The sequence below is a fragment of the Chenopodium quinoa genome, unplaced genomic scaffold (genome assembly GCF_001683475.1).
Source record: "Chenopodium quinoa cultivar QQ74 unplaced genomic scaffold, ASM168347v1, whole genome shotgun sequence".
In the NCBI taxonomy this organism is placed as follows: Eukaryota; Viridiplantae; Streptophyta; class Magnoliopsida; order Caryophyllales; family Amaranthaceae; genus Chenopodium; species Chenopodium quinoa.
The window spans coordinates 3,273,474-3,375,271 of NW_018742484.1; the positions used below are offsets into that span (position 1 = coordinate 3,273,474).

Here is a 101,798-nt window from a genome sequence, read left to right on the forward strand (position 1 = left end):
GGTAAACTTGTATTATATATTTGTCATGGTAGCCATCAATGAGATTTAAACTATTATGTTCATTCAATTTAGCACGGTATCAAGAGCAGGTTAAATCATGGTATCAAGTTCAATTTTTTAATTTTTTTTTTACAAAATAAATAAATAAATAAATAAATAAATAAAAACACAAAACATTTTTTTTCGGTGAACCTGGTGGAGGGCAGCAATCCACCGCTACCAGATTATGAGTGCAATAGTAGTGCTACATTTGCCAACAATCAGATTATGAGTTCGAATGGCCAATTATTTCCAAGTGAACAATGGCATACAATTACAAGTTTGGTGGGTAATACCAAAATTTTCGAAAATTGTTCGAATAATGAGTTTGATGATACCTCTTGGATTATCGATATAGGAGCCACGCATCATGTTACAGGAGAAAAATCTTGGCTTTTTGATACAAAGAGCTTTGAATGTCCTATAGGGTTACTGAGCGGTGAAACAGTATTGACTTCTCTTATTGGTTCTATTCGTTTGTCGGACAAAATCACTCTAACTGGGGTGCTCTATGTCCCTAATTTGAGTTGTAATTTACTTTCTATTTCACAGCTTAATGATGAGCTTAATTGTATGTATTGTCCAATTTAACTCATATATGTGTGCTACATAGGATCAAACGAATGAGTTGATTGGAACGGGAGCTCGGAGGGACAGATTGTACTATTTTAGCAAATCGGATTCCGTGCATCATGTGGGTGCTATTGTCGCAAGGTCTAATTTGGAGTTATGGCATCGTCGTATGGGTCATCCTTCCGAGAAAGTAGTTAAGTTGCTTCCTACTGTTAATTGCAAAGATAGTCTTGATAAGGGGTGTGAAGTTTGTATGCGTGCAAAACATCCTAGAGATAGATTTCCTTTAAATGATAATAAAGCGTCTAGAATATCTTAGAAACTTCATTATGATTTATGGGGTCCATATCGTCATGTTTTGTCGTGCGGAACTCGTTATTTTTTTGAAAATTGTTGATGACTATTCTAGAGCAGTGTGGATATATTTGTTGATTGATAAAACTGAGGTGTTTCGTATGTTTTTATCGTTTGTTGCTATGGTAGACATACAATTTTCCCAGACAATTAAAGTTGTGCAAAGTGACAATGGTATTGAGTTTAATTGTTTAATTTACTTGATTTTTTTACTGTCATATTGTTCGTGATGCTATTACATAGGGCTTAATTGCTCATCCTATGTTTCCACTAAGGCGCAATTGGCGGATGTTTTTACTAAGGCACTTGGGAAGACTCGGTATGATTACCTTCTTTCCAAGTTGAGCATTTTTTATCCCCATACTCCAACTTGAGGGGGGTATTGAGGATATATTTTGGGAAATTATAGGATATATTTTGTGACCATATTTTATGGCTAGAATATCTTTTGGTTATCTTTTGTTAGTTTCCTAATTCTATCTCATTAGGGTAAACTTGTATTATATATTTGTCATGGCAGCCATCAATGAGATTTAAGCTATTATGTTCATTCAATTTAACACTTTGTGATTAGTTTGCTTAGTTAGTTGTATCTTACCTGCTATTAGTGCCTTAGGCTTGTAATGTATATAGCATGTAAATATCTTTTATTGAAATACCCAATCCATTTACTCTCACAGAATATGCTTGTGAGTTGTGACCCAAAAATTGAAAAGCACTATAATATCTATCAATTAATGTATGGATGTGACACCTTATTTAGTTCACCTTATTTTTGCTTATCTGGTCTGCTCTGACATGATCTGATCTGATCTAATCTGATTGTCATATTTGACCAAACTTTGACCTTAAGTGTACAATAATCTATAAAGGAAAAATACATTAAGTAGGATCTTGTTAGATTCGTAATAATGTGTATTTTATTAATATGTAATTTTCATAATTTTTTTCATTATGAAATTAAAGATATTTAGCTATAAAAAACTCCACATAAAACGATGATCTGATCTGATCTGAACTTATTTTTTCTTATTTGATCTGATCTGAACTTATTTTTTCTGATCTGATCTGAATTTTTTTTTTCTGAAATAAGTAAAAATAAGTTGAACTAAACAAGGCCTAAGCCATCAATCCATGCCAATATATATAATAGCCTTTGTAAAGTAGCTAAATGTACTTTGTATCTCCTTGTAAACTACCCTCAAGCAATATCTAATTTTCTACAACTCGTAGCTTTTTGGTCTATTTACTTATGAAAAATTTGTCAATTACTACCTTAAAAAGGGGCCTTTGTAAATTACTACCCCTAACAAAAAAGTTGTTAATTATTACTCCATCTAGTAACTACTACCTTTTCCCCTAATCAGCCTACTTAAACTTTTAATGACATCATTATCCGTTCAAATTATAATTAGTGGCGCTAGAACCGCCTCCGGCAGCCCCCCTCCCTACCACCTCCGGCAGCTCCCCCACCACGAAATCCACCCCCCTCTTGGTCATTCACCATGAAACCTACCCCCCTCCTATATTCCCCCATCGTGAAACCCACCTCCCTCCTGTCCCCCCACCTCGAGAACCACTCCCTCCCATTTCACTACAAGAAAATTACCTTTTCATGGCGATTATTCTAACCTTTAGTACCGGTTGTATTTACTACAAAAAGCTTTCCCAACGAATAGTTATTCGATACAATATCCGCCGTTACCATAGCCTTTAGTAGTGTTTTTCGATATAGTTGGGGTTGTCCTCAATAATCGATACGAAAAACTACATCCAATCGTGGTGATTATCGTAGCAATTATAATCGCTATAAATGTTGAAGTCATTTTCTTCAAAAAAAAAAAAAATAATACATATGATCTTTACAAGATTCGAACACAAAAAATCAAGCTCTAATATTAAATGTTTTACCAATAAGATATGACATATATTATGTATTCTTTGTCAAACAAATTTTGTATATCTAGCGTAGAAAGGGCTTTTTGTATCGATTTTTGGGTTTTAGTGGCGATTATAAACGATACGATTTTCCATAATTTTATAAATGTGCAAATAAATAAAGGGTGGATATGTGTTATTATGTTTTTCATATCGATTTTATATGGGATTACCATGGCGATTGTACAATGATACAATTTCCTCTACTATTCCACAAACATACATGCATATTGTAGCGAATGTACAATCATTACAAAATAATCGCTACGAAAAGACAGTTTTCTTGTAGTGTTTTCCCACCACGAAATCCACCCCCATCTTGCTCCCCCATTGCAATTACCGCCCCTCCCCTTGCCCCAACCCACAAAACCCATCCCATTCCCTTCCCCAGCTCTTGAAAACATGCTAGCCACGTGATGGGGGTGAGTTTCGCTGTGGCGGAACGGGGGGGGGGGAGGGGATGAGTTTCGTGGTGGGGGAGCGGATGGAGAACGGTGGGAATCGTGGTAGTGGTGGAACAAGAGGGGGTGGGTTTCGTGGTAGGGGAACAAGAGGGGGTGGGTTTCGTGGCGGGGGATTGAGAGGGGAGTGGGTTTCATGGTGGGGGAGCTGCCAGAGGTGGTAAGGGGGGTTGTTGGACGTTGTGCAATGATGGTGTGGAGGTGGTGCAAGGGTTTATTTAATTAATCAATGTTTAAAAGCCACTAATTACAATTTGGACGGATAATGATGTCATTAAGAGCTTAGGTAGGCTGCTTAGGATCATAGTAGTTGCTAAAATTAATCAATTTTAGGGTTGTTATTAACTACTTTTCTTTTAGGGTAGTAATTTACTAAGGTTCCTTTTTTGAGGTAGTAATTGACAAATTTTACTTTAGATAAAATGTTTTTTTTTTCCCCCTCTTTTTTTTGGGTGCCAGAAAGCCTTCAATATTTTCAACATTTATAAAGACAATGAGAATGCATGCGTACAATACTCTTTATTATCATGCATGCACGTAGACACGTAGTCCGTGTAAGGGTGGCTTTTAATAGAGGGGGACCATTAGCTTATTTTATGGTCATGTATGGTAAATTAAAGCTAAAGATATAGGATCATATTTGGTTATCATTCTCAATGTGATTGTATATATGCACATTAAAGGTACAAATATTTATAGGATCTTATTTGGCTAGCTACCATTCTCAACGTGATTGCATCTAGCTATAATATCTCTTTAATTTGATCTCCAATAGCTGAGATATTATTCTTACATGCACCTGATTGTACATAGAAGTAGGTACAGTTAAAGGTATGTGAGACAGAAAGAGTGTATAGTACTAGAAATTCAGAATTAATTGAACTAGCTATTGGAGTACAATAAATAAAAGGAAGATTTTCTAACATCACACCATAGATCTTATTATTTTTAATGCTGAAAGTCACGATTGGTTACATAAGATGACCCTGAAGGCCTTTAGTCATCAACCTGGCCTAATACATGCAAGATGTTCTTAATAAGCAAATCACAATGTTACTAATTACTTATTCACTAGCTAAAACAAGGCTAGCGAGGAGTAGTGTAAGGTGTAACGTAGTACATACACGTACATCACATGAAACTGTAAGAGTAAATTAAGCATTAAACTTGAGCATAAGTTAGTGCAAACCCAAAGTTGCCTTTTTTCTCAACAAAGAGGTTAGTAGGAGCCAAGGATGTATTAGCCATAATGGCGTAATATTGCCCTCCATCGTCTCGAAAATAGGTGTTAAGAAAAGCCACCATGATTCCACCTAGTGTTCTTCTCATGGTAGCTTTCGGACCGTAACTTTGTGCACACATAATTGACATAGAAACGGCTATAGGACTTAAGTTAAACTCATTTAACATTTCCATATGACCATACTTTGTAATCACAAAATGCGACGAATTTTCCTTACACTCGTCATAAAATTGTTGATGGTTCACGTAATTTGGAGCGCATGAGATGGTGTGGTTACCAAATCCGGAGCCAATTACCGTGACTGGAATCGATAAATTAAACGAGTTGGGTTTGTAGGTTAGAACATATGGCAATGTTCGATCATCTACACGTCTACCAGCAACAGGGTCTACACCAATTAGTGCTGAAAATGTAACATCTAGCTTGATATTGGAGAAACCAAGTGCAAGAGCAAATGCCGATTTTCCTCCTCTACTATGACCGGATATTGCGAGTTTTTCGAGATCACCTTCAACTCCGGCAACGTATTTTTGTAACACCACTTGTAGATATAGAGGCATCCAGTTTGCCACTGATGCTGCCATATCTATCTCATCTTGTTGACTAGGTAGTTTAGGCGGGAATATCCGGAACAACTGAGGAATGAATTTGAAATCATTAATTACTCACTTAAATATAATAATGATAAAGATTAAGGTTACAATTACAATTCTTACAAGCATGACATGATAACAAGTACTCACACACGTATGTAGTAGTGTAGGAGTGGCCTTAATGTTTAATTATACCGTAGTTAGATTTTGTGCATCACATATTGACATGTATGTACATTTATAAAAGTATTTCGGTCAAAGCAATGTGATCAATGATACAATTTTAATTAATCGGAGTTTTTAGTGATGATGATTTAATGAATTGAAGTTGTGAAGTACAAAAAGTGGATTAGGGTATACAAATGAAGCACATAAAATATGCATGCCCTTTTTTTCCAGCAATATTTAAATACTACCTTTGTTTCATATTTTTTGCAACTTTGGGGTATTATTTGTGAGATATAAAATACTACAAAGTTGTAAAAAGTATGAAACAAAGGTAGTAATTATAGAAAAGGGTACGTTGGTCATTATACTGTCTTAAAGCTCTTAAGCCACGCCCTGATCAGTGGTCACCGGAACTATGTTGTGACTTGTGAGTCTTGTGACCAATGGAGCATATTATAATGACCATCATGCCCCTCTTCAATGTGAGATTGGTATATACTACCTTCGTATATTATTAGTTGCAATTTTGGGGTATTATTTATGAGATATAAAATATTCCAAAGTTGCAACTAATAATATTCGGAGGTTGTATAACAGATTAAAGTAACAATAGTGCAACAATCACTTAAATCAATAATCATTAATACAAGTATAGTTTAGTATTATCTATTTAAAGTAATTATCAATAATAAAATATCTATATTTAAATAGAAATCAGGTGAAAAGAGCAAGACGCGTAAGAAAATCAAACGCACAGTTAATAAGTTTGTGATATACGTACCTTAGGAGCAACCACGATGAAGCCGTGAGAAGCAATATGTTTAAAGAATTCAGAGTAGTCTTCATTAGAAAGCATGGTGCCATGGATAAACAATAGAACAGGATAAACTCCTACTTCTTTAGGTGAAAAAATGATCAAAGGTTCTGGAGCAGAAAATTCATATTTTTCCACCTTAATTGGTTTATTTGTCACTTGAAAATTACCCTTTTGGAAAACAGTAATTTTTTCTGAATTAAGTTTTTCTAATATTGTTGGGAAAGTTTGAGCTTGTGAGTGAATAAAGATGAACACCCCAAAAATTAACAAAAATAACTTTGCCATTATATTATCTAGCTAGCTATATCTTATGAGTTTCTTTGCATATGGTTGAGGATTATACTTTGCATGAACCATCATATATATAGCACCTAAAAGTCTCCTATTTTTTTTATTTTAATTTGCTTTTTTTTTTCAAAGGGCTTTCTATATTTTAATAATTTTATATATTATTAATAATGATATAAAGATATGTAATTTCAAAAGTACTTTATGTAAAAATTAAAAAAAAAAAAAAGTTTGATAAATAGAACCTCTTTTCTTTTAGGGGCTAAGGTCACCATACTTTTGTTCCACAACAGTTGCTATGCATGTTATCGCAATCTTTATACAGCCCGAAAAAATTAATGCAGTCTAAAGAGAGAAAGAAAGAGACCCAATTTCTTAATTTATGTTATTTTTAAATAAGGTGAAATGATGAACAAATTAAATGAAAATGAAGGATATAGATGACGCTCGAATTCATTGTGAAATCCAAATTGTATGGAGAAAATTAAAAGAGGTGGCCTGGTATGAGAGTATGAGACTGATTAGTGATTGTAATGCAACATCATGTTTATCCATTATTAATGCATGATAATGATTTACTTAACGTTTTGTGGAGGTGTAAAACCTTCTGTTACGTAAAATACTAAAATGATCTGAATGTGTCCATGACAAGGCCCATAAAAGATCCATCTAAGAGCCAAAAAATAAAAGAAAATAAAAAAAAAATAAAATGAAAACACACTTTATAGAAGAAATTGTTTGGCTTTGCCATCATATAAATTTGTTTAAAGTTGAAGGCTATTATTTAGAATTTTCCAATTAAAATTGTTAAAATTAGATATTTGATGAAAAAAAAATTAATATTAAATGATAACACATTTCGTGCAGATATGATTATGCGTCTTTTTCGGTTTTAACTCATCAATCAAACAATGATAAATTTTTTCCCTTTGTTTTTGTCTCAGTGTATGTTTTCCTATGTAATTTTTTTATCATTAATCTAAACTTATATGAATTTATTATTAGAACTTATTTTAATTGTAAATTCAACTTTCATAACCGATAATCATGATATACTCGTAAATGATAATTGATGCATATATATAAGATATAATTGCATAACAAACGCACCACAAATCTTGATCAGTTGACATTAATCTCGAGTGATTATAGAGAGTAACACTTCTATTAGTATAATAGTATTACGAGTGATACGTTGTAGTAATTGACTAGATTTATGTTGGATCAAGCGAAGAAGTATAAAATCATCACGATTGTTTTTTATTTTTATATTTCGTAGAGTACGGAAGTTTGTACAATAATACAACAAAATGAAATCACAAAATTCAATTCATGAATTATTTGAGTTGGTAGGCTAGCTTGTAATCTATAGAAAGACAATTTTTAACGTTACTATGAGACATAATTGACAAAATAATTACATCAATACTGCTAATTATTTTGTTACAAGTAGGGCAAAAGACATCAACACACATCACATACCATATGATACGATCGACCACATCCATTAAACTGGATCATAATTTCCTGGTAACCTAAAGTTGCCCTTATTTTGGACGTAAAGATTAGTAGGAGCCAAAGAAGGATTAGCCAAAATGGCTAAATACTGTCCTTTTTCATCTCCAAAATACGCGTCAAGAAAAGCCACCATAATCCCACCTAGTGTTCTTCTCATCGTACTTTTAAGACCACTCCCGGATTTACACACAAGTGACACAGCACTCGCAACCGGATCATACACGAAATCATTCAACATTTTCATATGACCATAGTCCGTGATCACAAAATGTGAACCTTCCTTGCACTCGTCGAAAAATTGTTGATAGTTCACTAAATTTGGGGCGCAAGGTTGAAGGAAGAAGTTGGATTGGTTACCAAATCCAGTGCCAATTATCGTGACAGGTATCGATAAATTAAACGAGCTGGGCACGTATGTTAGAACGTATGGTTGTGTACGGTCATTTTTGCTAGACCCGGCAACCGGGTCTATGCCAATAAGTGATGAAATTTTGACTGATAATTTTGTTTTGGAGAATCCAAGTGCAAGAGTAAATGCTGATTTTCCTCCTCTACTATGACCGGATATTGCTAGTTTGTATATAGTGCCATCCGCTCCTTCGTTGACACGTGTTTGTAACACGTCTTGTAGATTTGTAGGTAGCCAGTTTGCTATTGAAGCTGCCATTTCTATCTCATCTTCTTGACTAGGGAAGTAGATTATTGAGAAGAGCTGTGTTAAGAAAAAAAAAAGAAAGATTATGTCCACGCAATAAGTATATGATCATATACGAATCGTATAAATATGACCTAAAAATAAATTTAAAAAAATACTTCTAGGAAACAATATTACTAAGAAAACTAAACACTCTGCTGAATATCCATTTTACTCATGATTATACCCAGAATTAGGTGGGTTTTTTTTTTATATTTTTATTGTTTAATAAATAAATAAGGTCTGAAATTGTAAAAGTAGATTCTAATATAATGAAATTTCATAATTTTTCATGAAATCCCAAAACATATACCAAGTACTACTAATAAGTACCAATAACGTATCTCCATTGAAATTTAGGTGAAACAACGAGCAAAGGCTCCGGAGCATAAAACTCGATCTTTTCCACCTTAATAGGTTTAGTCACCTCAAATTTTCCATACTCAAAAATAGTAAGATCTTCAGAAATGGAGTTATAATGAGAACTACTCCTCTCTAAGATTTTTGGCAAATTTTGTGCTTCTGAGTGGTAAATTATGGCCCACACCCCAAGAATCAAAACTGTTAAGGCTGCCATATGCATGTTTGAACTTTGAAAGAGTAAGAGTTGTACAACTTTGAATTGGGTTGTAACATTAGAGCACTTATAATGGTGGGCAAAAATAATGCTTAGGGCATTTTGGTGGGCAAGTATGTCATTAGTTGCCTTACAATGGTGGGCTAAAGATAACTTGCCCATGGGCATGTATTAATTTGCCCAAGATTTGGGCAAAAATTGGGATGAATAGTAAGCTGTTGGCCCCACTTATTTGCTGATGCAATTACAAAAATTTCGGTTATAATTTTTGTAATGCAAATTCTGAAAAAAATATTTATTAAAAAAAAAATTACCAATGGTCATAAAATTTAATTCTCTATAAATAAACATGCATTTTGGTATATTTTGCTATAATTTCAGAAATACCATAAATCCTCCATATTCTTTATTTTTATAAATAGACATGCATTTTGGTATATTTTTATTTTTTTAGAGTAATATTGTTAAAATATAAATCAAATTAATTAATAAAGAAGTGTTGTGTAGGAGAGAAAAAGTAATGGTGGGGTATTGAAAAAGTAAGAGAGAGAGTGGTGGGCAAGCATTATTTTTGCTCATCATTGGGAGAGAAATTGTGAAAAAAAATTGCCCATAGACAAAACTGATTTGTTGAGAGAGAAAGTGGGTAGAGAGATATTGAACAAGCATTTTTTTTGCCCACCATTAAAAGTGGTCTTACGTGCATGAACTAAATTTTTTATAAGTTTATAAAGTAGGGCTCTAGGACGGCTAAGAGTCTAGGACTCCTTCTATTTTTATTTTTTTTCTAATTAATTGCATGGTAGAAAAGGACTCATTTTTTTTATTACAAGAAAAAGCCCATTAAAGATGGAAAGTCCCGTTATATACCCGTTGTAAGAGACTATATATTTATGACGAGATTTTCCGTCGAATACTTTCCCGTTGTGAAAGCCAATTACGACAGCCAAAAACCCCATTGCGAAAGCTAACTATTGATAGAATGTTTGTTTGGGATTTTAGTTGATCGAGACATAGTTGGCTTAGGTCTTTTATGTGAAGTTAGGTATGGTTAGGAGTGTAAATGAGCTGATACGTTCTCGTTTGTTAAGCTAACAAACAAGCTTGAACAAAAATGTTAAGCTCGTCAAATATATGAACAAACCTCGAAAGTGTTATATTAGGGACATTATATGAGCCTATCAATAGTGAGATGTCATAAAGATTTTTATTTTGCTTATTAGTTAGAATATTTTTCCATTATATGAGCATATGAGCAAATGGAAGTATGTAATATAAGGGTCGGGTCAGTTCCTTATCATTCAGATTAATTATTGGTATAATAAAATTTTCTGACTCGCTTTTTTTGTCCTAGTTTAATCGCGTTATTTGTCATTCATTTGGATTTTACTTAATGTACTACCTCCGTTTCGAATTAGTTGTAACTTTGAGCTCGACACGGATTTTAAGACAAAATTTCATAATGGTTGATTAATGAATTAAAGATAGGAAATTAAGCAAGTTAGGAGAGAGAAAGTAAAGGTAATTAATAAATTAACCACCACCACCAACAACACCCACCGCACCACCATCGGCCAACTACAGCCACCTCAAAACCACCCACCTCACACCCTGAAACCACCGCATCTCAACCCGAACCAGCCCAAAACCACCCCCACACACACGAACAACCGTAAAACCACTCCCTCTCTACCTGAACAACCCCAAAATCACCCCCTATTAGCTCTAACCACATTAAAACCACCCTTTTAAACTCAAACAACCTCAAAACCGTACCTTCTCAGCGCAAACCATCCCATAACAACCACCCTTATTCACCCCCAAATCCACCCACATTCACCCTAAATCGCCCCTACTAGCCCTACTCACCCTAAACCACACGAAACCACTCTAATTCACCCATAAACCGCCTCGAGCCACCCCAAACTAGCCCATCCACCCCTCAAACCATTAGAGCTGAACGAATTTGTTTTCAAAATTAAAAAAGAAAAAAGAAGAGAGAGAGAAAAAGGAACACGGGAGGAGGAGGAGGCGACTTTGACGGTGGTGATGAGCATCGACGACGTTGAAGGTAGTGGTTAGATATAGTGACAGCAACGGTAAAGGTGGGTGATGTCGTGGTCTGATTTGTTGGTGGAAGATGAAGATGGGAGATAATGATCTTTGATGGTTGTTGATATTTTTGGATGACAATATTTTGTTAAATAAGTTAGATTAGGAATTTAATGAAATTTGATTTAGGTAACTAATTGTGTTTATGAACTCTTCAGTAAGGTTATTTTTATACTTTCATTGAAAAAAACTTACTAAAAAAGGGAAAAAATGGAAAGTTACAACTAATGTGTAACACCCCTAAATGATAAAAGTTGCAACTAATATGTAAAGGAGGCGGTAATAATATACTTAAATTAGGGGTGTTTAATATGAGTTGGGGTAGTTTAGGGCAGTAGGACTTTTAATCACATGTAAAAGGAACTCCCATGACCCAAGTTTGTTTCTGGGACTGGAAATTTGGGATACAGGCATACAGCAGGTTGGGGGGAATTGCCTTGAGAATATATCTATTACTCTAAATTAAAGTGAAATCTTTTTTGGAGGGAATTATCCTCCTAAACTCTTCTCTTTTCTCTCTTTTTTTTTAAATTTTTTTTTTGGGTGAACCATTAAATTTGTTTAGAATATTGATTACATTTATTTATTACTAGTTGTGGTCCCGCGCGCTTCGCGCGCGGCACCCCAATGGCGGCGGTTATTGTTAGTAAGGATTGTATCCGGCGGTTTTGTTACACGATAATTATGTTTACATAGTGTGTATGTTGTAAGAATTTAAAGTATTAAAAGGCAATGTAAGAGGGAAATTGTGCATTCTAAGTTATTATATGAGGAAGATGTGATTTAAATTACGTTATTAGAAAGAAGTTGGTAAATCTATTTTTTGTAGCAAGTGAATAAAGTTAACATTATAGCTTAACTTCAGATTGAAGGCAACGCCCAATTCATAGGAGCAGTTTAGTTCATAAGGTGGTCATTTATGTTTTGAAATAATTGCTATTATTTGCATAATTGTTCTTTTATGCTTTTTGTTCAATAGCTACATAAACACATACTACATTTTGTCCTTGTTGGTTGCGAATCGTATTTGTGGCTACTGCTGTTTTACAGGTCTGTCTGTCTCCGATAACTAATTCTTGCTTTCTACGTCCTACAGGGATCATTGACCACTAATGAAGCTGAAGTAAAAAAATAGCAGCCGGAGGCTGTAAAGTTGTATCCTGTCTATTGATTGAAAAGTATATACTAAAAAACACTCATTTTCTTATATTTTGCATTTTGGGATAAATATAATCATAAAAACTTTTAATTTAGCATAATATTTATATTTTATATATGTTGATTTATGAATGAACATTACATCAGTGTATTTTTCTAATAATCAACATACTACCCTTTGTAGTGTTTTCCAGGAACATTAACTATTGTACATGTTCTTAGAAAATTCTTCAAAAGATTTAACTCAACAGCACTGCTTACATTGGATATTCTACCTTCATCTAAACTTATTTTAATGCAATGCTGGAGCAATACAAAAGATACAGAGGATTTTTTCTCCTCATGTTTAATAGATGTCACTGATGTAATTATCATGCAAGCAATTTTTTTTTCATAAAAAGGGGGTGACGGTACCACACCTTTGAAGTTTTTCATAGTAGCTAGTTCATTTACCTATATACATTGCTGTTTTTTTTTATTTCCTGCCAATATCTTTCAAAGATCTGTGACATGATCATTCTTGGGTGTAGACGTTTTTGCATCACTGTCTGGTACAGCATTAGTTGGGTCCTTGGTGGCAGAGTCATGATCTTCATTTTCAACAGATTGTGGTGTTGTGAGACGGAGTTTTTTTCGAACAACACTTTGTTCACAAACCGAGTTAGGTTTCGTGTCTTCATTTTGTACTGGAGTCATTGGAGACAGTTTGTCTCCACTCTTGCGTGTGCGACAGAGTGTTGTCCACTCAGCAGGTGAAACCTTAGGAGAATTCACAGTAGCAGGTGTATCGGCAGTTGAATGTTTCAGGGGCTTGTTTTTCATGTTTCTGTCAGCAATTCGATGGCCTTCATCAGCTATAACAATACCTGGAAATAGGGGTATAGGTGTATTAATTTGCAAGAATTACCATGCATAATTTAGAGAGCTTATTTTATAATAAATATGTGTTAGAATTGATACCTTTTGATGGCAATGAGAATTTACAGAAAGTTGTTTCTGAAATTTTATCTTTCCCTTTGTCTCTTATTTTTGAATCTGTTGAATCTTCGTATGTAGCTGTAACATTATCTTCTTTATTAACTGAAGTACTCACATAGGGCTTGGTTGGTGTTAATTCCACATTCATATTTAAATCTGAATATTCAATTTCTTCACTTCTTGCAACAGTTGATTTTGTTAAATCCTTTTTGGATGCATCTTCAACGGTCTCAATTGTTTTGAGTGACCATTCTAAAACACTGCTTGAACCTAGGGAATTAGATGGACTGAGTTTGAAGAATGTTGTATTTTTCCTGAGTTTTTGTTCAATTGCTTGAAAGGCAACCACATCACCCTACAGTACATTTGTAATTAGTATATATATTATCAATGTATTTTATTAACAATATTCTTTATAAGTAAAATATTTGCAATTGCTTTTAAGTTATATGTAAATTTAATAGAAGTTTTATGTAAAAGAGCCATACAAGATCTTTCATTGTTTTGATTTATGCTGAACAATTTCATAACCTTAAAAAAAACCCAAAAGATTTAGCTGCCTAGTAATCACTCCAAGGTTATTTTTCCTAAAGTAGCTAGCCATTTCTTTACTACAGCATATTTTGCTATTTTAAAACCAATCTTTGTCTGTCACCCATTTTGGGGAATAATAAATGTTAGAGGAAAAAAAATGAATGAGGTTAATTGTACCCTGTACACTTTCATAACCTTAAGATGGATCTATACATTTTCAGATCTAGCAAAGAAGAAACATGTCCCTATGGCTGGACACGACAGTTGGACAAAAAACAAAAAGATTTAGCTGCCTAGTTAACACTCCAAAGTTTTTTTTTTTAAAGTAGATGGTCATTTTTTTACTACAACATCTTTTGCTATTTTAAAACCAATATTTGTCTGTCATCCATTTTGGGGAGTGCAGTAAAGGTAGAGCAAGGTCAGGGGAGGTGTAGTGACATCAAGGAAGAGTTGGCGAAGACGGAGCGAAGTTCAGGGAGGTGACAAAGATGCTGGACAATCAGAAAAGAGGAGTAGAAGAAAATGGAGAAAAAGAAAAGAAAAAACTATAAAAGGAAAAGAAAGTGGAAAACAAAAGAAGAGGAAGAAAAAGGAGTGAAGGAACACGGAGAAGAAGAAGTTAAAAAAAAACGAAGGAAGAGTTTGCCAGCCAACTCAGTATCATATATTTCTTGCACTTTTTCAAACACTTTTCTTCCAACACCTTTCCCTTCAACAGGACGACCATCCTCATACATGAGATTGACATTTTTAATAAATAAGTCGTCACATATCCTAGTGCATACAAAATTAGCATTTATCTCTTTTTAACTACTTCTAATGCTGTTAATCAGGCAGATGGGCTTATAATAATGCGAATGAACAAGTTTTTGCATAACAAAGACAACCTTAGAGTAAAGCTAAAAAAAAAACAGGCTACTGAAACTCCAGCCTAAGTAACCAGTATCCTATATCGTAAAAGGTATTTAAAAGAATACAAAACAAGGCAGTAACTTACAGACAACATAAAGATAGTTCAATGCCGAACAATCAAAGGGCGAAGTGAAGGTCAAGGATAGTTGGCGCTCATCGGGCAAGGTTTCTGAGATGTGAGTCTTGGGACACACCTTTGAAAAGACCAATTGGAACCAGAAGCTGTTAATGAAAGTGTTTAAAACTCAATAATGAAATGGCTTAACGGAGATGCAGCGACATCAAGGGAGAGTTGGCAAAGGTGGAGCGAAGTTCAGAAAGATGAGGAAGATGCTGAACAATCAAAAAAGTGGAGAAAAAGGAAATGCAGAAAAAGAAAAGGGAAAAATTTAAAAGGAAAAAGAAGAGGGAAACAGAAGAAGGAAAACAGAAAGGAGTGGAGGAACAAAGAGAAGAAGAAGTAAAGGAAAAAACTAAGGAACAGTTTGCCAACCAACTCAGTATCATATATTTCTTGCACTTTGTCAAACACTTTTCTTCCGACACCTTTTCCTACAACAGGACAACCATCCTAAGTAACCAATAATTGGATAGTTGGATAAAACCAATAATTGATAGCCCAATATTTTATGAGCTTTACTCCAAGGTTGTCTTTGTTACGATATAGGATAGTTGGATAAAACCAATAATTGTTTAAAACCAATCTTTGTTTGATTTTTCTTAGTTATGCTAATTCCATCTGGTATTATTCTTTCGTCACTTCATAATCCTCTACAAGTATATTACATTATTCTTCTTTTTTTTTCTGAATTCATAATTGATTAAAAAGAGATAGTTGGACAAAACCAATAATTGATAGCCCAATATTTTATGAGCTTTACTCCAAGGTTGTCTTTGTTACGATATAGGATAGTTGGATAAAACCAATCTTTGTTTGATTTTTCTTAGTTTAGGCTAATTCCATCTGGTATTATTCTTTCGTCACTTCATAATCCTCTACAAGTATGTTACATTATTCTTCTTTTTTTCTGAATTCATAATTGATTAACTCTATTCAAATTCAAATTCAAACCAAATCTATTCAAATGTGAGTCTTCTGACACACATTTGAAAAGTCCAACTCAGTATCATATATTTCTTGCACTCTGCCAAACACTTTTCTTTCAACACATTTCCCTACAACAGGACGACCATCCTCATATATAAGATTGACGTTTTAAATAAATAAGTCGTCCCATATCCTACCACATACAAAATTAGCATCTATCCCTTTTTAACTCCTTTTAATGAGATTAATCAGCCAACTCAGTATCATATATTTCTTGCACTTTGTCAAACACTTTTCTTCCGACACCTTTCCCTACAACATCACAACCATCCTCATACATGAAATTGACGTTTTAAATAAATAAGTCGTTCCATATCCTAATGCATACAAAATTAGCATCTATCCCTTTTATACTACTTCTAATGAGGTTAAATAGGCAGATGGGCTTATATAATGCAAATGAACTATAGCTTAACGGGAATTCCCAACAGATATTGTACTAATTAACACTTAATCAGATCTAGCAAAAAAGAAACATGTCCCCTATATGGCGCGCGCGAATCTAGCAAAGAAGAAACATGTCCCGATGGCTAGACACGAGAATTGGATTAAAAATAAAAAGATTCAGCTGCCTATTAATCACTTCAAAGTTAATTTTTCTAAAGTAAATGGTCATTGTTTTCACTACAGAATATTTTTCTATTCTTAAACCAATTTTTGTCTATCACCCATTTTGAGGAGTGCTGACGAAGGTGGAGCAAGGTCAGGGGAGGTGCAGCAAGGTCAAGGGAATGTTGGCGAAGGTGGAGCGAAGTTCAGAAAGGTGAGGAAGATACTGAGCAATCAGAAAGTGACAAAGAAGAAAATGCAGAAAAAAGATAAAACAGAAAAAGAAAAAGCAAGAAAAGAAAGATTAAGAGAGACACAGAAGGAGAGAAAGAGTAAGGAGTGGAGGAACAAGAAGAAGAAGTAAAAGAAAAAACCGAGGAAGAGTTTGCCAGCCAACTCAGTATCATATGTTTCTTACACTTTGTGAAGCACTTTTCTTCCAATGACATTGATGTATTAAATAAATAAGTCATTCCATATCCTTGTGCGTAAGGCCGGATGATTGTTAATCTTCATAATTACAAGAGGAAGAACAAAGAGAAGAAGAAGTAAAAGATAAAACTGAGGAAGAGATTACCAGCCAACTCAATATCATATGTTTCTTACACACTGTCGAGTACTTTTCTTTCGACACCTTTACCGAACTTCATATGCAAAAATAACTTTATTAGCATCAAACATCTATAACCGAATTATATTCATTTATGTCTTGTTGTGATTAATACTTTAAATTATACACCTAATAGAAATTCAATTCGGCCTATTAAACACTTATATCTTTTTTTTATTATATTATTATCTTTGTTTTATGTAATGTCAAGTACTCTAAATAGTATATTATAATAAGCTATTAATTAAATCAAAAAATATTATAAACAATATCAAGCAAACAATTAATTATCCATATTATAATAATAACAACTTAATTATCCATATTCTGTACACCTCCACCACCACTGTTTTTGTTTGAAACTCTTTGTTATGGATATAGCTAAGAATATTATGGGAAAAATCAAAATTAAAGATAATAGTGGCCTTATTAAATAAAAATGTGGCCAATTATTTAGGCATGGAGGGAGTAGTGTATTTTTCATTAATTGCTCAGTATCCTTCCCCAAAGAGTCAACATGAAAACCAAAAACTTCTTATATAGCTTTACGTCTATTAGGAGGACACTCAAAATTGAGAGGCAACGAGAATTCATAACCCTTCACCCAAAAAAAATCTCTCAAGGGTTATGAAGGATAGCTAAAAACATGATGCAGCAGATGATGTTTTCCTAAGAATCCTACAGCTCTGATTTGAGGTAATATATATAGACGTGGTGGGTGTTATGAAATCAAAGTGAGTGTAAGACCCAGAGACAAAAGATAAACCATGAACTTCTACAATATTCAAGCATCAACGTGAGGAAATACCTCTGATATAGCAGATGAAACAGCCAACCAGTAAACAGTATGTTCTGTATATTGAGACTGACCAAGCCAATCCATCGTACTGATCCTAACAACAGCTACAGTTCCTACAGGTTTTATGATATCTTACCATGCTTGTTCATCTGTCTGGAATCTTCCAAAAGAGAGCTACAGCACAGAAAAATCAATCACCTAGAGATGAGATTCATGAGAAGCATTCAAATACAGCAGAAGAAAGTACAATAAATGACAATGGAGAAAGATAACAAAGGTAAAGATAATGATAGAAATTGGCTTCGTTCTTTTCACCTTAAAATATCTTATTTGAAGTTGTCTAAAATTAAAATTTAGTTGTAAAATGAAAATGGTAACCCTTTCCCCTTATGTGAACTTAACCAATTGAACCTTCATTTCTGGATTATATAGCCCTTGTCTAAACTTATTTTTCTGTATTCTTGAGTTGGAATTCATTAACTAAGGAGAAAATAAGTAAAACTAAAGAGAAGGTGCACCAGGTAAGGTAGTTACCCTTATTTTTAGGGAAATATATACTCAAGGGCCAAGGGGGAGGCTGGGTGGGCTGGTGGGGAACTATTACCCTTATTTGGAGGGTAGCCATTCCCCCATCCCTTCCTCCTCCCTTAATTATATCACCTCCACAAAACGTTCTTTTAGTTTTCAATAATCTCCCTAATTATTTAACCACAACCCAAGCATGCCCCAAAACTTGTTTCTCAATGTGAAAAGCAAAGCCTAATTAACAAAACTAACAGACTAATTAGATCAAATCAATGCATCACCCCTTTACTTAGACTCTGACCATGCTGCAAGTATTTTGGAATCACTCTGGATTCTGTATATGGGTGCTCTAAAGAGCCAAAAAATATAACTACTGCCATTATTGAAACTCAAAATCTCAGATGTTATACACTCAACATCAACTACTGAACTACTTGCACTTATATTTGTCATATTAATCAAATCAACTACAACTCCTCACAAAATTAAAAGACTAATATACATAACCCAATTGCATGGTTTTTTTTTCCCCTTTCCTGCATTTCGTCTCAACTCTCAAGCATGCAACATTGCAAACAGCCGCCAAAAGATCTAATTATTGCCATTGTTAAACCTCATCCTCCATTGTTAGACCTCCAACATCAATTGCATGCTTTTATATTTGTCAATTAGAATATATAATCTCACACTTTAATCACTGTTTTTATATTACACTTTCTAATTTAAATTAGCTCAACCAAATCTAAAAAAAAAACAGCTCACTGACACCTTCACCAAAAGCAAAGCGTTCAACTGCATGCAACAAAGAACATAAAAAACCCAAATAAAAAAAAACAATCGAAACCAGTAAAATTCAAAACTCAAATAAAAAGCACAAAAAATCCAGAAACAATCGAAATCAGTAATAATCAAAAATCATAAACCCAAAAAATTAAACAAATCTACACTAAATCACCTCATATAATAAGCTTCAATGCCGAACAAACAACAAAGAAGAAAGAACAAAGAAACAGAAAAAAAAAATCCAAGTGAAAAACCCCCTAATTTGATTTGATAAAGTTTATCAATTGTGAATTTAGAATTAATACCTTTACAGTAGATACACCCAGCTCACTGACGCCTTCACCAAAAGCAAAGCGTTCAACTGCATGCAACAAAGAACATAAGAAACCCAAATAAAAAAAACCTATCGAAATCAGTAAAATTCAAAACTCAAATAAAAAAACACAAAAAATCCAGAAACAATCGAAATCAGTAAAGACCAAAAATCAATAAACCCAAAAAACTAAACAAATCTACACTAAATCACCTCATATAATAAGCTTCAATGCCAAACAAACGAACGAAGGAGAAAGAGCAAAGAAAAAGAAAAAAACCCAAATGAAAAAATAAGCAAATTGAGAGAGAAAAGAAGAAGGATAGAGAAAAGAAAAAGGATAGACTGAATACGAAGAGAGAGAAGAAGAATAGAAAGAGGAAAAAGAAGCTGGAAAACAGTGAAAATCAGAATACAATGGCAAGACCGTAAATAACACTCCAAGCCGAGGGTATGGACGGAAGGACACTGTCCTACTGTTCATAAGAACAGTGCCGGTGGTCTACTGACATTTAAAGAGTAAATGATTATTATATGGAGTATTATTTGAATCTATCTATCTACACTATGCTAAATGAGAGTTAATTTTTCCCTCTCAATCCCCCACACATCCTGACCAAAATTCACAAGTGACTTATAATTTTTTTTTCTTGAAAATATTTTCTCTCTCATGTTTATTGTGCATAATAACTCTCGCCCTTGAAAAGTGATACAAAAATAGTATGATGATAAAGATAATTCAAAAGTCTTATTAATTACTTCATGTGCGAAGTACTCGTATTATAAAGATATTCTAGGTGATGTATTTGTCCATAGAACAACTAATGGTCATGTGGGATATTTAATATTGGGCCGGAAATTGTAATATGAAGACTAAGGTAATTATGTTATTGTTTCTTACTATCTACCATTTATATTCCATTTGATCTTCCTTCTCTAATGTATAGAAATATTATGACATGACAACATTTCCAAGGCAAATACGCTAAAATTTATCAAATTAAAAATTTGCCTACAATTTGTTTCTATAATACAATCTTTTAAAAAAATATATGTATCAAGTTAAAAACCCCGGACATCGCACGGGCACTATCTTGTTCCCTCTATTCCCAACATAATATTACCAAGAGGAAAGTATTGGGGGATGAGAATTGGGAGAGGTGAGAAATGAGGAAATTGCCATTATTGAATGGGCAAACAGAAATTTTAATAAGGTTAATTTTGTAAAATAATATATTCCTTATATTACCATTTGCATCCAAATAAGGAATTGGTCTTTTTATTTTTTTGTAATAGATTTCCAACCATAAATTCCTATTTCTAATCTCAATCTCTATTCCCCATAATCAATCTCTACTTCCAATTTTCCACATACCAAACACGCTATAGTGAAATTCAAATGTAAAATTAACAAATGTAAAATAAAAGTCATAATATGACGATTAAATTGAGAAGATATGAAATTTGGGTATACAGTAATAGCCACTCGATCATGTGATTTTAATTGGTGGATGTTAAATACCAAAGTGCTCAAGCCTTGAAATTTCGCACTCAAGCCTTGCCCAATGCAGTTACTGTCTTCAGTACAAACTGTAGTATTGATCTGGCAAGCTACTTAAAATGATCATACCACTTTTTTCAACAGGTAACAATTTTAACAATTCCTTCGAACATGCCGTCTAACTTTTTTCAAATCGACAGATTCTTGCAGGGATGTCTTTTAGTTCATATATGTAACTTTTGTAACTTTGGAGCTAGTAAGGCTCTTCATACTTTGTAATACGGTCTATTAAACATATGTCAAAAAAATAAATATAAATAACAATGTAAGGTGATAAACATATGCATATGGTGGTGCGTGTAGCTATCTTTAAGGTGGCTCAATAGTGTGTCATTACTAGCTAGTCTACAAAGCCTTAAGGTGGCAAACTAATAGATCAGAGAACATTGACAACGATTTACATGGAATAGATTGGGAGTCGGAAATATAGACGATAACAACATATTCATGTTGGAATATTTGCTTCAAATTGTTAGTGATTAGTTAAATCATAAGATATATATGCTTTGTAAGACTATTTATTTTCTTACACATCATCTTTAGATTTATTTTCTCTATATCTTCACTTGCTCACAAAGAACATAATCACATATACTTGTATATAATTTCAAAATATTAATGTTTAATGTACAATAAGTGAACATATTTTCTTTTGAAATTAACATATTTGTACCCATCAAACAGGATTATTGAAAAGATGAACTTGCAAGTTCCTGTAGAACTAGCTGAAATCCTAATGAAGAGCGTTCTGCATTTGTGCGGCATCCAGAGGTGTACATAAAATACCCGGACCGAAAACCGAACCGGAAGATTCAGGTCCATTGCCGGTCCGCGTAAACCAGTCCAATCCGGTTCGGTCCGATCCGGATCTAGACCGCTGTTCACACCCTAGCTAGGGGTGTACATAAAATACCCGGACGGGACCGGACCCAGATCGAAAGATTCAGGTCCATTGTCGGTCCGCATAAATTGGTCCAACCCGGTTCAGGTCTGGTCCGGATCTGGACCAATATTCACCCCTACCGCCATCTTCGTTTAGCATGGATTGCAATCCATCTCTTCCTCTCAAATGAGCAACGAAAGGCAGTGATTCATTATCTCATAGGTATTGTATGTGCCCTTAAAAACGGATGTAGGGCAACCGGAAATCGTTGAAATCAGACCACCAAAAATCCCTTATCTATTACCATTACCAGTACATAGCTAGGTAGCACTTCCTCAGTTGCTTCTCATTGTTTGTCAGGTTCATTGTGTCATTTCATTGAACACATTACATTCACTAATACATAACCTAAATATCATACTTTTAAATCAGATTTTGAGGCAATTCATCATACACTTATCTCCAATAATCATAAATCGTAGATACCTATTCATACAAAACAATTTATTTTTTTTAATCGGATTCTTTGAATCGTTTCATCAAACACTTCATCTAAACTAATCCGGGTTATTTACAATATGATTAATTAATTAATTGTTTAAGGCATTTCATGAAAAAAATTTGTTGGATTCTTTGGCACATTTCATCAAACATATTATCTGCACTAATCCAAAAACCCTTTTCTTTATCAAATTCTTTGAGGTAATTTATCAAACACTTTATCAACACTAACCCAAAAACTTGATATCTCTCCTACAAATACAACATCAAGCACCCTAAAATGGGTAATGGAGGAAATAGTCCGCAACCCATAAATCTGTGTTGGATTGCCATAGGCTAATTGGATGATTCCTATGATTCTGGAGTCAATTGTTATGGGTTGATTGAAACCTAGAAGATATTGTCATCATTTGACGCTATTGTAGACTAGTTTGTATACTTTGTAATCCATTTTCTTCTTTGTTGTGTAATAAAATGTGGAAATTTTAGCAGCAAAAATTATTACGAGTAATAAAGTATGAAGTGTAAAGAATTCAGCAAATTAGACAAGAAGGTCATGTTACGGACTTACGGTTTGGCTTATATGGACTAATTTTTTACTGTAATTTAAAAGTTTGGGCAAGTTCAAGAAAAACTCGAAAAACACATATTGTACGCGGTTGGGCTTATATGGGGAGAAATATTGGCGTATAGTACCTATTTGTAATGGCTAAGTTGTAAATATTAATAAGAGTATAAATTGTAGGAAAAAGTGTCAAATATAATACAAACTTTGAGCGATCCATCAAAAACAAGTCAATCTTTTGATTATTTCTAAATAATACAAACTTTTACAAACTTTGGAGAGTATCCGCATTAAACAAGTTATGACCTGTTGGTAACCTAATTAATAGGTTATGTGAGACACGTGTCATTATCTTATTGGTTTGAAAATTTAATTTGTTTTATTTATTTTTAAAAGTTTATTATTATTATTATTTTATTTAAAAAAAAAAAAAAAAAAAAACCTCCACCCATCTCCTCCACCAGCCACCACCAGCACCACCAACGCCAGCCTCCCTCCCAGCCCTTCGGCGCCGACCACGCCTAGATCCCCCTCCCCCTGCCCGGCGTGCCCCCGCGTCATCCCCTTCCCTCTTCCCCAACAACCAGCGAATCCTCCCCCGCGCGTCATCCCCTTCCCCAGCAACCAGTGAACCCCCTTCCCTAAAACCTTCCCTCCCCCGCAAAACTACTAAAAACCCATCTCCCACCCTAAAAAACCCTAATCGGACCTCCCTAGCCACCGCTAGGAATTCGGTTAGGGTTTTTCGAGGGTGGGGGATGGGTTTTTGGTGGTTTTGCGAGGGGAGGGAGGGTTTTAGGGAAGGGGGTTAGCTGGTTGCCGGGGAAGAGGGAAGGGGGTGACGCGCAGGGGAGGGGGTCGATGCCGGCACCAGGGAGGGGGATTTGGGCTTGGCTAGTGCCGGGGGGCTGGGAGGGAGGCTGGCGACGGTGGTGAGTGGCTGGTGGAGATGGTTTTTTTAAAAATATTTTATTTTTGAAGAAATTTTTTAAAAATATTTTAATTATTAATTAAAGGTTTTATTAAGAGTTAATTACATTATTAAACGAATTTATTTTAAAAAAAAAAATTAACTTGTCATTCAGGTTGCAAGTAAAATAACTTGTTTAAAGCGGATACTCCCAAAAGTTTGTACAATTCAGAAATAATCAAAAGATTGACTTGTTTTTGGCAAACCGTTCAAAGTTTGTACTCCCTCCACCCGGAGTTATCTGCACCAAAGGACATAATTGCGGACTCCTAGGCAAAACTTCTTAAACAAGATTATTGAGAAGTAAGAGGAGAGAGTAGGGATAATTAAACTAAACTAAAATAAAACACACAATTAAACATTGGAGAACAACCACCCCACGAACCACCGCACCACCCCACAAACCACCAACACCCAACCCACGAACCACCGCACCACCCCCACGAACCACCAAAACCCACCACCCCACAAACCAAACCACCGAAACCGCCACCCCACGAACCACCAACACCCAACCCCACTTACGCAACCCCCACGAAACCACCACCAAAACCCACCACCCCACAAACCAAACCACTGAAACCGCCACCCCACAAACCACCTACACCCAACCCCACTTACGCAACCCCCCGAAACCACCACCAAAACACACCAAACCCACCACCAAACCCACAAAACCCAGATTTGGAGAATTGCATGACGATGAATTGCGGTGGTGCTGGGATAAGGTGGTGGAGAATTGTACGACGAATTGCGGTGGTGTTGGTGCTCTGGGCTCGTCTGGGCTGGTGGTAGGGGCGGCGAAGGTGGCTGGGGTAAGGTGGTGGAGAATTGCGCAACGAATTGCGGTGATGCTGGTGCTGTGGGCTCGTCTGTGCTGGTGGTAGGGGAGGCGAAGGTGGCTGGGGTAAGGTGGTGGATTAGTTGGTAAGTCAATGTAATTAACAAATTGTAAACAAAGTTAAAAATTTTAAGTAAGGGTAAAGTTGACATTTTACTACTAAAAATTTACCAAAAGAGGAAATAAAAAAAAAATTGTTGTAGATAATAGAGAGCACCTATTTTTAGTAAATGTTGTAGATAATAGCGGGCGGAGGGAGTATTATTTTTAACAATTTTTCCTAAATTGTATAATAATGTACCGTTAAATATGTAAATGGTATCATTAAACGTTGTAGTAGTATAAATGTTTTTCTAATGGTACAAATAAGTATGTAAATTGTACATCAAATATTATACCACTGTGAAATTTAATAGTATTACGAAGATAACCTATAATGGTATTATATATGTGCATAATAGTACAAAAAATTAGCACTGTAATCATAAAAACTACCATTATAAATGTCAAATGATTATTTACCCCAAGATGCACTCATATGGACTAAGTTTTTACTGTATCAAATTTTTTTTTCTTTTACCCCAAGTAAAAGAAAAACTCGAAAAAACGTGTTAAGTATGCGGCTGGTCAAATCATGTTACCACTTATAACAAAATCAAAGTAATTCCTATAACATTGACCAATTAGCCACTGTAATTCTGATTGAGTTACCCTAATACACTGACAAAGTCCAAACCCAGATGGTTGGCTACACCCGAATTGGTGATAAAAATAACATTTTTTGAAATAAACAAGTATAATACAAATTTCTAATGCTTATATATTTCTAAACATAATAAGGCCTTGTTTGGTTGAACTAAAAAATTGAGGGAATTGAAAATTATTCATGGGAATTTAAAAATGGGTGATTTGTTTGATTGACTACGAAAAGTGAAATATGTACGAATTGCAAATTTAGGGGAATCTCCCCAAAATATTGGAATTAAATTACCAACCTCCCTTGATAACTCCAATTTCCCATGATTTGCCAATTACTTATTAACACCAAATAATTTTATACAACTCCTAGGAAATTAAATGTGAGAATTTTTTTCCAATGAAATGCAATTGAGTATGGAAAATTAATTCCATGATCAATCAAACGATACCTAAATTCGTATAATTGTTACATGTGTTTCGATTTATAATATTCAAATATACTTGGTAATCTATAATTTATGAGATCTTGTGTTATGTACTACAGATTATTTTACAATATTGTATTAGAAGATGTGCAATAATGCAACTATGATAGTCAAAGTGAAACGAAAGGGTAAGGTTTAGAAAAAAAAAATATTTTGAACGCTGAGGAATTTATTACTTGTTAATTTGTAGACCAATTATCTTATGTTTAATAATTAAATATGTTGAGAGGTTGTGATTGAAATGCAATTAGGTAAGCATACTACCAAGGTAGTTGTGCGATTTACGGTTTTAACAATAAAAATTTTGTTTATATTGTGCGTAATATAAACAATTTAAGCTAAACATAATAGATCGTAAAATACTCGACATGACCAATTTTGGGCGGGCTTTAGACAGAATTTTCAATAGGGGATCAAGTAGAAACTCACACACTAAAGATGTCAAAAATTGATCTGATCCGAACAAAATCTGATTAAGATTTCAACTTGTATGAACAAAATAATATAACATGATCCAAATATGAAATAGACCTGTTCTGACTTCACCGAATCCAACCTAGAAGCCTATCTACCCGAATTGACACCTCTATCTCACATTCATGAGTGATTTTTACAAAAAATGAACACGCACTGGCTGAGTATAGGTTTTATAACTATTCAATGTTCTCTCTTGAAATTATGATTATTAGTTAATGTATGTGATTCATAAGAAAGTCGTGTCAGATATCACTATCTCAAATGAAAATTCTAAAATTATACTAAGCCTCATAATTGGATATAAAAAAAATAACGGATTTTTCACCAAATACCACTGAGTTATTCCGTGATTCACCATATACCACAAGAAATTTTTTAATACACCAAATAACACTGAGTTAATGTACATTAATACAAAATGCCATTTTTGGTAACTGCCATTAGTCTGCTGTTAACTCTATTAGTAATTAGGGTTAATTGTGCCACGTGGCTGTCACTTATTGGCTCTTATTAATATTATCTAATTAATTACTTAAATAAAGAATTAAAAAAAAATTAGCCACCACCTCCTCTCTCCACCAACCCCGACACCCCTCCCTCTCCCTCACCAGCCCAGCTCCCCCTCCCCGCTGGCGGCCTTGCCCAGCCTCCTCCTCGCCGACCCTCCGAAGCTCCCCCTACCCCTGTCGTCTCTCCTTCCCGTCCTCCTCCCAAACCACCATCCTCTAAATGCACTTCTCTCAACCCATCTTCCCAAAAATCAATCTGCATCTCCCGCCGACCGGAATCCGACCAAAACCCCCCGCCGGCGCTCCTCCCCTTCCCTTAACCGCCGTGCCCGCATCTCCCACAAAAACCCTCCCCTAACCACCGCCCAGCTTCAAACTCACTCCTCTCACCTCCAATCACCAACTCACCAATTCCAATTCCTCCTCACTGCATTTCTTCACCGGAAGCCACCAATCGCAGCAGCCTCGCCTCCTTACTCGCCACTTTTAACTCCCCCCTGTCCCTTGAATTCTCTCGATCAATTCATGTATTAATTTCAAAAACTCCAATTACAAACAATTAAGAGAAGGAGCGACCTGAATGGAGAGCGTGGAGAGTGCTTCAACGGGAAATTTTAAACAGCAATGGAAGAGGTAGCATGCGCAGTGGTCGCCGGCAGTGGAAGATCGAGGTAGCAGTGGTCGTCGTGCACGCATTTCACGGCGGTTTCGTGGGGGGTGGTACTTTCAGCAAGTTAGGCGGCAGTTTTGTGGCGGTTTCATGGTTGTTTCGTGGTGGTTTCGTGGTTGTGGTTTTCGGATAAGGTGCTGGCTGGGGTCGGGGTTGTCGCCGGCCAACTGGGAAGTGGCTGGGGTCGGGATTGTCGCCGGCAGGGGTGGCGGTGGCTTGTATTGGTGGTGTTTAATTTTTATATTATTTTTTAAAATAATTTTTCTAAAGTTAATTAATTAATTAAATAATATTAATTGGAACCAATTACAAACTATCACGTGACACAATTAACGTTAATGACTAACTAAGTTAATGGAAATGACATGTTGTGACATTTATGTTAAACTCAGTGATATTTGGTATATTAGAAAATTTCTTGTGAATTACGGAATAGGGTGAATTACGGAATAACTCAGTGGTATTTGGTGAAAAATCCGAAAAAATAAATAAATAAAACCTAGTAATGAAAGGTACTTAAATCAAACTGGCTTTCTTCAATGGTGATTGTAATAATTAGATAACACCTACTACTCCCTCTGTCCCTATTTTTTGCCCTATTGTCAAAATGTGGGTCAAATTTTGATAACTTTGACCATAAATTCCCATTGTTCTACCAAAGGAAATATAGTCATGTGAGATCTTATTTGATTCATCTCATTATAAACTTAATTAATATCTACTTTTTATAATTTGTACGCATATGAAAATTGAGATATAAATGTTTTAACACATGTCTTGGAGACCGCATAAAGTCAAATGGGGCAAAAATAAAGGGACAGAGGAAGTAATACGTTAAAAAAATAAATAAATAAAATAAAATAAAGCAAAGCTACGTACATGTTTATTATTATTACGGAGTATTTATTTTTTACAAAGCAGATATTTGATTTGAAAATCAAGCGAAAAATATAAACATGTACTTCATAATTGATTCTAGAAGAGATGTAGACCGTTCAATCATCCACAACTTTGGAAATTAACTTATCAACAATTAAAAAAAAAGATTAAAATTTGAAGTTAACTGAGGGAGGGAGATATAAAATAACACCTGCACTACAACATTGTAACAAGTTAAACAATATGCAAAGTACGATTATTGGTCGTGTGCCAACTGTGATCATTTCTTCAGCAGACATAGCCAAAGAAGCCCTTCAAAAGAATAATCTTTCCTTCTCCAACCGGATGGTGTTGGATGGTATCCGTGCACTTGGCCATCATAAAAAATCAATAGTCTGGTTGCCGTAGCATCTCAATGGCGAAACCTCCGCAAGATCTGCAACACACATGTTTTCTCTATCAGCAGACTCGATGCCAGCCAAAGCCTACGAAGAAATAAGGTGAAAGATCTTCTTAAGTTTGTAGAGAAAAGCAGTGAATTCGGTGAAGCAGTGGATATCAGCCAAGCAGCCTTCAGTCCTTCACTACTGCCTTAAATTCGCTAGCAAGCACCTTTTTTTCAGTGGATTTGGGTGATCCCAGCTCCGAGTTTGCTCGTGAATTCAAAAAAACAACACGAGAAATGATAGAAGAATTAGGGAAACCCAATATTGCAGATTATTTCCCTATACTTCAAAACATAGACCCACAGGGCATCAGGAGTCGTATGAGTGTTCATTTTGAGAAGATAATGAGTCTATATCAGACCATGATTGATCAACAACTGCAAGACAATCAGAACTCATTAGGCTCAAAGAGTGATGTTCTTGATTCATTGCTGTGCATCAATCAGGAGAAAACTAAGGAGATTGAATCATCAGATATCCCAAACCTATTACTAGTTCGTCTTCTGCCATTACTATTTCATCTCTTCACTAAAATGACTACTTCTTATTTGGCTTACTCCACAACCTGGATGTTTTTTTTTTTGGCAGGACCTATTTACTGGGGGAACAGACACAACATCAAGCACCCTCGAATGGGCTATGGCTGAGCTACTTAACAATCCAGAAAAGCTGAACAAAGCAAAAGCAGAGCTCCATGAAATCATCGGAAAAGGAAACCCATTAGAGGAACCAGATACTGTCCGGCTCCCATACTTGCAAGCAGTTGTAAAAGAGACCTTACGATTACATCCACCTGTGCCTTTTCTAGTACCCAGAAAAGTAGATTCAGATGCACAACTTTCCAACTTTACAGTGCCAAAAAACGCACAAGTGTTGATCAATGCATGGGCAATTGGGAGAGATCCAAATGCGTGGGAAAACCAAAATTCATTTGAGCCAGAAAGATTTCTGGGATCGCACATTGATTTTAAAGGTCATGATTTTGAGCTGATTCCATTTGGTGCTGGTCGTCGAATCTGTCCTGGATTACCATTGGCAATTCGGATGCTTTATTTGATGTTGGGGTCACTGATAAATGGGTTTGACTGGAAGCTGGAAGGCGGAGTTTCACCTGGGAAGATGAATATGGAGGAGAGATTTGGGATCTCACTGCAGAAAGCTCAGCGACTTCATGCTACTCCAGTATGTGTCTGAATATTAATGTATCATACCAGTTTGCGTTGTAGAGGTAAATAAGGTGTATGCAACCATAAACCTGCAACAGTAAAGAGCTTATTATTGTTAGACCTATCACTTTAGAGTTGATATCATGGTATTAAATAAACTAAGAGTTATAGATATTCCAAATATGAACACTTGATCAACCATCAAAATTAGAAAATCTGACTACTTTAAATGCCGTTCTATATTTAAAGATTCTCAAAAAAAGTCTAAATTACAGGCAAGACTCAAGTCCCTAATACAGATGAATATCTTTATTTATGCTTGATATACAGTTCTACATTTTTTAGAGGATTGTATAGATATATTATTGTTCATCACTGTAAAAATCTAGAGCAGGACAGACCACCAGAATGCTAGTTGAGAAAATCCAGCTATCAATATGATAACTGTCAAATAACTGATACTAATTCATAAAATTCATTTACAGACGTACAGAAGGCACCAAACAGAGTAGACCCTGTTTCAGATTTAACAGAAGGGGTATCTGTTTTCCTATATAGAAGAGCTTCTCCCTAAAGAATACGTCACATTAGTATTTCAGCAATTGCAAATTGATACGCCAACTTTTGATTTAAGCAAGTTAAATAACTTGCTCATAGCCTCATATTGGCCTTAAGGTTACTTTCAGAGTTTCAGCTAAGTAGCTAACCAATCTTATGAGGGACAACTGGGGTGGAGATGTAGAAGAATACAATAGCCATGGTATTTCAACACAATTCTTTCTCACTCAAGTGTGGCCTAATATTTAGGGACAGGTATTTAAGAATAAACAGAGAATCCAAAATAAAAATTAATAATTCCATTAAACAATTTAAATTTACAGCTTCTCAAAATTGGGGGGATTCCTTGCTTAAGCACATAGTGGTGATTCACAAGAACTACAAGCTTGAAAACAAACTTTTTCAGAACCACAGGCTCTACAAGTAAACTATTTTACATCTTGTATTTCACTTTAAGGTTATTTCACAGACAGAAAAGTGAGGTCGAGCCAACACCAAAATGTTTTATCACATGCTGCAATTAAAAAGATTACAGCTTCTAAGGAGTGCCGTCACAAAACACAGCCCAAGCCTTTCAAGTTTCAAGAATATCAAATCACCATCTATTTGCCACTTTAGATGGAACGCAGCCATTGATTAGTCATATGTGTACATATATAATTGCCTTCCCAGTATGTCATTCATCTAGCTTCTTAGTATTTATTTTTTTACCAAAGCTAGATGAATGACGTAGTGAAAAGGCAATTACATAAGTACACAAATAACTCTTAGTATTAGTCTGCAGTTTTGCACAGTGCACCCTCCTGAATGTAGTTGGTTTTGGCATCAATCATCTTCATCACAAGGTTATGTATTTGAGTCTTCACAGTACAACTGTCAGCGATATACACAAAAATTGGATCCGACCCGGTTTAAATTAGGCTGACCCTGGGCTATACCAAGCCAGGCCATCGAACATACCAGAGTAATCCAGATTTTTCCAGGCAATCAGAAAACATAAAATATATACATATATAATTTTGTATTACGTATCAAGCAACCAGCTATTTTAGTGGGAGTTAGTGATTATTTTTTATTTCTTATATAGTTAATTGTCATCTAGTATTGTCTTATCCAGAATGGCCCAACATAGATATTTAAATGAGCCTGCTCCCACTTAATTGATATGCTCCCTCCAACACCACGTGCATTACGTGGTAACTAATCCATCTATCATTTTCACAATACAAACAACTTAGTTGATTGACCTAAAATCCATAAGGACCCCAGATGTGGAGAGTATAAGATTGGCCAACTTATCAAGTACAATGAAATACAGACTGAAATCACAAAATCATGGATTACCTGAGTTTTGTGTTGTATCTTCTTCTAGCATGGATTGCCATCCATCTTGTCCTCTCAAATGCAAAGAAAAGCAGCGATTCACATCCACGGACATTACCACCTGGTCCGCCCACTGTACCTATCTTTGGGAACCTCTTCAGCCTAGGAACCAAACCACATGTCTCCTTAACTGAGCTTTCCAAGAGATACGGCCCTCTCATGACTCTGCAGCTCGGCCAAGTCCCAACAGTAATCATTTCTTCAGCTGACATGGCCAAGGAAGCCCTCCAAAGGAATGATATTTCCTTCTCCAACCGGATGGTTATTGATGCTGTTTGTGCACTCAATCACCACGAAAATTCTATAGTCTGGTCCCCGGTATCAACAAAATGGCGAAACTTTCGCAAAATCTGCAACTCTCATGTTTTCTCCAACAATAAACTTGTTGCAAGCCAAAGCTTTCGGGTAAACCAGGTAAAAGATCTCCTTTCCTATGTACAAAAATGCAGTGAAACCAATACAACAGTGGATATAGGGCAAGCAGCCTTTACCACTATCCTGAATCTGCTATCAAGCACTTTCTTTTCAGTAAATTTGGGTGACCTTAGTTCAGAGTTTACTCATGAATTTAAACAAACAGTACGATGTATAATGGATGAAGCAGGAAAACCAAACTTTGCAGATTATTTCCCAATTCTTAAGAAGATAGACCCACAAGGTATCAGACGGCGTATGAGTGTTCACTTCCAAAAGATGATTGATTTATTCAACTCCATGATTGAGCAAAGGTTGCAGGGCCAGATATCATCAGACACAACACAATCCTACAACTTTCTCGATGCATTGCTAGGCATTAGCCAAGAGAAAACCGAGGAAATCGATCCATCAAAGATCCCAAATCTATTTGTGGTACATACACAATACTTTCTCAGCTGCTCTTTACCTTTAATTATCTTCATTGAAGCATTTCATCAAACACTTCATATGCACCATTTCAAAACCCTTATCCCAATTTTTGTACAAAACGTAAAGTGTCAATTTTATCAGATTTTTTTTTTTTTTTTTTCTTGAAAGCATAACTCTTTCATCAAACACTTTATCTGCAACATTCCAAAAACCTAATCATATTTTCCCAGATTCTTTGAGGCATTTCATCAAAACACATTATCTGCACTAATCCAAAAACCTCAACATCATTTTACAGGACTTATTTGCAGCAGGAACAGATACAACATCAAGCACCATAGAATGGGCAATGGCGGAACTACTCAAAAACCCAGAAAAACTAAAGAAAACACAACAAGAACTCCACCAAACAGTAGGAAAAGAAAACCCAGTAAAAGAATCCGACATCACCCATCTTCCATACTTACAAGCAATCGTAAAAGAAACCCTCAGATTACACCCAGCAGTACCATTTTTAGTACCCAGAAAAGTTGAATCAGATATCAAATTATTCGGGTTTACAGTACCCAAAAACGCTCAAGTTCTGGTGAATGTATGGGCAATCGGGCGAGACCCGGATGTTTGGGAAAGACCCGAATCATTTGAACCAGAAAGATTTGTGGGATCTGAAATTGATGTGAAAGGATGTGATTTTGAGCTGATTCCATTTGGTGCTGGGCGTAGGATTTGTCCTGGGTTGCCATTGGCGATTCGGATAATTCCATTGATTCTGGGTTCGTTGATTCATGGGTTTGATTGGAAGTTAGAAGATGAGGTTTCTTCGGAGAAGATGGATATGGAGGAGAATTTTGCGTTTACTTTGGAGAAAAATCAGAGACTTCGAGTTATTCCGGTTCCTGTGTAAAATGCTTGTGTGTGTTGGGTGAAAAATCCGAAATTGTTTGGCCATAAGCGGGAGATTGTTACACGTACGAAGTTACGTAATGAGTAGGTATGGGTGTGTTCTATTTAGGGGGAGCAAAAATTTAGGTTACTTGTATACCAAGTTCTGGTTGCGGGTAATAAAACTGGGAACTTGTTGCAACAGGTTCAGGTTTCGAGTAATAAAATTTTGGATCCGGAACCTGTAGGGTACCCTGTTAGTTCAGGTTCCTTGTAGGGTCTACGAAATCGGAACTTATTATTAAAGCCCAAATGTAAAAGCCCTATTTCAAAATTGTATAATTAAGTAACCCCCCCCCAAAAAAAAAAACCCTAAGCTCATATATCATTTCTCATTTCCTACACCGGTCGTGACCTACCTCTCTCCCTCCTCTTATTCATTTTTCATCTTAATCTTAAAGGTTTAATTAAAGGTATTAATATAAATATTTGTAATTTTGTATTCTGTATTAAAGTTGTAAGCTTTTATTGTGAACATCCATTTTTTTTTTATTTTGTAACAATATATCAAGTAACTATTAAGCTTACTTGAAAAGACAGGGTACCCTGTTTCGGAACCGGAACCTGTAGGTTCCGATTTCGGTTCCCAATTTTTAGGAACCTGTTGAACAGATTTCGGTTCCTAATCCTATTTTAGGAATCTGTTGCAACAGGTTCCGGTTCTGGGTTGGTACTCTGCTTCGCTCACCCCTAGTTCTATTCACCGATTTTTACTTATCTAAACTAATTTTATCTTATCTAAACTTATTAGATCTTATCAAAATTTACTTTAGTTGTAATTTTACTTGAGTAATCCTTACGAGTATCAAAATTTATTTATCTTGAACTAAACTAATCTGAAGTTATTACTTAATACACCTGAAATAAGTGAAAATAGGGTGAACAGAGCCCTTAGTTGTTTGTATAAATGTATCTAGTAAATAATATTCATATATAATTGAGTAGTTGTTTGATTGCATAAAATAACCAATAACGACATTAATTTAATAATCAATAATGACATTAATTTGATAAAACCCTATGAAAAAGGGTGCTTCCCATCATCCTCTTCTTCTTCCTTTCTTAATAATGGTCACTTCGCGATGAAACAAAAAGACAACATAGTAGCAAAGAGTGTGAAGTAGGGCCATATCAAACCCTAAGGAAAAAACCTTCCTTTCGCGGCGGCATTTTGAACCGCCACAAGCAGGCGATGGTGTGAAGCTTTACTCGCATGGAGGAAGAAGGTATGTTGGCTGATTATATATGGTGGAATGGAGAATGGAGGAAGAAAGGGATGAAAAATACAAAGATGCTCCCAATTAAACAAGTGAAATGACACAATGTTTATTAGACTGATAAACATGTATTTTCTCCTATGTAAATGCTTGCATTGTGTTATTTTTTGGTGAAAAATTCGAAATTGTTTGGCGATTAGTGGGAACACGTACGAAGTTACGTAATGTGTTGGTTGTATTAGTTGTTTGTATAAATGCATCTAGTGAATGATGTTCATAGATAATCGAGTAGTTGTTTGATTACATAAAATAATCAATAACAACATTAATTTGATAAATTGTTGAGAGTGAGGATAGCTCGGTTGATTAGAGCTTCCCTCCCAAATCAAAGTTGTACATTGGCATGTATGCCGGTCAAGTAGTGTTGCAATTGTCCTGAAATGGAGGGAGTAGTGAGAAATAACTATCGTATTGAGTTGGATGTATTAGTTGCTTGTATCTAGTGAATGATATATATTCAAATATTCGTAGATGAAACGAGTAGTTGTTTGATTGCGTAAAATAATCAACCACGACTTTAACTTGATATTTTACAGCAAATTTCATTTTTTTTTTATCAAATTATATTTCTAGTATATTTGGAAAAGATGAGCGGGTATAAAGATTTAGAGTTGAGCAAAAATACAAGGTTACCCAACCGAAATTTACACTTGCTCAGAATCGGGACATGGACAGCTCGGAACTGGGACATGGAGAGCAGGTTTCGATTCCAGGTAATAAAGCTTAGATCTCTTACAACAAGTTCCGATTACCAAATTTTTGGAACCAAATGTTGGAATTTATAACTTTTCCAACCATTTCTATGAAAATCACTCCAGTAATATTTAAAATTTATGTGTTGACAAATGTGAATAATAATATACTCCGTGTAACCATGATTAACTATTACTAGTAAAAAAAAAAAAAAAAAAAGATTATCAAACTCTTTGGCTGGAAACGGCTTCTCCGCAAAAGCTGCAGCAGATCGGGCTCGTTGACGATAAAACCCTTGTCTGAATATCCAATGTGTTGTGGAAGACCAGAGTAAGCGCATTCGATCAAGATTCAGCATTAAGAGAGGGAGGAGCCTGAAAATAAATAGATTATCAGAGTGCAACTAGCCGCATAGCTGTTATTTATTTGGGATACATATAGGAGGGTTAACTGGTAAATTCACATAATTTTTGTAATTTTTTATCGTTACAGTGGTATTATTAATGTACTATTATACATGTATTTTTTACTACTAGAGTTAGATTGTTTTAATAATACTATTTATAGTCATTATAGGTAACAGTGTACAATATTTGATGACAATTTATATACTTATTTGTACCACTAGAAAAATATTTTTCATCACTTTTTTGTCTTATTCATATTATTTATTTGCCATGTAGATATCAGTGTCAATACTTAACTGGATCATCATACTCCATGCTGTAATACTCGTATAAAAAATTAAAAACCGGATCCTCCAAGTTTTCCAAGTGTTACATCCAATGGCTTTAAGAGTGACGCAATTGCATTCCACCACCTCCTTTCTCCTTCCACTCTCTTCTACAAAACTCCACTTTAATCGCTTCAGAAGACCCTTTTGCAACCCTTCCTCTTCAATGTCAACCGAGTCATCAACCCAACTCACTCACACCATCACTCTACCGGGTCAACGCGTCGAAATCGTTGCTGCACCCGGAATCACCCCTTCCGAGTTCAGGTGAGTTTCCCATCAATCAAATATCACCTATGTTATAAAATGTTGATTTTTACTTGCTAATTGATTGGTGAATGTGGGTATTTACAGGAATGCGATTGATTCGTCTTTGTTTCAACAATGGCTGAAAAACTTGCAGGGTGAAAATGGGGCTTTAACTAATGGGGTTATGTCTTTGAACAAAGTTCTTATTCAGGTAGTAATAGTTTCCCAACTTCATATTTTGATCATTATTGCTAATTGTTTGGAATTTAAGTTTTTTCAATTGTTTGAATCTTTACTTGATTGCTCATTTATATGGTACACTTGCTCCATCCATTCTGAATTAATTGTGAGTGTGTCACATCCTCAATTTGATGTATTAATTACTTACTCCCTCCGTTCAAGAATAATTGCAGACACTGTAAGCAACTTCTCATGATTAACCTTACAAAAATATTGTATATTTTTTTTCAAGTGAGAGCATATTTGACAATAGTCCTACTAATTGTGACAATATATCTTCAGACATTTAACTTTTTAAGTAATTCAGGAAAGTATGTAAAGATCATGCTTAGATTTCTCATGACACTGTCTTTATGAATTAGTGAGTGAGAGGGGGTTAGGGGAATAAAACTATTACAAAAATTATTTTAGTAGGTTTATGTAAAATTAGATCATCGAATATTTAGGGTTGTTAATGTAAGACAACTATTTTCATAAGGAAAGGAGCATTTCTTGTTCCTTTTCTTCCTCTCCCTTATGGCATGTGTGATGCTAGTTAGAGATGTGTACTGATAGAGTTAATTGACATGGTATCAGGGAGTGGATTATTTTGGAAAGCGCGTTGGGTTTCTCAAGTTCAAAGCAGATGTTATTGACAAGGAAATGGGAAAAAAGGTATCAATTTTTGATCGATTGTGGAATTCCTAAAAATCTGTTATAGTAAGTGCAAGCTCAAACTGCCCCAAACATTGTATTGGATGTTCAACTACCAATTGCCATTATAGCTTTGGGGAACCTCCAAAATGTGTGTACTTACATACTGAATTGGTTTAGGTTCCTGGCATTGTGTTTGCACGAGGACCAGCTGTAGCCATCCTCATCCTTTTGGAGTCTGAGGGTGAGACTTATGCTGTTCTGACAGAACAGGTATTCCTCTTCTTTGTGTTAAGTAATACTGGCACTGCAAGATGAGATATATTATGTGGATGAAAGAATCCATGCTTTAAGTCTATCACCTACCATTTGATGTTAAGCATTATTGCTACAGATGCTGCTCCAATCTCAGTTCTAATTGATATTTTGTCTGTGCAAGGTTAGGGTCCCTACAGGGCGATTTGTTCTGGAATTGCCGGCTGGAATGTTGGATGATGACAAGGGTGACTTTGTGGGTACCGCGGTTCGTGAGGTCTCTCTTTTGCCTCCTATATCCTTGTCTTTTATATACACTTTGCAGCATAAAAGCAGTAGCTCTCTTCTCAATATTCATCATGTAGAACTGCTATCATTGTCTTGCTGCACATACGACCTATATCTTTATTGCTTGTATTGTTGCTAATTACTCATTTTCAAGTGGAAATTATGGTTAGTAACATCGCATGCTTGATTGTGAGCCTGTATATTGACTAAATTAGATTAATTAGATATATTCATGTTTCTCAATTCTCTTGTTTTATGTGTGTTCTAATGCGGGACTAAAGTTGACTCCTAGAAATGGTTTACTCATAATATAAATCTGTGCGACAGGTTGAAGAAGAAACTGGTATAAACTTGAATAAAGAGGACATGGTTGAGCTTACAGCCTTCTTGGATCCATCAACTGGAGGCAAAGTTTTCCCCTCACCGGTTAGTTAATACTTAATCTTTGTATAAGGGTTTAATGTGTGTTGATTGTTATGAAAGCAGATATGCATAGCTTGAAAGACACATTTAATCTATGTTGCTGACTTGATTTCTTAATGACAGTAGTTTATGACGAGTTTCATAAGATTATTGAATGATCATGTTCATTTATGACCAAATATGAAGTGTTAGCTGTCATTACTTTCTGCTTGTATATAGCCTTGCTCTATAATTTCATTGTTTTATTTTTCATGTTAGGGAGGCTGTGATGAGGAACTCAATGTCTTTCTGTGCCGAAGACAAGTGGGTAAAGAGATCATTCAGCAGCTGCAGGGTAAGAAAACTGGTCTTCAAGATCATGGTGAGATCATAAAAGTGCATGTAGTCCCATATGCTCAACTTTGGCGCTTAACAGCTGATGCGAAAGTTCTCATGGCAATTGCTCTTTATGAAATGGCCAAAAGAGATGGGCTGTTGTCAAACTCTTAACTAGCGACAGGAAACTGTTTACCATTGGTGCCAAGAGTATTCCATGGAGACTTCTACCTTAGTTGCTTCTCAGTCAATGTGTTTAACTTAGACTCAACATACACTCTTGAGGAACAATCAAGGAGTTTTGAAACTTATGCCTCGTGATGTAAACTTCTAAAATGCTGCTATTATCTTCTCTGAAATCTGTCTCATTATCCCAATCCCGAGATGATGTCCTTATGTAACCGATAGTTTTTTAAAATTGGTCTATGTAACAAATGGTCTTTCATTATTCAAATATCACGAAAAGAATTTCTGAATCTTAGCCATTATTCTGCTGCATGTGTAATGGTATTCATTGATAATCCAATATACACATGACCAGATCTTCCAATTGTACAAGGAGAAACAAAAGAGCAATGGGATTGTGTAATGTCCAATTTTACATAGTTGTCTAATGTCTACTACCAAATACCAATCCTTTATTTTTTTTTCCTACTACTGGCTGTTTCTATTGGGATCCTGAAGATTTTTGCTTGATTAGTATTCAGGAATAAATTTTTGTTTTATACCAATTTTTTCATTCTCAAACTTTAAAGTATCACAAGGGACAACAAAAATCTTATGATTTTTGGAATGATCTTCAAACTAGTGTACAACCAAAACTCAGCTTTTAAACATCATCATTGTATGAAGACCATTTCAAGTGTGAAAGCAAAAGTATGATTAGAGCTATCAAAAGCTGACCCGACCCGAAATACCGACTCGAACCCGATTATTAATCGACCTGTTTGAACCTAAAAAAAATGGTGACCCGAACCCGATACGGCCCAACCTGAAACCAACCCTAGACCCGAGTTAACCCGAGTATTTGAGACCCGAACATAAACTGACCTGGAGATGACCCGATCTGAATATAACCCGTAAATTATTGACCTGAACTGAGATTGACCCAAACCTGTTTTAACCCGTCAAAACCCGAGTTTAACCCGACCTGTTACTAACCCGACCCGAATTTTACCCGACCTATTACTAACCCGACCCGAAATTCAACCCGATGTATTACTAACCCGACCTGAAATTAACACGACTTGATATTGACCCGACCCAAAGTCAACCCGAATTGTTCCAGACCCATTTCGAATTCAACCTAACATGTTATTGACAGACCTGACAATCATGTCGTGTTGTGTCATATCGTGTTTGTTTTCGTGTCGAAAATTAAATAGGTTGGGGAAGGTCAACACTAACCCGACCCATTTAATAAACGTGTTGTGTCGTGTTGACCCAATTAGTTAATCGTGTCGAAAGCCCTTAATACTAACCAACTTTTTTCGTGTTCGGTTCGTGTCGTGTTGAATTGAAAAATATAGGTCTTGTTCCATAGATTTATCAATAATTCCATAAATTATTGGGTTTTTATATTAGGCGGGTTGAGTTGTGTTAATTTCGTGTTGAAAGTCTCAACACTAACCCAACTTGTTTAATTAAACGTGTCATGTCGTGTTGACCCGTTTAATTAAACGTGTTGAAAACCCTTGTTACTAACATAGGCCGTATTTTTCGTGTTCGGTTCGTGTCGTGTTATCATGTCGTGTCAGTTTTTGTCAGCTCTAATTATTGACTTGACCCGATTTCAACTCACCTTAAATTCAATTTAGACCACCTTATTAATATTGATCAAAGTATAGTTATATAGTTACGTTGTCACTTATTATGTATATCTTATATAAATTTATTTGAACTAATTAGCTCGAATCTAAACTTATCTGAAATTATTTCTCTTACAATAAATGAAGAAATTGATAATGGTTAAACGTGAACGTCATTACATGAACTGTTAACAAACCGACCCAAAAAATGTACCCGAACCCGATTTGACCCGACCTGAAATCAACCTGAAACCCAAATTAACCCAATATTTGAGACTCAAACCCGAACATGACCCGACTTGGAAATGACCCGACCTGATTGTAACCCGCAAATTATTGACTTGAACTGAACCCGACTCGAACTCGAGAAGGACCCGACTTGAAAATGACCCGACTTGATTATAACCCGCAAATTATTGACTTGAACCGAACCTGACTCGAACCTGAGAATGACCTGACCTAATTATAACCCGTAAAATATTGATTTGAACCGAACCCGAGAATGACCCTGACTCGTTTTAACCCGTGAAAACTCGAATTAAACCCGACCTATTATTCACCCGACCTGAATGTAACCCGACCTGTTATTGACCTGACCTAAACTCAACCCAAACCCGATAAGATATATGACCCGACTCAAGCATGACCCAACCCAACCCGCATAGGTTACGACATTAACCCGACCCGAGTTGACCCGACCCACACTTATCCGACCCAAACCTAACCCGTTTACCCGAATTGACAACTCTAAGTATGATACACAGTTTATATTTATTTATTTAAAGGAATTTTTGGGTTTTTTTTCCCCTAAAAAAAACTATCTGAAAATAGATTAGAGAGAAACAATTCCTTAACACCTTTGCGAAAAGAAAATAAAAAGTTTTCTTTGCTATGTTGTATTACATTGATAATGATCAAAATGAAAAAAAAAATAATTGTATCACATTGATAAAATATAATGTTACATGACCTAGTGATATGAAAATTGCAGTAGAACATCAGATATAGATTACCAAAAAGAAACAAGAAAAGAAAAACTAAATTACAAATCAAACAAAAATATATCCCTGCTGAACGAACAGGGATTTTTGACACAGGTTTAAGTTGCTTGTTTCATTATATTAGTTTGCGTCGTAAGCAGCATCTGCTGAAGAAGTATCCATATCATTGAGTCCGAATTCCTCATTCTGCTCCACAGTTCTTTCATAATCCTCAACTGCAAAAACAAAATAAAATTTAAGCTACAGAGAGCATTATAGAAAAGTATCCTAATGCTTTCAAAGCTCAATGGAAACACAAGCCACCCAGCTAAACACAAGCAACCCAAATATAGCTGTCACATTGTTCCAATCATTGTCTTTGGCCATTAGAATAAGACATGATTTACACAAAAACCCCACATCACAGCCGTTTCAAGTCTATTTTTCACATCACTTAAAAAAAGTAGTTGCATATAAGGAGATATAATCATAAACCATTACACAACTATTTTTCAGGAAAGATGGAAACTTATTCTAGACATCTTGAGGCAATACTGCATTTTTTTCAAAATTTATGCCAGTTTAATTTCTACACTGTTAACACACCCCACTTATTATCGATTATACTTTGTCTCGACTAGATTGTATCATAATGATACTCAAAGTTTATTAAAATTGCATCCAAAAGCATCATTAAAACACTTTTAACAAGAAACGTAGCAGAATTTACTGAACTCACTTTTCAACTGATCATCATTCTCGAAATCATCAGTAGCGGGTGCAACAAAGGAGTTGGCCAGCGCATCATCAATGATTAAAGTCCAGGGTTCTTTCAGGCTCAAGAGCTGCACAAGGTCAATACATTACAGTTAGTATAGCACAAAGACCTAACGTCACTGTAATATTAAGGAAACAATCATAACTTCAGGATTGTTTAAAGTACTCATACGTCATAAGTTATACACCCTTCGTACCTTATTCAGTCTTGCGTTGAAATCTATCCATTTCTCTTTTCTACCCTCCTCAAGACTGTCCCCAAAGGTAAATCCATGCACTCTCTCTAAACCTGTACAAACATGATTCAATGTTTTAAAATTTATGTGAGAGTGAAACACATGCACACTAAACCAGGTGACCATCAATAAAGCTAGAGAATAACACTCACTTTCACAAATTTTGGTCACCAAACCTTCAACAGTTGTGACCATGCCTCCCATAGTGCCACAACCAAGCTCCAGATCAACTTCTGGTATCTTAACACTGGCACTATCCGACTGTTGACAGGTCAATGAGAGGAAAAAGTTGTTAGAATGCTCATGAAACAAGTGATACAGTTTTAGACAAGAAAAAGTTGACTTGATAAGATTGTTGATTCAGGCCACAACTCTGATGGTAAGCAAGGGGGAAAAGTAGCTGAAAGGTTACAACCATGATCATTGCTGAAGGCATATACATAATAATCAAATAATCAAAATCCATCAGCCTATATCACCAAGGGAGATGTGAATTGCACATGTAGATATCATCAGCACTCCACTCAAGTTACAGTAAGGTGAATACAAGTTGAAGGAAAGGACAACAACAAACAATTGTACTAGGAGAGGAAACCCACCAATGTTGCTGGCAAAGTGATCGAGAAAGGTGGAATTCCATTGCATAAAATAAGACAAAGGCTATTTAATGCTTGAATTCCTTAAAAATGTGGTCGCAATGCGTCCGAGATTTAATACCATGGTCCTGATTTCCTCAATTAAATTAGACTCAAAATAGAACAAAATTGCTAGCCTCGTTATTGAGATAGATTTTCCAATACTCTTTTTCACTTCATTTCTAATTACAGACAGCGAAAATACCTACAGTTTGAGCTTGCACGAAAAAGCATATCTTCAATTTCTACTTGAGATTATAAACTTATACTAAAGGCACAGAGTCAGAGGTTGCTAAATCCTCATAAGACTGCTTTTTGTGCACCTTAACAACCGAATTCATGCAATCAGCTAGTAAAAACCAAAAAAGAGTGTACATCGTGTCAACAAGAAAAAAGACCTTAATCACATCACGGTTCAGATCTTTGAGATTCTTGACAGAAACTGTGATCCGCCTAGCTTTATCAGAAATGCTACCTCCAGGCTTCAACTGCAACAAACAATTTTATTAGGGCTTCAGTTAAAGCCTAGGTAGAAAAGATACCTACAATTAGAATATAAGTAAATTCATAGAGAAACAAGTTAGACAAACCTCAGAATTACGGTAACCACAAGCATCACAAGTTGATGCCATAACAATTACTTCTTTGAAGTATGGAATATCTGTCTTTTGTAAAGGTTAACAACTTAACAAGGGAAGAAGACACTTCAATTCTGTAACAGTTGATTAGTTAAACTGGTAGCTATTCCTGTTTGTGCTTCCATGTAAGAGCAATCTTTTTATATCCATTAGGATATGTGAAACTTTTTAACATCAATCTTCAACGTGCCAAAAAAAAAAAAAAAAAAAACCGAATACACAGAAAGGAAGAAAACCACAAATTGTTCTGGCTCATAAACACATAAAATATACTTTGTACGTTTTTGGCAGCAGGATACTGGTAACAAACATTTTAGTCTCGCATTTTGTTGCACAAGCTCCACATGTTGATGGGAAAGTCATCACCTGTCAAACAGCATAAGATGAGCCTTAGAGCACAGATTCAGATTTACTTTTTCTCTCTCTTTATCTGCTTTTTAGGTAAGTGGATACCTCTTCTGGTGCAGTGTAACGGCAAATCGCATCAGCTATTTCAGCTGTATTATCCTGTGCGATAGCTCGGCGACCAGCCCTAGCTCCAACTGCCCCATGTGGTTCCCTAGCAACATGATCAGAAGCATGGTTTGCTGTTCCTGCCACTGCTTCATCAGGTTCTCCTGCTTGAGAAGAGGCAGCAAGATAGCCAAGGGCAGTTTGCTGCTCAGGAGTTCGGTCATAGAAGTGGAGAGACATCGATGGATCCGGAGATGGAGCATGCCTGTATTAGATTAGCTAAAGTCAACTAGGCTAAAGTGTTAAATAACATGGCATTCAAAGAAAAATGCCTACCAACAGAAGATAAATTGGCAAACTATAAACCGAAGAGATTTAAATTAGGGAAAGAAAAGGAGGGGAGATACATTTAATGATAAAGAGAGGAAAATGAAAATCCAAAAAGAAGAAATTATATTTCTTCAGCATAGACAACACAATTGCCTGTAAATTAAGCCAATTGAAAGGGAGAGAAGGGAAAGGCATGAAGAATCCAATGAAATATCGAGGGGAGGGGATAATTCAAATTTAAGTCACTTACGGATTCTCAATGAAACTATTTCCTGCAGGATCATCCAGAACAAAAGTAAAGGAAGAATTTGCAGCTGCACAAGCCCTCAACTTCAAAAGAAATTGGTCTATTGCTTCTGCAGTTGTAGGATCCTCTTTCTACAAAAAGAAAAGATTTCAGAAAAATCTTCACAATATATTTTCGTAGTTATTAATTACTGTGTAAAGCTTCACATAGTCAAACACACCCTTCGTTCTTCTTGAAGAGCTTCCAGGTCACTTGCAGCTCGAGTCAAAATCCCTTCTACCTAAAACAGACAACTAAACATTGGTGTACAGAAAAGCTTGAGTGGTAATAAAAAGATATAGTGACAGCAGTCAAAGAAACTTCAAAAGGAGAAACAAGAATTCCTTCTCAAGTACTTTCAGCAGTTATTAAAACCTATAATGAGACCGTAAAGGTTGAGTTTTCAGTAAATACAAACAGCCCACCATCACAATAAAAATGAACAGGGAGAAAATATCCAGGTTTTTACAGCCCAGATTCTATATGATTAGACCAAAGAAATATATGAAAAGGTATATTCATAATTTTTTTTAAAATAAGCAGTAAGCAACTACCAAACTCAGATCTTATCGAAATGAATCATCAATCTGGCCTTTCTTAAAAGATACAAACCAATAGCATGAATGTTTCCTCATTTACGTATTCCGTTGCCTTTCTCGAAATAATGTGTGACATGGGCTATCTGAGAGTCCAAGACTCCACCCTTTTTTTTTTTTTTTTTTTTTTTTTGTGGCAAAAGCACATGTGAAGCAGTGTTGGCATTGCACAAACAAATAATCTGTAGACCAGCAAATTACACAGAAGAGAGCATGACTTACAGTTGACAAGCTCCCACGCTGAGACACTGGAGGAATCTCAAAATCTAGCTCAGGAATCTGCAAAAATCAATAGTTCCATGTTAGGAAAGAGTGGACCTGTTCTTATGCTGTCAAGGGAAAGAGGCATGATTGCAAATCAAAGTTAAATAGCAGGATTGATTTGGCACTCCACAAATACGCTGGTCAAAATGTTGAACACAATCTTTGGTGCAACTATGCATGCATCTGACCAGACAACCAGGAATCTTATATAGCCTCTGCCATCTATTAAGTACACATCATATCTCATTTCATAAACATTTACAAAGCGCCAAGATATAAGCCACACACATACTTTTCAAATAATAATGGCCCCACTCCCTATAGGTAGGCCTTAAGGGAAACTCCATTAGGAGTGGGGTGCTAATCGAGCGAGTCGATCATGAGCAAAGGGTTGCTAGACTCGTGCTCGTTAAGTTTCGAGTCGAGCCGAGTCGATCACGAGCTGCTCATTTAAAGGTTTAAGTCTCTTAAATTTCAAACATTTGTTGATTATATTTTCTTCTCTCAATATAAATATTTCCTACTAAAGTGTATTAATTTAAATTTATTAAGTGTCAAGGTAAATTTTTTGTTTTTATAGATAGAATAATAGAAAAATATCGAATTTCTTGTACATATATCAAGTTTCGAGCTGATTCGAGCGAGCATGAGCTAACTTGAGTCAAGTTTTGACCGAGCTTCGATCGAGTTGAGTTCGAGCTGCTCACGAGTTGCTTGCTCAATTAGCACCTGAGGGACTTTGATCAGATGATCACTAGGTTATGAAGCCCGTAAAGAATAAAATTTCATTACAATCCCCACCAAAGGCAGATAAAGCAACTGTACAAAAGAATGATCCTAAAAGGGAAGAAAAAAAAGGCTATGCTCTCTTCACCTTCAAATACTTATTGCTTATTAACATTAGAATCAAACTAGAATTCTTATTTGCATTTTCTTATTACTAGATATCTTTTGTAGCGCATCCATAAAGATTATTTAAATTAGTTGTTTGTAAAATACACATTGAGACAAATCTAACAAGATCCCACATGATAGTTTTTTTTCCTAATACATCAGAGTAAAATTAAGGTCGAGGTTTAATTAGAACAGGAGATTGGATCAGACATGAAAAAATCTTAATATATTCAAACATGAACACTGAATTTTAGTTGAAGAGAGCAGAACATAGATATCAATAGCAATTGGTGATAGCCAATTGAATAAATAAAATTAATAATAAAATAAATAAAACCCATAAAACAATGCACTTAACATGGGGATAGCCACCTAGTCAAGTAATAACAATGCAAACATCAAACAAAAGGCAAGGAAAATATCCATTACAGCCTAAAAGGAAAGGAAGCACGCTAAGAGCAGTAAATACTTTGTTACTCTGCAACAAGGCTAGAGTGGCAGTTTGAAAAAGTTATGCAAACCTAAAATAGAAAGTACCTTTATGGTTGCAGATTCGGATTTGACAACTTGTCGATTGAGCATCTGCAATCAGTAACTGTGAGTCTAACTTATTAAGCATATTAATATCGACAGAATTCCAAGTAATGAAACTTTGAGAAGTTACAAGTAAGCAACAGCAATGTAACACATGTAATAACAAGTTGAATATGGACCTCTGAGTCTCCAGCAGGAAACTTTAGAGTGTAAGAACATCCTCGTGGCTGTAGCTCACCCGCAAATTGAACTTCATTATTCCTGCCAGTAAGAGAGCAAGATGACAAATTTTCTTATGTTTCTTTTAACAGCATATTTCTACCAGAAAGAAACTTTAAATTTGAATCTTCTCTCAAATAATACAGAGTACGAAAACTTCTTCACAGTAACAATCCCTTCCAAAATCAATCGACAGCTTATTGCACTAATTCCACTTGAAAAGCCAATCAGAAATACTAATGTCCATCATCCCTTTACCTCAAACAATAGATAATTCACCATATATCATACACTAATCAAGGACATTTAAAGACAAATAGGTTCAAGCAATATAGCCGAATCATAGAGCACTGGAAGCTTCCTGATCACTCACACAACATAAATGAAACATATCTCATACCAAGAAATAAAAGGAAAATATATCAGTAAATCATTGCCGTTAAATTGACAATGTAACAACTTTTGAATCAATGAACTACTCGTGTAATACGCAATATGCACTGAACATATACAGAGTACAAAATTAGTCATATTATAAACAATATGGACATTATCATATTTTATTGTATTCTAAAGGATATGCAAGATAAAAAGACATATTTTGATAACTAATTCGGCCCTCATCTAGAGCAACAATCCTAATATTGCAGAGGTACTTAATAATTAAAGCTTACAATTGAAATTACCTCTCATTACAATGCGGGCACTCGAAAGCCGACAATAAGACCTGCAACGCAAAATTAAATCAACCTTGAATTCATAAATCATAACATACTAAAGTGTACACACTCCCAAAACTCAAAATTAGCAAAGAAGAAAGACAAATATTCAATAAAAATTAACATTTAAAAAACTAAAGCAAACCTTTCTAAAATGAGGAATTTGAGTAAGCATTAACCTTGTAGTACCCTGTAACAACATTAATTAATTAGTTAATTTCAATTGAAAAATCAAATAAAAATGCAGAAAAAGTAGGTGAAATCAATGGAGAGAGAAAAGGGTAGATACGTTTTCGCGGCAACGCATACAAAGGCTTTCGATTTCGTAGATTGGAACGTCGTCATCGGCGTAAACAGCTTCGACGAATGATCGGACGTCGGGGGTTTGGTCTTTAGTGCCTTCCATTTTGGGACTTTTGAGAAGTTAGAAGTTGATTGAATTGGGAAATTAAAGAGGGGTTTTTCTAGGGTTCTTGAGAGTGCGAGAAGAAGGAAAGTGAGGTAGTGTAGGAAGTTCTGGAGTTGTAGTTCTAGATTATGGCAGAGGAAGAACTCCTCTTCTGCTTCATAAAAACGGCGCACTTCTAACCTCTTTTTAGTTCTGGAGCTTTTTTGTACTGGTATGTTGTACTCGTATTTTTTTTTTTAAAAAAAAAAAAACTTTCTACCACGTGTATGAATTTTTTTTTTTTCTTTTTTTTTTACGTTTTCCGGTTGAATTGAGCTAAATTGAAGTGAACTTAAGTTAATTAAGCTAAATTGAAGTGAACTTAAGTTAATTATCTTTTTAAAGGATGAATTTAAGTTAAATTAAGCTAAAATGAAAATTAGTCAAAAGAATTAAGACTTCAGAGTACAAATATAAAACAACGAATATAAAAAGCATTGTTATTTCACGACCCTGTTTACTTATTAAAGATGTTTTTTTTTAAAAGGAAAATGTGTTCAAAGTATTATGTATCAAACAAGCTATTATAATGTTGTTCTATTCAAATTTACTGTATGAATCTGTATATTGGTGAAGATATTACAAGTTCAGTCATGAAAACGTTTGTCAATGGTTGTGTTCTATGCGCTCAGTGATGCCAATGTCATGTAAATGTTGTATACTCGAGCAAGGATATATGATATATATTGATATGCAACAATGACTTCGTTATAATGCACTCGTGTACTTATCTCTAATGGTTTAATGTTAAATATAGCTATAAACTTCATTACAGCTGTAAAACAAATTCAATAGTATAGGTTTAAATGTTTCATGTTGGATGTCTTATGATTCTATTCAAGTGTCAGGTGAGATAGTGCGGAGACAAATAGACGCAATCAAATCTCTTTCAAAGACCTCCAAAATATTTGGAATTGACAATAGTATACAATGATTGTATTATTTCGGTATTTCCTCAATACATATGATGTTCTTAGGTACAACTCCCTCATGGAAATAGTTGTCGATATAATTTTAACGAAAAGTGTAACAACTATATCAAGATGGAGGTAGTAGTACAACAATCCATATGTGAGGACCTGTAATTGGTAAGTAGCTGAAAAAAGCCCATACATCTGTACAAGTTGTATGGTTTAATGATGCAATCAGACTTTGCTAGTGACAATATCAGGCTTTGCTTCCCAGATCGTGGTTCCATCGCATGTACAAAGCTTCTTATAGTTCTCACCTACTCCCGCACTCCTAGCAATCACTGCAGCTGTAAGGCCAGGATCAGACTTATCCTCGGATGCGTACAAGACAATGGACCGTCCAATTAAATCAACAACCCTCAGCATCTTCTTGATTCCTGAATAATAAGCTTCGCCTTTCTCATCAACTTCTAATGTTCCCAGGTCACCCAGTGGCTGGAGAAAATTACACACCCGTCATTTCACAATATAAATAAAAATCAGCTACAAACTCTATGTACACGGAATTTTTCTATTTAATGTTTCCATGGACCACAGTTTTTACTATTATTTCCTTACTATCATTTATAAAGGCCACCTACACCTGACCCTCAGCAAACCTCGCCAATATTAGGATGTTTAAGGTACTAAGGTTCGTTTTGTTGCATTTGAACCCAGCTTTAAAGAAGGTACCTCCCCCCCAAAAACCGACATAATGTCCTCCCTTTTATACATGTAAGAATATGCACGTCGATAACTTGTGTACATGCAAGAAAATGAATTGACCACAATACCTCACTTTCACTTCCTTGGATTGGTGGATTGTACACTTTCCCCGTGCTGACTGGACCTTTAGTCAGATCACCAAACTCATTTATAGACCAGCCATGTTTCCCAGGTGGCAACCCACTGATATTGGCCTCGATTCTGGCCAACTCCATGTGTGTCTGGGCAAAGCGAACCACACCGAAAATATCTGGACCTTTAAACTCGGCAACTGCCGCAGACACAAGGAAATCTGCTTTCAATGACACAAGGTCAGCATCCCTATAAATAATGCAACAGTACAAAATTACATACAGTGACACTCAAGTAGTTGCAACTTGCAGGGTATAAACATCTAACGTATTACATGTAAATTCCCACCCACCCACCCACCCCCTCACCCCCCAAAACACACACACACACACACACACACAATGCCATGAAATAATGTAATCACTGATTCGTGGTAAAAAGAAAAAAAATAGATAGTATGCCTTGCTACAGACTAAATGACCTTTTCCAATCAATTTAGAAGGAATCTCATGGGATGTTCCAATAATCTAAGTCTAGAGAATTACAACCTTCATAAGATATTGATATCTGATACCTCCCTTGAGATGTTCCATGCTCTAAAAACATCCTCATTCCCTATCATCTTCATTGACATCTGAAAAAATTGGAGAGCCTTAAAATCTTCCAGTTAGCCAATAAATTGCACTCCACCTAAATTTTTTCTTCCTCACCACAAACTAAGAAATTATATGAAGATAAGTCGACTTACTCATGCCTGGAGGCATTTACTACAACCAAGGGAAGCCATAAACATGACTAACTATAGCTCATGGCACCAGCATAGTTGCAGGATATTAGAAACATTATGATCAAAGCCTATAGCTCAAGGGCTACCCCCATTAGTTAAACCTACATCGAAGTGAGAAGTTGTGATTAAATTTCACAAAACATACCCCAAATTAGCTTCCCTAATGAAGTAATGAATAATTGTAACTGATGGACCAGCATAGCTCCCCTAATGAATGTAGGCAACCTCCAGTAAATCTACAAAAAATATAATAAAAACAAAATAAAATCTAGCTGTTTCCCAAAAGCTTTAGGTTACAATCTAAACTGGCCGAGACACAAGCGGGAAGATCATGATGGCAGGTGTCAAACTATATTACAAATGATTCAAAATTGAAGGAGTTTCACTCAAATGTGTTTGGTTCAAGCTACTCTCATCTGTGTACTTCAAGAAATCACAATCACCAATAACTCCCCCTCCAAAAAATACAATAAAGATTGCAGCCACATTGACCAGACACTAAGTTTGCAGAGAATCCATGAACTTTGACCCATTACTTCAATTTACTAAGTTCAGTTGGCACGAAACAAATTCAACCATGCGACTTTGAGAGAAAACAATCACCCTAACAAGCTTTATATAATACATGGTGCCCTGTACCACAATTGAGTCCAGCACATTGAAGACATGAAGAACAATATAGTATAACAGTAAGGAAACCATGACAGATAAACATATAAACCATGAAAAGCCAGTCATAGTAAGGAATTATTCAATTGACACAAAATAATGTCACTTCCCTTCAAACATCATTCAAATGGTACAGCACTTTATCGGGCGAGAAATCACCCAATAACAAATTAAAAATAGTTATGAACCAAAGATTTTTCAAGTAACCAACCTTCAGGTACTCCTTGACCAATCAATCGTGCTTTACGTCCAGTTTGCTCCAAAGCATTTTCCATAGATACCACAGGTGAAGAACCAAGAATCCTAACAACTTGATTGCTCAAGTCCACTTCAACACTCTTAACTCCTAGTGAAGTAAAGCAAACAAAAATATACATAAAACAAATGAAAACAAGAATTCAACACGTTACAGATGTGCTAGTGATTCAAGTCATTAGCAAATACCATCTAGAGTCTCTAGTTTACTCTTGACAGCACTAACACAACCTTCACACTTCATATCCACCATAAATTCTGTCTGTTCAAAAGCAAAGAAACGATCATCTTCTCAAGTAATAAAAAAGAAAAAAAAAAGTAGTTGTTGTAGTTCAAGCTGAAGCAACATTAAGGTAGTAAAAGCAACAAAATGCATCAGGCAACAGACAAAATGGTATACGGGGAGGGGTTTCCTACAAATGAAAAAATATATCTTCTTCCAATAGGGCATAAGCGTATTGTTAGTGTTTCTGCAATTAGATCTACATCGCCTAAAATCATAGAACATAGACAAGTACCTAAAATCATTAACAAGGATTATTGCTAAAAGATAAACCATCCGAAAGATAAACCTAGAGTATAAATCATAGATACTGCCGCCACCACCTGCATGGTAAACAACGACTGCTATAAAAGAACTCCATACACTCCTGAACTGCAGCATTCCTGTGCTATGCCTTTTGTCGTTATCATATTCGTGACATGGACAAGAATAAGATGCATATACATAATAATGTAAGCTTAATGCACAAATTAACTCTAGGAATTATAGTCTTCTGAAGTGCAACCGTTTGGCCGTTTCAGATAACTTTTTTGACATTCACTATCATCCAGATTCCCCTTTGATTCAATACCACATGTTAATATGGCTTACCCTGCAACCATCAGCTTAAGCTTTTGGTTGAGTTGGTCCTTTAACACATATAATTACAATCTTGCACATTTCTCCAATTCTCAATTAAAAGAATTAACATTTAAGCATAGAAATTCAACTTCAAACATTCTCTCAGTTCTTAGAGCAGAAATTTCGCCTTAGTTTGCATAAACGATTCCCAAATTCAATAATCAATCATTATAAATCATTAAACTTGGTATTAATTGAAGCATCATTCTGATTCTCCACTTGAATCAATTATACAAAATTTATCAATCTCCAATTCAAATTATCGTATCATATTAATCAATTACATCATTCCCCAATTCAATCAGTACAAAAATTACTCAATTCCACAATCAATTAAAAAACTCACCATTAAGTCAGGCAACTTCAAATCTTCCTGCAAAATCAATGACAATCAATCAGCATAACATCTTCAACTTAGAGAGAGATAGCGAGAGAGAGAAAGAGACGAACATGAGAAGAAGACTTAGGATTCTCCATTTGAACAGCAGAAGGCGGAGAGCTGAAACTCTTGATAAGGCCGAATCTAGCAGCAACCCCCGAAGTCGAAGGTGATTGAGGAGAGAGAAAGCGGAAGTCCAGAGACTTCGAGAAGGGAGAAGAAGATGAAGATGGTGAAGAAGATGAAGAGGAGAGAGAAGATGCGACGTACGCAGCAGGCAGAGCTGTAGCTGCTATGGCGGTTGTTGTTGTGACTATTGACCTCAGAATCGTCATTTTTTGGTCTTTTTTCTGTCTTTTTAAGGCACTCACTGTATTAAAAGGGTCTATCGGGTTAAGGTACCGGTGTACAGTGTACTAGAGATGTCCCCCGACTAACGTGATTTGAACCCAAAAGAACTCCGATTCATATTTTAACTTGTATGAACAAAAATATAGCATGAATCACCTTTAAGATAAAACCCGATTTGACTCAACTCAACTTAGAAATCCGAATTGACACCTCTTCCTTGGGATAGGATCTTGAAGTGTCTTTTATGAATGTTGCTTTTGTGCCAAATTTGCTTAATTGTGATGTTAAAAAAGCTACTTGTATTGCATCATTCCTTCATAGTCAGGTTTTGATCAAAAGGGAAGATAGTAAAAATGTTAGCACTTATAAAACTTTACATTTAGATTCATGATTTTATCAACTTGACATTAAGAAAATCTTTTGATGTATACAGCTTGCTAAGATTCATTTGTTGAAAATCAATTGTTTGCTAATCCCCTACTTAAGAGGTAATACAATCATTTTTGCAATTCTTCAAAAAAAAAAAAAAAAAAGATTTTTGCGAAGGAAAATTAGCTGGAAAAGTATTAACAATAAGATAAATGTGTGCAGAATAGTGCAAATTGAATAATAAAATAAAGACATAATATTTGTTTCAGAATATAAAGAACTTATCCTGGTACAGAAACAAACTTTTCATCAACATTAACAAATAAATTGTTATAAAACGTGTGACTGAAACAATTACAATTTATATACTTGGATAATTCTACCGATAGCACTTGACAAGTTAACAATACTCTGAAAAGAATTAGTGACTACAAAAGTATTTGTACCAAGATGGCTCGGTGTAGTTAGTTAGGAATTCACCTTGTAACCGAGATTACAAGGTTAAATTCTCCTGACTGTAGGTACTTGAAGGAAAGAATCTCTTAACCTTCCCCTTCATTTATAAGTGTCTGGCCCGCGAACAATGGTTAAAAAAAATAAAAATAAATAAAAACTAAACTTTGAGAATTGAAATCTAGTTAGAGTCCTCCTTACCCTAAAAAAAGAAAGAAAGTACAAAAGTGTTCGTGGTTAAAAGGCTAATCATGCTTCATCTCTATAATTAGTGAGGCTGGTTAACCAAAACCTGGTGGAATATCAGGGTCTTCATCTGCATCTGCATCGGCATGGGCATGGGCATCGGAAGTTCGCTTGCGCTTTCCTGATGAGGAATAGCCAGGAGGTGAACTGGAATCACCTTTTTTGGACTGCAATGGACCATTGAGCCAATGAGGTTCTATACCCTGTTCAGTGAAACTATTATTACCAGGATGAGGCTGCTGTGTCTCGGGTTTTGAATCATGATTGTTTGTGGCAGTATTATTATGCAAAGAGAAACCTGAGGCTTCTTTATGCTCTCCATTAGACATTATACCATTGCTTTCCCCAGAAACAATGACATGACCATTAAACTCAGTTCCTCTACCAACTGGCACTTGACCTGAGGAAGACGTTGAATCAATCGCTTTCCGCTCAGGATTCAGTAGTTTATCATAGACTGAGTGAACTGTTTCTTTTATTTCAGTTTTCATGTCATCACCTGATCGAATAATCTCCCATAAGCCATCTGAAATTTGATTCATCGCCTTTTCACTGTATCAAAGATGCAACACAACCAATTAACCATCACCTCTGCCTACATAAAATGGAATGTCAGAGTTCTACAGCTAGAAGACATGAAATATGAAATTTTTTAGGGCAGTAAAAAGCTGTGCTAGAAACATAGAAATGAGCCAATCATGATAAGCAACCAAAGTCTTAACAAACTGCAGCACCTAATCTCTAAGTAAAGAAGTCAATGAACTGCAATGTAATCTCTGGCAACACAAAGCTTAACACTCAGCACAAGAGATTAATCAAATCTGCAAGCCTTACATTATCAAGGTTAGTAAAAACAACCTATTGAAGAATTTGCTTCGTGCTGTAGGTTTTTTCATAAACATACAGCCAAAACAAGAATGGCAGAGCACAGTGTCTATGCACTAGGCTACTTTCAACTTATTTATACTGAATTAACTATATTTTGTAGATCTGAACCTGTTAATCTTTTGCCCAATCAGACTTAAATTTGCAGAACTGAACTTTTCTTTGTTAAATCAAATTTATTTTCAGCAGAGCTTGTCTGAACTTAGTTATGTTGAACTCAACTTATTTTGCTAAGCTTACATTCATTTGACTAAATATAATATTTTGTTACTCTGTTTCTTGTTTCCAAGTTGAAAAGACCATAGTCCTGTCCACAGATGTGAGAGTATATATTAATTAGAAAGTAGCTACACCATATATATGTGAATATGTGATGCACAAAACCACCAACTTACTTCGCATGTGCAGGACTAGGCTGAATTACCTAGAGAGCAAGATTTTTCATTATCAAGATGAATAAGTTAATTCAACTAAAACAATGCTTACATCACAATTCACATATAGCACAGAGGATGTTAAAACTCACCGAATTTCTTCATAAATTGCGTCACAAAGTTTCCTGGCTTGCATATTTTCTGCACCAGGACGATTAAGTGCAGTGGACTGCTTAACCACTGAAATAATATTGTTACGCAAATCCTCCTACAGCAGCCAGAAAAGCTCAGAATAAGAAAATATAGCAAAGATAGATTCTTAGATATAAAAACGAGCTTGTAAGCAATTCTTTGAATATCACAAGAAATGTAGAATCCTGCATGAAGCTGACAGCATTAAGGCTATTAACTATAAAGATAGTTAATGAAATAAGATATTGTGGTAGATGTGATGATCTTTAAAAAACAAAACATTCAAATTATAAAGAAATTATTTATTTTTTTAGTTGCAATAGTTTGACCTTAACAAATATAATTTCCACTTTGACCATCTTTGAGATTTATACGCAAGAAAAACCATATGGGATCTTACCACATTCATCTCAAATTCTCAATACATATTTTCAAAGATCAACTTTTAACTAATGTATAAAAAAAGCTCAAGGCGCAATGAGGCGATAAAGCACTTGCTAGGCGCGCACTTTGGTACACCTCTTGGAAGTGACTCTTTGATGCACCTTGCCTAGAGCAAAAAAGGTGTTCTACCCTAATCAATTAGGCCTAGGCGCATCTTTTTATACACTACTTTTAATAACTTCACTTAAAGAATAAAAAAAATCAATGGCCAAAGTCAAGAGACGCTAGTTGGCAAGCATGTAAACAAACTATTGCAATTAATGATTACTATAAAGTGAGAGGACTTGCCTTCAAAAGCATAAGTTGTTCATATTCCCAAAGTAAACTATCTTCAAAAGACAAAAGGCATATATAGCATAAGAATTATTTGACATCCACCACATTGTCAAAGCCTCAAAGATTTATAACTAAGATGGACTAAGCATGTCAAAGCCACAAAGATTTATAACTAAGCTGGACTGACATGTGCTTTGAATTATAGACTAACATGAATAAAATAATAAGTGCAAAGTGCAATTTTCCTAAAATGACAAAATCAATGCAAATCAAGAGATTAACAACATATTTAAGCCATATTTATCTCCTTTTTCCATTAAATGATATGGAGTACTCAGTAGTAATTTCCTACTTTCAGTGATCCTCTTTTGTGGTCGGAACATAAAATATTTCAGTATAAGGCCCTATTATGTTCAGCTTAATTTAGCTTAATTTCACTAATTAGGTGTCATAAGTTTAGATAAGATAAGTTCAGGAAAAATAAGTTCTAACTAGGGTTACCCAAGTTCAAATTACAATTAAATTAAGTTTTTATAAGGTCTAATAAGTGCAAATAATTTCACATAAGATAAGATAAGTTCTGATAAGTGAAAATCAGGTGAACAAAGTACACCCTTAGTGTAGCATCACGGCAACCAAGTTAAGGTTATTGTAATTATTTCAACGCAAATGTAGGAGATCAGGGTCAATATTTGCTATATATCTAATGAACTCACTCTCAACATATATTGAATTCAAAACAATAAAATGCATTGATTCAACTTGTAGGCCACTATCAAACAGGTTTGGAAAGAAAGAATCAGCTGAATTCATCCTTGACAACTCAAATATCCACCCACCATTAACAAATGTTGTAGTCGAGAAACACTTAAGCCACTGCTAGTAGGTTAGCAAGTGAAAGGTCAATGAACCAATCATGACTACGGACAACTCAATTAACTCTTCTACCCAAATAGGTTAATTAGATGAAAGATACAAAGGTAAATGTACTCTTTAACACAAGCAGGGTATTAATCACAAAACCTAGTGTCTTGTCTCATACTTCAGGTTCAGGCAGATAAATGAACCCATTAACTTATTCTTTATACCAGAATGTCCAGGGTTCTGCAAGTATTGGTGAATCAGACATTCAGATGTATATATTTCTGATGATGAGAAGTCACTAGAACACTTGTCAAACTTTGCTTTTAAATAAGAGAAAGTCGCCTATACAACCTTGTTGTCTGTAACAATAGGTTATACAAAACTGCAGCCTTAATTTTTTTCCTCTTTTATAGTACTTCTTCTATTTCCAACAGTTACCATCTTAGAAAGTTTCAAAAATATAGCAACACTACCATATTTGCACATGCTTTCTCTCTATCTCTCTTCTCATCATGCGGGTTCCTATCTTTATTTCTCTCTATCTCTCTCCTTGTTGCAATATTAGGGGAACAGAGAAAAAAGGAGGTGAGGGGGGTATGTCTTTCAGCAGACCTGCTTGAGCACTGATTTTCTAGCTAAATCCCAAATATAGCAATTGATATGCAAAATATTCTAGGGTAAGATCCATTATCTAGAGCCAGTTATGTTGATGAAATTCCCTAGGTAATGTTTCCCGATTCACAAACAAATCTAACACAAAATTTTTGGCATTGAATGGCCATAAAGTGTTTTCTCTGGAGAAAACATCCAACAATAAAACTTAAGAAAAGAGTAATTCCTCATTTGTCAGTCAATGTAACAACAACGACATTACTGATTACTCTCCTAAAGATGAACAACAATCACCAAGTCAGTTACACCTCTCAACGAATTGATTCGACACAAGGTTGTAACTAGTTTGGAAACAACCTATGAGACTAGATTTTTCTAGACTCGGGAAACAAATGCCTCATTGCCTGGCGACATTCAAAACAACAGTCCACTTTCCACTTACCTTCACAACTTCCCTCTTGTTAAGATACCCCATTGATTCACCCCACTCTCAATGCTTTATCATAACAAACACCTCAAACGCAATTAAATTTAATTCAAGGAAGTACTAAATTTCATCAATATTACAGTCGATTACTAAAACACAATTAAAGTCCAACTTTAAACAAATTTGTTATAAATAGATAAAACCCAACATAATTAGTGAGTATATATCACCAAAATAAATTCTTGCTACTCTTTTTCCCTCCAAAATTCAACCAATAATAGAAAATTGGAGTAAATATAGATAATTTTCACACTAAAAAATTTCAGCATTGACACCCACAATTTCATTGCCACAAATTCCAAGAAACTATTCAATGTGCATATGATAAGATAACGAAATTTTAATTTGCTATTATATTAAATAGTATATCAAACAAAAACTCAAATCACAAATAAGAACAATTAAAATAATAATAACAATAAAAGCTTTTGATTTTCTTAGAACTGCAATACGAGAAGAGAGAGAAAGAGTACGTTTTGTTTGAGTTGACGGACGATTTTGAAGCGAAGACGGTCGAAATCGCCATCATCTTTGAGCTTGGAAATGACTTGTTCAGTAGTGATCTTTTGATCTCTACTCATTGTTTTAGGTTTTCTGTCTGCGAAACTCTCCTTCAACTTTCTTTGTTTTTGAGGAAAAGTGTCAAACATTAGTTAAGATATCAATGTAACTAACCATTAACTATCCTACGGAGTATATGATATCAATTAATCCCTGTGTTCCAAAGTAATCGAAACGATTTACTCCCTGTGTTCCAAAGTAATCGAAACGATTTGATAGTGTGAAAAAGTTTTCGTTTGGTATTATTGTGGTTTTCTATTTTTTTTTTTTTTTTTTCTAAACCATATGATATATGTGATATAATAAATCAAAAAATATTATTTCTCTCAACCTCTACAATTTAAGTGTTGCACATCAAACACCAGAAAATCAATTTGACCTATCGTAAAATCTAATCCTAATATTGTTGTTTGAATTAAGTATTTTGAAGCGTTTGTGGGATTTGGTATTAGAAAGTGACTAATGTATCATGAAATTTGGTGGAATAGTTTTCAGATTATTTTCTTTTATTTATCAATTTAGTATTTAATCAAGTGGAGAGGGAAAGGAAACTAAATCAAAAATAATGAAGATTCCACTTTTCACACAAAAACTTTGTTCGTTGGTGTCATTTATTCTATTACGTGCACCCATATACATAGTTTGTTATGTCGATCGAACTCTTGAAAAGTTATGTTGCACGCATCTTTATCATAGTTAGTGTTGTTGCGACCAATTTTTCCTATCATAAATACACTTATCTTAAAAATACAAGCCAAAACCTATTGTAATATATTTTGGATTTTTTTAGTTTCAAATAATGTCAATCCGAAAAACTGAATTTTCAAAATATTTCAATTCGATTCGATTTGATTTAAAATTCGTATACGATCCGTATTTTTTATTCGATTCGGATTGAATTAAATTTCGATTTTAATTTGAAATATTTTCTAGATATTTCACAATTGTTAAATTCTCCCTCCCTACCTTCATTTTCTCTTTCCTTCTCCTAAATCTAAATTTTTCTTTCTAAAATTGAAATTTTGGTTTTTAATCTTTGCTTGGGTTAGTTTTGAACAAAACTTTATCCAATTTTACAATAATGTACTGTGTCCATAAATCAGAGCAAACAACTTCTTGCTTCTTGCTGTCTTGCGAGGTATGGCCATAGCTTGGAATACGGGACATCGGAAGATCCAAATCACAGTGTATAGATTCGGAAGCTATAATTCGAATGTTGGTGGATCGTACTCCCCCCAACTCTCCTTATATTCATTTCATTCGCAAATGTAAGTCCCTAATTGCTAAGCGGGATTGGGAACTTACCATTAGATTGATTAGCCAATTACGAAGTGACGTCTAATGTTCCTATTATTATCCTTGAGGCAGTCTCGGAGGATCTTCGAATCGTTTTATTGGAGGACATGCGGGGGAGTGTCGAGACCAAGGATGGTGCCTCTTGGAGCTCCATATATACTGCTGCTGGTTTCGAACAATTGAATAATGTAGTTGTTTTGCTTTTCGTTTAGTTTGTTGCTTGTTTTTCTTTTTCTTAGTTTGTACTAGGCTCTGCTATTATATTTTGAGGCTTGCCACTCGTGATAACGAAAAAAAAAAAAACCAATAATTTACCGTCTCAACCTGAATCGTCAAATTCTTTCTTCACACAAATCTAGGGGTATCTTCATTTTCAACATCACTTCAAGTAGTTAAGTGATTCAAACACCCAAGTCATAAAGGACCGTTACCTCAAGGGATCTTAGTTTTCTTTCAATTGGGTGATCTTAGAGAGACGAAAATATTATGTTCTTCAAGGGATCAGACTCCAGACAAAGTTTCGATTCTTTATGATGACTAGTTTATTAAATCCATCAGAATATATTGTATTTTTGAGAGAAAAGTCTACTAAACTATCTCACTACTCACTAGTATCTTAAAAGCTAGCAACTGACAATTACACCTCTAAGATTTTGAAATCCCAATATTGTTCTCTACTTCACTAACAATGAAGGATTTAGTCAGCTTAAATGAATTCAATGAAGCTACATAACCAATACCTATCTTTTCCTATCCCAAAACCCTATCCACCAAAAAACCAGCAGGGGTGAATAAATGGTGCTTTCCTGTACAGCTTGGTTCTAATCCTACAACCAATGTACTATATATTAGTTACAAAAATATGTTACAGCCAGAACAAAGACACAAGAAATATAAATTCTATGTTCTGGAGAGAACTCATAATACTCCTGTATATGCTTCGAAAATCTTGATAGACAAGTATCACCACCAAGCCAGCAACTTGACACCAGACTGATTTTGCAAATTTACCCTCCTTTGGCACCAAAGATAAAGATACAGGAAGATCAACGACGAGATCTTTTGCGAGAACTGCCATGTTCACTGTGACTTTGTCTGCAAAGATAGAGAGCAATAAGTACCAGTTACATACTTGCATTACTTTTGTACAGCCAATGAAAGAAATTAGTAGCTTACAAGTCATCAACATCACACTCTTTACTCGATGAATCTTCTTTTCCATGTGATTTTCTGCCAACCTGAAAGTAAATTACACAAGCTTCATCAAAGATACCACAACACATGTATATATAAAATTCTGATCTGCAAATTAACAACAAAGCCTTTTTTTTTTCTTGTAAGGAGGGGGGTGGCGCAAGAGGGAGGCCTGCATCTAGGAAATAAACCAGCTCAGCAGACCATGCCTTAAAAATACAACAGCAAATTATTATAGAAAAATTTAGCACCTAAAACACTTGCTTGATACCAGTAGCCCAGTGATATGCAATGCCACTAACACACAAAAGGTAAATCATTGCAAGCATAAAGATTAAAGACAAGCAGCTCCTTTTTAATCTCACTCACATCATCATGCACGCACAAGTAATACTTGATAATGATAAAAACCGAAGGCGGCTTGCATGACTTTTTCTTGATTTACTAATTTGATGCAGGGAGAATGAACATTTTGTTTGGATTGAATGAAATGGAGGGAAAGGAAGGGAAGGGAAGGCCGGAAGGGAAATGGAGGGATGAATTATCTTTCATTTTATAACAAATGAAGGAAGGGAATTGGAGGGGAGAGAAATGGAAGGATTAAATTGTAAGAAATTGATCTCTCCAACAATGGAGAGATTTGAAAGGAAAACTCATCATTCATCCCTCTCCTTCCCTCCCCTTCTATTCATTCCCAATTATCTATCCAAACACACTGTTAGTAATATCCCAAACCAAATAAGAGAAGATTTGGTAACCTTAATTTGAAAAGAATGGTTCATCAGATGATACCAGTGACAAACAATCAATATTAATCTTGAGTTGAATCCTCTGTCCTCTGCCATTTATGTACTAGTACTGGACAAAGTACACAAATTTGGAGTTTCCTCAATAATGCAGGTTCATACATTTGCATCACTCTTTGTGACACATGGTCTCACATCCACAATATTTGTAGAGATTAGGACTTTAAGAGTTAGAAATGAAGCTGGAACTATCTGAATTAGAATACTAATGGACAAGGTCTTAGAACCACTTTATTTGCCTATATTTATGAGCAAACAATTAGAATTTGGAGGTGAAGGTTGCTGGAGTAGGCGGTGAAGGTGGAGTCATGGGTTGGTTGTGCAGGTGGTTGGGACAGTGAGGAGATATCGGTCGTGGAAGTGGAGAGTAATTCACTAAGGGGATGGTCAGTACAATCAAATAATGTAAGAGCAATAAGGGCACTAGATGTAATACACTACACCCTAAGGTCACTTTAAAATGTCACTTCTTTTTTTTTTTTTTTTTTTTTTTTTTTTTGTGGTTTCCACCATGCAGAAAACCCCAAACCAAAAGGCCACCATGTAGAATTTTCCAAATTTATACAATCCTTCAAAACAATACACTGACTAAAATGTTCTTACATCCATTAATGACAACCCATAATTTTCTCTCCAACGGTGGGTTAGCTGTATTAAGAGCAATGAGGGCACTAGATGTAATTTACTTTTTTCTTTTTTTTGACAAGGAGATGTATATAGATTAACCCTAAAAATAAAAAAATCTTGTTTCCACCATGCAGAAAGCCCAAACCAAACCAGGAAGCCACCATGTAGAATTTCCTAAATAAATCCTTCAAAACTGTATTATGATTACTCTTACACACAGCCACTCATGATAGCTAACCAAAATTTTCTCTTTCTTCCCCTTCTCTCTCTATTGTACGTATTAACGATTGACTGAATTTATATCTTTCTTTCGTTGAGGTGCAATTACATCAATTTATTTGATTTGTATTATCTTCGTCTTCACTAGAGGTGCGGTAATGAAGAGAGGTGCAGACATCTTCAGGTGTAATTGCAAGGGTTGTTGCGGTATTGCTAGCGGTGAAGATTGACAAAAAATTTAGCAAGGTGGTTGGTGGTGGCAGCGAGTGGCTAGGAGGTCATGGGAAGAGAGTGATTAAGGGCCAATTTTTTTGGGGCTCAGCTTTTGTAAATATGCTACCTCCATGGATGAAGTTTAAAATTGGTATGAGCTTGTGAAGGGTTAAATAATTCTCCCTTTTGTAAGATTTAAAAAAAAAAAAAAAATATTCCTTCCTCTCCTAATTCTCATCTCTTCCCAAAAGTCCTAAACAGAGGAATTGATTTTCTTCTACCCTCCCCTCCCTTCAGATTATGTAAATATGCTACCTCCCTTGATGAAGTTTAAAGATGGTATAAGTTTGTAAAGGGTGAAAATAATTCTCCCTTTCATAATTCCCAATGTATAAAAAGGCTCAAGGCGCACCAAGGCATTTCGGAGTTCCTTGCACCTAAGGCACGCCTCAGTGCTGGCGCGCCACATTGAAGTGAGGCGCACATAATAAACAATAAAAATAAAAATAAAAATAAAAAAATTGAAAAAAATCCTTGGGCGCCTCATTGAAATTGCCTAGCCTAGACTACAAAAGGCGCATGACCCCTAATGCCTTGCGCCTCAATGCCTAGATGCGCATAAAATTTTATCCAAACAAATTGTTTAACTTTTATGGAAGATTGGAAGAAAAATAACCCTAATAGTGCCTAAAAAAAAAAATGAACTAATCAAACTTCCAAATTAAAGACTGTTCTCTAATTTTCCTAATTGTCTACTCTTATTCCTCTTTGATTTTCCGTCAGGAATTGGTTGTAATTTTTAAGAACGTCATAAAAGGGAATAAGAGACCACTTAGTGATGTAAATCAAAGTTAAGCAATGTCACTACACACTAAAATTCATACCAAGAATGCAAAAATAAGAGAAAAGGCATGCTTGCTAACAGGATGGATTAATGAATTACCTGTTTGATGCTTCTAGTATGAGCCTCCAGATATTCTTCGTAAGACTGCAGCAAGATTTCCAGATTACAAAATCAGGTTAACATACTATAAAGCTTGTCCATAGAGAAAAAACCAGATCTGGTTATTCATGCTTCATCTGGATAAGGTTATATGTCAGCTGAGGCAGATCACAAACTATGTGAGCTCTTGATAACACTAAAACCTGAGCCATAGCCAAGCTGATATCAAATAAACAAGGCTGTAAATCAGCCAATCAAACTATGTAAGTCCCCAGGCTCAGTCAGTCAAGCCAACATTACAGCTTGGAGGCTGAAGTTGTATGAACCTAAGCTCCAGGTCAATTTAGGTATTCTACATTAGCTAAAGTTGCAGGAGATTTTACCTCCTATCATAGGTAGGGATCTTTTTGTGCTTCAAAGTATTTTGCGTCACATAGTATATTGTTCAGAAATCCACGTTTCTATACTGAGGATTTCCTTTTAGTATTAAAGCTAAGGACTAGATACTTCTTGTTAAAGTATGTTCTGCTCTGAGCAATACCCCCCGAGGCCCCAACCAAGCACAAAGCGTGCAGCCTTGACTTCATTGGGCTTGTAAAAAGTGGTGGTCTGTAAACAGTAAAACCCTATTACTCATGCAATGAGAAGAGCAATAATTTAGAAAATCAATATTTATTGGAGCTTGTTGCAAGGTAAGACTGGTCAAGGCTCCCACGAGGATTGACTAGGAGCCAAGTGCTCTTCCGAGCCTAGCCTTCTCTCAACAAAGAAATAGACTTTATCCAAAGAATTCATCAGGGACTCCCTTTGTTTTTGATTAATTGCAATGCTTTCACAATTGAAAAAGACCCACAACTATTTCGTCATTTCTCACTCCCACTAATTTCAGATGCAATACTATTTTATTATTTCCCTTCCACAATCTCACTTGCATTATTTTTCATTATTTCTCTTCCCAATACAATTAGATATACTCCCATTAATGATACTTTATATTACTAGGGTGGCTAACACTCGCAACGCCATAGCTAATCATGTCCGAGAAGCTCTTTCAGTTGGCAACATAAGAGAAGAAATATGTAAACAAATATTTTTAGGGGTAAAAATTTCCACACACTATTCTTAAGAGGTTTTTTTTTTTTTTTTTTTTTTTTTTTTTTTTTTGTAAAAAAAAACAAAAGATAATTACATGTCCAAACACTATTCATAAGAGTTAATCATTAAATCATACAAGAAAAATCTTAGAGGTAATTAACATCATATCAATAAAGGCATATAGGTAAACAAACATTTTTAGGTTATAATAGTCCTCACACTATTCACAAGTGTTTTCCCATACTTTTTAAAAGGTAGGGATAACATTCCCACTTAAGTCCCCCTCCCTATAAAAAATTCCTTAAACTTTATGCACACTATATTATTGCAAATAATCAAAAACAGGAGTGGAAACTAGCAAAACTCTATAATCAAGCTCACAATAAACATTAAAATATTTTGCACTACCGGTCGAACCTTGTCCTCGTCTTGCAAAAATTATCTCACTTTACAAACTTAAATGAGTAATTCAACCCCATGTTATTTTAAACGGAAAAACCTCATATTTGATTGGCTTGGTAGCTAAAAGTTTCCAAAATATCATGCCACCCTTCTATGGTTATTTACATCACTTTGACTAAACATATTTGCCGATGTATAACTTTAACCATAAAAAATACTTCCTTTGTTTTTTTCTATTTGTCCAATTTGTTTTTAGCGTAGTTTCCATTGCATATATGTAATTAAAATATTTTCAAACTTCATATTACAAAAAGTATATAAATATATATCTGTAAACTAAAAATCAAAACGAATCTAACAAAATCCTACATGCCTATGTAAGTATATATTATTCCTTAAAGCAATAGATTCCATAAGCACTGAAATCTCTAAAGATTCCTAATAGGATAATAAATTAGAAGCATAGTCAGTATTAATTATCTAATACTCCTTTCAAACCTATTTTTCCCATCACGACTATGCACGTTTGCCAATACATTACTATGACCATAAAAATCTATAGTTGCATATTAGTAAAAAATACTGTAATAGAATATTAATAAATTACTCATTGAGACGAATCAAATGCGACTGTTATGTTTTATATAATGAGAGAAATCTCAACTTATAAATAGTTACAAGATTCCAAATGAGAAAAACAAAAATGATCGGTGGGAGTAGTAATAAATTGATAAATAGATAATATTTTGAAAGTTAAATTAAAATAAACCCAACAATATCTTACATACTAACGTTTATTTTCATATATTAACCAAAAAAAGTTCTGAAACTCTAAATCGTACAAAAAGACAAAATGATGCAAAGAGACCAAATGGAGCAGCCCACTTCATGTATTTAATTTTGAAAACTTAAAACTTGGTCCACACAAACCATGGCGAATACCTTAAAGAAAGACTCTCATATGTCCTTTTCCGTTTTTCCCCTTCCTGACCTCTTTCCCTTTCCTCGTTAGCTTTCCCTTGTTTTCATAATCAGCCCTTTGTCATGGCTTCCATAAAAACTACCAAAATTCAACAACCTAGTTCCTTGACACCCAAATCAATCAATACAGCTTCCAGAACTAACCTGACATCAAGACTAGCATCATCAAAACTAACTAGCATTGATCTCATCATCATCTTGATGAATTATCAATACCATTACCAACAACCATTGCTCAGCTACATATCTTCTCTTCAATAACATTACCACCCACTATCACAACAGCAATAAGCCAATAAGCATATTCATGAGAGCCACAAATTCTATGCAATTGGCTCAAGAATCAAATTCAACTCTCCACAAATATTCAAAACAATCAGAATCAAGAGCCCAAGAAGAATTCATTGAATTAATGATCTCTCTTCCTTGATTCATTCTCAGATAAAATCACCTATAACGCGGTGAGCGGGGAATCAGAGAAAGATGAGAGGGAAATATGGGTGATAGAGATAGCTGTAACAACTATCAGTGGAGGTGGATGGTCCATAGGGTGTCATTGCCATTCCGAAAGGCTGGCCAGGACTCCAGGAGCAAGAAAGGGGAATTGAGTGGAGAGAGAGGGAGAAGGAGAGAAGGGGGGAGTTGTTTACACATCCAAATTTTGAATTATGATTACCAAATCAGCAGTTCGGCACCTTTACTAATGATGTAAATTTGGGTGCATTTTCATTAAAACTAACAAAAGATAAGATTATGAACATTGACTTCTGAAAGTGGAATTATTATTGCAGATTAAGAAAAAGGTTGGATCAATGTCAGTAATATTCCCATATCTTATCCCTGAATTTAACATTTCATAATTCATATATTTGTGAAAACTGTATATACAAAGGAAAGGCTTTAGCAAGATGACTATACAATATTACTACTGCAGCTATAAATTTCAAAAATTCTAAAATAATTCAATCAGCAGCAGAAAATAGTAATTATAAGCTGAAAAGAATATTGTATATGAGCCTCTTGAAAACTAAAGTAGCTAAGATAGGACCATACCATTTCAAGAAACTCATCTTCAGAAAGAGTACTACATAGAGGACTCATTTCACTAGACATCCGCATGCCATCAACTTGAGAAGAAACTTTTTGATCAGCTGGTGAGTCTAAAGCACTTCCTTTACAATGTGCTTGCCTAGTCAGTGAACCTTTACTTCCTGAGACAGGCAGACTCTTGGGAGGATATAATCCAACAGGTTTGTGGTGTGCGACAAGGGACCCACTTGCTTCAGTATGATATTGATAAAGATAAGATGAGTAGAGCATGGATTTTGTGGTCCAAGTCATATCCATAGAAGGAGCAACATACCCCTCTTCAGGAAAACAATATCCAGACTCCACACAAGGCCTCCTCACAAGAAATGCGTCCCTGAAATAGAGTAAATAACAAATCACAAATAGCACATCCAACCTGACTAACTTTGCTCTGACCTATCATTCTACCTTTTCAGACTTAGGTCCTCTTCAGGTTCTCTATCAATAAGTTGACAAAGTGCTTCCCCAATTTCTGGAGGTACCTCCTGATAATAATTGAAATATTTTAATTCAACTTAAACTCTGTTCAAAGTTGAGCAGGGGAGGCAAAAGATAGTTCATGCATTATTAACCTGGCAATCTCTGCTTATTTTGACAGGTTTGTATTCATTCAGTGGATTTTTCAGATGGTTAGTTTTGTGGAATGGCAAATTACTTAAACGCAACCATTTGACTCTAAAACTGCGTCCCCATGGATTATTAGCACCACTTCCTTGTGTCCAAACATTCTCCCGCCTCCGGCCAACAGAAGACATCATCTGTGCATACCCTTGGAAGAATCCGCTTGAATTAACACTATATATCAGAATTACTTTACGACATTTCTGCAAGATAAGGGAATCTCGATAAAATACAACATTGATACAAGACATCATCACATCAAAGGAAGCAATCTTACATGAAAAGCTTCTTCCAGTATGGGTTCATTCATGAGTTGGGTAGCCCAGATTCCCTTTTCAACTGAGAGTTGGATATTTTCATGATTCAAGCTCTTAATGATAAAGTACTTTGTATTGCACATTTTATCTTTTAAAACCATATCTGAATTGTTCATCAAATCCCTGTGCCCCTTATCTTCTGTCTTAGGTGGGTCTCTCTCCTCATTTGCTCTACAGCTGGAACTATCTGAGATTACAACTTAGTTTTGTCCGACATCAGTCCACACATAAAATAAAACTTTTATACATGTATAATGCTGAATGGAAAATATAAAGTGTTAGATATGAGCTATAACATATTAAAGAATTTCATTCAGTTAAAGGCCAACAATATTTCAAAGCACAAGTTCAAAAACAAGATTAAAAATTCAGCCTTGCACATACAAATGCAATCGAATATTTTTAAAATATATCCTTATGTTTTAAGATTACTACTAAGATGGATGCTTTGAAAGATTGGTGTTCCAGCTATGATTTCATGGTATGACTCATAAGCTTTATTTCTTTGTGTATATCCCTCATTCTTATAAGGTAGGAAAGTCTTTTTTCTCTATCCTTTGTGGTTCTTGTTTGTCCTCCAATTTTTTTTTTTTCAATAGAACCATTAACCAATCAATAACATCCCTCCCTAGGCATCTCAAAACCTCAACAAGATTACCATTTGAGCCAATTACTTCCTTTAACTTTCTTATCTTCTAAGCCTTTTGTACCAATATTTTTTAATTCCTCCACATATTGCCCAATTTGACTTCTTCATCCTCGAGAAAGATGTCCTCTATACAACTCATCAAAGTATTATGTTGATCTGTTCACAACCTCTCTATCTTAAACAAGAATCCTTTGGCTTTCATCCTTCATACACCGCACCATAAATAAGCCATTGGTCATTGCTTGTATTTTTCTTGCTATCTTATTGATCTCTTTTGCAACAACTCTAGTCCAATTTTTCGTATACATATTTATACACCTTTCACTTAATTTATCTTCAGAATAACTTCTTGTCTTCTTTCATCTTACCTTTAGCATGTACCATACTTTGCAATAGTTTGTTAATCTCTACATTCATTCAAAGCCAAGCATTCTATTTTCTTAATAATTGCCTTATTTACATCCTTATTGAGCCATGTTATGTCCTTTTGCATTGGTAATTTCCATACATTTTCCCATAAACCATTTTTTCCACTATAGAAATACAATTCTTCATCTAGCACCCCAACAGCTTCATCAACTATTCAATTATAGTAGCCTTCAAAATTCAGACCCAATAAACTCTAATCCTTTGCTCACCTAACGTCTATTCCATCAGAGTCAATTAAATATGAAAATCAAGGGCTAGAAGCCGGTATTGTGTAACAACAATTTCCTTTGATATCGTGCAATTAAGACAACTAAGTTAGTTCCAATTTTTGAATTGAAATTCATTAGAAGTCATTCCATCCTCCATAACCAAAAACTCCATGAACATTCTCAAAACTGCATTGACCGTCTCCACATGTCCAATTGTAAGTCCGGTTCTCCACTAATAAATAGCTTCCCTGTGTGGTGAATACTTTACATCACTACATCTAAATTATCCTAAAGTTGACTTTTAGAAGCTTAAACACCTACTCTTTCTATCCCTATTTGTTTATCTCGTTGTATTTTTTGGGGTTAAACTATAAAACTTTGAACACAAATCCTCAATAATTTATAAGAAATAACATAGTCAAGTGGGATCTTGTTAGGTTCATTATAATGTCTACTTTAACAATATCAAATTTTTTTATTATTTATGCGTGTTAAATTGGAGATATTTATGTTTTTCGACTATCTTGAAAACCGTGAAAATTTATATGGGACTAACAAATTGGAAGAGAGAAAGTACTATATTTACAATCCTTATACCAAAATTAGTCTTCATGCTAATAATTTTATGATTCTTATCACCTTTTGTTACAAACTAGAATTGCATCATTTACTATCTGATCATCAATGTCAATATCAACTTTATTTTTATACTTGAATTGTACTGAACCTCTAAAGTCTTAATAAAGAGTAAAAATTGGCTACATACTAATGAAAATTGTTCGCAAGTAACGAGGTAGAGGTATTCAAAGCTGGCAAAAGTCAATCATAACTCAACTTCAGAGAGCTAAATAAACAAAAATGATTCAAAAGGCTAAGCGAACAAATTAAAAATTAAAGTTAATAAATTAATATAGCAATTAAAAAAAATATTTTTACATGCATAATACACACTAGACAACAATAAAAGCTTTATAAAGTCATCAGTCGCTTAACCTCAAAGTTGTGTGCTCAAGTTACAATTATTTCATTAGGTATTGCTTGAGTTCTATATTTTTCTCTTTGATTGATTTTGTCTTTTACTTCCTCCGTATAGTTGGGATTGTGAGGTTAAATAAAATAAGATGTTAGTGGGGTAGATAAAGTAACAAAAAATTGTAAGAAAAGATAGTGGGTTATTATTTTATTGAAAAGTAAAGTGGTGTGAGAGAGAGTATTGGATGAGTGAGAAATGATAAAGTAAGAGTGAGTGGGGACCATTAGTGGATAAAGATATATTATTAAATTGTAATGGTTTCCAAAAGAGGAAGTGTAGCTTTTACAAAACACAGACAAAAATAGCAAGTGTAGCTTTTAAAAAAATAAAACAGAGGGAGTACTAATTAGTGCATCCTTGAGACCTTTTCTTGCTATGCCTTAATGATTTTAAAATTTAGTAATGGATAAAAAGTGTTCTGTGTCTTCTTGCTTTTACACCTTTACATTAAAGTTCGTTGACCTAGGTTTAAATATAAGCCGGTACCAACTACTTGATGACATACATTCAAAATTTGCTCTTCCTTATCTAAGAGAGAAATTTCCCTTTTGCATTGAACAAACAATTAGGCATCATGACCTAACAAGAAATCCACATATATAGATGCCTTGGAATGCATAATGTTTCTATAACAATGTGGTCTATGACATACAGAAATGTCGATGGGTTGCATGTCACCACTTCTAAACCGTTTCAAGATATAGACATCAAAAAGTCCTTACAATAAGACTTTAAAATACTTAAAAGGGATATTCAACACTTTCTTATATTACCAAGACGTAAATGTGGAAACATGGTGGAAAGGTCATGCATAGCACATGCATCTTTCTACCTCCTCACCTCCTTAGACGGGAATAGATCACAAAATTTTAGGTACACCCTAGAGCACCATGCTCTATGTGCTCCAGGAACTCTATTGAATATTACATGAAATTCAACTAAAAACCAACATCAAGCTGTAGAAAATAACATATGATTGGTATGAAAATAACCTAGGCTTAACATGTCATGATGGAAAGATTTATCAAATTATGCTTTTTCTTCATATTCAGCAATGTTATTTGTTAACTACTTTGAAATAAAGCATGTTAAATAAAATAGTTTCTATAAAAATATCCAAATATGTACATTTACTGATTCTATAAAAACTACTCTTATACATGGTTTTAAAAACAACATTTTGCTGGTTTAAAAATAGCATATGTTGTCAAAAACAAAAGTAAGTTGTTAGTGTTTACAACATGTGTAAAAAATAATTAAAATATGTAAATTAAATGGTTATGGGAAGAAACAATATATACTTCCTCCATTCCTGAAATCGACTTGATGTAAGCTCTTGTTTCAGGGGTAGTATGGATACAGAGTATGTGTAAGAAAAAGGTGGTTTGGGAGCAAAGATAGAATGGTTAAAGAGCACTATCCACTAAAAAAGAGCCTAGACCTTATGGATATTGGGAAATAAATAACAAAAACCAAGCTGATCTCCCTTGTTTTCACTCCAATCAATGAGAAAATTGCCATAATTGCTAGTTGGTAGCCTTTGAGAAGCTCATGAATGCCAAATTTTCGGACTAGAGTATATAGCTATAAAATATTATTCACAGCAAGAACTCACTGAAAATAACAGGTAAATTATAAAAGGCTTATGTACTCGGTTAACTCTCATCCTTCACAGCATCTGCTATTCATTTTCAGTATTCTCTAAAATCCTGGATGTTCTCAACCACTGTTCTCATAAACCAAAATTTTCACTCTTTGGTAAAGTTTTAGTTAGCGCAGTTCTGTAGACATGCTTACCCAAAAATCATAAAAAAGATTACTCAAATGTACTTACACGTATTAGAAAGCACAAGAGGTCAAGGAAAACGAAGAGGAAAAATACAGTGTGCAGGCAGACACACAATGACATATTCACTAATCAGGCATCAAACTTTAAAAGCCTCAAAATTCAAGAAGGAAACTACAAACTGAACTGCTGGAAAAAAAAAATGATCAATAGTAAAACCACAACAGTAAGGCCAACAAATCTTGACAGAATTTTTTCCTTGCGGAATTATAATCTAGTGACTTTTGCAAAATAGATTGCTTGAATCAAGCCAAAGAGGAATAAACTCATCATGAAAATACCTGGTTCTTCCAAATTCTTGGCATCATGCTTCCGAGATACATAAGAATCAACAATAGAGGCATTTTCCTTTGTAGTGTCAGTGGACATGTCCTATATATATCCGTCCAGTCAATTCAATAATGGCACAATCTGCAGCAGCATTAGCGACTTTTTAAAGAATAAATAGCCTACTAGGTTCATCTACAAACTTAATATCGGACAAAACAACAGAAGAACATTGCATTGCTACTGGGAATAATCTTTAGCAGGAATCATATAGCCATTAGTAACAATTTTAAATTAGAATTTTAATTATTAGAGGCAAAGCACTTTTCATTCCCCCAAAACTTAGCACCTAAAGTCTTTGATGTGTGAGCCTCAGCCTCATGCCTCGGCACTCAGGTTTACAATACTTGTACCTCTTACGCCTTGACCTTTTAAAAACCAAGATGATTACAATGGGCTGCACATACAGTCCATATTGTACATGAGGTTCCAAAATAAAGTATTTTAAATTTTGATATTTTTGTTTTAATATCCACTTCTTTGTATTCAGAAAAGGATAGAGAAAACCTCTATATGGGATTCAGGATATTTCACCTAAGAGATTCCCCAAGTCCCAGGAAGCACACACTTGAGAGGCTCCCCAATGAACCCACTCTACCCTACAAGAGTATAGGCATACAAGCCCAAATCTAGCCACAGGTTTCTGACTTAGATTTAAGAGGGGCAACACTACAGAACAAATGAATACGTTTATTGTTAAACATGGCAGAAAAATACAAATTGCTTGAGAGAAAGAGAGAGAGAGAGGAGGGATTCTTTTTTTTTTTTTTTTTTTTTGACACAGAGAGGAGGTATTCTTAGATGTATAAATACACCAATACTCCCATATGATTAATTTACTATGCACTAAAACGTGTTCAGGAACAATCCTGCAACATAACCACATATCTCGGCCTTTATCTAACTTCTAAGTGCTTAGCCATTAGGATTAGTAGTATAACCTATTGGAGATGTTGAATACAGATGTGGTCTTTGCTAATTAGATAAGATTAACATTTCTATCATTCTATGGATACAATGAGGTGCCTAAAAATAGGAGGTCAAGAGGACGCATTAATTATGTCAATACGAGTAGCAAATTAACATATACTATATCCCAATCTCTTAGAGACTCTGACTAATGAACCTCTATCTTCTCTTCCTCCTCTTTCTATCTTTCCCCTAACCTTCCTCTTCTTGGACATCCATCAATGCTACTATTACTCTAACTTTCATCACCACATTCACCACCTCATTTAGAACTACACCTCTGCCGTCTATCATCTACCAACATATCTTCCCTCCTCCATCTCTCTGCCAAAAAGGCCAATGCCATTGTGGATATCTACAAAAACCACAACTTTATTTATCCATCCTCCATTAACTCTCCCCAGGGTCCATTAGATCTGGCTATTAGTAACAGTGGAAAAGTTGTGGCGCATAATTGGAGACATCAAGGGTTGGCAAACAGAGGAGGAAAATAATAAGAAATGACGCAAAGCCATTTGGGGAGGAGGAAAAAAAATAGTTGAGGAGCAAGAAGAAAGGGTATTTATCCTTTTACATAGATAACCAATCAGCAAACGTACAAGAACAAAAACAGAGAACAAGTTGTCCTTAAAAATAAAAGTGCTATAACTATCCTTTTACACAGATAACCAATCAGAAAAAAGTACAAGAACAAAAACAGGGAACAAGTTGTCCTTAAAAATAAAAATAAAAGTGTTATAACCCACTTCCATTGAGTTTTCAGCCATTATCTAGAAAATGCCTCACTATACACTCTTACAACAATCTTGTCAAATGACTTGGAAAACAGTTTATTCACAGATAAATATCCTGATTATAAAATTTCACTAACTCATTTACATAGTTATTTAGCCTCTTCTCGTATTTTTGAAATGTCAACCAACTTTTCAATGATTAACAAAACCCAAGCAACCGCTCAGATAATTTAATACTACTCTCTAAGAAAATGCAAACTCTAAATCATATTTCCTCATATTGGAATATCAATTTGACTAGAATTTCTAACAAAATAAGGGAAATTCTACCTAGTGGCCTCTAATTATTGCACTTTGTATACGTTGGAAATTTACTATTGCCATATTCTAAAGTGACCCACTACTTTTGCAAATATCTCTAACATGCCCTTATAGATGTTATATGGCTAACTTTTGGTGTTGATGGTAAACCTTTAGTTCCAATAAGTAAAATTACTACCTTACCCTCCTAATTAATCCAACCATCACCACCTAGTTGCCAGTCTTGCCACCACTGCCATCCAGCCACCACCACTGCATTTAAAACAAATCCAACCACACCCCCAACCCACCCTACCCACCCCCAAACCCACCTCACCCCACCCCTACCCACCCAAAACAAACCCACTCATCCTAAAACCAACCCACCCACCCAAAACAACCCACCGCACCCGAAAGGTGGTAATTTTATTTATTTAACTTAAGGTTAATTATAAAACAAATACAAGGGCACATTGGAGATATATACGAAAGCAAAGGGTCACTTTAGAATATGGCCCAAAAAAAAAAATACCACCGATAAATGCAATAATTAGAGGCCACCATATAGAATTTTCCATACTACAATTAACGGATGTGGAGCTACAAGGAATTATAAGAAGTAGCCAAATTTGCTACAGAATCCGGTGATCTAGAGTAATCTTTCAAATGACATGTTTACACATTTGGTGAAAGATTGGATCAATTTAGGTATCAAATAAGATCTACAACAGCAGCAGCAAACACGCTTGACTCTCATTCACAGAAAATCAATACACACAGAAAACTAACAATAAATTAGACATTCAATGCAGTAGAATAATCAAATGACCACAATAAAATGCACTAAAAAAAAAATCAATCAGAGAAAAAATAAGCAGCGTACTTTAAAGAATAAAGGTGCAAAAACCTCAAATTGCCGCTAGAACTTGGAGCAAATGGTTGGTGAGAAAACTTAGGGATATCAAGATCCAAGAATATATATTTTGTAACGTTTGAAGAATGGGAGCCTTGTGACTGGCTAGAGAGCTACATAGAACAAGCATCAAACTTTGGATAGTCTGTCCGGCCCAAAATGGTTTAAGCCTCCTTTTTCTCCTTCATTAATTTGGCTCGCTCTTCTTTGCATGTACTCAACCAATTGACCAAATTAATCTTCTGCATTAAATAAACAAAACCATCAATATAGTAGTCAAGATTCTCATTTTATAAAAACTCAAGAATCTAGATAATTGAACTAAGAATACAAGTCCAAATCTGCTAATCTAATTTCTATAAAATCCATATGTCAACATTAAAATAATTTTTAAGTAAACAAATGAACATAAAATACCTATAAACACACACACATTGTAATGTTGCATGTATTTACTCTATAGTCCCCTACAAAATGTATACCCAATTTTTAAAAATATATCAGGGATAAAAAGAAAAGGAAAAAAAAAAAAAAAAAAAAGTGGATAGTAAAAGAAAAAAGCAAGAGAAAATGTGGATAAGGAAAGAAAAGTAGGAGAAAGTGTGGGGATGAACGAGGTTTTTTTTATATACAGAAAGGTGAAAGTTTTTTTCGGAATAAGCATTGAAGGCAAGTATGAATGTCATTAAGTGACGGAGGTTGTAATAAATTATGCATCATAACTATCTAATGCTAACATTACCTCAAGTCTATACAGCTATACCCTATTCCGAAATCCCCTTAAGAATGGTTTGTTTTGATAGTAAAAATTCCATTAATGTGTACTCTTAATTTATTAATCCATAATGCATTCCAAGCAATGTAAGAGGCCAATAATCTTCATGCGCACTCCTGCTAACCAATTGCAAGTGCAGCATGACATTTATCTTCATGCGCATGAAAATTTTCATATCTACACAATGCACTCATCTATCTATATATTCTTATCTCAAAATTTCCCTACTCATAGCAAATTGCAATTGAAAAGGAAACTCAAGCAGTGGACATATGCTGTCAATATATGCGATTACCTCTATCCAGAGTTCTCATGAAACATATAATCCAAATTTCAGTTGTTTCAGTAAGAGCAGACAGCACAAAGCCATACCTCAGATTTCACAGTTCCCAAGCCACAAGTTCTCTTTTAACATGACGTGTGCTGTATCTCCATCAACGAGATTCCACATTGGATCAAATCTGATGTTCCAATATACTCCTTTTGTCCTATACAATAGGCCACATCTAACTGAAGGTCATTTTCAAGAAATTAGGTTGAATTACTATAAATATCCTTCTTCAAGTAAGTTCTTACTTCTTTAGCATGCCACAAAGTAATCATTACTTAAAATTATCATTAAGCAGAAGACAAAGAAGTAGCAAGTTTTACAAAGAAAATTTAGAAAGTGGACTATGAAGTATAATTTTGGGACATACCAAAGTAGAAATGAAACCAATTATTTAGGGACAGATAGCTCTAACAGGCTAACAGCTATCTTGAAGTTATGACATCAGAGGTTGCTCTAACAGATAACCACTTACATTGATTTTAAGTGTGAGATATCATTTCTGTCTCCAATAAGAAGCAAAGTGCAGCAATATAAAGTTCTTTTAACCACAAAATCTTATCATGGATACTGCTTATTTACAACGATGAAATCAAACTAATAATGCTTCTTTGCATTTATATGAGTAAAGGCAGTAAGGCTATGTACAGATTGTATACTAATGCCCCCATATCCCACCTTACGCAGGCGTCACTAGAAAAATCGGGGTAATGGGATGTTCAGCCAATTATGAGAAACACATACTAAAGCTTTCTTTAGTTCAATAATAGTAAAGCAAAAAAGGTGGAAGGAAGGGAGGGGAAAAGAAAATTTGATTTTACAATGAAAATTTTGTAAAGGGGCTTCCTTCCACTCCTCTTCCTTTCTTATGAAGTCTCATGTCATTTAGCAAACCAAACATGGAAACATAATAAGAAAAACATTTCCATTATTTTCTTTTCCAGCCAAATTCTTTCAAACAAATAGGGGCTACATCATAACAAAATGCCACAACTATTCTTAACCAATAATGAAGCCATGATCCTGATAAATGTTCTAAAAGACCATGCCTCAAAAACTTCTCGACTCGAATCGTTCCGGCATGACCCACTGTTTCAAATTCCACCCTCAGTAGACCACTAATTATATTCCTAATTTTTTGCAACAATTATTCAGATATAAACCATTTTGGTATAGCTTCTAAATTCAAAGTATTTTTTCAAACATTCAACAACTAACAATCAAATTAAGAAACAGCAATAACCCTAAATGACCAAATAATACGGTTCCCTCTCTACTTCACCCATTTAATTCAAAATTAAAAAGGATTAACGATAACCTATCCTGAAATAGCAACATTCAGCTATCAGTTTCCCAGAATTTTATCCGTTTCTCTTCCAAATTACACCATAAACCAATTCAGCTTTGCAAATTTCCTCAATTATGCAATTTAACTAGAAAATGTAAAAATTAACCCAAAAAAAAAAAGAAAAAAATCGAAAGAATTAAGCAATGAAAGTCAATGAGACAAGGATTAATTACCTAGCGAGTGAGAAATTGAGTGGAATTTCTGGAAAAGTTTAAAATTGCCCCCAAAATCCTTTGCCCTGAATTTAGCTTGGTTGTGTTCTACTAGTAGCACTTGGGAAGAAGGAACGACGCTCTTTGGCTCTTTCTACTCTCACCTTTTTTTTCTTTTTTTTGAATGATCCTCTCTTTCCAGATACAGCTTTAAAAAAAACTGATTTTTTTTACTGCGTGCTGATGTGTATGCTAGATTGGGAAATTGTACAAGAGTAAATGCTACTCCCTCTGTTCCATAGTATAGTTCCATAGTATAGTTCTTTTACTGCTTGCTGATGTGTATTAATAGTTACACTATATGGACGCACACGCTACTTTGACCTTTAAATAGTTACAATATATCGACGTACACATATAATCATTCTCAAGCATTATCGAACCTTTATTACTTGTTTTTTTTTTATAAAAGTTGATAGATTAAAAATAGAAATATTAAGACGGATTAAAAAATTGTTTATATTATACAGAGTACATGATACTCTATGCATATACTCTCTAGAATATTTATCTTTGTAGGTTAGTAAAAACAGAGAGTTAGAGTGTGTTTTGTTCACTTATTAGACCTTATTTTTACAATTGAAATAAATAAAAATAAAGTGAACATAACAGGTTCTTAGAGTTAATATAAATATAGCAAACGGATGTAGTGTTATGAAAATGTGAACCATACGGAGTATTGTCTTTCGCTTTAAATGAGCTTTTTTTTTTTGTGAATTAGTAAATGGGATTTTGTTTACAACATATTTTTATACTTATTGATTGATTTTTGGGACAAGCAGTCGTACAAAGTAACACATTTTATCGATTAAGTTATATGCTATAAGAGCTATATAATTCCTTTTGATAGAGAATACTTTACATTGATTAAAATAGATAAATATCAACTTGTGTTCTCATAGCATCATACATAAAATAAGATAAACGAACCATACATCACACAATTTTAAATTTAGTCATCTAATATTCATAGCATAAGGTGTAGGTATCTTGCTACGTACAATGACCGTTATTACTAAAAATAAAAAAAGATAAATATCAGCTTGTGTTTTCATCTTGCTTTTCCCACATCTTACGATCAAGAACTGAAACTAGGCTTTCCTTGTAAGCAGAAATAACATCACAGCCATGTACACCTGGTGTTACTAGATCCCATGTTTCTTGGGTTTCAAGGTCATATATAACGATTGTGCGACCGTACTTATAGAATAAGAGCTTGTTATCCTTCCAATGACCAAGTGGTTGTGGTCTACTAAAGTCATCACAGTAGTTAAGATCAATGGTGTGTTTCTTGGTCCAAGTCCCTTCATTAAATGTCCACAACACGAAACTATTCATCTTCTTCGATCGTTGATAATCATGAAATAGTAAGGCAATAGAGTTGTAACATACTGCAAGAGTAATCCATATATAACCACCCGCCTTCTCATAATTTGGTAATTGCCACTCTTGGAACTCATCAGTAGCTAGGTTGAAACCAGCCATCATATTATAATCGCGGTATCCCCGAATCTTTGCTAGCCAATAAACACTATCATTCACAAAGATGTAACAACTTTGACGTTGCATATGATAATCACTATTCAAGTCACCCCAATGTCTCCAAGAATCGTTCCGTTAGGAGTAGATAAAAATCGATGCAAAAAACTTCCTATGTGTTTTTTCGGAAGAAAATCTCCAATCTTTAATTATATATTCTTGTATCAATGCAATTCTTGATAACAATTACCTTGTAACCATTAGCTTTATGATCGTATCCAAATCCATAATACTCATTAGGGTATCCAAATGCATGCATTACACTCATCATCAAGATACTCATAATAAGATGGAAGATTAGGGCTGAGTAGAGGCAACCTTTTATACTCATTAAGTGTTGGGCTCCATAGATATCGACCGTTGTCCTTCTGAAACCAACACCAGTTATGATATAATCCATCGCACTGACCACATATGAACGTTTTATTAAAAAAGACTTAGGTGTATCTATTCGTGCACATGCTAATAAATCTTTTGGTACTTCATAATCTAACAATAACACATACGTAACAGGGTGTGCTGGAATAACTAGAAATTGAGCAATAAGACAGTCACGACAATCATCGTTGTTTCTATAGTAATATTTTAGATGCTTTGTGATGAAATTAGGGCTCTTAATAATAGTTATATACCATGATTTGCAAACAACTTTATGTTGGAAAAATACGTGTTGAAATCAAGAACAAAGACAAGAAATACCGTTACAATCGATCAAGATCCATCCTCCTTCGGTTGTGCCGTGGTTTGAAACCCACTGCCTTAGAAGCGAAATACGCCACCACCGATACAGATTTTCCAGTGACGCACGCCCCCCAAGTTTTACACAACTACATCCGCAATTCGTGTACCCGAACACGAAGGTTGGAATTGCTCAAGAACTGTTCAGATCTCAAAGGGTAGGTTTGTGTTTTTGGTTTTGTATGAACGAATGATGAAAGAAGAAGATACCACTCATATTTATATGAGTCCCAAAAAAGGAAACATCAAACAAACCGACACTCCCCAAGAAAAGGCACGCCTGGCAGGCATCCAGCTGTCCGGCCAGGCCCGAGTGAAGTCTCCCTCTCACAAGCTATCGCACCCGATCAGGTCGCGATCGCCCAGTCGGGCAAGAACTTTTCACTCGACACGAAATCACGGGCGAGCCACCGGGCGGACCTCGCCCGGCAGGCTCGTAACTCTCATCGTTTCACCGCTCGGTTGGGCGCTATAACACAAGAATTCAGGGTCGTCAGTTCACCTGGTCGGGCGGTGCGCGGCTGGGCGCAAGTGTACCTACAAAATGTGTGCCTGGTCGGGAACGAGTGTGGATCGTAATAGCTTTGCAAATCATCCGATTGCATTACCATTTCCAACAATCCCTTACTAATTCAAGCGGGTTAACAACATGAAATATGAACAGTAAATGAAAGTCTCGGTACTTAAATGCTAGTATCTGAAGATTTTAACTAACACATTAATGTACAAGATTTTCAACACTTCCCTAGTGCGTATCCTAAGTTTAACTCCTAGGAGCGATGAAGGGACCTTGTAAACACATACCTTGACTTTAAAGCTTAAGCAACTTCGCAAATTTTGGCTACTCTTGGGAACTAATGAGTACTTCAAGAGAACCACACTTGTTCTCCCTTGAAGAGCGCCACTCTTCGTACTCACGCAGGTGTTGCCGTGTGAACTTACTTCACATACTCCTGCAAATTTAAGAACTATTCATGCAATATGTGCATCTCACAATATTTTGCAAATTCAAGGACTATTCATGCATCGGAGTTTCAACATTAAGAACAATTCAGTTCATCCTCTTTCAACATATTCGGTGCACCTATCCTGCTCAGTGAACCATGGACTAGGCGTAGCATTAAGGGCTAAAACCCAACCTCTTCGCTTCGGTACCTCTCACATTCCCTACTCAAGAATTCTCAGAGCTGACAGTTACAAGTCACTTAAGACCACCATCACTCCTTACTCTTGATTACCGGGATAGAGGTATTAAGAGTTATACTCAACCTATTTCTTGAATCTACCCGGTTAACAACCACACTCAAACAGAGTCATCAGATTCAAATAAATGTAAGTATAAACAATAACCAATAAATCCAGCTAATTTTCTCAATCAGACAATAACCAGCAGGTTAGGATATATTCAAATCACAACACATTAAATGTTTAATTAATACTTACAAAGCTCACATCCGTTCAACATAAGGCTTCAAACCCATTCCTGTTGACGATTCAATTACCATTCTCTTTCATAGACCATTTGTGAAAGGATCAGCTAGGTTTTTCTCTGTCTGGATATAGTCCAAAGAAACAACCCCATTCACAATAAACTGTCTCATTGACTTATGCCTAACATGTATGTGACGCTTCTTGCCATTGTAAACACTATTCTTAGCGACACAAATAGCAGCATGTGAATCACAATACATAGAGACCGGGGATGTTGGTTTCCCCCACAAGGGGTGTCAGCCAATAAATTTCTCAACCAGTCGGCTTCCTGGGTAGCAATAGCCAAAGCTATGAACTCTGCTTCCATTGTCGACCTAGCAATACATGACTGCTTTGCAGTTTTCCATGATATAGCATTACCACAAAGGGTAAAAACATACCCACTAGTAGAATTCACTTCATCATTAGAACTAACCCAATTAGCATCACAATACCCTTCCAGAACCAAAGGACGACCAACAAAGTCTAAACCCCAACTCATAGTTCCTCGAAGATATCTCAGTACATGTCTCAGAGCTCCCCAATGATCGTCACTTGGGAAATGAGTGCACCTGCTAAGCCTGCTTACAACAAATGCAATGTTTGGGCGAGTAAAATTCATCAAGAACATCAAGTTTCCCAGATTCTTTTCTAGAGCAATACTACTGTCATAGGGAGTTTTCAAAGGCACAGTGTCAAAGCAATCAAACTTTTTCAACACTTTCTCTACATAATGAGATTGATTCAAAAAATAGCCTTTCTTGGTCTTTAAAACCTTAACACCAAGAATCACATCTACTTCTCCCAAATCCTTCATCTCAAACTTAGATGAAAGCAATTTCTTAGTTTCAATTATAGCACTCAAATCAGCACTAAACAACATGTCATCCACATACAGGCATATGATCACACAATGATTACCAAACATTTTAGAGTAAACACATGCATTACTACCATTGACAACAAAATCAAAACTAAGAATGGTACTATGAAATTTTTCATACCACTACTTAGGTGCATGTTTCAGTCCATACAAGGACTTCTTAAGTCTACAGACCTTATTCTCCATCCTAGGAACTATGAACCCCGGAGGTTGCTCCATATAAATTTCCTCTTCTAATTCACCATTCAAGAAAGCTGTCTTGACATCCATCTGATGCACAAACAAATTAAATGATGAAGCTAAAGCAAATAAAGTATGAATACTAGCAATCTTAGTCACCGGAGAATAAGTACATAAATAATCAATGCCATATTTATAAGTGAACCATCTAATCACCAATCTAGCCTTGAACCTTTCTATAGTGTTGTTTGTCCTCATTTTCTTCTTGAAAATCCACTTGCACCCTATAGGTCTGCTTCCCTTTGGTAAATCAACAAGTTCCCAAGTATCATTCTGCATGATGGACTCAAGTTCACTATCAATTTCTTCCTTTCAAAGGCTTGAAACAATCGAGCTCATTGCTTCTTCGAACGTTTTAGGATCTTCATCTACAACCTGAAGACAAACCATGACCTCATCCAGGCCATCCTCACCTTCCATCTCAGTTAAGAACGCTGTAAGGAAATCAAGGCCAAAAATTGCTTCTGTTCTCTGTCGTTTACTTCTCCTAGGTTGACTTAATTCCTCAGACCTGGGATAAGTTTCAACCTGCTCTGTAGACAAAGGAATTGAAGAAACATTGTTAGTAACATCGATTTTCTTCAAAGGAAACACTTGTTCGAAGAACTCTGCATCACGGGACTGGCTAATAAAATTGTCACCCAAACTCATAAACTTGTAGGCAACATTGTTCTCAGCATATCCAATAAACGCCATATCAAACGTTCTCGAACCAATTGTTGACCTTTGAAGGAAGGATATTCCACCTTTGCTAAACACCCCCACACTTTCAAGTAACTCAGATTCGGGGCATAGCCTTTCCATAGCTCGTATGAAGTCTTGTCTAACTTCTTGTGAGTAACTCTGTTTTGAACAAAATTTGCTGGCAGTACAGCTTCCCCCACATGTTGTCTGGAAACCCGGAACTCAAGAGCACTACATTCATCATCTCCTTCAGAGTCTTATTTTTCCTCTTTGCGATCCCATTCTGTTGTGGTGTGTACGGAGCTGAGACCTCATGAATAATTCCCTCAGCTTCACACACGCCCTTAAGGAAAGTTGAGCCATACTCTCCTCCTCTGTCAGATCGAACCCTTTTTAATTTTCCGATCCAACTGTTTTCAACTTTTGCCTTATACACAAGAAACTTGGACTCAGCTTCATTCTTTGACCTCAAAGAATAAATCCTGTAGTATCTAGAGTAATCATTAACGAAAGTAACATAGTATTGTTTGCCACCTCTACTCTCCATGTTCTTAAAGTCAGCTAAATTAGAGTGAATTAGCTCTAGCAATGCAGTTTCCCTCTTTGTGACAGACTTGTAAGGTTTCTTCACAAACTTAGACTCTACATAGACTTCACATTTTTCTAGTCCATCTAATGACATATTTGGGATCAAATTTAAGCGCTTCATACATTTCAGTTTGGTAGCACCAATATGACCCAATCTAGCATGCCATAAATCAAAGGACTCAACAATATAAGCAGACGAACTCTTATTAATCGAAGATTCAGTTACAATATCAAGAACAAAAACACCCCCACTAAGGTACCTTTTGCCAACATATTCCCCATTGCGGGTTAATACAAGTTTATTAGCATCAAAGACTAACTTAACTCCTACTTTGTTAAGTAAAGCACCAGAAATAAGGTTCCTGCGAAGAGAAGGAACATACAGTACATTTTGCAGGACCATAGTCTTTCTAGAAGCCAGCTTCAGAATCACCTTTCCTCTCCTTAGCACTTTAGAGCTGCTAAAGTTCCCCATGTAGACTTGTTCACCTTCCTTGGCCTCCTCCATACTATTAAATAAATCTTTGTTGGCACAAAAGTGTTTGGAAGCTCCTGTGTCCACAATCCAATCAGAGTTGTTCTCTACTAAGTTGACCTTAGAGACTACTGCAGCAATCACATCATCATCCTCATCCTTAGCTAGATGAGTGATCGCCGGATAATAGGTTGTGCCTACTATCCTAAATCAAATCAACAATTTATATTCCTAATCTTACTCTACCAAGTTTACACAAGATAGTGGCAAGCTAGAGTCGAACCACAAGGACTAAGTGTATTAATTTGAGCTAATTAAACTAGTAGGAAGGTTGTGATATAAAAGAAACAACTAAAACACTACTTAAAGCAATTAACATAAACTAGGGAAAGTGAAATCCAATTACATTAATGAATTCAACAGAAAATTGCAATTAAAAGATCATGTTCTTAATTAGGAACGATCAACACACTCAACTCACTCCCACGCAATTAAGCATGTTAATTATCCTACTAAGCTGATTCGCTCCCGCGCAACTAGCCTAGCAAAGGTATGGAAGAATCTGGACTCTCAATAAACTCACTTCCGTACAATTGATTGAAAGCACATTTAAAAACCTTGAATCAATTAGCTAAAAAGATTCTAATCAATGTAAGCATCATCCAAACACAATAATCAAGAATCAATTGCATACTAATCACAATCAATCACTCAATTCATCAATATAACCTTCATCCATTTCCCTAGAACAAAATCTAAGCAAACATAATGAAGAAAAACATGGAAAACAAGGTTAGACAAGAATTAAAGCAAGAATCAAACTCGTAAACTAATTATCTACTCTAATCAACAAAGAATTAAGCAAAAACAAGAATTAAACAAAGCAATAAAGGTGAGAGTAAGTTAGAAAAACTCATTGAATAGATGAGAAGAGAATCCACATAAAAGCTTCTTCAAGCTCTCAAATCTCCATTGAAATCCTAAGCTTTCTCTCTCTAAAACTACTCCTAAACTAGAGAGAGAAGATCCTAATCTAAACCTAATCCTCATTAGAGGAGAGAGAAAATGTAAAAACTTCTTTTCAAAGCTAAGAAATCGTTCTAATTATATTACAAGAAGAGAAAGAAGGAAATTCGGAAATTAAGATTGAAAAACACCCGGAAAGCCGCGCCTGCGGCGGCCATGGCCGCGCTCGCGGTGGTAGCTTCTCCAATGCATCTCCAGGAACTTGCAAAGGCTAGAAAAAGGGAGCAACTGCGCCCGCGGTGTCCGAGTTGGGCAACTTGCTCTTGCTTGCTTGTCGTTGCTTGCTTCTTGGCTTCAAGGCTTCTTCTTATGCAACTTTTTGGCCTTCTCTCGGGTCATCAACATCAAGGAACGTGCCAAGTACCTATACAAATAGACCAAGAGAGAAAAGAGTGAAAGATCACATAGAAAAGCACGCAAATTAAGCTAGAAGTCGAGCAAAAAGCACATTATTCACAACTAAGGCCTAAAAACATAAACTTAGACAATATTAACTAAAACAAGAATAAAAGGACTAGAAATAACCAAGAATGACCAAAATAAACCTAAAACTAAGGGAGAAAAACACCTAAAATGTGTCATAAATGACACTTATCAAATTCCCCCTAAGCTTAACTCTTGCTCGTCCTCGAGCAAGACAAAAACAAAAGAGAAAAGGAGAAAGATTTATTCAAGCAAGACTAACACACTAAAGGAGGTGAGAATGTACACTAACTCACTTTCGTAGGAATCACGGTCAATTTTAGCAACTAAAGACAAGCCCTTTAAACCCCTAGATTGCCCTAGAGGACGAGTGTGCTCTCGTGAGGGTATCCTAAGAGTTTAACCCACAACACTTGACAAAAACCAAGGCAAGGCAATAAAACAAAAAGAAAAAGAAACATAAAAAGAAAAAGAAAAACACAAGTTCATATTTAGACAAGAGATAGGAACAAGCACCAATGAATGTAAAATTTTCTAAATAGACAAATGTATGCACGTTCTGAGATGTCAATGGTTGACTGAAACATAAAATATGTTAAGCATAGAGAACTAATGAGGACTCAATTCACCCTCGTTCCAACCAATCGGGTCGCGTTCTCTCCACTAGCTTCAAATCAACCCTTAAGCTAGCTTCTCATGATTCCTCGAAGGAACCGAAAAAGGATAAAGAAATGAAAATTATGAGAAGGTCATCCTGACATCTTAACTATGCATACTCTCTCCATAGGTTTGAAGACTATCTCCCTCCACCGATGTTGACTCAACCCTCAAGGGTCTAAGGGTCTTTTATTGGTTGTAACGTAAGGCGAGGCAAAAATTTGAAAATTTTGGTGATATTTCCTAAGTGAAGCAAAAGGGTGATCAAACCTCAAAAACAAACTCAAGAAGTCACCAAACATCAAACAAAAATACCAACAATGCCAACTCCCCCAAGCTTATTCAACACCAACACATAGTATATACAAAAACGAAGGAACTCTTCCTCCCCCAAGCTTGAACGGAGCATTGTCCTCAATGCTTAAACAAGGGAAGACAACGAAACCAACTAAAATATTTTTGTTGTTTTTGTTTCTATTCAAATTTTTATGGATTTTGCTTGTTTTCTTTCTCTTTTTTTTAGCTCTTATTTGGTGTCCTTTCCTTTTTTAACTATGGACGGATTTTTCTTGAATGCATTTGCTTTTATTACACACAGTATATACAATTTACTATCTTGCTTGGTCCAAAAAGCATATTACTTTCACATTTTCATTCAAACCAACACAACACAAAACAAACTCGCAAACCAAAATGCTTCACAAAACTAAGGGGTAGGGAAACAAAAGATCATTAGGCTTGTAATGTGGCTTAAAATCAAGAAAGGGAATAGGATCAAAGGGTTAGCAAAAGGATCAAATGCAAATTAAAAACAAAATTTGTAACAAAACAAAAAGGAGATAAAGAAAATGAACAATGCCCTTGTCCTCCCCTAGAGTGGCTCGGTCACGGTCTCGGGAAGCTAGAAGTCAAACCAAAGATTAAGACATGCATAGCTAAGGATCTGAAATTGCCACTCAACAAGGTGATGAAGGCTAGAACAAACAAAGCTCACAAGGGATGTATAGCAATTACCAACTAAAGGGCTTCACATCCACTATAGAGAGCAACTCCATCTTACCACTTTCCCATGAACTAAGGTTTCATGGACCCCAAGAGTTCTTAAACCGGCTGCCTTAGCATATAGTATCCTAGAATCAACCAATGACATTCTCAAACCGTGCACACATTCACCACTTAGGAAGAAAAACATAATATAGAGTTTATGGGAGGGGAAAAGAAAGAAATTAATAGAAATTAATTAAGCATATAATAGAACAATTAAGCATATAGAATTCATCATTGAGGGGATAAAGAACATCACAAGAAGGCATGGTAGATAAGGAAGAATATTGAAACACACGATTAGCATGCATCAACTTGAGCATGTACTTCATCATCATGAACAATAAAGGAAATAGAGTTGAAATCATTCGTTCTAGGTTAAATCATGGGATCATAAGACAATTCATGGGAATTCATGCTAATATTGGAAAAAGCAAGACATTGCACATCAATATTAGAATCATGATTACCCCTATTATAGACATCCCAAGAAAACCAAACATAAAAATTCCAAGCATCACCAATTGACAATGCTCGAAATTCACCATTGTGCATGCATTCAACTTCATCCCTAGTTTGCTCATTCAAACCAAAATAACAAATCTCACATGCCTCCCAAAGACTACAACTATGATAGTCCAAAAATCCCTCAAGTCTATTGAAATAGTCCTAAAAAGGTTCATTAACATATTGAAGAAATGAGAGACATGCCATTTTTTTTTACAAAATAAACAAAAGCAAACAAAAATCAAACTATACACAAGAAACTAACTAATCTAATCAACACAAACTAATGAACGCCTTAGTCCCCGGCAACGGCGCCAAAAATTTAATCGCCGGATAATAGGTCGTGTCTACTATCCTAAATCAAATCAACAATTTATAGTCCTAGTCTTACTCTACCAAGTTTACACAAAATAGTGGCAAGCTAGGGTCAAACCACAAGAACTAAGTATATTAATTTGAGCTAATTAAACTAGTAGGAATGTTGTGAGATAGAGAAAGAAACAACTAAAACACAACTAAAGCACTACTTAAAGCAATTAACATAAACTAGGGAAAGTGGAATCCAATTACATTAATGAATTCAATAAAAAATTGCAATTAAAAGATCATGTTCTCAATTAGGAACGATCAACACACTCAACTCACTCCCACGCAATTAAGCATGTTAATTATCCTACTAAGCTGATTCGCTCCCGCACAACTAGCCTAGAAAAGGTATGGAAGAATCTAGACTCTCAATAAACTCACTTCCGCACAATTGATTGAAAGCACAATTAAAAACCTTGAATCAATTAGATAAAATGATTCCAATCAATGTAAGCATCATCCAAACAAAATAATCAAGAATCCATTGCATACTAATCACAATCAATCACTCAATTCATCAATATAACCTTCATCCATTTCCCTAGAACAAAATCTAAGCAAACATAATGAAGAAAAACATGGAAAACAAGGTTAAACAAGAATTAAAGCAAGTATCAAACTAGTAAATTAAACTAATTATCTACGCTAATCAACAAAAAATTAAGCAAAACTAAGAATTAAACAAAGCAATAAAGGTGAGAGAAAGTTAGAACAACTCATTGAATAGATGAGAAGAGAATCCAAATAAAAGCTTCTTCAATCTCTCAAATCTCCATTGAAATCCCAAGCTTTCTCTCTCTAAAACTACTCCTAAACTAGATAGAGAAGATCCTAGTCTAAGCCTAATCCTCATTAGAGGAGAGAGAAAATGTAAAAACTTCCTTTTAAAGCTAAGATATTGTTCTAATTATATTACAAGAAGAGAAATAAGGAAATCCAAAAATTAAGATTGAAAAACACCCAGAAAGCTGCGCCTGCGGCGGCCATGGCCGCGCTCGCTGTGGCAGCTTTTCCAAGGCATATCTAGGAACTTGCAACAGCTAGAAAAAGGGAGCATAGTCGCGCCTGCGATGGAAACATCCACGCCCGCAGTGGCCGAGCTTGGCAGCTTGCTCTTGCTTGCTTGCCGTTGCTTTCTTCTTGCTTGCTTCTTGGCTTTAAGGCTTCTTCTTATGCAATTTTTCGGCCTTCTCTCGGGTCATTAACATCGAGGAATGTGCCAAGTACCTAGACAAATAGACCAAGAGAGAATAAAGTTCCCCTTGCCAGAACGATTATCTAATTTTCTTTCATTGTCAGAATAAAGTTCTACCATATTAGCTTTCACAACTAGCTCATTTTTTGGCTTGGAGTTTGAACCCTTAAGACGATTAGCCTCTTCAATTTTCATGTGGCTCACCAATTCTTCGAGAGTTAGATCTCTTTTCTTATGCTTGAGATGATTTCAATAATCAGACCAGGATTCAGGTAATTTCTCAATTAAGACATTAGCCTGCAGGATCTCACACATCTTCATACCTTGAGCAAGTATTTCAGCAACATAATTCTCATACACATGGACTTGATCCATGATAGGTTTCGAATCAACCAACTTAAAGTTCAACCAATTTCCAGTCACATATTTATTTTTCCCGGCATCATCAGCACCATATTTCTAGCGTATTTCTTTTCTAAAGACACCCACATCTTCTTAGCAGATTTCATATGAACATACAAATCAAATATGTTGTTTTTCATGTGGTTTAGAAGATGACCCCTAACAAACTTATTATCACGATCATATTTCTTGATTTCAGATTCATTAACAACAACAGTAGTGGTGCTCTTGCTAGGATCAGATTCTTTATTCCCAGCAACAGGTTCAATCATAGCATTGGTTTGAACAATAGGTTTTGGGGCATCCTTAAACAAAACACAATCAACTTCTACTTGTTCAAAAGCAATCAACTTCTTTGTGACCATCTCTTACAATTAATTCCATCAAGAGACTCAACCTTAGACAAATCTAGGTATAAACGAGTTTGAGAATTGCTATTCATGATATCAACATATCTAATAATATTATTTCGCTTCTATATTGTTGGAAAAATACCTGTTGAAATCAAGAACAAAGACAAGAAATACCGTTATAATCGATCAAGATCCGTCCTCCTTTGGTTGTGTCATGGTTTAGAACCTACTACCTTAGAAGCGAAATACGCCACCACCGGTACAGAATTTCCTGTGACGCACGCCCCCCAAGTTTTACACAACGACCTCCGCAATCCGAGTACCTGAACACGAAGGTTGGAATTGCTCAAGAACTCCTCAGATCTTAAAGGGTAGGTTTGTGTTTTTGGTTTCGTATGAATGAATGATGAATGAAGAAGATACCACTCGTATTTATATGAGTCCCAAAAAAGGAAACTTCAAACAAACTGACACTCCCCAAGAAAAGGCACGCTCGGCTAGGCATCTAGCCGCCCGGCTGGACCCGAGTGAAGTCTCCTTCTCACAAGGCTACATGTATGATTATAAGTTATCTTATATTTGCATTACTAAAATGACAAATTAGAAAAAGGGACTGTAATCATTGATATAATTTAGAACATTATTTTACGGGTAAAACATGTTGTTAATTAATTATCCTGTCATTAAAATAAGTTAGTAACAAACTATAAATTGCATCAAAAGAAGCATTTACATACCTCTTCTTTAAAATGGTTGCAACTTCGTTCATATATTTGCAATGAAAGAGCCATCTCGCTACAATACAACACATAATAATCAATCAAACATTTTTATCAACAAAATAACAAATTAATTACCACCAATACTTATCAATCGATATGGATTAAATTATTATGTGTAGTGATTGTATTCAAAGGTGATATCACATGGATATGAAATACAATACAGTCCTCTCATTAAATTATCCCCTTATTTTTTTTTTCTTTTTTAATTTTATAAAAAGTTTTCAAATAATTGGAACAAAAAAAATAACTACTCCATATTTTTTCTTAAGTGTTGCCCTTCGTTCAGATTATTAGTTTGACGAAACCTACCCCTTTTTTTTTTTTGGACAATGCATAAATTATTAAACCTAGTTATGCTATACTTTGCAAAAAATTAAGCATTAACAACGCAATTTCATGTACTTATTTGTAAAACCTTATTATACATCCACCCAATTTTTTAAGATATGGATTTAAATAAATCAAAGCCAGCCTTTTATAAAACAAAAATCCACCAAGCAATGAATTATAAAAACTAAGAACTACAGGGAATTCATAAAATTAATCAATATATAAAATTTACCGAATTATAGATGAGAATTAATCAACTATCACGTTTGTTGGTTAAATCCGCTAGAATCGAAGAACGAATAATATGTCGAAATCGGTGGTTTAATGTTTTTAATATGTATACGGTGAAGCTTAATTTTCACATGGCAAGCTTAGGCAACAAGTATTTTAGTAGTAAAATATGGAGTAACACATAGCCGACTCTAGGGTTTTAAAAAAAGAAATATTTAGGAAAATAATGTTGTAATATAAGAGGTTTTCAAGGCTAAGGCTACGAAAAGAAATAAACAATAAGATCAAAAGGTTGATCTTATAATCAATGGAACAAGAACGGTGTGTCGTGAAGCAAATTCACTGACTTGAAAACGAAATTCCGGCGCAACCGAAGTGCACAATTGTATTCGCCAACACGTTCCCTAAGTTTAACACACCACTTCCACACAAAGACACTTTTGGGTGGAATGTTGGAGCCAAGTAACTTATGCCCAATATAGAGTATGTGTTTAAGCTTAAGTGTTTGCTGTATTTTTATGTGTCTCAAAATCAGAAAAATGATTCTTCTATTTATAATGAAGGATGAAAGAATATGAATGAACATAGAAGAATCTCCAACATCAATAAGGGTGATAAAATCAAAATAAAGGTGGTAATTAAACCAAATTAAACATCCTCTTAAATCGGGGGTTACAAAGAATTAATCAAGAAGCCAAGAGGGAGGATCCAAGAGAGAATCGTTGGAGCTCAACGGGCAAACTCGCACCTGGTCGGGTGGAGCTTGCCCGGTCGGGCGAGCAAGAAGTCTCTTCTAGACTTCTTCTCGCGCCCGGTCGGGCGACATTACTCCAAAAACTAGGGCTCTTCTCGCGTCCGGTAGGGCGAACTTTGCCTGATCGGGCGACCGATCCTAACGCCTTGAATTCCCTTTCTTTATTCCAACAATCCCCCACTAAAGGAAGGGAAGAAAAAACCAACAGATAAAGAAATAAAATAAGCAACATATTGGGTATAAGAGGAGATCAATACATAACACTTAGATATTACATAAGTAATTTGAAATCTAGTGCTTAGTGAGATGAGACAATGAATTACAAGTATAAGAATGGACAAACCTTGAAACCCTTAGACTCTTGATCAAGGAGTGGACTAACCTTGAAACTCCAAGATTTAATTCAAGACCCCCACATCACATACCTTTCTCCAAAATTTAATTGAACTCCGCAAAGAGATGTACTTATTTATAGCCAAGTACATTCACCTTAGGTCTAGTGGAAGCTCTAGGAAAACCGCCCAAGTTTTTCATAGAAGAAGGCTAGTCTTCACAACCACACAGGTGAATCACAAGCACTTCTCAATAGTACTTAGTCAATTGGGTTAAGATGTTCATAAGAACTCAACAAATACTATATTATGGCTGTTAACCCCCACAAGACCATGGATTCATTAAGAGCTTAATGCTCAACCTCACAATCATAAACAACAGTAATTCCAAAGTTTTAGTGTGTCCACTTAAACATTTAGATTCATTAAGAGTCTAAAGACTCAACCTTAAACGGTGGATCAATCAAGTGTGTCTCAAATAGCACCAACCTAAATGGTTTATTGGTCTATAAAGAACTCAAAATAGCTCAACCTCAATCAAGCATTACAACACATGCCATAGGGATAGGAAAGTAATGCCTTTTATCTTTCCATGTGGGCTTAAGGCCTATCCCCCTCGACATTTCTTCAAACTATCAAGGGTTGTTACATGTTCCAAATTTCCTTTCCATAGTGCATAATTATTTTTGCTAGAATATTTTTTCCAATAAGGAAAACTAGCATGTTACCAACATCAACTTAATTTGCGCAAATGGTTAGAAAAATATGTCATATTCACCATTAAGTGAATAAAGTAACAAGACAACCTAAAACTTGAAATTCCAAACCTTACTCAATCAAGTCCAATCCTTGAAAATAACATAGCCGCATTAGTGAACTTACTTCATCAACCACCAATCACCAACACTAGCCTTCCGAAAATTTTTGAACAATTTTTCCAGAAGCTAGCGTATTTCACAACCTTCGTACCTAAAAAGATACTTAGTAAAGGATGAAGCACAATTTAAACAGCGTTAATCATCCACTAATAAAATTTGTAAAATATTGCACTACAATCATTTCACAAGTATATGCTATGTTTAAATAAATTACAATGCATGTCACTCTCACATTGCTAAATGTATTAGCATACACTAATCAAGACATACTTAAGACCTCTTTAAAGTACACATAATCCATGCTAATACATAACATATTCCACTCAAACGATGACATGAACAACAAATATCATATCGTTGCAAAATATTTCCAATCATGAAACATGTATGAAACTTTGGAAAAAACCAAAAACTCGTAATAATTATCATTATTCTCAAAATAATAAAACACACGTCATATTCAAATTCGTGAATAATGCTTAACAAATTGGAAAGATAAGAAGTTCAAGAAATTTATTAACTATAACTACACATGTGATTCAAAACACCACCACACTCTCATTGTAGAAATAATACAAAAAATATATTACCTTGAAGCTAGGAGTGAGAAGAAAACTTAATCACAAGTATTAGATTCTCACAAGGTACTAACCAAACTCTTGTACCACTTCCTAGGTAATAGTCTCAAGTCAACTCACATTTGAACTTTTAACTCACATTTCTTATCTTCAACAAGGAACTTCTCAATCAACTCACTTAAGTCACCACTTAGAAGGCTTAACAAACTTCAACCACTTGAGGGAAACTTATCACCAAGGACAAGGATCCAAAATAATTAAGTCATGTAAGTGAGACCTCCATTGTTTCATTAAGACAAGAAAAATTACAAGTATTTACTTACAACCCTTTACTCACAAGTCTAGCTTTGATGACTTCCAACAACACTTAGTGAATTGACATCGGAAAAAACTTTAGAAGAAATATTAGGAAACACACTCCATAAAAAGATAGGAGAACTCTAAGCACGTTAGAAATTATCTAACTTATAAGAAACACACTCCATAAAAAGATAGGAGAACTCTAAACACGTTAGAAATGATCTAACTTATCCTCAATAGTTTCTTCCAAGGTAAACAATCACTCACGTCATCAATTCATTAAGTTAAGGAAACACTCTTCAAACATAGAGATATCAAAACAACAAATCAAGGCAAATGAATAATAGTCTTTAGCATAATTAGTCACTTTCATGCTTTGCATCAAATAATAGAGAAACCAATATTAATGCCTCTTATTGCTCTTATAGTAAAATAGTCTATCATTAACAAAAAAATACATAAGAGGGAATAATGCAAACAAGAGGCATAATAAGTATTCCCACATGCATAGCTAATCACTTATCACTCAAACAAAGCGAGAATATACAAAAAAGCTAAAAATAAAATTATTTAATTAGTAAAGGATAAGAGTCATAGTGGACATGAATTTAACCCAATATTCACATTCAAACACATTCAAATTTCAAAGTCATATAAAATGAATTCAATTGCTAAAAGCCATAGCCAAAGAATACATAACCAAAGACTTTGAGTCCAACACTAATTCCTTTTATTACACTTTCCCCCACATTGGACGACAAACGTCTTCTACTAATTATTTAATTTAGACATGAAAAACTCTATGCATTTCACATGGGGCACATAAAGTTCTATAAACTCAAAAGAGATAACATCTTAAGAATTAATATTCCACATATGAAGAAATCGATATTAGTTTCTTCATATAAATGCCAAAATAAACAAATTGAATCAAATAAGAACAATCAAGTGCAAAACATGAAATAATACATCTACTACACTTGAAACAACTCTCTTAAGGTGGGCACTAAGGTGTAATCTAATCTTTGAATTAAAAGAAAAATACTAATAATTCCAAATATTACACCACAAGGTTAACATAACTTATTAGTTAACACACCAAAATGTCAAAAAATAGCCACCAAAAGAATTTTATCAATAGCAAAATAAAAATTAATAGTCATGTTTTAACTAATACAACACAACAAGAGTTATATAACACAAATATGGGTCACAAGAAGTAACAACTATAGCAAAAATATTCTCCTATATATGGAGAAATACATATATAACTCTCACAAAAGAATCAAACAATTCCCATTCAAGAACTTCCACACCTAAAGTTTGATAAAACTTACACAAGTTCAAGACATATGGAAATATGTAAGCATTTGAGCATTAATAAAGTTTTCACAAAACATATATTTCAACATATAAGAAATAGTAGACTTTGAAAACATACTCATACAAAATTCATGGTATAACATAGAAGACATACACTTTGATAAGTCATAATTAACCATGAATCATCTACCAACATGTGCATGTAAACATTAGGAACAAAACATCTTTCAAAAAGATATTATTCTAAAATACAATAGCCTAGCATTTACCTTTTCAATGCACAAAAGAATTCATATATGTTAAAAAAATCCAACAAATTGGTAAATAAAACCAATTAACATATTTCTAAGTATTAAGTTCAAACCACAAGTATAGAACAAAGAAATAGAAATAATCATATCATGTAATATCACACACTTATATAACATGGAATATACATAAGCCTTTATTCTAATATTCACATTAGCAAATAAACATGATCTAACATTCATTTGTCAAAATCAAAATTCATATAATTGCCAATAAGATTATTAGAGATTCAACCACTTGTTAACATAATCAATAAAAGACTTAGTTTAGAATGGACCTCCCTTGAATTTAATCAAGTTACGTGAGAGAACATTTGCATGATATGCCCAAACATCCTCACAAAATATGCAGCCTAAAGATATCACCATAAATATAAAACTTGAAAAGCTATCAACGATCCAACCGTTGAAAATGAAGCCTCATATGTCCCGAACAAGCTCCCAAAATTTCAGCCAAATCCGAAAACAAGTGATCTTCGATCGGGGACCATCTTTGGGACTGCTCCCAAAAACATGTGAACAAAATTTTTCCCAAAAATTATTTTTCTTCACACCATCCAATCTTTCGACCAATGCCCAATGTGTAGCCAATGAAAATATATAATTTCGTTTTCAAATTATTGTAATATGAGAGGTTTTCAAGGCTAAGGCTACGAAAAGAAATAAACAATAAGATCGAAAAGTTGATCTTATAATCAATGGAACAAGAATCGTGAAGCAAATTCACTGACATGAAAACGAAATTCCGGCGCAATCGAGGTGAACAATTGTATCCGCGAGCACGGTCCCTAAGGTTAACACACCACTTCCACACAAAGGCACTTTTGGGTGGAAGGTTGGAGCCAAGTAACTTATGTCCAATATAGAGTATGTGTTTAAGCTTAAGTGTTTGCTGTATTTTTATGTGTGTCAAAATCAGAAAAATGATTCTTCTATTTATAATGAAGGATGAAAGAATATGAAAGAACATAAAAGAATCTCCAACATCAATAAGGGTGATAAAATCAGAATAAAGGTGGTAATTAAACCACATTAAACATCCTCTTAAATGGGGGTTACAAGGAATTAATCAAGAAGCCAAGAGGGAGGATCCAAGAGAGAATCGTTGGAGCTCAACGGGAAAACTCGCGCCCGGTCGGGCGGAGCTTGTCGGTCGGGCGAGCAAGAAGTCTATTCTAGAGTTCTTCTCGCGCCCGGTAGGGCAGAGCTCGCCCGGTCGGGCGACATTACTCCAAAAACTATGACTTTTCTTGCGCCCGGTAGGGCGAACTTCGTCTGATTGGGCGACCGATCCTGACGCCTTGAATTTCGTGTCTTTATTCCAACAAATAATACCAGTAATATTTAGGAAATCGCACGAACGTTTGTAAGACGGGTTAAAATTATGTTAAAAATATTTAAAGTTATCATTATACTATAAAAGTTTGCTGCCAAAAAAAATAAAAAAATAAAATACTATAAAAGTTATTATTTTTCTAATAATAAATTTTATCTTACAAAAAACTCATAGTGAACTCGTATTATATTATTCATATTAAACTTTATAGTATGTTATCATGAATCTATTAGAAATTACCCATTAAAATAGTTGCGACAGTCAACTGTCGTAAGCCGTTTGTCGCAGTCAGAATCGTCATAAAATTTTATTTTTGCGACAGTTTGACTGTCGTAAAAGTTTATTACGACTGTTTTACTAATTTCAACGACAATTTTTTTATTTTGTCGCTGTAATTATTTTACGACAGTTTAAAACCGTCGTAAGTTACGACATAAATCAAAATTGTCGTAAAAGATGGTTTTACCGACGGCTGGACGTCGCAAAAAAAAAAAAAAAAAAAAAATAAACGCCCTTTCCCTGCCCCCCTTACCCAGGCCATCCTGCCCCCTACCCCCACAACAACCTTTCGCACCACCATTAACTCCCCCTTCCCACCACCGACAACCCTCCCTTCCCACCACCACCTTAAACAAAGAAACATTAAGATCTGATCTAAAAATTAAACCCCGACAAATAAAACGCAAACAAAATAAACTCAACATATAATACACAAAGATAAATGTAAATATAAAATAAAAATACATAAAAATAACAAATTAAAACATCAAACAAGAAATACAAATATACATCAAATAATAAAAAACCCACAAAAAAAAAATCGAAAAAAAAACAAAAATTATCGAAACAGTACAAAATTCGAACAAACAAGCCACAATAAATCCAAAGAAAATAAACGAAATATAACAAATTAAAACTAAAATAAATGAAAATCAACACGAAAATAGACGAAAAAAAATCAAACGAATATAAACAAAGCAAACGAACAACAAAAAATACGGCAATAAAAGCACAAAATAATGAATTTAGACAAAAAAATATCAGAATATAAACAAAAACCACAATAACAAAAATGAAAAATACAAAAAATTAAACATACCTTCGAAAATTTCCTCCTATGTGGGTGAGGATTGTCAAATTCGACCATAAAAACTCCAGATCTGGAATTTTTATGGTCGAATTTGACTAAAAAAAAAACCTCAACGTCACGAAATTGGACCTCAAATACACGAATTTCAATTCTCTTAGCCTCCTTCGCCATTTTTTTGAACACAAGAAAGAGCGGACAGATGGAGGACGAGAAAGAGAGGAAAGAAGGAGAATGAGAAACAAAGAGGAGACCGAAAAAGAGGGGAAAGGGAGGAGGAGAAGAGGGGAGATGATCCGAGAAAGAAAGAGGAGAGAGAACTTGAAAGAGAAGAGAGAAACTGAGAGAAGGTGGAGAAGAAGAGAGCGAAACAGAGAAAAAGAGAGGGGAGGAGAGGAGAGAGAAATTAAGAGGGGAAGTAGAGAGGAGAGAGAATAAGAGGTGATGAAACGGCGGAAGAGGATTTAGGGTTTGGTGTGGGCTTGTTGAATTGGGTATTTAAATACCATTAATTTAAAAAAATAAAATAAAAAATCAACTCTACGACAGCCATAAGCTGTTGCAAATTGCAAAAGTTTTGAAAACCGTCGTAATTTGCGACAATTTTATAGCCGTCGTAAATATTAAATTTTTTTATAATTATTTTTAGTGTCTATTGCGACAGTTTATTGGCTAAAAACTGTCGTAACTCAACGACAGTTTGAAAAACGTCGTAACATTACAACAGTTACAAAAACCGTCGTAGAATTAAAATATTACGACATTTTTGCTAGCTGTCATAGAAAAACTGTCGTTTTCTGCCCGGATTCTAGTAGTGTAAAATTCAAACCAATGGCAAATTAAAAGTTACCTTTTAAGAGGTTAAAAATACCATAAAAATAGTTAAAGTTACCCTCAAACTGATCGTCTTAGAATTAAATTAACGTATACTCGCCTTACACAAGACTTATTGACTAAACTGTTGCATTGCATGTTCCTTGTAAAGTTGTCCTAATCAACAATAACCTTGAATTAAATAAAAGATAACCAATAAAAATAAAAGTAATTTAGGTTTTATAGGTAACTTTTTTTTAAGGATTAAAGTTTCCTTATATATTAGTGAAAGTCTTGATCTCAAGGGAAGCTCTAACAAGAGTTAGGCCCTGTTCAGTTCACCTTAAAAAAATAATATTCTGTAAAAATAATTTCATGTCAGCAAAAATAAGTCCAGTTCAGTAAAATTAATTTCAATTCAGTAAAAATAATTTCAGTTCAACAAAATTAATTTCAGTTCAGTAAAAATAA

The 101,798-nt window shown here is 35.1% G+C and overlaps 9 protein-coding genes and 1 pseudogene across 17 annotated transcripts; 3 read left to right on the forward strand and 7 right to left on the reverse strand.

Annotated features, from left to right (window-relative positions):
* Positions 1-4,265: 4,265 nt before the first annotated feature.
* LOC110719405 (chlorophyllase type 0-like) lies at positions 4,266-6,939 on the reverse strand. Its single transcript, XM_021898337.1, has 2 exons — positions 6,151-6,939; positions 4,266-5,243 (listed from the first exon to the last, which is right to left on the reverse strand). Exons 1-2 carry the CDS (start codon positions 6,469-6,471, stop codon positions 4,527-4,529), a joined length of 1,038 nt encoding a protein of 345 aa, XP_021754029.1. The 5' UTR covers positions 6,472-6,939; the 3' UTR covers positions 4,266-4,526.
* Positions 6,940-7,827: 888 nt separating this feature from the next.
* On the reverse strand, positions 7,828-9,269 carry LOC110719158 (chlorophyllase type 0-like). The gene is made up of 2 exons (XM_021898062.1): positions 9,020-9,269; positions 7,828-8,739 (listed from the first exon to the last, which is right to left on the reverse strand). Exons 1-2 carry the CDS (start codon positions 9,267-9,269, stop codon positions 7,982-7,984), a joined length of 1,008 nt encoding a protein of 335 aa, XP_021753754.1. The 3' UTR covers positions 7,828-7,981.
* Positions 9,270-12,624: 3,355 nt separating this feature from the next.
* On the reverse strand, positions 12,625-20,019 carry LOC110719406. Of its 5 annotated transcripts, none has more exons than XM_021898341.1 (5): positions 19,861-20,019; positions 19,640-19,695; positions 18,163-18,200; positions 13,494-13,866; positions 12,625-13,399 (listed from the first exon to the last, which is right to left on the reverse strand). In XM_021898341.1, the coding sequence occupies exons 3-5, from the start codon at positions 18,163-18,165 to the stop codon at positions 13,029-13,031; spliced, it is 747 nt and encodes a 248-aa protein (XP_021754033.1). In that variant the 5' UTR covers positions 18,166-18,200; positions 19,640-19,695; positions 19,861-20,019; the 3' UTR covers positions 12,625-13,028. The 5 variants fall into 5 exon arrangements, with proteins under 5 accessions (XP_021754033.1, XP_021754030.1, XP_021754034.1 ...); XM_021898338.1 differs by having other exon boundaries at positions 18,036-18,200; XM_021898342.1 differs by having other exon boundaries at positions 18,163-18,224.
* Positions 20,020-28,671: 8,652 nt separating this feature from the next.
* Positions 28,672-30,423, forward strand: LOC110719409 (annotated as a pseudogene).
* Positions 30,424-32,098: 1,675 nt separating this feature from the next.
* Positions 32,099-34,509, forward strand: LOC110719408 (geraniol 8-hydroxylase-like). Its single transcript, XM_021898343.1, has 2 exons — positions 32,099-33,089; positions 33,385-34,509. The coding sequence occupies exons 1-2, from the start codon at positions 32,193-32,195 to the stop codon at positions 33,988-33,990; spliced, it is 1,503 nt and encodes a 500-aa protein (XP_021754035.1). The 5' UTR covers positions 32,099-32,192; the 3' UTR covers positions 33,991-34,509.
* Positions 34,510-36,775: 2,266 nt separating this feature from the next.
* LOC110719410 (nudix hydrolase 14, chloroplastic-like) lies at positions 36,776-39,610 on the forward strand. Its single transcript, XM_021898345.1, has 7 exons — positions 36,776-36,998; positions 37,086-37,191; positions 37,797-37,874; positions 38,034-38,126; positions 38,293-38,385; positions 38,724-38,822; positions 39,078-39,610. Exons 1-7 carry the CDS (start codon positions 36,784-36,786, stop codon positions 39,306-39,308), a joined length of 915 nt encoding a protein of 304 aa, XP_021754037.1. The 5' UTR covers positions 36,776-36,783; the 3' UTR covers positions 39,309-39,610.
* A 2,196-nt stretch (positions 39,611-41,806) lies between these two features.
* Positions 41,807-49,117, reverse strand: LOC110719411 (zinc finger protein ZPR1-like). Its single transcript, XM_021898346.1, has 16 exons — positions 48,793-49,117; positions 48,649-48,693; positions 48,471-48,511; positions 47,745-47,826; positions 47,569-47,613; positions 46,096-46,152; positions 45,459-45,518; positions 45,242-45,369; positions 44,662-44,926; positions 44,508-44,574; positions 44,161-44,231; positions 43,969-44,058; positions 43,088-43,196; positions 42,897-42,988; positions 42,662-42,767; positions 41,807-42,158 (listed from the first exon to the last, which is right to left on the reverse strand). The coding sequence occupies exons 1-16, from the start codon at positions 48,907-48,909 to the stop codon at positions 42,064-42,066; spliced, it is 1,470 nt and encodes a 489-aa protein (XP_021754038.1). The 5' UTR covers positions 48,910-49,117; the 3' UTR covers positions 41,807-42,063.
* A 703-nt stretch (positions 49,118-49,820) lies between these two features.
* LOC110719412 (copper chaperone for superoxide dismutase, chloroplastic/cytosolic-like) lies at positions 49,821-54,089 on the reverse strand. The gene is made up of 6 exons (XM_021898347.1): positions 53,765-54,089; positions 53,661-53,687; positions 52,600-52,672; positions 52,367-52,501; positions 50,696-50,919; positions 49,821-50,357 (listed from the first exon to the last, which is right to left on the reverse strand). The coding sequence occupies exons 1-6, from the start codon at positions 54,026-54,028 to the stop codon at positions 50,097-50,099; spliced, it is 984 nt and encodes a 327-aa protein (XP_021754039.1). The 5' UTR covers positions 54,029-54,089; the 3' UTR covers positions 49,821-50,096.
* A 611-nt stretch (positions 54,090-54,700) lies between these two features.
* Positions 54,701-60,066, reverse strand: LOC110719413. The gene is made up of 3 exons (XM_021898348.1): positions 59,720-60,066; positions 56,524-56,639; positions 54,701-55,664 (listed from the first exon to the last, which is right to left on the reverse strand). The coding sequence occupies exons 1-3, from the start codon at positions 59,894-59,896 to the stop codon at positions 55,148-55,150; spliced, it is 810 nt and encodes a 269-aa protein (XP_021754040.1). The 5' UTR covers positions 59,897-60,066; the 3' UTR covers positions 54,701-55,147.
* A 1,555-nt stretch (positions 60,067-61,621) lies between these two features.
* On the reverse strand, positions 61,622-80,006 carry LOC110719414. Of its 5 annotated transcripts, none has more exons than XM_021898351.1 (11): positions 79,644-80,006; positions 78,167-78,282; positions 76,990-77,261; positions 74,058-74,187; positions 69,571-69,797; positions 69,245-69,496; positions 69,081-69,157; positions 68,637-69,006; positions 65,106-65,150; positions 62,280-62,341; positions 61,622-62,198 (listed from the first exon to the last, which is right to left on the reverse strand). In XM_021898351.1, the coding sequence occupies exons 4-11, from the start codon at positions 74,143-74,145 to the stop codon at positions 62,150-62,152; spliced, it is 1,170 nt and encodes a 389-aa protein (XP_021754043.1). In that variant the 5' UTR covers positions 74,146-74,187; positions 76,990-77,261; positions 78,167-78,282; positions 79,644-80,006; the 3' UTR covers positions 61,622-62,149. The 5 variants fall into 5 exon arrangements, with proteins under 5 accessions (XP_021754043.1, XP_021754045.1, XP_021754041.1 ...); XM_021898353.1 differs by having other exon boundaries at positions 77,014-77,258; positions 79,644-80,005; XM_021898349.1 differs by having other exon boundaries at positions 77,014-77,261; positions 79,644-80,005.
* Between the last annotated feature and the right edge of the window lie 21,792 nt (positions 80,007-101,798).

Bases quoted from the DNA above. Each gene is read 5' to 3' on its own strand.
- LOC110719406 (XM_021898338.1), bottom strand. From the start codon at position 18,110: ATGGATTGGCTTGGTCAGTCTCAATATACAGAACATACTGTTTACTGG. The intron at 13,867-18,035 runs GTATTTCCTCAC...AATGTACTGTAG, and splicing joins TTTCATCTGCTATATCAGAG to GGTGATGTGGTTGCCTTTCA. The intron at 13,400-13,493 runs GTATCAATTCTA...CCCTATTTCCAG, and splicing joins ATTCTCATTGCCATCAAAAG to GTATTGTTATAGCTGATGAA.
- LOC110719410 (XM_021898345.1), top strand. From the start codon at position 36,784: ATGGCTTTAAGAGTGACGCAATTGCATTCCACCACCTCCTTTCTCCTT. The intron at 36,999-37,085 runs GTGAGTTTCCCA...GGGTATTTACAG, and splicing joins ATCACCCCTTCCGAGTTCAG to GAATGCGATTGATTCGTCTT. The intron at 38,127-38,292 runs GTATTCCTCTTC...TGTCTGTGCAAG, and splicing joins ATGCTGTTCTGACAGAACAG to GTTAGGGTCCCTACAGGGCG.
- LOC110719412 (XM_021898347.1), bottom strand. From the start codon at position 54,028: ATGACGATTCTGAGGTCAATAGTCACAACAACAACCGCCATAGCAGCT. The intron at 52,673-53,660 runs GTGAGTTTTTTA...GCTTTTGAACAG, and splicing joins TGAAGTTGCCTGACTTAATG to ACAGAATTTATGGTGGATAT. The intron at 52,502-52,599 runs GTATTTGCTAAT...TTACTTCACTAG, and splicing joins TAAACTAGAGACTCTAGATG to GAGTTAAGAGTGTTGAAGTG.
- LOC110719408 (XM_021898343.1), top strand. From the start codon at position 32,193: ATGGATTACCTGAGTTTTGTGTTGTATCTTCTTCTAGCATGGATTGCC. The intron at 33,090-33,384 runs GTACATACACAA...ATCATTTTACAG, and splicing joins AGATCCCAAATCTATTTGTG to GACTTATTTGCAGCAGGAAC.
- LOC110719158 (XM_021898062.1), bottom strand. From the start codon at position 9,269: ATGCATATGGCAGCCTTAACAGTTTTGATTCTTGGGGTGTGGGCCATA. The intron at 8,740-9,019 runs GTACTTATTAGT...ATACTTATTGCG, and splicing joins TCAATGGAGATACGTTATTG to TGGACATAATCTTTCTTTTT.
- LOC110719413 (XM_021898348.1), bottom strand. From the start codon at position 59,896: ATGTTTGACACTTTTCCTCAAAAACAAAGAAAGTTGAAGGAGAGTTTC. The intron at 56,640-59,719 runs GTACTCTTTCTC...TGGCTGCTGTAG, and splicing joins TCCGTCAACTCAAACAAAAC to GAGGATTTGCGTAACAATAT. The intron at 55,665-56,523 runs GTGAGTTTTAAC...TCTTTGATACAG, and splicing joins GCAATTTATGAAGAAATTCG to TGAAAAGGCGATGAATCAAA.
- LOC110719411 (XM_021898346.1), bottom strand. From the start codon at position 48,909: ATGGAAGGCACTAAAGACCAAACCCCCGACGTCCGATCATTCGTCGAA. The intron at 48,694-48,792 runs GTATCTACCCTT...ATGTTGTTACAG, and splicing joins GTATGCGTTGCCGCGAAAAC to GGTACTACAAGGTTAATGCT. The intron at 45,519-46,095 runs GTAAGTCATGCT...TGTCTGTTTTAG, and splicing joins AGCGTGGGAGCTTGTCAACT to GTAGAAGGGATTTTGACTCG.
- LOC110719405 (XM_021898337.1), bottom strand. From the start codon at position 6,471: ATGGCAAAGTTATTTTTGTTAATTTTTGGGGTGTTCATCTTTATTCAC. The intron at 5,244-6,150 runs GTACGTATATCA...TTCATTCCTCAG, and splicing joins TCATCGTGGTTGCTCCTAAG to TTGTTCCGGATATTCCCGCC.
- LOC110719414 (XM_021898351.1), bottom strand. From the start codon at position 74,145: ATGTCCACTGACACTACAAAGGAAAATGCCTCTATTGTTGATTCTTAT. The intron at 69,798-74,057 runs GTATTTTCATGA...TTGTAATCTCAG, and splicing joins CAAGAATTTGGAAGAACCAG to ATAGTTCCAGCTGTAGAGCA. The intron at 69,158-69,244 runs GTTAATAATGCA...AATTATTATCAG, and splicing joins AAATAAGCAGAGATTGCCAG to GAGGTACCTCCAGAAATTGG.